Below are 121,896 nucleotides of genomic sequence, written 5' to 3' on the forward strand. Positions count from 1 at the left end.
TCTATATAAAGCGTCTGAGTCCCAGGTGCACTTGCACACTTAAGTGGTTGAAGAACTGCTCATCCTTAATGAAACTGTTACATCTCAATGGCTGCTGAAGCCATGCCCTGCATGGTTACCAGCAAAACAAGAGGCAGATGCATACAGGAAACGTGACTTTGCAGCAGGACTGGCTTTCATTATCAACATCTATAAGCACACGCTGACTCTCATTATGAATGCACGCAGCCTCTCTCCAGTCTCCTGCAAAATCAACAGAGCAACCAGAAATGCAGCTTAAACAAACAGGAAAAAGAACAGGTTTATCATTCGGCTCTTGCTGGGTTACCCACAGCCATCTTGAGCTGGATCTTCATGTCTGTGGTAGGCTGTGCCTCTGAGCCAGAGATCTGCGCAGTGGTATGAAATCCTATGTAAAGGATACTCCTTAGAATCACTTGCGCTACCTACATCACACATCACAGCAACTGTATCTCCCTGCTACTAGGAAAAACCTGAGGAGCAAACCCAGCAGACCCAATTTCTGAGCCTCCAGTCAGTGCACGGTCCTCAGCAGGTGCCCGCTCAACCCCCCCAACTCCCTCTGCACCCCCTTACACCTCTACACCCTGTTCTTTCTGCAGAAAGCATTTAACACAAAGGAAGTTGTGTGGACATGGAGTAGAAGACCTTCAGTGTGTGCAGCCTGTCCGTGGGCAGAGGCCACCACCAGCTTTCAGTGGGGCAGATATAGAACCAGCATTAGGGATGAGCACGATCCTGTTAGAGGTGACATGGGGTAGAGGAGGGCATGGGCAACATGCAGCCTTCACATGCAGCCTGTTCTGCTACACTGATGTCTCACCCTTGATCTTAGCCTTCATCACCTGTGGGTTCTCAACGTCCAATCCCATGCTCCTAGACAATAAATACAAGCTATTGCAGGTCTGGCTCAGATCAATCATACTTATTCATGTCTGAGATGCTGGAAACCACAGACACAGGTCAGTGCTCAGCTTACATGGTGTCATACAAACAAACAGAAACAACCTTCCTTTCTATTCCCGTGTATAGTCAAAGCAACAGGTAGGGAAGAACAGGCACAGAAGGACATAAATATTCAAGTAACATACAAGTTTATCACAAGAATTGCTGTTTATTATTTATTAAAGACTGCAAAAGGCTTCTGAATGAAATGACAGTTAAACACAGGGATGCCTGTGCAGAGCAGCATTTCCATAGCCATCTCCTGCAGCAGCTGACAGCATCCACCTAATGACAGAGGGAGGATGGGGCAGGCTGCCTCCCAAAATGCTTCCGCAGGATGCGCATTTGCACCTCAAAGAGGCCCTGAATCTGAATCAGAAGTGTTTGTGTTGAACATCCCTGCACGGATTCTTCTTTTATGATTGTACCTAATTGCTTTCTGAACTTCTCACATTTCCAACATCGTGTAGCGATGAGTTCCAAGATTTAAGTGCATTTTGTGAAGAGGTATCTTCTTTTGAACCTGTCTCCTCATAATCTCATCTGGTGATCCTTCTTTCCTCCCTCCTCCCATGTGAAACGTTCCAATAAATACTTCCCCCTAAATCCAGTGGAAACTTTATATATATATAAATAATATAAATAATATCTATCTATGTGATAGAACAAAACTCTCTCATATCTAGAGAATGCAGCTGGGTTAAAGCATGTGTGTATCTATAAGCATGTAAGGTGCATCACTGACCTTCCCAAATAGCAAATACGTGCTCTCTATTAACTCACCAAAAGCCCCTAATGATGCTAGCAGAGATAACCTAGCTGGTTCAACAGTAGCAATGCAATGCATGTAATTACCAAGGTGCAACAAAAACCCCATAGCTTAGCTCAAGAGCAGCTGTGCTAGGGCTATTTCCACAGGAGCAGCGAGTTGCAGCAAGGAGGAACACATCTCCTAAGTGGGCCACAGCACTTGCAGTCTGAGTACAGCCATGAAGTCAGCATATTGCTCACATTTTCCTGACCGCGTACTAAAGCAGAAGTCCTCAAACAGATCATTGATATTGCCAGCCACATTTCAAGCATTTGTTTTAATACGTTTTTCCTCCCACCTCGGTGAAACAGCCGAGTCTTTCAGAGAGAAATGCTATAGAAACATCACCTTATGCTTCTCCATACACTGTATTTTCATGTATGCCTCGATAGGGCTGGGAGGCTCAAGCAGCAAGCCCCAATCACTGCTGTGCCCTACAGGCCAAGCCTGCACCTTTCTAAGAGGACCCAACCCAGGTAAGGCCTGGGCTCATAGCATCTCTGAGAGCATTTGCTGCTGCAGCGCAGCTCAGATGAACAGAGAGATGGAGTGGATGGATGTACTGTAGGGTACAGTAATGCTTATCACTCTGCTTCCTCCACTGATAGCAGCCAGCCTTAAACAGATGCTGCTTTAAGAACCAGCCACGCATGGCAGCTCTCCCCGACAGCACAGCACAGGCTACCTCTGAAGTCTGAATGACGGGAGCACACTTAGAGGAAGTGAACTAAACGTAGCAGGAAGGACCACCGCATCCATGAGAGGAAGTGAGGCTCCTCATGGCAAACACACAGGTACGCCTCCAGCAGCCCCTGAGGCGGTGATCCCGCCGCAACCAGACGCCGTGACTGAAGCAGCATTACGCCACAGCAGCCCAAGGCAGCGCGCAGCGCGGGGCCGCACTTTATAGTGCGCTATTTTAATCGCGCTCGCTCATTGGCTGCCTCCCGCGTGACGACAGCGGCTCTCCCGGGACAAAGTCCCCCCTGCGCCTCCCCTCACGGCCCCGCTGGGTGCTGCGGGTGGCGAGCGAGGTGTGGTGCCAGCCCTACTGCTTGTGCGCATGCGCAATGGGCGCGCGGGAAGGAGAGCCGTCACCAGGGCGGGGGTGCGGTGCGCCCTGTGACAGCCCGGCAGGGCAGGGTTGGGAGCCGCTCCTGGGCGCTATGGGCTGTGCTGTCCTGGCCGTGCTGGGCAGGGCAGGAAAGCTGTGGCTTCTTTTCTAGCTAAGGATGAAGGAGACAGGATTTGCCCCTGACTCACGGCTTTCTGTACCTTTAGACTCAAAACGGGGGCGGGGTTGAGGGCAGGTTGTCGCCGAGCTGGGCTGAGGGCTGCTGCCGCCGCGGCGGGTAGGTTGGGGAGGGCAGCGCCACCCGAGGGCGGGGCGGTGTAAGGAGCCTGCAGGCGGGGCGCCACTCGGAGCTTTTTAGGGGCGTGAGGCTTGGTGTCTTGTGCTGGGAAGGATGGCACCATGAATGGTGCTGCTGTCACCTGTCTGTCGGTGTCCCCGTAGCAGAAAGGGGCTGGAAGGCGAGCAGGGGAGGCAGCTATGGGTATGAACCTGAGCAGAGAGGGAATGGAAGGGTCCCGCTGATGTGTTAAATCTAGTTGTGAAAGCGGTAGGGTACTCACAGGGAGTGAGTGCACAGGTAGCTGTGCCGCCTTCAGCTATGCCAAGCTTCGCAGAAACGTTCTGCCCTCAGAAGTGTTTCATGTCGACCTATGCAGGCCCCTGGTACAGCAAGCCCTAACTGTATTCAACTTCACTGGGTTTGGCTTCTAGATATGAGCATCCTCGCTTACCCTACTCCACAAAAACAGGATTGTATAATCATAATTTGTGTTGGAAGGGACTCTTAAAAAATTGTCTAGTCCAGCTCCCTGCAACGAACAGAGACATCTGCAGCTAAATCAGGCTGTTCACAGCCTCTCCAGCCCAACCTTCCTTGTCCCTAGAAATGGGGCATCAATCGCCTCTCTCTCAATCTGTTCTTGTAGGAGAGGTGTTTCATCCCTTGGATCATTTTTGTGGTCCTCCTCTGGATGTGCTCCAGAAGACCAGATATGGTCCAGCACATATCTGGACACAGTGCTCCAGGTGAGGTCTCAGCAGCATAGAGTGCAGGGGCAGGAGGTGGCACAGCTTAGGCCACTGGAGATTTATTTTTGGCATGTAGTGCAACCACTTTGTGAACATTTACCACACAGGCTAAATATGTTATCAGGTCTTGGCGCCACTCAAAAATAGCTGCCGGAACACCTGGCAGATAAAAGACGTGTTATTTTCATACTCTGTATTTATAGAAGCTGTTTGTGATTATAGTTGAGATGTATGCTTTCAGTAGCTGCAGTCCCTCTTGCCTCCAGTAGGTCTGCTGGTATGCGCCTGATACTAAGCTCAGAAAGCTCCACTGGGAACACAGAAAGATAAGACTGCTATTTTATGTGGTCAAAGAGCTCAACAGTAAGTGCTGTGTGCCAGTCCATTGTGGAAGGACAGTCAAGTCGTAATTGCCTGGTATTCTTTTGTGGGTGTGGATTTTTCTCCAGTTAATCGAACTCTGTTAAATAAGAAGGCAATCTGAAAAAGGCACAGCTCAAGTATTAGCTTGACAAACCTAGCACAAGACTTGCCAAGCAAAGAGAATTGCCTCCCTTAAATCTTCCAGGAATCACCATCCATAGAGTTCTTGGATGTAGTAACTGGGAGGATGTTGAGCTGTGTGGAGATAGATGTGGGAAATCCCCAAACAAAAGGAAGGTCTGTACACACTGCAATTTCTGGCAGTGAAACAAGTTTGAAATGCAACAACCTATTTGTGTGGCCTGGTGATACTTGTGCAAACCCTTCATCTCCCTAGGAATCTGTGTAGAGATGATCCGTGTTAATCTGGAGCCTGAGCCAAAGGAATCCTGGATGGCTTCTGCCAGGGGATAGACCTACCACATCCTTATCACACAGACAGGAAAGAAAGACTTTTTAGAGTCTTGTCTGCTAGCATCTACAGTAAAACTTTACTTGGACTTCAACTGGTTCAGTTCATGCTGTATTCAGATCATGCTTTTGGCAAGTGGAGTTACAGCGTAATACATAAACTTTGCAGAAACTTTTACTGCTTGTCCACCTTCTGTTAGAAGATTTCAGAACCTGGGGTTTATCGTGTGCCCCGGTGGTGCAGCGGTAGAATTCCCGTCTGCAACACCAGGGGGCCCGGGTTCGAATCCCCCCTGTGGAGCAGGGGGTAGAAGTGCCGCTCTGCTACACAGAGGGCTCGAATCCCAGGAGTTGGACTCGATGATCTCTAAGGTCCCTTCCAACTCGCACAATACTATGATACTATGACCCCCTGTAACTGAAGCAAACATTGTCCAGCTCCCACCGACTTCACTAGGAATTACATGAGGACTTGCATCAAAAGTAAAATGCAGGTCATTCCCCAAAGTGAGAACCGTGAAACTACTCATTGGTAATGGAGGTCTTGCATGCTTTTTATCACTTGAGTGTCATAATTGCAGGTTGATGGAACCAGCAATTTTACCCCCACCAGCAAACAAGGAATGGCAGCAAAGTTTTGCTCTCACTAGAGGTCTCATCTGCTGCAGGAGAACAAAGGATCTGTGAACAGTGTTTGAAAATCATGTAGGCCCTGTTTTTGTCTTGCCAGTGCCATGGCCAGCTCTGCAGTACACAGCTCAGTTTTCACAGACCCCAGAATGTCAGAGAATGAACTGGAACAGCTTGTGAGGAAAGTTATAATCATGAAAGGTTCTAATTTTAGGTTACAGTTGTTGATGTATTTGTGATCGATTTCAGAGTCCACCTACCTCACTATTAAACAATTTGCAGTGCACAGGGAAAGGTGGGCTGACTAGTCTGTCTTTGCATTCAGAAGGCAGCTCTCCTAGAAGGCCATTGTAAGGGAGTTGTTAAAGTGAATTTGTCACACGCGAAGGTTTTTTCCACCAAGAGCCAACAGTTGGCAACCTAATGAGAGTCTGAAAGCTGGTCCTGTTGCTTGGTGCAAATGTTACTGCATAGAGAAATAATTGCAGCTTTTATCAGAAAAATATGAGCTCCAGAGATGACACAAACAGTGCACAGTTTTGTAGAGGAGAACGTAGAGGTCATTTAGCATGCATGGGTCATTAAAGGAAGAAACTGCACCAGAATGTGGGAGGATAGAAAGCAAATGTCACAGAAGGTCTTGTGCATGCAAGAAAACAGGGCAGCTTGTATGCCACAGAGACTTATGATGTGAAAATCACTTGTACTGACCATTGCAGTTCTTAGAAGTTGCCTGCCTTGTTAACCTGTATGCATTAGTCAAGCAAGAAAAAAAAAAATGTAATGAAATTTGAAATCTGCCCTGTGATACAGAGAGCAAGAACAGAGCAGAATCTGCTTCTCGCACTCAGGCAGACAGGATAGGACAGTGCAGGGGCTGTACAATTATGTCTTTGTAAATACTTTCAATTTTTGAAGGGTGTTTTAAGATGATTCTAAGAAATCACTAATGTTGAGGAATAATCACAGCTCCTGGAATTTCCTTTCTTACCCTTTTGCTATCAGGTGCAAATCCTGGGCCTGCTCCTCAGTGACTGAAACTTATGAGTGTTTTGCAGTCAGGCCAGGGTCTCTCTAATGCTGTATTCAAGCTGCATGAAGCAGACGTTGTATAGAAAGAGGACAAACATTGAGTTTAAAAATGCATGCTGGAATCATTTTCAGTTCCTCATTTTTTTCATTAACAATGTTGCTTTACTTTCACGTGGCTGCAGGCTGGTAACAGAGAGTGCTTAGGCTGGACTAAAAGTGCTTGGTTTCCTCTGAAGTGTTGTGTTTGCTCACCTGTGTGTGCCAGTACTCCCATAGAAATGCAGTACTTCATGCAACAAAGTATTTACATGGCACCGCTGTAAAGCAGGCCGTAAGTTACTTCCTTTACTTGGGGGTACATTCTGCTCAGGACCATATTAATTGAGTATTAATAATTAATGAAAAAAGTCACTTTGAATAGTAAAACTTGTTATGCTGTTAATACAGTGTTTGCTGGCTGCTGTAGCAGTCTCTTTCTTGCACATGCTGCCCCATGCACCTGTGACAGTGGAGGTCCTCAAGTGTCTCACAGCAGTCTGTTCCCAGCACAGAATACCCCCAACCATCACACCCTGTTTATAGCAAGGGTTTTATTAACTGCTTTCACAGAACAAAGCTCTCATTCCCACCATGCCCAGTCATTGTGGCAGGGCCTGGGTGGGTAACTCCAAGCAATTCCTACCTGTGAAACCTCCTTCTTGGTTGCTGATTATTGACAGGTGAAAGAGGTTTTCAGACAAATTCATGGTGAGTCACACCTTCCTACCTTCCTTCCTTCCTAGGAACAAGAGGTGTTGCTCTATGCCTCATTCCAGCACCTTCTCCTGTTCTTCCTCATCTGAGATAAGAACCAGGGCCCTCGGTACATAATCAAGCAGAGCATCCAGGCTTTTGAGGATCCTGGGAAGCAGCATGTAGGGTGAGGTACATAGCTCCAAGCTGGAAATCTTGTGTACATGATAATCCTTAAGGGAGGGGTGAAGGAGAAACTTTAATAATTCAGACAGTAGCTTCACATTTACCTTCCCTCTCTTTGTTTTTGCTTATGTATAGCCAAGTCTGCCTGACCTCCCTTGTGTGAGCACTGCCACCAAACACCATTTTGTATCAGAAATAGCGTAGGCCAGCAGGACTAGAAAGATTATCATCAATCTATGGTACTCAGCACTGATGAGGCTGCACCACAAGTACAGTGTTCAGTTTTGGCCGCCTCACTACAAGAAAGACACTGAGGCCCTGGCACATGTTCAGAGAAGGGCTACAAAGCTGTGAGGGGTCTGGAGCACAGGTCTTATGGGAGGCAGCTGAGGGAACTGGGATTGTTTAGTCTGGCAAAGAGGAGGCTCAGGCGAGACCTCACTGCACTCAACAACTGCCTGAAGGGAGGCTGTGGCAAGTTGTGGGTCAGCCTCTCCTCCTGGATCACTAGCAATAGGACTAGAGCAAATGGCCTCAAGTTGCAGAAGGGAGGTTTGGGTTGGATATTAGTAATAATTTCTTTTCAGAAAGAGTGGCAATTGGAACGAGATTCATACAGTTGCCAAGTCCCTAGTTTGTTCCATTCATATCATCTTAGTTCCTTAAAGAAGAGAGAGCTCACCTCTTCCACTCTTAGTTATGTTTAAGATTGCAGAAGAAATAAGTTAATAGCACCATGACTAAAAGGAGCAGCATCAGACCTGTAAACCCTTACTAAATCCAAAAGAGCATGCACGAACTCTTAACCTGGTGTTTGATAAGGGCCATTAAACAGGTGGATTACTGTGATCCTATGCTCAGACTGACAGAATCAGTCTGACTCTGACCTCACACAAGTGCAAAAGAATTTCTGACTTTGTCCCTGTATGCTGCGTGCAGGTCTTTGGATAATGCTTAAACCACAAACACAGTTCAAGGTTATCATTTCACATTAACAAGGCTTGGCTGAGACAGTAATCTAAAGTAACCAATTAAGAATTGCAATGGGAACCTGTGCTGAAGTCACAGAATTTTCTCTGTAAAACCTCTGGATTACAGGCCTGATCTGGACTGCAGGGCTTTGAAACTGAGGCAGGACTGCAAGTTTGAGAGCTGTGGGAAGGGGTGTACTTGCAACCACCACTTGCTTGCATTGAAATAACTTGGAGCTTTCATTCTCATCTCTGCAAGTAGTTTCACTACAGCTGAGTTTGCCACAAATAGGTTCCACAGAATTAGTTTCTTGGTCTAAAAATGATCCAGTTACCTTTTTTTCCCCAATGTTCTGAGATTGCTTTTAGGCTGTGAGTTGGAATCCATCTGGGTGCTGGATATGCAGCACTGCATTGTTTTTTTCTCAAGGGAGGAAAAGCTGTGTTTATTGGAAGGACAGGAAAATAACCTACACTCACATCTCAACCCTGCAATGTGCTTGTCACTGCAAGTTTTACTGGGCTCTTTAAGGATACTAATTACAGAAATACATTGGTTAAGCACGTGCAGTTGCTGCAGTTGTTTTGCTGAAGCATTAACAACTCAAAGAAAAACATACTCAAAAACCTGAGCCTCAATCTTACAGCCACGGTTAATATCAGTGGTCAGGGATTTCAGGGCTAGGAGAGAGAATTTTGATTATTTGCCTTGTCTACCACGAAACTCAGTTTGTCAGATAGGAATGCCAATAACTTTTGTTTGGGGCTTTGTTTGAGTTAGATTGTTCTGCTGAAATTTAACACCTGCAAAAGCAAACAAAACTTTTTCTTACTTCTTATTTCAGCCATTATTTACTCACCATTGCTGCATAGTGGCATTTGAAACATAATACTTAATTGCTTGTTGAAGCATAGAAAGAAGAAATCGTTTCAAATACTCCCCATTGGCTACTATGGTGAAATGGTCTCCACAACCTTACTTGAAACAACAGTGCTATTTCAAAAGTCCTTAAGCACTGCACTAACTATATTGCATGCTGCATTTTAATATAATTCCTGTACAAAATCTTTTTTTTTTTTTTTACTGTCCATTTTTTTTTTCCAAATAAGGGTGCAGACTGAACTCTGAGACAAGGAGGAACTTTGTGCAAGAGTCTGTGCTGTTATCTAAAGGTTATTGTTTCTTATCTGCACAGATCCGTACAACACGGCTAAACCCACTACAGTGATGAGTGAGCAGTTATTTCAGGCAATAGGGGTAGAGGGTAGGGAGTAATGCAAGGAAAGAACACATTTAGATAGCAGCGGTACAGTAGAAAAGTGTTCTTTGCTGTGATGTTGCTCACTTATGGGACGGTCTCCTAAAAGGAGCAGGAGAGTTGCAATTGATTGGAATTGAAGTGGAGAAAGAAGGCCGTGTTGCAGGAGGTAGTTGTGCTCAGAAAGAAACAGTTTGGATGAAATGCTGCTTGACAGCCAAGAGAGCTTTCTTGAGTCCTGTCCACATTGCTTTCTTCTGACACCTTAGCTGCAGGTCTCCAGGATGCTGGCAGCCCCTCCCTGGCACACCTCCTGTGCAGGGGGTCCCCACGTAGGGATGGATGGGTGGCGTTCTTCACAAGGACATCCAGCTCTTAACTCCACCCCGTGAATCAGCCACACATTCACACCCAGTTTTGTTGTCGTTTCTAAGGCCCTTTTGGCATTCTCCTGTCCCATAGCACAAGGCTGGTGAAGCAAATAGCTAAACTCAGGACTGTTGGTCTTCCTGCTCTTCTCGATGCTGCTGTCCTGTGTTGCAGAGAAGCCATGGAGGGCTTGGCAACAGAACTGCCTCACAAGCCAGGCCTGCTGTGTCTGCATGGAGTTTGCTGAGCCCTCCTTGCAGGCTCTTGCAAACCAGCCTCAAAGACCAGTTTCTCACGGACAGTAGCCAAGAAGCTGCTTGTGGCCCCATGCCCAGAGTGCTTGGACACTCTGAATTGAGGTCACACCTAGGAAGTCTGTTTCAACGCACTGTGTCTAACCAGGCCGCATTACCTGGTATGGCCTGGTAACGAGCCCTTACATTAACCACACCCACATAAGAACCATGTTTGACCTTAAAAATGAACTCTGCAAAAGAAATCCATAATTGACATTATGCTTACACCTTGCTTTCCATCTGTCCTGGTAGACAGACCACAGGTCAGAGAGAGCAATGGAGAACAACCCACTTTGTTAGAGGAAAGGGCCATAGCAGTGTATATATGCTCTTGCACCAACATGGTTCACTCGTGTCTACAAGATGTTTCCAGCTCCTGGTCTCAGATCTGCAAGGTCGAATGGTATTGCTGGGAAAAAGAAGCAAACCAATTGAAGACAGAAACTCTACTTTATGTTTGATTGCTGCAACTACTATGATTTACCACACCAAGATAATTAAACATACCAAACAATTAGCTCATGAACTCTCACCTCTGGGGTCACCAGATCCTCTGGCTCAACAGATACCAGGTGGAAGGACACAACACCCTCCTTTTTGTGTCCAGCAGCAGCTCACCCTTATCCTCCCACACTGTAAGTGCTTGAATGTCAAAACAGAGCCGTGGGCCAGCAAATCTGACTCCAAAAGCATTCCTAGCAATTACTGGGAGGATACGTGGATGAAACCAGGGCACGAAAGGTGATCGTAAGGTTACAAGTTATGTATAACCAAATAGATTTTCCCTCTCATCTTGCTTTTGTCTTTTATTAAAAGAGACCAAAGGAGTCATCATGCAGCCTTTTAAAGAAAATCAGCCTATTAGTAAGCGAGACATAACTGAGCCGCATTATGCCTAGGAGCAAATCACATCTGTGTAAAGTCATGGTAACAGCTGAGGCAGCGCTCCAACTCTATTTCAAAAGTTCAAGTGGTACTCAATTAGTACCTCGCTCCTGAGTTACCTACTGCAGACAGGTGAAATTCACCTGCTATTTTAAAATAGTGTAATTATACTATTTTCCAAGGTGTTTTGAGGAGTTGCTAGTCAACACGTTACAAGACTCGGTGTTTATCTTTTGTGTCATGCGTCAGAGGTAATTACTTCACAAACTAGGTGTGTCACTGGGAAGCACTGAAAACTCCCTTTGTTTCAGGTTACCTGAATGCCTCAGTATGGGAGGTGAGCAATAACCAACCTGATCCCCTTCTCCTCCAGTGAGGCCTCACAGAAGTTACTGGGAATGGTAGCCTCTTTGTTTCAGAGTTACTGGCCTTAAGGTAGCTGGGGCTGATTAGATAAGGTGACTCTATCTGCAGCCTTGATATAAAATGAATTTAGTTTGCCCTCACTGTGTAGCAAGGTCATTGAAAACTAATTAAGGATATATGTATCCATTTGTAAATTGTATATGAGCTGTTTGCTGTGAAACACAAATAGCTTTTTCTCATGAATGAATATTTAATTGAGGTACAGATCCAGGTAAGTCCTTACAAAATATCAGAGTTAGAATTCAGATCTAGTGAAAGTAGGCAGTGTTCTGCTTTGTTTAGCAATGCCATTCTGCTTCTACCTGCTTTGTATTTGGTCTTACATATTTATTGGTGTCCGCCTGTCTTCAACATTATTGTGTTATCTCAAAGCAAACAGAGGATTTCCCAAGAGACAGGAGGATTCTTGTACTTCAGCCTCCAGCTTAGTGTCTTACTCATGTACCAAGTCCAAATTACCCTCCTTTATCCACAAGAGAAGCTTCCATTGAATATGCTTTTCTAATTCTGCATTGGTTGTTCCCTGTGCAGACTGAATTGCCTTTGGACAGCTGCCGTCTGTGGGAAGCAGAAAGAGCTTTTGCACCTAACGTCACTTTGAAATGCTCTTTTCTTTAAGAAGCAAGTGAAGCAGAGTAGGAAGTCTGATGTAATACCAGTAATAAGCAACCCTGATATTACTTATTAACGCTAGCCAATTTTATGCTACAAAGCATTCAAAGGGAGAAAGGTCTTGTTGCACAGAGCATTTAAATATTTGAAACTAGGCAAAACGTGGTGAAAACATCTGGAAGAGATGGTTCTGAGCGAAAAACAGGAAAACATGGGACCATCTGAGATTTACCAAGTAACCTTTGCAACAAGCAATTCCTAATGTTTGAATTGGGGAAAAACAAGGGAAAACCCTCTTCTACTGTGATAGAGTAATGTACGGCTTATATTCTCGACAGGTGAGGCAAGAACCATACTAGATCTCGGCTCAGTATTTAACCGTAGATTGCATTACTGACAGTGCACCTTCTGAAGTGGACTCAGAAAAACAATTACCCGTCAGTGCAAACAACTTCACGCCTTATACTGAAAGAGCACTTCGCTGTGGAGAGAACTGGAAAGGTGGTAGAATCACTGTCACTTAGTCCCTAGTCTGAGATTTTAAGGCCTTTCTAACTTTAGAGCCTTGATTTGAGAATCATTGGGTGAAACTCAACAGCTTACTTTACGAAAGTCAAACAATATTCTGATCTTAAAAGCTGTGAGTCAGTATGATATCACAGGAAAAGAAAATATACTTGATATCCATTAATTGTACATTTTATTTTGTGTGCTTATTTTAGCCCCAGAATTCTGAATTTTGGCACTCTTAGTTGACATAGTTTGTTAGTTTATTTTTTAATTCCTACAGCATCATCCTTACAGCGAGAGCAATATAAATATCAGTGCTGTGTACTTTTTCTCTCTATCGTCCAGTGGAGGCTTTTTTGCCTTCACCTCCCTTTACTACTCATGCCTGCTGTAGGCACACATCTGCATTCTACTTGTGAAGCACATGAACTAAGTTGGTCACCATGATTCGACCCGCTCTTTTTGTCAGCACTGCCTTTATGCACCTCTGGTTTGATGCTTAAAAGCAAGAAGAGTTGGTCCCTGTAGAAATAATTCAGTCTTGCAGGGGGGTATTTGAAATACATGGCACTGAGCTCTGCTTCTAATCAGACTCCAAATAAAATAGCACAAAGGAAGATATCAAGGTAAAACAGAGATTACCTGTGCAGGGGAACTCCCTTCCTCTTTCCTTTCTTATCGTATGCATTAAGATCATTATTTCATTTTGAGACGTAAAAGCTGTGTTGCCCCTAGTTTCCATTTGCTTCCAGTCTTGGACAAACACGGCTGGATTTACATGTGTAGAATAATCTTTACAAATCCAGAACATCGTGAACATCTATTGTCACCTAATACATTTTTAAACAACACTTTGCGATGTGGTGGTTCTCATTCAACAGATTGAGCAAATTCTTATTACTTTTATTTATTTATTTATTTTCATTAATAAGATCAATAATTCACTGTGAATTTCAGTTACAGAGACGATTACCATAGATTTTCCTTGTTTGATCACATGCATGTTTAAACTGCTTTTATCTAGTATGTCCCTGTACAATTCATTGATGGTCAAGCGGAGTGTCATGTAATCTCAAGGAACAATTGTGGGTGCAGCTGGAAAACAAAATGAATGCAAAGATAAGGGTCTTCCAGCATGTAACTGCTGGATCATTTAACAGTGTTTATTTCCAGGCCTGAATTCACCTAACCATTTCTTAGCACAAACTCACACTTACTGGAAAAACACGTTAATTGAACTTGGCAGAAGCTTCTCATTTAAGGAATAACAAAAAAAAAATCAGGAACAAGCTTTGAGCTCTTTCACCATTTATATCCCCTTCGAAAGAAACAAAAGAAACCTGGAGAATGTCAACAGTGCTTTGAAAGAAAACGCTCGTCCTCTGTGACCTGAATTCGTTGGGTTTTCATTAGGCTCAGTGTGGGCAGAGTAAGGAAGGAGCTCTCAGTTCAAGCAGAACTGGAACTCGACAGATTCTTGGCCACTCTTCCTGGATCGTGACAGTGCAGGAATTACAATGCCAATGTTTCAGGAATTCTAACTGGGAATGAGCTGCCTATTCACAGTCATGCACAATGAAACAGAAGCTACTGTCAGTAATACCATATGAAAGAAAACTATCCTCTTGATTTTAAACCTATATGAAGTGGCTCAGAATGTGGTATCCTTTCTTTTATCTGCTATGTTGACTGCCTGGCCTTTAAGTTGTCAAAAGTAAGTCACTCTATGTTTCCAGTTAGAAAAAAATCCCAGGAGTAAAACTGCAAACAAATCACCAGAGATGCTGCAAGACTATTCCAACCATGCTTGGAAAATTTGGATCACACTTCCTATATTCAGAAACAAGAAATTCAAACCTGCCTCTTACTGAAACCATTGATTTTGTGTGGGCAACCAAGAATGGTGTTTTGAGGACTTAAGAGTCCACGCTTCCTAATTTCAGGATAATCACACTTAGGAAGATGTATTTTAACTAAAACATGGCTAGTGCCAAATCTGTTAAGCAAAACCACTTTATACTGATAGGATTTCCTTGAGAAAATCCTATCCAATTCTTTGAATTCATAAATGCTTTACATCAAGTTCAAACAAGCAGAACAGCAAAATTACATTGTTTTTCTCCTTAAAGCAGACGGAAGGTCTTAAAATACAGTTTGGTTAGAGGGCAGTAAGGCATGGGAACTGTTACAGGGAACAAAACAGAAACTGGGTTCTGCTACTGACCTGCTGAGCAATTTAGGTCCTTTCATCACCTCCCCTGCTTTAGTAATTCCTGTAAGTTGTTAGTAATGCTATACTCTTAATAGAGCAGGTTAAGAACAAGTGTTGGATCAGTGCAGCTGTTAATCCTGTAACTTAAAGACTTCATTTTGTTGGGTCTTATGCTTGATTGTGAGGTCTGGCACAAAATGCTGTAGTTAGGGTGCCCATAAAAGCTTTCTCCTGCTTAGCCAATACCTAAATCCAGAACCAACTGTGTTTCATTTTATTACTTTATTTTTTGAATGCAAATTTTCCAAGCTTCTACATTTGAATCTGCTTTTTCATCTTTCTACTTCTGCCCTAGACTGGCCTGATGAGAGCTGATTTCACGCCTGCTCTCATGTTCCTTCACTCCTGACTCAAATGGCAATTCAGCCTGTAAGCATTATCAGATAGTGTAGTGTATTACACGTGATGCCCATGCTCCAAAAACTCAGCATGCTGACTGTCAGGACACCATCAAGAAAGCCACAGAACTGAGAGCTTTCAATCCCTTCTTTGGAGACTAAGCTAGTCTCCAAAGCTAGTCCGATTTTAACTGCATCTGCAAAGGATGAATAGACTTTTGTATAAAAGGGAAGGAAGGGCTAGGATTATATACATTCCCATTCATTTGGGGAGGGAAGTAGAGAGTGAAATGTAAAGGAAGAAAGTCAGGGACCCAGAAGAGAGCTCCCTCACTTCAACAAGGACAACATGCCACCCTTTTGAACTGAGAGTTTAGTAACTCCCAGTGCTCTGTAGCCAAGGTGGTTTGAAAACGCACCTTGCAAAAGGCGAAAGCCCAGGAAGGAGGCTAAGGGTCTCTAGCGAACGCTCTAACATGGCAATTGTTCTTTCCCTTCCACAGACGACAGTTCTGCCTGTCTAGGTTCAACATGTTCTCGTTGGTTAGGTTTGGGTGGAGCAGTGTTGAGTAAGCTCGTAGTTATGGATACCATTGAGGTATCTATCTTTCCCCATATATTGCAGGTGATTGTGGGAGAATGGCACAGGGTTATGTGCTGTGGCAAACAGGAACCTAGAGATTGTATGTTGCCACATTTAATTATTAGTCACCTAGATTCCTTTTGCCTCTGCTTCTTTGTAGTTAGGAAGCAATAGTAGCTGCAATAAAAATTCTTTTTTTTTTTTTTTTTTCAATCAAGCCAAAATATGGTATTAATGGTAAGGAATGAAAATACCTACGTGCTTTTTGCACCTATATGCCCCTCAAAAATAATCCAACACCACCACATAGGGTTCTGAGCGAAGAGTGGCAACAACTAGGTTCTTACAGTATTCCTTACAAGTGCTTCTTGGGCTCAGCAGTCTGCCCAAAACAGTCATATTCTGGCCTGCTTCGCATCCAGTACCACCCTACTGAATAAGGTGCGAGTCCCACCATAAACTTATTGCTTAAAAGAAGTCTCCTCACATACCATATGTTGTTAAATTAATCTGATTAAAGTTCATCCCAGTGGGATTGTTCTACCTGAAAGCAGAGGCTGTAGCTGTTTCCCAAAAGTGTTTTATCTCATCTCCCTCAGAAGCCATTTAGCTTTGATTATTTTTTTCCTCACCTGCTGTTGCAAGCTGTTTCACATATGGCTCAGTTTTGACAGTAAAGCCCTCTCCTGCTTCCTAGCTTCACACAACAAGAAGGGAATATAGCTGTGAATTCTACCAGTCTCTGCACCCCTCCCTTCTCTCAAATGTAAAGCAAAGGCAATTACCTTACTTGAATGTGGCACTACCAGTGACTGCCTAGTACTATCTGATACAGGACCTGGAGGAAAACTCAGGGCCGTGTTTTTGTTACTATCCCTTGGCATTCCCCAGGGTCTCCACAGCCCTGTACCTTTGACACGTGCTGGCTGTTACCTTGTTTTGAAGCTTCCAGTTCCTTTTCTTGAAATGAGGATGTTGCAGACAGCAGCTTGGATCTGCACGTTTCCTTAAGCTCACAGCTCACCTGCATGCCATTGCCGGCACACCGGAAGACCTGTGTCCTATGATCCGTTGCCCGTGACAACGTAAATACGATCTGTTCTCACACCCCAACGGGCGGGAGGCCGCAGCTCCTGCAGGCAAAGCGCCTGGGGGCTCTGCAGGAGCAGGGCAGTGGATGAAGGGTGAGGAGCAGGTGGGTATAGGCACAGACAGCGTGTCATCGCTGCGTGTCTGTGAATCGGTTGGTTGGTTGCACAATCCTGATCTAAGAGCACAGCCAGCTGGAGCAGCCTTCTCGCTTCGTAGTTTCTAAACTTAGGTGGATTTTCAAACTTTTATTTCATGCTAAAAACGTGCTTTAGTACAAAAATCCATTCTGCCTTTTGCTTGAAGCGATTGATTTGGGGTTTCAAAAAGAAAACAAAAACGAACCACAGCAGCCGTTACAGCCCGGCGATCAAGCACACGAACCGCCCGCGCACTAGCAACAAAGGGTCTCCCTTCCCTCTCCCGCTCTCCAGCTCGGCAACCGCCAACCCCGCCGCGCTGCAGCCCCGTCCGAGTGCGCGGCCCGCAGGACGCAGGGGCAGGTGCCGGTGGGGCGCGGCCGGCCGCCATGTTGCGGCAAGGGTCTCCGGCTGAGGGCCGAAGAGAGGCCGGGCACGGGGCGTGGGGGAGGCGCCGCCAGGAGCGCCCTCGCGGCCGCCTCTGCCTGCCGGGTGCCGCCCGCCGCACCTGTTGCATCGCTCCGAGCGCGGTCCCACCCGGGCCGGGGTCCCCGGTCTGCGCCCCGGGGTATCGAAGCGCGGCCGGCGGGGCGTTGGGCCGCTGGGCGAGGCCGCGCCGTGCTCGCGGAGCGCGGGGGGGAGCGGTGGGGAACGGCCGGTGGCGGGTGAGTCACCGCCGCGGCCACACCTGCGTACTTAACTGCCGCCGGGCGGCCGGCGCCGCACTCGCGAGCTGTGCCGTCGCCGTGGCAGGGAGCGGCTCTCATTCCTCCTCCTCTTCACGGGGCGCTCGGCTGAGGCGGGGCAGCTGCTGCATGAGCGTTGCTCACTGGAGCCGGGGAAGCACTGACAGCGCTGAAAATGCCGAAACCGGTAAGTGAGGCGCGGGGGCTGCCCGCCTGCCCGATGGGGTCGTGCCTCCCCTTGGAGGAAGCCGCCCCGGGGCTCTGCCGAGGGCGCCCAGGGAAGCTCCGCGAGGCGCGGACGGAGCCGCGAGGTCCCGCGGAAGCTCCGGAACCACCCGAAAGGCTGCTGAGAACGGGAGGAGCGGGCGGAACGGCTCGGCGGCTCGATTCAAACGCGGAACCGCCCTAGGGAGCCATGCTGAAACTCGGGCCGCTCGCCCGGCGGCGGTTGGAGGGGAGGGCCGCGCCCCGGGGCCGCTGAATGCTCCCCGCCGCCTTGCCCGGGGGGAGCCGGCCTCGCTCTGGGGGCTGCGGGCCTTGGTGCGCTGCCCTCAGAGAGCCCTGACCAGGATCGGGGTGCTCGTCGGGCACCGAAAGGAAGGGCTCATTGTGCTGCCAGGTCCGTGAGGTGGCAAAACAGCACCGGCTCTCGCTTCGTATTTGTGAACGTTTAATGACAGGTCCTCGTTTCCTGCCTTCGTGATTCAAAAATTAAGGCTCAGGGGATCATAGTACCGTTCCCCACGGTGCTACCGCTGGGTCTGTTGCCAGGTAGTCTCTAACAGTCTTCGTTAAAGCGTTTCTGCTCTTTGCTTTTTTTTTTTTTTTTTTTTCAGTTGAACAAACTCGAATACCTTCATACTTTATTGTTCTCTGAGTCCCCTCCCGCGTCGGTTTGCTCATGGTTTTGTTGTTTTTTTTGTGGTTTTTTTTTCAGATTGTTTTGCTTTGAATTCTGCTGCCACCCTGGCAGTTAGAAACGGTAATTCCTTTGAGGAGCTGGCTGGTGCAGAGCTGCCTGTGCTCGTGGAAGCAGACAGCTTTGGAACTCTGAAGAGCATAACCAGAGCAGATTGTGGCTGTCTGTTTCCAACAGAGGCAGTACTTAAAGCACAGCACAGTAAAGAACTTCCAAGATTATTAGCTACACCCTTTGCAAGGAGACTAGACAAGCTTATCCTTGGGGTAATAAGCAGTGGATGTTCTGCCACTGTAACGCTGAATTTAACTTAGTTAAGGAGAGCTTAGATTAATTTACACTGCAGATTCTGTAAACTTAGAGGAAAAAAATCTTCCTTTGAATTCTTTGAAGAGTGCTAAATCTTCATTCTCCCTGGATGTATTTAATCAACAGGAGGTGATATTGGAAGCCATGAGTAGGTGTGGGAAAAATCTCTTTATCTCTGTGGAAGGACAGCCATGCTTTAATGGTTTCTGAGACGTGACCTACTGTCCAGGATATATGGAGAAGACTCTTTGTTCGGTTTGTGTGGTATAAGCTCTTCTTTTTGCAACCTGCATTTGGTCCCCACCTTTCAGTGGGGCTGACTGCCACCTTAGTGGATGCAGACAAGGAGAATTTTGCGGAGGATGTCTTAACAGAACACTTTGGTCTGACTGCTGCAGATTGAGACGGTGTGTTTGGATCCTTCAAATCCAGCTCATTTGTTCTTAGTGCAGCTAAATAGGATTCCTATCACTTTGCAGAGTGAGGTAGGAACGGGTGTGAAGTTGTCACTCCAGAGCAGAACTGTGCTCAGAAGGAGAATGATAAGAGCCTTTGATGTGTGTGGGGACTGATACCGTGAACTCATAGGAAATGAAGAGGCAGTTTTTGTTTGATAGGTCAAATACATGGGTACAAAATAGATTCTACCTACACTCGTTCGCGTGTGTCTTGTCAGCTTGGCATAAGTAAATACAATGTTGTTTGACAGACCTCGTGCTGATAGGGATGTGGTTTTACAAGCTGGTCGTCAGTTGTCATCTTAAACATTTTATTTCTAAGCAGAAAATAACCACCAAGGTTTCAGCAGTTGCTTTCTACCTGTCCCCAAAGCAACAAAGGTAAACTTCCATACAAAGCTTTTGTTGTTAGAAAAAATACATACACAGAAAGCTTACAGACTGGAATTTAGTCTTTCACACTAAATAAGTCTAGTGATGGTAAAACATGAGTGATTTTGTATTTTAGTAATGTACCATAGAGAAGTACTAGAAAGCCAAGTGCACGCCAGGTTCTGAACCAGTGCTTTATCGCTGTTTGTTGGATCAGACGCATGTCTAGAGTGCTCAAAATAAATCTTGGCAGAGTTTCAGGAAATAATTCTGAGATCTTTGATAATAAAGGCAACTTTTTAATTTCTAATTCAACACAGGCTTTCTGCCACTATAACAGTTATAGAGTAACAAGATCTCTGGGGTATGCTGTAAATATGTAACTTCTGGTTCCCAGCTCTTAAGGGTTTTTTAGCTGGAAGTTCACCAGTGGTTCAGAAGCTTCCATCTAGTCTGTATGATAGTTCATAAGGTTTCACAAATGGTAAATTATTACATAAAGAAACAGAAGAGATGTTATCGTGTCCAAATCTTGTTTTGTTTTCTGAGAACAAGCAAAGTGTACAATAAACTGACTTGATCGGGCTTCCATCTTTCCATTACTGAAGTGTCTGAGTGCGTACTGTGTTTTCTCTTGATCTGTACATTGCTGGCTTATTTCTGTTTGAGTCATTGCATGGATGGTGTTCTAGCTGAATTACATCCTTTGGCAAAGCAAGCCAGTCAAATAGAGCCACAGGGCTGCAGACTGCTGAGCGTTACTTACAGAAGTGGAAGGAAATGTGATCTCTGCTCCATAGACCTGTTAATTTGATCTGACCTATCAGCATTCTGTGGTCCTTTTTTGAAAGTAGATTATTCTTTCTCCTCTTAGGAAATCTTGAGAGGGGAAAGGAAGCATCACAAGAAATGATGTCAGCTTTGCAGTAGACCATTTTGTGAGAACCTTTAGTGAGTCTGTGTTTTTATAACGCTCTTAAAGATAGGTCAGCAATACACGCAGTCTATCAACTTCTGGTGCTAAACAAGAATACAGGGAGAATATCAAGGCACCGTTTTCTAATGTGTATAATAATAGCTTATGTTCAGAGAGCTGAGCATACCAACAATACCTGCCAGTGTTGGGGGGCATATTGTTGATGCAGAGAGCCATCACATATAGGAGTATAAAGCACATATGTTATAAAACAAACAAAAACCCAAAAAACAAAAACTCTCTTATTTCAATAATTAAACTCGGAGTTGTGGTGGAAAGAGGTCCCTCAGCGTGTAGGACAGAATGATATGAATTAGTTGTTGATAGGATGGACTGTCTTGTCCATTGATCTGCGATGTGTGGGGTTTCCCTGATGGAAAGCACTAATAGAAGGTGTTAGAAAATTTCTTGAAGATTGGTTGTCATTTCTATTTTTGTCCAGAAAACACAAATCCTAAGCAGAACCTGAAGAAGGATTTGGGGTTGACTGTAGGAGGAAAGCCTCCTCACAAAGGGGGAGATAGTTTAAAATATGAAGGATTTAACTACCAAAGAAAGGGAGGATTTGCTTTAGGCAAGGCTTATAGTTAAGGGGACTTGTAACTATCAGGGCAGTTCAGTTTCTGGTTGCTTTCTCCTCCCCTTGGATTGTTCTAAGACCTAATGCCCTTAAGATAAAGTCTGATGAGGACACGTTGTAGTGCTGCTGCCTGTAGGAGTGTGCAGCTGGAACTGATGATTCAAAAGGCTTTTCCCAGTCTTGTGTTATTAGTGTTCTAGTGTGTGCCTGGCACCAAGTGGTTAGACAAGTCCTCCATACCTGCTTGTTATTAAATAGATATGCATTCTAAAAATGGACATGAGGACAGCATGCAAGTCTTCAGGCCAAACCTTTATCGGTCTGTGTACACTTAATGGCATTACAATTCACTGTTTGTCATAAGCCAACCGGAAGAGCTAGACGTGTAGCAACAGGGATTTACTCTAAAAACTAATAATTGCTGATATTTTCCAGATCTTCCCAATTTCTTCTTAACTGTGTCTTCAAACTGCACATAATAGTTTGGTCTTCAGTTTCTTCACATCAGATTTCTATAAAAGAACTGAAATAAAAAGAAAAACCTTTAGAGATTGTAAGTAGTTAACATACTCTTAGCTTATGGGTAGCTATGGATTTATGCAGTAATAAGATAGTTGTTTTTGTTGTTGTTGTTGTTTTGTTGTGAGCACAAATTGCAGTACGTCAGATGATGCGGTTGATACCAAGGGTGCACACTGGTGCAAAATGGAAGAAACCTATTATTAACCAAGTGCGCAAAGTCTCATCCCAGGCTTCAAAAGGAAGTTGAAGGATTCTATTAATAGTAAGTGTAGGGAGTAGTTCACAAATGGTTAAAGGTAGAAGAGAATGAGCTCCCAACTGTGCCAAAATCCAAATTACCGTATGAGCTGAATAAGCATTCCTGAGGTCAGTCTGTTCTTGCTAGCCGCTTTAGAGAAATCAAGTGTTAACTGTTAATGTTAGACACTACTTAGAATTTCTTGGCCTTCTTGAAGGGCAGGGGGTGGCGATAAGCCTTCCTGTTCTACTTCCACCCATGTGAACATCCTCCTCTGTTCACAAAAAGAAATAAATAAAAAATCAGTGACGTGTCAGGACTTCTTGAGAATAATTCTTCTTGATGGCTACTGAAGGTTCCTGCTTCAGCGTCGTTCTTGTTTGGCACGCTGTGTCCGAAGGGCTTTATGTGCACTGTAAATCCCATAATCACTCAATTGACCTTGAAGGAAGGCAGTGCTGCCTAAGATCGTTGAACCACACTACACACTGTTAAGTAATATATCTTGGCTGTGCCGCGTGGTTGTTTTTGAAACCTGGTTTCAGCATTAGGTAATACTTAGTCTCTGAGCTGAGAAATGCTTCTCCGTGGAAGCAACTGAAGTTTCAGGCTTTTACTGAGCAGTGCATAGCATTATTTCATTCTAGGAAGAGGAAACAGTCCTTTCCATGTGAGTCTATAAAGAAGGCTTAGGTTGGCGTTACAATTAAGTACATTGCCTCTACTCTGTGTATTTGTTCAGATCCAGGTTTTGTTTCTAGCCACTGCTTCATAGTGTCTTGATGAGTTACCTGTCTTCAGCTTTGAGAGAGCATGGGTAGCGTGTGCTGAGATGGGACTGATGAGCATCTGACACTGTTAGCTGTCAATTAAAATAAAAATCCTGAGTCAGAATTGGAATCCAGGACTCTGAACTTCTGAGAGAGGTGGAGAAACTGTTTCTTAGTAGCACTGACTGTTGTGTTTGGCTATCTGTTGTGTAGGTTCCACGGAAGAGGTGCTGGGACTCCTTGTACAGCTTCTGTAACCTTTGCTTAGTTTTGAGATTTCAGTGTGGAATTGCCACATTAGAACATTGTCTTATGTGGCAATTGTTTCTCTCTTCAACTTCCATGAGCAAGTGCTCTAGTTATTGTGTAAAGCTGAGAGACATCACTACCACGGTCTCTTTCTTGATTTTTCCACATGGAAACATTCAGATTTGCTGTTGCAGTTCAGCCTTGATGTGGGATGTGTGTGAGAGGCTTCTCTGGGGATGCCAGTGTGTGCACACCCAGCTGATTAATCTTGAACTAAAAGGTGATTCTCTGTTCTGCCAAGAGACCAGCATTCTGCAGGTGCATAGAGCAGATCTACAGGCTACCTACTAAGTAAAGAAATGGGATCTGAAGAATCTCATTCTTGTGCTAGAGTACCTGAATTTTGCCTGACCAGCCCAGTAGAGGACTTCAAAGACTTTGTTATAGGATCTTGGTTGCAGAGTTCTTTGTCAGAGCTAAAGTTATTCTTTAACAGATAGAATACGTTTTAATTCTGAAAACTTAGCTGGCTTAACTTTTTTTTATCTTTGTAGGAATAGGTGATTATACAGTGTTCCTGATGGTTGAAACATGCAAATTGACATGTGGGTTCTATAACTGATCTGTAGTGAACTCAGAGTGGGAGAAAACAGCTTCCCCCCTTAAAAACTGATGCAACCTTGCAGGCTGAGTTTCCAGAGTTACGTTTTTTGCCCCCTTTCTGAATTACTGTACTTGTTGCTTCAGTACTGAAGGACCTGTGTAGTTTTGTTTCAGAAGTCCTCAAGCTGCTTTAGTGGTCAGAAAGGAATATTTTGCTAATCTTTCCACTAATTTTTCCTATGCTATCCATAATGTCACAAGAGCAATCTGTTTGTGATTAGCTGACGTTCCAGGATTTGCAATGACCTACCTTTATCTGGGAGCAAATAGTACCTGTTGCACGCTGTTTGAAGTACCTTGTTGGGAAGTGTAAGCACTGCAGTGTAATGGACGTAGATCGGGCTGTCAAGCTATCACAGGTGATCACATCATATAATCCCTCTCATAAATTTTGCAAATGCCACGTGATGTGTTCCAACGAAGTCCATGAGATAAAATTAAAGGACCTGATTACAGAACAGGTAAAACAGAAGGGTGGGGCATCAAACCAATAAATCCCTCTTTGACAAATGGATTCATAACTGGAATGCAGAATGAACATACATCATTACCTAGACTTGTGTGGCATGTTAAACTGCTATTTCTCCTTAAGTAAATGCAGTTTGTGTTCTTCCTGTACATTGATCTCTTCAAGAATGTGACTGGCCTTGCCAGGTCAAGGAGAAAGGCCCTCTAGCCAAATACTGTGCTTCTGCTGTTGGCCAAAAGCTGATGCCTAAGGAAGACCATTTGAAAGATATACACAATTGCTTTCCTATGAACTGCTGAGATACTGGAGGCTGGAAGTTCCTATACAACGAGTTAATACGTTCTGTGAACTTGTCTAGCCCTCCCTTGAAAACATGTGAACTCCTGCATTCAGTGTATGCCGTAATGAGGCTGTCCTAGATAACCTTCACAGTATTTGAAAAGTTATCTACAGAATTCTTTGCTACAGCACTGTTTGAAGAATTACTTTTTCTTGCTTAGAACTGACCAGTTTTGATGCCCTGTTTATTCTGTTGATAGAGGCAGTGAGCGCTCTTGGGCTTTGTCTGCTCTGTTTGTATCACCCATGACATTATATGCTCCTATGTCCTAACCTTGGTTAACTTTCTTCCAAACTGAAATCCTTACCAGTTTGGTTCATCCTTGCATGGAATAATTCCCATGCAAACTTCATCTAGTTCATGTCTGATGCAAAATACTGCCATGTCTCCTGTGACTTCTACCTCTGGGAAGAGTGCTGTTGCTGAAAATGTTTCTTCAACCATTGGTTCTCGATTGCAAACTCTCAGCATAATTCCGAGAGTAAGTCACAGCCTCTCCTTGTGTTCACATAGTCTGTTCCACTCCAATCTGATGTGCACTTCTTCCACTTCAGAAGTACAGTCATTGTATCTTGTGCTCATATTGGGTCTGTTGAAAAACTGCTGAGAGCTGACAGGATGTGTGAGCATTGAATTTTTGACTCTTCAGAATTATGTTTTGTGTATGTGTACAAACTGTTTCCTAGAACCTGTGTCTTTGCATAAGCACTGGAGTAAAAGGCACCATTATTGGTGCTTAGGTTAATGGAAGGCTTTGAGGCTAGTGCAGCTTTTTGTCAGATGATTCATGCCTTCAGAGCCTGCTTCTTTTCGTTGTGAATTTATACTGTGAAGCTCAGCTGCTATATAAGTTATTGCCCTCCTATTGTTTCCAAATGAAATGCCAAACTTAGGTAATGGTGTATGTGTTTTGGATCCACGCTGTGAGATGCTCAGGTATTCTGTGTGGATTGCAGAAGGGTCGTGGTACATTATGTAGTTGACTGATGCAAGTATTAGAGAGATTAAGTTACTTTTAAAGTCTATAAAATTAGAATAAAACTTGAAAGCTTCAACCTCAGTATTATCTGCATTTGGCCCAATGTTGACATTTGTGATGGAAAACCAACTGAATGATCTGCTTCATTCTGAACTGTCTGACTTTGTGAGATGAAGCTTATTTGAGGATTGGTTGCGAGGTCTTCTATAAACTTGGTGTATAAGGCCTTAATCTTGCACCTTCATTATGTTTAATTGGATGCAATGGTTGTAATGACAAAACAGACTATGTATGAAGGAGTTGGATCCAGTGGCCTCCAGCTTCCCTCCGTGTTTATCCTTTAGGAACAAAGGACCAATTGTTACTGCAGTCTGTGTTCTTAAATCTGTCCTAATGTTCAGTGAGGGCAGCTGGCTCATCCAAGCAGTAGGCCCCAGTCTACTGTTGCTTTGTGCTTGTACACAGATATTCCCATTGTGCAGCGTCAGAGAGCATCTAAAGTTTATTTTTCCTTTACAAAAGAGCAGCCCACCTATTACTTCCCAACTTGGTCTGTGTTGAGAGTAAACCATCTGGAGCCAGCAGAGAAAGTAAGATTGAGCATTTTAGATGAAAAACCTCTGAGCTCTATAGCAGAAAGATGACTTAGGGTATCAAACTTAGACTAAGTTGCTTTATGTTTTGTTAGAACCTAGGGATGCCCCCTAGGGAATTTTAGGGTTGTAAAAAACAAAAAGAATTTTAAGGCTACTTCGTATCAATTTTCTTCCTAACTGGAGACAGTGATGAAGCTTGTTCGCTAGGGAAGAGTTGAGGGAAACCTTTGGGCTGTGGAGAAAGTTGATGGGTTTTTTTTGTGGGTTATTTTTTCTTTTTTTTCCCTAATTATTATTTTTATTTCTCTCTTGGCTTTTCTCTTTCACCGAGCAGCTTATGTTACCTGAACAGAGCTGACCAAAGGTCAGAGGAGACTGCTGGATGTCTGCAGCTGAGATCTTCTCACTTGGGAGCAAGGACAGTTAAAGATGCAGGGTTATGCACGTTTCCCATGCCTGTGTGAAATGCTCATGGTCTTCTGGCATGCAGGGAGTTACTGCTTGACCTTAGATAAAGAAGTGAAATGCAGCAACGACTGCTGCTCAGCTTTTCACACACATGCCTGCTATGCAGTTTTATTATATACTGATAGAAGATATCAGGCTCTGGTTAAAGAAACTGAAATGGTCATATAATTTAGTATACATCTTCTGCATATCTAGGCTAAATCAGTTTGAATTTGCATTCTGGAATTATGTTCTTGCTTAATAGTATGTAAGATTTCATGCTGTCTCTCAAAGAAGAGCCAAGTGACCTCACTGCAAAACCAAACTTAATAGATTGGCATTCTTCTGATCTCTTTGTGTACGCTTAGGGGGAAAATGAAGTTTGTTCTGAAACTTCAGCCTGCTTTGTTAAAACTGGAATTTCTGGATGAGTCCCCAGACCTGAGTAGGTTTTCCCACCTACATGCACAACCCCCGACCTTCGTCACAGAATCATAAACTTTTCAGGGTTGGAAAGAACCTCTAGAAATCAAATCCAGCTATTATGGAACTTCCTGTGTTCCAGTTTGTGCCCTTTGCCCCTTGTTGTATTGTTGCTTACCAGTGAAGAGTCTGTTCCCATCAACTTGGCTCTTGCGCTTTCGATATTTATAAGCAGCCTTCTCTATACAGGATAGTCCTACATCTCTCAGCCTTTCCTCATGCAGGAGATCCAGAAGAGTCTTTGGCTTTGAGATGTCATGTCAACATTATTCTTGGCTTCTCTTCAAATTACTTTCTCTCTTAAAGAAGAACTGCCACACGGGTTGTTATAAGTCTGTGGTTTCGAAGTTTTTGTTTTTCACCTTACAAGAAAGCTGCAAGTACCTGGACTCACATTGCCTTGAGTAAAAGTAAGAAACTTCATTTAATTATAGATGGCATAGTTATTGGTCCATAAATATTGAGGATTACTACTAAAAAACAAACAAACCCAAAAGCTTCAGTTTTACACTCATTGAAGCTGACTAATAGATAAGGCTGACAACCGTACTGGACAATCTGAAACGAACTGCTGGCTTTTTAGGCTATTATAGACCAGTGTGTTTACTTTCTGTGGTATTTCCTCCCGTCATGGGAAGGTGAGCAAGTTTTTAAGGAACAAAGAGCAGCCTATTCAACTCTAATCTTACCTGTTGCAAATGCAGTGGTATCTAACTATGCTTCATAAACTCAGAGGAATTCCTGTGGAACGTGACTTAATGTGACTTAACGTTCCCATTTGTTTGCCATGAGGAAGCAATGTTTAACAGTGAGACCTGAAGGGAACACGTCCTTTTGTTTGCAGTCAGATCTTCTCAATTTAACATGGTATGCCGAGAAACTGGTCTGCTAAATCAGTGCAATGAGCTCGTCATGTTGGTCAAGTGGATGTCAGTGGAGCAGTGTCCTGCTCGCTTTCTGTGAGCTGATGAGGCTGTTATCTCTCCTGTTAGCAAACTGTGCTCAGCAGTGCAGAAGAAAATGCTCAGGACTATTTTGCTGTGCTTCTGCTTCCCTCTCTGAAATACTGGGTGTTGGGCATGTAGCATGGAAAGCATTCTGGCACAAAAGGAGGGGATGAGCATGTGGGTCATACTGAAGGCCTAGTTTTGTGTTGTGCAGTATAATTCCTCTCTGCTCTCATAGGAATCAGGTTCTCTCTTCTTCTCCCAGAAGAGAAATTGCAGGTTTGTAGCTTGCCTTCTGGTTTCAGCTTTCTGAACATCCTGTTGTGGAAATCCTCCAAATCTGTAATTGGGGGGTGTATTCAATTTATGTTGTCTGAAGGCTGCATGGAAGTGGATGTGTAGTATCCCAGTATCTTACCACTCACTGGTTTTCTTATTACCTGTCTGCAAAATAAGAGGGTTTGGGGTTGAATTTTTTTATTTATTTTTTTCTTTTCCTAGTTGTGGGCTTTATGTGGGGGGAAGGGAGGGCAGGGAGGGGGGCTTAAATGTTGCTGTCCTCCTTACAAACACTTCATGCCTCAGATTTGGAAAAAAAGAAGTTCAAATTCAAAAAGAGATGTGTGGCGCGCTAGCAAATCAAATCTGTTTTTTCACAGTTCAGGAGAAAAACTGATCTGCAGTTTAATGCTGACTTTCCTTGACTAACTTGTTCCCTTTCAAAAGAAGTGTTCGAATATGGATGACAAAATTCCAGCTGGCAAGTCATCATCCAAGCAGAAAAGAGTAGTCACCTTCTGTAATGCTTCCAGTGACCAACACACTCAAGAATGCAATTTTTTCCTACTATGTAATAGCACCACACCAGGAAATGTGTTGATCTTTTTTTCTGGGGATTATAACAGACCGTATCCTTGTCTCCAGTCCTGCTGGTTTTGGGCAAACAGCCCGTTGTTTGCTAACCTGTAATTTGTTCATCACCCTCGTCTCTCTTTTCTGTCCTCACTTTTCCACGTGTAACACATGTAACCATGTCACAGAGTTAGAAAGCTCTTTGAATTCTAGCCCCGTACTCAGTTCAGTTTCAGTTTTCCACTGGATGCTGTGGACCTGTGTGCTCCATCTTCCAGAAGCTGTAAGAATACTTTGCTACTTTTTGTTACTCCCTGCACTCCACTGCATACATCCCCCTTTCAGCTCCTTGGACAACCCTGAAAGGATCAGAATGCGTGTCCCTAGAGTAGGTGTGGCAAGAGGAAGGTACTGGGAACAGCTGAGCTTGGAGACTCAACTGTTTCTTCCCTGGACAACATTGAATGTTTTTTCCCCAAATAGTTTCCAACATCAGGGCCTACAGTTCCACCATCGGTTAGCAGCACAAAGCTGTCATCAAACAGAGCTGACAGTGTTCTCTCTTTGTTGTTGAGCCTGTTTCCAACAAACACTAATACACTGAAGGCAGAGGAATAGAGAGCAGTTTCAGTGCCCTTCCTAAAGCTGCTGTGTGAAATGGCTTTTTCTGTTATCGGCTGCCCAATCACTGTACGCATCTATAAACAGGTCTGGTTGCTAAGGTTGAAATGTAATTATTTCATCCATGCTAGGCAGGGGGTTGGAACTACATGATCCTTGAGGTCCCTTCCAACCCGGGTCATTCTATGATTCTATGATTGCAATTCAGGGGAAAAAGCTTGTCATTTATTGCAAGTACAGTACTAGTTGTTTGTGTGGTGAAGGAGCAGATATAGCACATGGACCTGTAGAAGCAAGAGTTGCAAGCTGGGCTGACTTGTGATTCTTAATATTCTTTCTTTCAGTTCCTTGCTGAGAATGCTATACTCCTTTGGAACAGGCAGATCTGTGTGCTATACAGACAGCTTGAGTACGTACAGGAAACTTGTACAGAGCTGTATATGTATTTTTCACAGTAAGTGCTGTGCAGTTGCAGCACTTCAACAAACAAACCCTTGTCCCCTCTGGTGCATGGTTGGTCTGCTTACCTGCACCAGCTACTTAGTTGAGATTTCCAGACTTTATGCCTGAAGAAAGAAGGCATTTCTGTTTACGTCTTTCCATTATGATAGTGCTTGTTGCCACCACTTGGAAAGATGCTTCACTAGCATTTGCACCTGCAAACCTGCTATTTAGGAGACTCTTGTCTTTATCCCTCTTTGAAAAGAGGAAGAAAACATTCCTGGCCATTATCAGAGGCATGTAGAGCTGCATAATGATAATATGGACCACATAAAGTGCTGGTTTCTCTTATGCATGTGTGTAAAGGTTGGTATTTACTGCCCTTTATCTTATGGAAATAAATGGTATGGCATTTTAAATGACTTGCAGAACTTCATGGTTGGTTGCGTAATAAAATTGTTCGACTGAATGTAAGGGCAATTAGGTTTCCTTCATGCATACGTATGTGAAATATCCACACAGCTTGCTGTGTATGGGGTATGTGGTTGTTGTTGTTTTCTTCTTCTCCATTCCATCTCTTTTCACCTTTGATGTAGGATCTTTTATAGTAGAGCAGTTATCTGTCAGGAGATGGATGGTCATCTCCAAAGACAACCATATTGGCTGCAACCAGAGACAGATTCTGGACCAACAAGCCCACGAGTCAGACAGAAAGCTGCCTGTGCATACAGTGCCTAACGTATATGGGAACTGTCCATCTAAGAGAGAGGCTTGAAGAGGCAGTGTCACCTTGGGTTTTTATCTAGGTCATAGATCTTACGCAGAGAAGGTGCTGCCTCTGTCTACGTGCTTGGCAACATTGTTCCTCCTTAAGAGACAGCATTTTCTGAATCAGTTTTTCAGGTGCAGTCTCTGAAGGGCTGCAGTCTGCCATGCACTGATTTCCTGGTTTAGCATTATAAGGGTTACTGTCTTGAGGAAGATAAAGAATAAGTGCAAAACCTGAGGGCACTACTGATATAAGAAAGAACCCATCCTAACTGGTGTAACTTCTAGTGTAGGAACTTTCCACGGCATTAAGGTTATTTAAAGTTTGCTCTGAGCTTCTTTCCAGTTCAGTCTTATTTTATTTCTACTTTCCTGTCTCTGCTGGAAACGTAGATAATGTTATTTGTTCTACCCTGAACAATCTGAATTCATGGAATTAGTGTTCAGTAGGATGAGTTCTTCAGTTTCTGTTGTCTTTATGATTCACTGAGCTTTTTTTCTTCCCCTTTCAATGCAAATGGCATTGTGTTGGCAACCGCATGTTTTTTCCCTTGTGGATCAAATTTGTTAGCAATCTTGTGCATCCTAAGACGGAGAAAGATGAAAGCCTCGTGTTCTGCAGTGCTTCAGTACACAGTAGTAAGGTTTGCTTTAAGCGTGCTAGCCTTGGGCATAAAGGTATAATCAAATTTTTACAGCATGAGCCTGTGGACTAGGAAACTGAATCTTTTTCTGTCTAGGATTTGAAGCATATTCTGTGTGTTTAAAAACTTCATGTGTAAGTCGTGGGCTTGATTTCGTGCCCCCCCCCCTATTAAACTATTTGCTTATGGCTTCAGTTTTAGACCTGGAATACTGCCAGGATTTGACAGGGATCTCACAAATGTCCTGTTTTGTCAGTGTGGGATAAGCAGGATTTTGTGTCTGAAGGTTTCCTTAACTTCTTAACTTTTCTTAACTTCTGTCTTGCTCTTTTGGTTGCTTATAGGAATTAGAGGTGTTTTCTGTTTCCCTCTGCAACAGTATCTTGTTGTATTGTTTTTCATCTTGGGCTTTGATTTAGTCATCTTGTTGCCATAGGGAGTTTTTTATGATCTGAACCGTATGTCACATTTATGTCTTCTCAGCCTGGCAGACAATGGAGTTTTTCCAGACTGCCTAAACCAGGATTTCAGGTGGATTAAGCTCTGACCGTCTGCTTTGTTACCTGCCTCTCTGTGGCTAAAGGCTTGTGTTGGTGGTTGTAGAGCATGCAATTAAAAATACGCCTAAAACCTTTATATTCTTGAAATCAAGGTTCAAGAGAAGCTGGAGGATGTAATACGGCAGAATGGACACTCAAAGGATTTTGCCAAGCAGTCGTCTGCTCCTGTGCTAGCAGTTCTCTCCTTAGTCTGCCTGTTGTGTGTTGTGGGGCTGTTGAATAACACACCAGGGAATTCCTCTCTATCCTGCTGGTCATTGAGCCCTTCTGAGACACAGAAATTAACCTTTATCACCACCCTAGATGTCTTTGGGAGCTCTTATCTAAGCAAGCAGTCACGTTCCTATGTGCTTGTGGCTAACAATTGAAGTGGGAAGCAGGGGACTTCAATTTTTAGCCTTAGTGGTAAAGCATTAAGTTTCATGGGTTTTGCTTGTTTTTAATTAGCAGATAACCACTAAGGAGATAAAGACGGGTATCCTGATACTGACGGGAATTCAGTGCTCGGCCAACATCCTGCAGTTTTACTGGATTGAGAAGCACATCCTTGAAATTTATTTAGCTTGTGAAGTGATACTTGTTTTATACCCGCTGTGGTGTTTCAGCCAGAAGTGCAAATAACTTGCACAGTGCAAAACAGTGGATTATCAGCATATGTTTTCTTGAGGGGGGGTAAAAAGGGATTAGGGATTTATTGCTGAGAGGGATTAAGCAGTAGGAGCTTTTTAAGGTCGTGGCTTCAAGTTGCAGTCTTGCTGTTCTCCAGAATTTGCTATCTCACCTTGTTACGCCGTTTGGTTCTTAAGCTGCAGGAAGGAAGCCTTAAGCGTACTCCTGTGATCCCAAGTGCTACAATAAATTGTAACGCATTCTTTTACTTGACATTTACTGTAGAGTTTAAATGTACAAAACTAAATGGCTAGAAACTGCTGCGGTGCCCTGGTTTTGTAGTGAGTGATTCGATTCCTATTGTGCTGCGTTCTGTTGTTCCATGTGCCTCTGCATTAGGTGTCAGTGCTGCAGCTGTAGCAGGCTCTCGGGGTCTGTTAGCTCTTGCTGTCCGTGGCATGATGTTTATAAAATGCTCTGTGTACTTTGCATTTTGTCTGGGGCCTACAGGAAAGCTGGGGAGGAACTGTTTAGAAGGGCAGGTAGAGACAGGACAAGGGGAGATGGCTTTTAACTGAAAGAAGGCATATTTAGACTAGATATTGGGATGACATTCTTTACTGTGAGGGTGCTGAGACAATGGAACAGGTTGCCTAGTGAGGTTGTGGATGCCCCCTCCCTGGGCAGTGCAAGGCCAGGCTGGATGGAGCTCTGACCAACCTGGTCTGGAGGGAGGTGTCGCTGCCTATAGCAAACAGTTGGAACTGGATGATCTTAAAGGTCCCTTCCAACCCAATCATTCTGTAATTCTCTTCTTTTTAAAATCCACGCTACAAATCTTACTTGATTGTCTGAGTTTGAGGTTTTTATCAGTTCGTTTTGTTTTGCTGTTGTTTTTGCTTCCTTCTTCCTGAAATGTGGTATGATATTGCAGGTGGTGTAGTCTCCTGTAGTGGAAGAGTTGGAGATAATCCTTTCTTGATTTGCCGTTATCTTGCTTCTCCTTATGCTGTTCCCTGCAAGCTTGGTTGTTGCTTTGTATCCTGATTAAATGCTAATAGACTTTTTCTGGTCATTAGTTAAGCGCTTGCCTTCTGCATACAATGCTAACCCTTCTTTGCACTCCTGACATTGGAACAAATCTGGTTAAAGTGTTTCTTCACTAAAGTTAGCTGTTAATGAACTCTTGCCCTATAGTATCAGTCAGTATCTGCTCTTATTGTGCTGAGTAGATTTTTAAGAGATGAAGAATGAATATTTATCCAGTTATTGCTTTTAGCTTTATAAGAGTAATCTGAAGCCTTTTGCCTTTAAAATCTCAGATTAATTCTAGCTCTAATATAAATTGAAGTTAAATGATAAGTCTTAAATTCAATTTAGTCATCAGGGCCTTTTGTAATCACAGAAATAGCCTGTAGGCAGCTATTTTGCATGCTTTGCAGAAACCCATATTCTAAGGGTTTTAAGCCTGGAGGCTGGGAGCTCTAAAATGCCCCCTCATTCAATCAGTAGCCAATTCTGTTGAAAAGGAAAACCTGCAGAGCAATCTAGATAAGACAGCAAAGTCGGTGCTCCAATTAAGCTTGGTGGAATAACAAAAATATAACTGGGGTTTAAATGAATAGAATATAAGGGTTACGTTAGCGTATCAGAAATTGGAGACTACATTGTGTACATAGTATTGTATTCACACAGAGAAATAGTTTTCAGTGTACCTTAAACCATGTTTTTTGTTTTTTCTCCATAGATCAACGTTCGAGTTGTTACTGTGGATGCAGAGCTGGAGTTTGCCATCCAGCCAAACACTACAGGCAAACAGCTGTTTGATCAGGTCAGTGTGGGGTTGGTATGGGATCTTCTTGCTTAAGCTTAGAGTATGTTTAAGACTACTGATTTCTTAAGTTTGAGTTCCAAACCTTCTTACCTTTCTTTTCTTTGCCTCTTAATAAAAGGGCCCTGGTCCTAAGTTCTCTAAATTCCATCACAGTGAAAGAAATAAGCAAAAAATCCCTGCAGGTGTGTTACACTGTAGTGAAACTTGACTTCCTAACAGTGTTGAATGATGACGTACTACAAGGAAGACAGAATGTCTTGGCAACATAGGTAATGTGTAAAAATACACTTATGCTTTGTAATGCAACCTTTGTTCATTTCTTAAATTCTAAAACTGAAATGTTGCCCCCGTGCATAAAACCTCTCAGAATGAGGTCTTCAGACTGATAATGAATGTAGGTGTAGATGTGTTCATCCAGAAGCTGAGTTGGAGGATACAACTTGCCACAGGTGTTTGAATTTTCCACACTTCTAGAAAACCAGAAGGGTTTGTTCACTGTGCAGAAGCTACCACATATCATGTTGTGTATGAAGCCCCTGTGCAACAGGACAGAGTAGAGACTTGCCTAGCCTGCCTCCAGAGGTTCATAAAGAAGTGAAGAACACAAGTAGGGGACTTCCCTTCTCTTACTGTTACTCTTCCTGCAACTGCATTAACAGTATACAGGTCTGTTTGGTGATGGATCTACAAAGGTCAGGCAATGACAACTAAACAAAGAGCACTTTGTGGAACTTTATTAGTCTTAAGTAGCTTGTCGTTATAAAACTGATTTAAGACATTGGTTTCATCAGAGAAATCAACTTCTGAAATTTAAAATAGAAAACAGTAAAAAGAGCTTGCATCTAGATACTTCTGTTAAAACTCTGAAAACTAAGAACTGATCTGTGTAGACTTCAGTTCCATGTATTTATGAAGTGCTGCAGCAATTCTTTTGCACTTCCCGTGTCCCCAGCTAGTCTTGATAGCAAAGGGTGGTTGAGCTTTAACTCAATTAGGTGAAACTGGCTAAACGATGTTTGTTTGTTCTGAGTTTCTCTTGGTGCAGTTTCTCACTTCAGTGAGTTAACTAGGACTTGCTAGGCTTTATGGCAGTGGTGCAGATTGTAGTGAGAAGCACCCTTCAAACAAATTTCAAACAAGCTCAGGTTGCAAAAAAACAAAGGTAAGAGCTGGGAGAAGGAAGATTTGCCTGCTGTAAGAGATCAGGCTCAAGACCACGTAAAGAAGCTGAAGATGCACAATTCCACAGAACTCGATGAAATCCATCCACATGTTCTGAGGGAATTGGAAGATAAAGTTGCCAAGCTGCTATCCATCTTATGTGAAAGATCATAGCAGTTTGAAGTTCCCACTGACTGGGAAAGGGGAAGCATAACCTCTGTGCCTGGAAAGATCATGGAGTAGGTCCTCATGAAGGCCCTACTAAGGCACATGGAAAATAAAGATGAGATGATTGGTGATAACCAACATGGCTTCAGCAAAGGCAAGTCATGCCTGACAAACATGGTGGTCTTTTATGATGGAGTTACAGCATCAGTGGGTAGAGGAAGAGCAGCTGATGTCATCTATGTGAACTTGTGCAAAGCATTTGGCATTTTCCCTTGTGACATCTTGGTCACCAAACTGGAGTAAAATGGTGGATGGACCATTTGCTGGATAAGGAATTGACTGGATGGTTGCACTCAGAGTTATGGTCAGTGGCTCAGTGTCCAAATGGAGGCTGGTGACAAGTGGCGTTCTTTACAGTTCAGTGCTGGGACCAGTGTTATTTAACAGTATGGACAGAGACTGAGTGTACCCTCAGCAAGTTTGCAGATGACATCAAGCAGTTGACACACTGGAGGGAAGGGGTGCCATTCAGATAGTCTTGGGCAGGCTTGAGATTTGGGTCCATGCCAACCTCATGAAGTTCAGCAAGGCCAAGTACAAGGTCCCATACCTGGGTATGGGTAGGTGGGGGCAATCCCAAGCACAGGCATGGCATGGGTGGAGAATGGCTTGAGAACAGCCCTGAAGAGGTGAAGAGGTTTGGGGGTGTCAGTTGATGAATGACTCATCAGGAGCTGGCAGTGTGTGCTTGCAGCCCAGAGGGCCAACTGTGTTCTGGGTTGCATCAAGAGTAGCATGACCAGCAGGTTGAGGGAGGTGATTCTGCCCCTCTACTCTGCTCTCGTGAGACCCCACCTGCAATATGCATCCAGTTCTGGAGCCCCCAGCAAAGAAGGAGATGGAGCTGTTGAAGTGAGTCCAGAGAGGGGCCACAAAGTTAATCAGAGGTCTGGAGTGCCTCCCCTATGAGGACAGGCTGAGAGATTTGAGGCTCTTCAAGCTGGAGAAGAGAAGGTTCTGGGGGGGGACTATGTAGTGGCATTCCAGTACCTGAAGGGGGCCTACAGAAATGCAGGAGAGACTTTATAAGGGTATGTACCAACAAGATGAGGGGAAATGTGTTTAAACTGGAAGAGAATAGATTCAGACTAGATATTAGGAAGAATTTTTTTACTGTGAGGATGGTGAGACACTGGAACAAGTTGCCCACAGAGGTGGTGGATGCCCCCTCCCTGGAGGTGTTCAAGGAGAGGCTGGATGGGGCTGTGAGCAACCTGGTCTAATGGGAGGCATCCCTGCCTATAGCAGGGGGGTCGGAACAAGATGATCTTATAGTTCCCTTCCAACTCAAACCATTCGTTGATGATTCTCTGAAACAGGAGTTTATTTCCTCCAGGAAACCAAATTGTAATCACTGAAGAACTTTGCAAATTATGTGTTTAGCACCAGTTAGAAGTTTAATTCCTTTTCATTTTCACTACTGTGGAATAGATTTAAAGAATCAGTCAGCAATTTGGTGAAGTGCATCTGAAACACCTGTATATTTTTGGAGCTAGCATTTAGTGCTTGACCTTCCATTCCCTGCAGATCACCCTTGTGATACCTCCCCCCCTCCCTTCCATGTTAAACCAAAACAGAACATTCAGGTTTCATCTCTGAGGACACAACAATACAAATGACTAAAAGCTATGTTTTTAAAAGCTTAGACCAGAAAGTATAAATATGCCCCGTGTTTCTCATGACAATGATTTGTTCATGTCTGTGAAGAGTCAGGGTCATTTCTGGCACAAGAGAAGCTGCTTTCTTGACCTCTCACAGCAAGAACTCCTGAGAAAGCAGGATACTTGTCTGCTAAGTTGTTCTGAACCTCTGAAGATTGCTCTTGTTGCAGTGTGTATGTTGTATATGCTGTAGGGGTGGAAAATCACCTCCTGAAGATTTGGCCCTTACCTCCTGTACCTTGGGTTTAAAACCTATGATTGGGAAGTTATCAGGAACTTATACCTTATTGGGGTGCACTTCTACGCATCGGGAGGGAACTTCAGTAGAACTGCAGCACAAACTTGGGCAGATGAAGACTATATTTCACTTCAACTTTTCTCACAGCCCTTCTTTCTCTTTACTGGGCCCTTATCTTGGATGGAGTTTGCACTCAGATAAAGCCTATGGAGGCAGCAGGTTTACACAGGAATGGGGAGTGGCCCAACTTGAGCTGCAAAACCACTGCGGGAGGAAAAGACTGCTGAAGAAGCAAGCTATTTTTAAAAACCACAGCATGATTTCTTGGTCTGGCTATCAGCTAGGAAAATTACTCAGGCACGCACTGCCCTTGTGCTTTATTGACTTTTCTACCTCAAATATATGATGCATAAAAGTCAAAACTCCCTTATAAAGGAAGTGGAAAATGATGAAGCCACTGAATGCTGAGCACCGTTCCACTCAAGCCACACCTGCACCTGAGGTGTTCTGAGAACCTGCGTAGTGTCTCTGAAGCTGGCTTGAGGACATCTCCCTGGGTGGTCCAGGCTGTCCTGTGCCTTTCTGCTAACGAAAGAAATTCCCATGGAGGAGAATGTGCCACTGGCAATTTCTGAGCAGGAACTGGCATAGCCAGTGCCTTAGAGGGCCAAGCACAAGTATGCAGTGTCCTGTGACGCATCAGCTAATAGGGTTTCTTTAAGCAACTGCAGTGTTCCTTTTGAGCAGATCAACTAACCAAGAGAGCATCAGAAGACTGAAGAATTGCAAGACTTCATTAAACAAACGTGAGCTTTCCTAGCTCTGTTGAGCAAATACGCCTTACGCTTCAGTCCTGCTTTTGAGGGATTCTTTGTCCATTTTGGTAGAATGGCTGGGATTAACATTTTCTGCTTTATGAATTTTTATGCATTCCCTCACCCCCATTATCTTGGATATAAGAAATATTTTGGTTGCTATTTTTTTTTCTGGTTTTGCTATGAAGGGACTTTACAAAGCTGTTTCTCAGAATACAGACTAAGAGATTCATGTATTTGTTCTTGTTACCCCAAATTCTGGAGCTCAGCTTAACATTTCCTCCCTTGCCTTTAGGTTTTGGGAAGAAGCTGCAGGGTTGTAACTTCTGTAAGCTCTCCAGCTGTCTTGATTTATGGAGAATGCATGCTTCTTCTTCATAAGAGGCGCCCAGAGATAATAACCTGATAACTGCTTGTTTTCTGCAACTCTTCATTCTGACAATGTTGCGCCACTTTTTTTGTGCAACAGGAAACACCACTCTCAACATACGCCTGCATTTCTGCTAGGTTGAGTAAAGCCTGATTCGGACCCTTAAAGAACTCATCTGGCCTTCAGAAAATTTGGTACCTTTGTGGTGAAACAAGTGTTTGGGGGAGGAGGGAAGTGGAATTCTAGTCAAGAAAAGCATCAAGTATTTTCAGAGTCCAGCTCTTTTATAAAATAAAGTTCTGGGGTTTCAGGAAATGGGTGGTTATACTAATGCATATGTGGTTTTCTTGGCCTGCTTTTATCACTAAGCATTATCACTAAGCATTGTGTTGTCTGTTGATCAAGATGGCATATAAAGTGTACTTCACAGAGTGCTAGCCAGGATGATGTATTTTTTACCCACATCCCTTACTGACTCTTGGAAACTGTTGAGTACAAACTGCTGGCCTCTGGCTCACTGGTAAGCAAATTTAAGGGCAAGTACAGCAAAAAAAAATTAATAAGATATCCCCTTACTGTTTGCTTTGGAACAAAATACTTGTGCTGCTCAGAGTGTGCGTTTGGCATGAAGTTTGTTCCAGTAAGTTCTCTCTGGCCACAGTGTCTTCAGCAATGCTTTAAATATGGAGGGTGAAATATCCTTATTTGAGCTCATAGCCCAGGTAACTGTAGGTTGCTGTGAGAGAGCTACAAAGGGCTCAATAGCTGAGGGCAAATTATCAGCTACAAAGTAGTATTTTTCAACATAGTCACCACTATTAGCTGTGCATTTGTGCCAGTGATGAACAACAACAAAAAAATCTATACCAGTGGAGGTGACCCGCTGTTTCACGTCTGCTGTGATGGCATAGTTGCTCAAAGATGGTTGCTCACACAGTGTATCTTTCATCAGCCCAAAAAGATGGAAGCCAGAAGGCATCAAATCCAGTGGGTGCTGTAGGAAATCCAGCCAAGATTGGCAGTGTTCTCAATGGCCTTCAAACTGGCATTACCATGTTGAAAGAGAAAGGTTGTCTTCTTCTCTGGCCTGACTCTGGAACTTTGAACCATCAGCTTAGTCAGCATCACGATGCAGAACTTGGAGTTGATGGTTTCTCTTGGTTCAGGGAAACCCAGAAGGATTACCCCTTTCCTTGCCCAAAAGATAGTACACATTGCTCTGAAAGGTTGTATCTTGAACTTTTTCTTCAGTGGGGAATTGACATGTTGCCACTCCATAGACTTCTGCTTTGACTCTGGCTCATAGGGATGTTACTGGATCTTGTCATTGGTAATGATGTAATCCAGGAAACTTTGTATTTGTTCAGTAGGTCTTGACAAACTTGCATATGCAGTGTTCTTTCTATCCTTGTATGAGTATTCTTGGGACTCACCTGGTGTAAACTTTGCGATGTTCCAACATTGCTGCCATTGCACGCTTTGAAGCTGATATTCAACTCTGTACACAATTCCCTGGTCTGACAGTTCGTGTGGGTGAGCTGATCAAGATGCTCTTCATTTCATGGCATGACAGCTGTGCGTGGCCATCCAGACTGGGGCTTGTCTTTCACATTGTTGTCACCACTGCTGAAACACACCACCCACAACCTCACTGTGCTCACATCCACTGTTTGCTTTCCACAAGCATTCTGCAAGCATTGATGAATGTCAGCAGTTCTTTCTGCATGGAGGAACTAAAATCCACTCCTCCGTGTCAGATGCTGTTCTGTCAGACTGCCCCTCTGCTGCCATCTATTGCACAGCAACAAAACGTAACGGAATATTGGTGGGAAGGTTCAGTCTCTACTGCCATATCACCACCACCTGCCTCTGACACTGTGGGCAACATAATGAAATAGGAGGCATTACTTTCAGAGCAGCCCTCATTCAAAGTCTGTCATGCTTTCCTAAGTTGCAGAGTAGTTCTGAAAACCTCTTGCTTTCCACTCAGTTCAGCTCTGTGGTAATGCACACATCACTGTACCAGAGGCTACTTTGCAAATTAGCATCAGGGGTGCATTTGGATCTATGTGCAGTGGATCTTCACAAATCTCAGAGCATGGCTTTGCAGGCAGATGAGCTAACTACAAATTACTGAGCAATAATAATAAGCAAGAAACAATAGGAGCTCAGGAACTTCTTAAGCTATCTTTTCTAATGAGGAACTTGTTGAGAAGAGATTTTTTTTCTCTAGTAGGTGTATGATCCAGGCAACAAGGGTGTTTCCAGATCTTTGTTCTGGTTGGTATTTGCAGTGTGTGAATGTAGCCAACATCAGCATCTTTTACAACTGCGTACCTTTGTCAACTGGATGAAGTTAAGAGATGCAAGAGAAGTAGACTGCCTGCAGTTTCAGTGGCTGTGGGATTCGTGAGGATACATGAAGGAGAAGTACTGGTCAACAGTTGCCTATTGTAAGTTTTTATGACCTTTCTGTTACAGGTGGTTAAAACCATTGGTTTGCGAGAAGTGTGGTACTTTGGTCTTCAGTATGTAGACAACAAGGGATTCCAGACTTGGCTGAAGCTGGATAAAAAGGTAATTGCTGATTGAAAGTTAAAGCTTACGGATTCCTGATGTTTTATTGTCTGCAACTATATAAACCCTGTACCTGCTGATTGTTCTTCAATATTCGTAATTTAAGAATTATTTTGGGGGTGAGCTTTGTGACCTCTGTGGGAGCTGTTTGTGTGAAGCATGACATGATGGAGACTCAGTCTTTCTGTATGAATGGTGGAAATCCTCACTGTAGATCAGCAGCTTGATGCTGTATCTTGCTGTGACTGGAGGAGCATCTTGACTAATAGCAGCATTAGTCTCTGCTTGCGTAGGATCAGTTGCTGTGTTGATTTATAAGAAGAAAAAGAATGGTTCCTTCAAGCCTGGGTAGTTGTAATGTAGAGGCTCAGGTGCATCTGATTTGCTTTTGTTTGTGAACTTGCAAACTTGCAGTTCTTAGGAGGGAATGAACTGTCTTTCCTGATGGGGCAGTCAGTGACATACCTGCTTAGCATAAGGGGACTGATGCGTCACAAGCATAGAGCACTAGATGGGCTGCAGCATGGTAAAGCCCACATTTTTCAGAGGCTGAGATTTGCTGTATGAGCAGAATTTTACCATCTGAGTTTGAAATAACAATGCATCTCCTCTGTGTTCTCATATGAGTGAGCTCTGGAATTAAAAAACAAGAATAATTGGCTGTCAGTCACTTGCTTGATGCAAAACTGCAGGAAGACTGTGGGCTGTAGCCTTGGAATTTATTTCCCAGAGTGCGAGGGCCATTGCACCTTCCATATCTCATGCCACCAGCTAGCATGGCTAGCAGGAGATGCACTGAGCTGAGTGTGGCTACTTCACTCGAAAGTGACACCTATTTGTTTTCATTAAAGGAAAGAGATGGGAGGGAGAATGTCCATTTATTTATTTATTTATATTTCAAGAGACTGACTTCTCAAACGATTAATGTAGTGCTTTAGCCTAAACTCTGCAGGGAGCTTTGTTTGTTTAGCTGGAGGTGAAAGACCTCTGTGTGCAGAAGAGTTTTTGCTGTGGGGTGTGGGCCCAAAGTACTACAGAAATGTACTTCTGAAAACAAATACCTTTTAAGGCGAATGTCTTAAATCCCTTTTTATGTGCAAAAGCAATTTTTTCTTGTTTGCAGCCTTGTTAAGCTGTGGTGTCATCTCTGTCCTTAGGTTTCTGCTCAGGAAATCAGAAAGGAGAATCCCCTCCAGTTCAGGTTCCGTGCCAAGTTCTTCCCAGAAGATGTGGCTGAAGAGTTGATACAGGACATCACGCAGAAGCTTTTCTTCCTTCAGGTGAAGGAAGGGATCCTCAGTGATGAGATCTACTGTCCTCCTGAAACAGCAGTGCTTCTTGGCTCCTATGCCGTACAGGCCAAATTTGGAGATTACAACAAAGATGTGCACAAGCCTGGATACCTCAATTCGGAGCGTCTGATCCCCCAGAGGTAAAGGAATCAATTGATTCAGCCCCCCTTTCTTTTTTTTCCTCCTCTAGTGATACAAAGTTTCATTGAAAGGATATTATTTTTCAATTGGACTGCATACATATGATTTCAGTCCGCCTTTGATTTCTGTCCATCGTGTTAGAGTATGATTTTATGGTGTCTCTTTGGGGTGGTTAGGGAGAGGTAATTGGGTGAATTCAGCAGAGGAAATCTCTTCAGATTTCAGCTGTTCTTTCCTAAGCAATGCTGCCATGCTGGTAGTGTAAGTAAATGTCTCATCTTTATGAAGTGGAGGTGTTAATCATGATTGTGTCCTCCCTGGAGAAATGCAGGTTAATCCCAGTGTACGGTCCTAAAAATCTCATATCTGCAAAACACATTGTGAGACCTGATAGTCTGTCCCCACACTCAAGATAAATATGTTACCAGACGAGTGCTTTGTGTTTTCACCTCATGATGATGCTCTGCACAGTATCTAATTCCAAGAAAAACACCAACTTTTTGTTCATTCTGAATAGCTCTGCTCCACAGAGCACATCTTTGGGCTGATCAGGATCTTCATGGTTTCAGTGAGACTTCGTGAGTGGGACTATCGCAGATATCAGCATCAATGGACACAGCAGAACACAAAGTCTAATCTTGCAAATATCTCTCTACTTGTGTTTAGGGTTATGGATCAACATAAACTCTCCAGAGACCAGTGGGAGGAAAGGATCCAGGTCTGGCATGCTGAACACAGTGGTATGCTCAAGTAAGTGTTTCATGTTGCTCCCTAGGCCTAGTTGCCTTGAGCTTGCTGTTCTAACAGCGTGCTTTGAAATAGACTCCAAGAGTCTCTTGTGTGAGGAGCTCCTGGTGTCTGTTTTCTAATCCAACATGGAAACAAATGGTAGAATTCAGTTGGTTTTTCATGCTGGTGCTGAGAACCAGTGGCTTTCTGAAAGCCCTGCACCCCAGTACAGTGCAACAGACTTTATGTGGATAAAAATAAAGGTGTTTCTCTAACCTTTAAGTTCATTGAAGCATTTTCATTGGTGGATTGGGAAAGCGTAGGGTACTGTACTTTTCACACTGATTGTACTTTAAGGCAGTGATGAACACTGGAAGAGATGAAAGTTGCTAATTGTCTCTAGGCTTGGCAAAGGGCATAGAGTGTGTGTGTGTGTGTGTGTGGGCGTGCAGAGGTAACTGGAGGAATAACTTTTGAAGTGAATCCTTAATGCAGGATGTTCACTTGTAACTGCTGTGTTTTGATATGTTTAGGACAAGGTTGGTTGTTGGTTTTTGTTGTTGTTGTCATCTTTTTCTGAGCACTCCTTGTTTTCTGGGAAAAATGAGAAGCTAACTTCTGCTCTCCGCCCTGTCTCACCCAGAGAGAATGCCATGCTGGAATACCTGAAGATTGCTCAAGACCTTGAGATGTATGGAATCAACTACTTCGAAATCAAGAATAAGAAAGGAACTGACCTGTGGCTGGGAGTTGATGCCTTAGGGCTCAACATCTATGAAAAAGATGATAAGTAAGGCTTTGTTTTCACTTCTGATCTACTGGAGTGAGGGCTGGTGTGGGAGCCAAAGGGCATTTCTTATTAACAGAGTGAGGGCAAAGTTTAGAACTTGCTTGTTGTCCTGTAAGATGTGAAGCTGCGCTGGGAGACAGGCGCAGTTCAGATCATTTGTGCTTTCATGACTTTCCTGATCTTTGTAGCCTGACCTGCTAACGTAAGAGCAGATGTCTGCTGTAAAATGTCATCTGGTAAAGCAAGTAATGGCTGTAGAGCTGAGTCCCAAAATAAGGTATTTACCAAGCTTTTTCTTTAGGCAGGTAGCCAGGTATGCCAGCGGTAAATACAATGAAGGAACCTTGATAGGTCAATATGTCTGCAGAGTGCTAGGACGTCTGAGGCCATCCCTGTGCTGAAATTAATGATAGATGCGTGTATAACTACCAGTGTGTGAAAAAGGCAGGTTATGGGGTAGGCATGTACCCACGACGGGTAACACCCAGAATTTAGGGAGGAGTGAACTTCTGTAGATACTGTTAACCAAAGAATGAATTGAGGTCTTGCTGAGGTATGCAAAATTTTAATCAGCGCTTCTGGTAAGGACAGAGGTATTATTTATTGGCTAGTAGGTGGGAAATAATAGACTACGTCTATAAATAAGCATATAAAGAAGGTGAGAACAGCTGTGTCTAAGCCTACCAGTCACTTCTAATACTCCACAGATTGAAGAGGACTGAAAATGAACTTTTTCTAAATGAAAGAATGATGGTTAGACTGTGTGGGTTTTTTTTTTCTGAATGTTCCAAGCCTTGGTTTCATGTCACGTATCTGTAACAGCCTCTCCATGAAATGCAGTGGGGATTTCACCCATTCAGTTTGTTTTCATCCATAAGACTTTGAATGTAGCTAAAATACTGATTGGAGCTTCTGTTAAGATGCAAAGAGAAATGCAGACTTTTCTGCAATGCTAATATGTGCTGTCACCTGGAAAACAAGGAGTGTCACTTGAAAGAAAAGTAGTTTCGCTCATGTAATACCTGAGTCTTGAATGACAAGTCTTGCTGTGTAACCATGGTGGCACAAACAGGTTTTTCGGGCTGCAGCAGCAGACAGAACATAGCCCTTGACTGGAGAGAGCCATCGAGAGCGTTTGCAAAACAAATGTCGTGCTGAAATAAATGGCTTGTTTCTGCCATAGTTCTCGTTAGCTCTAATTAAGTCTTTCGAGCAGATACGAGGACTAGAAAAATGATAATATGCACCCTACCCTTGCCTTGTGCATGCAGACTTTTGGGACTGGGGCAAAGGTGAAAAAGCAAAGAATTAATTGCTGAAGCTCAGCCTGAGCAAATGATCCAGTGCTACAGATGGGAGTTTGTTCTCAGTGAAAGTCAGTGCCCTACCTCTAGGCATTTTCAAGCCAAAGCTTTTCTCTGCAGTAAGGATGAGAGTCTACAACAGAATTTGGACAACTGAAATACTTCAGTGAATGTCATATCATATTATCTACAGCTGAAACTCTTACGGTGCTATGAAGGAGGCTAGGGTAATTACTTAATCTGAGTTTAATCAAATCATTCGTTGTACAGCTCTTACTTAGCGTTACATGGCACCCTGTTGCATAATCTCGCACTTGAGGTAAATGTTAGGGGATGGTAAATTCTGAACAGAACATATTTTATTATTGACTTCTGAATAAAACTGAGCAGGTTACTTTAGAATCATAGAATCACAAGGTTGGAAAAGACCTACAAGATCATCTAGTCCAACCGTCCTTCCATTAACATAGCTACAGCAAACCACTAAACCATATCTTGTAGCTCCTGTTGAACACTGCCAGGGACAGTGACTCCACCACCTCCCTGGGCAGCCATTCCAGTCCCTGACCACTCTCTGAGAGAAGCAGTTCCTTCTTACGTCTAATCTAAACCTCTTCTGGTACAACTTGCAGCCATTTCCTCAGGTCCTTTAGGCTCAGGCCAATGAAATTCTGTAGGGACTTTTGATTTTTATGAAGTTGAAGCAAATTCTTCCAAAATTACTACTATTTTTTCCATAGCCGATGAGCTCCGTAGAAGAGATTCACACAGACTTGGAGTGATTCACTATGCTGATATACACTTCTCTAAGTGCTGAACCCTGCATACTCGCGCCTTCAACCCATTTGCTCTAAGTAATTGTCAGCACTTCAGTGTGCCAAAGAGGGACACATTGGAGGGGTTAGATAATAACAGGAAGATTGCTTATTGGTATTAACATTTATATAAGACCCAATTCTTAACGATTAACTGCTATCTCTAGAGAACGTGTCCTCTGTAACAGAACATTATAAGAGGCATAATGTGATACTAAACACACAAAGGTGGTATTTAGTTGGGGCGAGGGGAGCTGAAGGAATTCATTGCAGTCAGATGCACAAGCCCTTGAACTTGTTGTAGAACTGGGAGGGTATGTAAAGCTGGAGTACTAGGATGGCTCAGAAACATGTGATGTTATGGATCATTTGATGGTTTTTGTATGCAAGACTCTGGAGACACTGAAAAGAAAATGAGAATAAGGTAAAAATCTGGACTGAGTAGCATGAGAAGAGACTATAAGGGAGGTGATCGGGCATCTCCACTATGGGATTTTATTTCAGCTGGGAGAGTTGTGCCAAGCATTGCATCCCACCGAGTCTGTGTTTTAGAAGTTACATGGGGGAAAGAATAGAGCTGAGAACAGCATCTCTTAAAATATTTTTCCTTTTTCCAGACTGACTCCAAAGATTGGGTTCCCCTGGAGTGAAATCAGAAACATCTCCTTCAATGACAAGAAGTTTGTAATAAAGCCCATTGACAAGAAGGCACCCGTAAGTAAACTGAGAACGGATACTGCCTAGGAATAGGTGATAGCAATTCATTTCAGAATGAAGTCGTCTTCGAAGAGAGGGAAGCTGTAGATATCTTAGATGCAAAATTAGTGTCAATACTGAGGATGTATTTAGAGCAGTCTGCTTTTCTGTGCTGTTTAGGTAAAGGGCTTTTGGATGTATCAGACATGGAGAAAGGCAAGGCTGCAGCCCAGTTTTTTTTTCCTCCAACAAACTAGTAGTTGTATGCTTAAATCTGAGATTCTCTGCTTGTTCTGTGAGTCTTTCCTGTAGCTGGATTCTACTTGAAGACCACTCTGCTCTCCGGTGTATGGGAGCTGGCAAGCAATTTTTTTGTGGTTGCATGATTTTTTCATAAGTTAGCAGATGCTGCTGCCAAGCTGCGTGTTTACATGTGGCCATCCATCCCAGGGCTCACCGCCACCCTACAGAAATACTGAAAGACACGTAAGGGCCACGATGTCCAGAGCCCTACTTGAATGCTAGGGTAAATGGCAAGGATGTAATCTCTGTGGAGAGCTTAAATGCAGCCGCCCTTGAGTAGTAATGTGTTATGTTTACACACTTCAGTTATCTCAGTGAAAAACTTGCAATTTATTTTGAGCTGTGGAGAACTTGAATAACTGGTATAGGTGGATGTCATCCTGAAAGTCTTGTGAAACTGCTGGAATAGTTGAGAAAGACCTCCTCTCTTCCCCCACCCCAGTTATTGACCTTGGTGGATCAGTACAGCCCTCAGAAACAATTTGTAGTTTGGCTTTGGTTAAGGGTGACATCTTATGAATCTCTTCAGCGGAAAAAGGCCCTTCCAGTAAGTTGATTGATACCCACAGTATCGGGATGTCCTTTCCTCTCAGCTGACAGCCCCTGGGTTCTGGGGGAGAGGGGCTTCTTTTTGTGATGTTACCTGTGAAAACCAGGAAAAACTCCCAGAGATAGAAAGGTGCCTCTGTCAGGAATATGTTCCTCAATCGAAGAGCCTCTTTATGATTTGGACTTGAACACAGTACAAACATTAATGTCCTGGATCACAGCTTTTCCATCCACTCCCTAACAGTAAATCTGACTGAGTTTGAAATGGGAGGCATGCAAAAGGTTATACATCAAGGTGTTTACACCAATCATGTTTCCTTATTGTCTTGGTTGTCTTTTTCCCTGTGGGTGGTGTTATGTTTCAAATTAGGTATGAAAGATGAATTGATCTGGATAGTAATGCTGAGCAGTCAGGAAGTTGTCTGCGTCTTTTCATACGCTTGCATCTCTTTTGAAAATGGGAAGCATTTGTAAATAGAGCAAAAACACTCAGTCAGCCTAGATGTGGGAGGGAAGCTCCCCTTTGTTCTCCACATCATTGTTTAAATGGACACCAATTTAATGGATGGCATTCTTTGTCACCTTACCTAGGATAAGCCTTTTAATTTTGAGGTCTGTCTGCCCACATACTCCAAGATCTTCAGCACATTTTCAGAATAGCAAGCAGCAGAGCTCCCTGCTGTGCTAGTCCGGGGGAGGATGAGGAAGGGAGGGGAATTCTTTATGTTCGTATGCGAGTGTTTTGTCCCTGGATTATATGGCATTAAATGATGAACACGGCCACCATCTGTGCCCTTAGAATTTACTTTGACTGGAGGTGAACCTTGCTTCAGGATAAGACCTGTTCATCACAACGTACACAAACAATCAGCTAGAAATAGGAGGTCAGATGAAGAGCTTGCAGCCACAATTAACAGTACTAGATTTGTGTAGCTCAGAATGCCTCCAGCAGGACTTGGGGCCTGCGGGGCACAGCACACCTTGCTGATTATATGTGCAAAATGCACTGAAGAACATCAGTGAATTCAGGAATATCTACAGTGTTACTTTAATAGTCTGCAGCACATTTTTAGTTTCATGCTTTATCTTTTCAGTCACAAATGGAAACTTAAAAACTAATTGCTTCATATTGCCCAGATGGTTACCAGCCAGCCCAGAGTCTTCTGCAACTCTACCATACTTGGCAAAGCATCCTCTTAAGTGGAGACCTTTGAGCCCATTAATTCTCTCTAAAAGATACTTTTTCTAGAAGAGTAACTTGTCTACTCCATATGGACTTGAAGTGGATTATATAACCAACAAATACTGGGCTTCAGATAACTGTGGGGATCCTGCTGTGAGGTTCCATTAGCCAGCGGATGTCTGTGTTGCAGGTGGATTAGTGGCAGGATGATGTCTGCAGTCAGCTGTACCTAAAAAACCATGTACTGTCTTTCTCAGGACTTTGTGTTTTATGCCCCTCGTCTGAGAATTAACAAGAGGATCCTGCAGCTCTGTATGGGCAACCATGAACTGTATATGCGACGCAGGAAGCCTGACACCATTGAGGTGCAGCAGATGAAGGCCCAGGCCCGGGAGGAAAAGCACCAGAAGCAGCTGGAAAGGTGAGCCTGTGTACAGATGGTGGGATGGGGAAGCAGAGGTAAACTGCCAGAGTTCCTCAGGTGGCTTCAAATGAGGCTGTGAGACTCATTTGAGTTACCTTTGAGTAAGGTGCGTGCTTATAGTCCTAGAGCTCTGGCTCACAGTGGCAGGACTCAGGGTATCCTGCAGTGGGAGCATGAGAATTCTTCTGGCTCAGATTTGTGTAGTCTGCTCTCCTGTCTGCCTTAAGAGCCAGTAAGTCTTAAGAGCTGGTTCTTCAATGAGCCATGCACGTCAAGTCACTGTGGGCTCCTGTGTGGAGCTGTATACCTAGAGAGAGATTCTTCTGACTCTGGTCTATGTGTTGGACCATGGAGCGGTTGTGGGCTAAGGGAGCAGAAATCACAGGGAACGTGTGTACACAGTGAGCAGACAAGAGGACTGGAACACCTCTCAGAGGCAAGGGAAAATCATTAACAGTTCTGCTGGACTCTCTACTATGGCTGCAGGTTGTGTGTGATTCAAGAAAACATCCCGATTTCTCCTGTATTGCTGACTTTTTCATCTGCATTCCTCAGTGCTCATTTCTGCACTTCCTTGATTTTCCTTATGACAGAAGTAATAAAAATGCATCTCCTCTGCCATGTAGAACAGAGCCATGATTTTCTCTCTGCATCTAATGTTTATTTGGTTCTCTGAAGTTCTGGGGCAGGCAACTGAAAATAGAAGCACTTTTATGAAACATGAGTATCCAAAACTGCAAAAACTGAAGCGATTAAGGATGCATCTCTGTCTTCTGGCTCCTGTTTGTGGCAGTCACACGGCCTTGACCTATTTAACTGTTTGGAGAGATGTGCAGCCAGTTTTCTTGCCTTGCTGTGGTTTATGTCTGAAAGTGAGCTTCAAGCATGAAATCTGTTCCTAAACAGGCAACAACTAGAAAACGAAAAGAAGAAGAGGGAGACCATTGAGAGGGAGAAGGAGCAAATGCTGAGGGAAAAGGAAGAACTGCTGGTGAGGCTACAAGAGTATGAAGTGAAGACAAAGAAAGCAGAGAAAGGTAAAGTGCTTGCATTGTTTAACCAGATCATGTGTATTGTGCTCCACACTTAGCATAAGTCTAGTGACACTGGGATCTCTTGGCAAGGCATGCTGATATCTACTTATATGGATAAATATACATGCATACGCTGCTAACATCACCCAAGGCATCAGTCACAACATCTTCTGCTATCTATCAATGGGACTTGAAGGTCACGCTGACTCTGTTTTTCCCTGTTGCTGAGGGGGTTTTAGCATGAGTCTCCTGTAGCAGTGAGAACCAGAGCTCAGCTTGTGCATGCTTTTTACTTAACTCCTAACAGAAGAAATGCTTTGGTAACAAGCCCTTCCAGTGAAATGGAAGCTTCTGTTTCAATGCACGGATGAGCAGCTTGGAGACAGCATCATCTGGTCCTTACAGTGAGCTGTCAACTAAGGGCAGCAGAATCATGTCAGTGCAAATACCTTGTAGATGATCTAATTTTAATGTGCAACTGACAGCTTTTGAATTCGGTTACTTGCTGTATTTTGTGCGATACCTACTTGTAAGTGCAGTGAAGAAATATTGTGAGATGGAGTCATGTGCATGTCATGACTTCTGCAGTTAACCTAAGAGCTTGTCTTTGCTTTGCTTGACTTTTGGTGGACTAACAGCATTGATCTATCTTTTCCCAGAGCTCTCAGAGCAGATCCAAAGAGCTCTTCAGCTGGAGGAAGAAAGAAGACGAGCTCAGGAGGAAGCAGAACGTTTGGAAGCTGATCGTCTGGCTGCTCTGCAAGCCAAGGAAGAGCTGGAGAGACAAAATATTGACCAGATAAAGAGCCAGGAACAGCTGGTAAGACCCATTCACTTTTGGTTAAGATACACTCCGACACTTAAATAAGGTAAAGCCCTTGGAGTCAAAAGGGGGAAAAAAATATTGGAGTATTAGACTGTGTGATAACACCATGGTGGCACTGGTTTTAGTTGCAAGCAACCTACACTTTGTTCTTAATTTCCTATTCGGTCTTTACTAGAGGGGAGTGTAACACTTGGGTCATTTCTCAGTTAAAAGCGTTTATTTGTTGAGGGGGTTTTGTTGGGTGTTGAGTCCTTAATTCGTGTTACCATTTAACAGGCCGCAGAGCTCGCAGAGTATACAGCCAAGATCGCGCTTCTTGAAGAGGCACGGAAGCGTAAGGAGAGTGAGGTTGAAGAATGGCAGATCAGAGTGAGTATTCTGTCAAAGTTGTTCTGAAGTTCTGTGCTTGAGCAGTGTGTATCGTGGTGCTTTAGTCCAAATTCAATATAGGAAGTGCTGAACACAGTCCCGCCTGACATCCGTGTCTCTTAGTGGAGGAGAGATATGAGTTTGACAGGTGGACCACGTGGTGGCTAAGGAATTGTGTGGATGGCCGCACTCAAAGAGTTGCAGTCAACAGCTTGGTTTCCAAGTGGAGACCAGTGGCAAGTGGCATTTCTCATGGCATTAGGGCTAATGCCACTTATTAGCCTTGGTGACGTGGACAGCGGGATTGAGTGCCCACTCAGCAAGATTGCTGGTGTCAGCCACACCACACTCCTTGGTGACACACTGGAAGGAAGGGATGCCATCCTGAGCGACCTTGATAGGTTCAAGAGGTAGGCCTGCACAAACCTCATGAAGATTTCACTTTTGTTTCTGTTCCCCAAAGGCTAGAGAAGCCCAGGAGGATCTGGTAAAGACCAAAGAGGAGCTGCACTTGGTAATGACTGCTCCACCTCCACCCCCACCCATCTACGAGCCAGTGAACTACCATGTGCACGATCACCTGCATGATGAGGGCTCTGAGTACTCTGCCTACAGCGCAGAGTTCTCCAGCGAGGGGATCAGGAATGACCGCAATGAGGAGAAACGCATTACTGAAGCAGAGAAGAATGAGCGTGTACAGAGGCAGCTGAAGGTAAGAAAGAGTGTTTGGAGGAGGGGAATTAACGAAAGCTTTTGTTCATGGAGAGCAGATAATTTAACCGCTTGGTTAAACACACAAAGCATGACTGTTTCTTTGCTTACAGATCCTATAGAGCAGTTTGAATTAAAGGCAGCGTACAAAAAGATTGGTCTCGTTGTTCAGGCTTTGAGTCATCAGAAAGTTGCATCATCCATCCCGTCTATGGGACCCATATGTGAATCCATATCACTGATTTGTCTGGTCACCTAAACTGTCAGAAGTCTCACTGAAACCACCGCTGTTGGCAGAAAGCTTCTTGTGTATAATAATTTGTATGTAATGAATGATGTTCTCTCCATTGCAGGCACTGACAGATGAGCTGGCGCAGGCTAGAGATGAAGACAAGAGGACCCAAAATGATATCATCCACTCAGAGAACGTGCGACAGGGCCGTGACAAGTACAAGACGCTGCGGCAGATCCGACAAGGCAACACCAAGCAGAGAATTGATGAGTTTGAGGCAATGTAATGAACGCTTGCTTACAACAAGAAGGCAAGACTGTGGGAAAGGCAGATCTTAACGCTGTGGCTTTGGTTTTGTTTTTACCCTGAGGAGGGGTCACTGTATGGTATTTAACAAACGTTCTCTAAACCCAGAGGTGTTTGCATCTCCCTTTTCTTCCATACCATGTATTAAATCTGGTATAGTTAGTTAAAAATCGATCTTACCTCTGATCCTGGTAACTTGCTCATGCCTTTGCTTAGTGCCAAAAGGCCTTAAGTCACATCTCTCTTTAACCAACCAACAAACACAAATCCACATCTAGTTGTAGAGGCATGTCCTGTGCAGGTGCTGGATTCGCCTTGGTCTAAAAATTAGCAACTGGGGGTGAATTTTGTGCCATATGTCTTCGTGTTACAGTGTAATGTCCAACAGGTGAGAGGTCACAAGTCAGGAACTGCAAACAGCCGTGTGCTGTTTTCTTCTTTGTCTTGATGCCCACCTGACGCACAAACAAAAGAGAACTGACAACACCTCAGATCTGCATTGCATCAAAATAAGGCTTTTCCTGACTGCTGTGCTCAATTGGAGAAATGCTGCAGCTAACAGCTCCCAAGTGTGGCACAGAACAGGGCACCCTCCTCACCTAACAACTAGGCAAATATGCTGTTGGAATAATACACTACTGTGTGTGCATTCCAGTTTCATAACTGATCAGTTCTAATGTAGTATTTATATATATATATAAAATATGCAGTACGCGGATTGAAGTAAGTACTTGTTTAAAAGGGAAATAGTTTTGCTCTGTATATTTTGTTACTTTTCAGATTTAATGACTCGCATCTGTAAAGACGCCTGACCATGGTAGTCTGCAGTACACCTGATTATTTACTATAAAGCATTATTTGTAAAGATCATTTTTTTTACTCAATGGAAATTGCTATGTACACGGGATCCAATAGAGACAATTTTACTGCACCTATTTTTCTAACAAATTTTCTAATTTTTTAAATGTTTGATTTAAAAGTTTCAGACTCCAAACATGAAGGGACTGCTTGTTTATCTCACAGGTGTATCTCTCTATTAGAGAGCATTTCTGTGACCATTCCTTCTTCCCCACTAATCTCCCCCCCACCCCTTTCCTTGAAAATCTGTTAGAAAGCGAAATACAGCCTGGTGTCACCTTTTCTCTTCTCTTCCACGTACAACATCTGTGCTGCTTTATACTCGAGTTGAATCTTCTTGTGTGGTGTTGTGGTTTTGTTTTTTATTTGCAGCAGCGAACATCTAAATAAAAGATCTGCAAAGTAGCAAAGGATTTGGAGTCCAGTGTTTCATGAGCAAGAGCGTATTGTAGTTTAAAAGAGTGCTGACTTGTAGCTTCCAAGGCTAGCGTATGCTTCCCTTCATTGTTATGTCCTAAACACCGCTGAGCTGCTGTGATGACAAACAGTGACCGTCTTCACCCCAGTCCCAAGGGAGAGAGGTATGTAACAGCAGCACCAATGACAGCTGTGTAGATGAGGTTTCTGAGTGTAATGCTGCTTTGCTGGAGGCAAAGGGAAGATACAGGGTGGCTGAGCCTTGAGCGTGCATTTCCACCAGTTCACATGAATAAGTGATAAGCTGAGCTGTGCCATACACCATATGGATCCGTCTGACTTGCTAACACCAGTCCACAGCAGCTGCTGGTAAGAAAAAACAAGGGACTTCCTCTAACCGCATTTATTCCATTAGCTGATGTGCCACACTCCTCCTACCAAAGGAGAATTTATAACTAGCTGGTTAGTAGAGCACACAGGAGGAATCTGCGAGGCATGCAGGCCAAATTGTCTTTGGATCAGTAGTATGGGCACTGGAGATGGCTCTGAAGGATTGCTAAGTTACAGAAAGCTGTAAGAGATGAGGGCGTTTTCACTTCCCTCTGGTCGCGAAAGCATGAAAATAGGAGTGAAAAGAAGTTGTGAAATGATAACTTCTTCTTTTAATAAGAAAATGATTATTTACCTCTATGCAATATTCCTTATCTGTGTTTGAACAACTGTAGCTCTATATCCAGAAGGAGCAAGCTGCATACCATCTGTCTACTAGTGCCTTCTCGGCACAATGCCTCTCAGTTTGTTACTCCTGAGAAACAATATTAACCATTACCTCTAGGCAGAGTATAAGATAACAAAGCTTTAGATTTCTGAGAAATAAAACCTTCAGTATCACAAGTGTTCAAACTTAGAACTCAATCCCCCAGACCCAGGAGTAGGTTCTGTTGGGTACCCTTTCTCCATGCTGAGAACATGCATATATACACTACTCCAAGTCCAACTATCACCCACTGAGAAGGGAACGCAGGCCATTATCTTCATGATTTAAAGTTCTCCATATTTGAATGCAGTATAAGCGTAAAGTCCACCCACGTGTTTGGCCTGCGGAACACTTCCTCCCACTGAAGCACCGGTGGAGAAATGGGGTCTGTAAAACCAAGTGATTGCTCTGCAAGAAAGCAAAAGGAAAGGTCACAGGGCTGCTTTTCACTTTGTCTTACCCAAAGATTTTATTAGGTTCGGTGCTGCACCAATTGTAGCCCAAATGGCTGCACAAACAAACTGTTTCTTCCAGTTCTTAGGCAATTTCAGTTGTTCTGGAGTTCTTAATTGCAATAAGCTATAGTTACATTTTCAAAGCAGCATTTATATCCTGTTAAACTTGGATCACTCAGAGAAGAACTCAGTCTCCAGCAAAGAATGTTTTTGGTTCTATAATCAAAAGTAAAGGAGTGAATGCACATATTTAACGTGGTAGAATAGGTTGGTGCTACTTCATCTTCAGTGACTGTATTGCACTATTAGGCTTAGGGCATGGATAGCTGATGTCACTTAGCTGTAAGAGAAAGGCAAATGCTACAGAACATCCAAACAAAGCTCACGAGGAAGCCTGCAGACCATATTAGTGATAATATTTTTCTGAAGCAGCACTACAGTGAGGCTACAGAGAGAGCAGTGAGGTGCTGGCACAGGCCGCCCAGAGAGGTTGTGGTACCCTGCCCCTGGAGGTGTTCAAGGCCAGGTTGGATGGGGCCCTGGGCAGCCTGGTCTGTTATCAAATGTGGAGGTTGGTGGTCCTGCCTGTGGCAGGGAAGTTGGAGCTTCACGGTCCTTGAGGTCCCTTCCAACCTGGGCCATTCTATGATTCTGTGAAGTTATATGAATCTCCATCTTAAGCCTTTCATCTCAAATACTGAAACCAAAACATTTACTATCGGGAAAAGCAGGCATGAGAGACCCCATTGGGCAATCACACGTCAATACTTCTCTGTCCAACAATTAGTTTGTTACTTCTTGAGCTCGGTTTTGATGTAGTTACAGCATTTTTAAAACAGCCGGTTTGTACAAAACCTCTCGGTAACAAGTCTTGAATCAACACAGCTAGAGCTCTGTAGGCATCTTTCATTCCCTACTCTGCTTGTTTTCCGCAGGGCTGAGCACTGACCCAGAACATTCCTATGCTAACAAATAGCTTTGCCTGTCAGTTCCCATTGATGACCAGGAGCTTCTGCACAGACTGAACTAAAACACATACATTGCTTCCAGCAGGATCAAAGCCAGAGATTTTAAGTCACTTAGGACAGGGACTGGGAGCGGTACATCAGGCACATGGTAACAGTACAGTGCAGATGGTAAAATACACCTTTTCTTCCACCCAAATTAGAATCAGTTTTTAGCTATAAAGAACTTACTTGCACCAAGCTTGGCTCCCCCTAGGAACTGATCACGTGAGCCAAAGGTTGACTGATCCCAGACAGTCAGGTGTAGACATGACTGCTGTAGCTGAGCTGGGGTAACATCAAAGACAAACAAGTGTTTCCACTGGGGACAGTCTTCTTTCTTTGCCACAGGTGACTTTTGCTTTAACTCTGTTTGGTCTGAAAAGATAAGACAGCTTTTCCCCCCACCCCCCGAAAAAATAATTAATAAAATGCACTGAATGTTTAGCAAGTTTACTGATCCAAGCAGTATTTCTCTATCAGAAAACAGAACGTTTGCACTAATCTAAGCAGGGCCCTTTGATTTGCCTTACATAGCTTAAGTACAAGGTAGACCATGATGCTATTCAGTTTCTTTTGGGATTGGCTCTTTCTTCCTGCCCTCAGTGTGGGTTTCCAAATCTGCTTTTCCTCTGTTGTCAGCAACTGTGTAAGGAATCCTTAGTGAACTCTAAATCTGAGTGACGACAGTGAACTCTGATGTTGCATTCAGGACACCTCACTGCCCTGCTGAGGGCTGCTGTTCTGTAGACACTCAAGTGTGAACTAACACCACTAAGAGCAAGTCAGACCAAGTGTGAACAGCGCCATCTCCACACAACAGTTCCTTGCGGAAAGCAAGTTAATTCTTACCTCTGCACAGGATGTTGGTGAGTTTCCATTTAATTGCTAAGTCTCATACGTACCCTTTAACGAACGAGTTCAGCGCTCCAGCAGATCTCGGCGTAGGCAAATTCCTGGCCCCAAATATCATAACCTGAAGCTGGCAGTTGGAAAATTCTTGGTCTCTTTTTCCTGAAATGGGAGCAGTTATCACATTAAATAACCACTTATGTTATCAGCTGGACTAAGATGCCTCTAATTAAAAAGAATAACTGCAATTTTGATAAGGACTCACTGCTGCTTAAGATCATCACTGCTCTGTTACTGCTGTATTTACAGGGCAGGGATACAGAGAAGCGCAGAGGGAAGAAAAGTAGAGGGAAGCCAGCTGGTGGCTTAGGGGTTACTCAGGGAAAAAAAAGGCAGTAGAACAAACCTAACAGCTCATTAAGGTCTTTCTATTGGTCTCTGCCCGTTCTGTGGTCCTGAACACAGCTTTTGAACACAGTTTTACTAGAGCCCTAGAGTCCTACATACCTCACTGTGAACCAGGGAGGTAAGAAATGAGGTTGACCTATCCACTCCTCTCAAAACGTTTGTATTTCTACATCAGCAGATACACTGCCTTCAATGCTTAGTGTACCGTGCAAGTCATCCATCACCAAGAACTGCATCTAGACTGCACGTTTTGAACCTAGGACTTTTAAGTGAAACCATCTCCCTGAAATGAGACCACGGGAGGAAGCCAAGGAAGCTGGTTCAGTACCTTGGGAGCTCTTCCCTTTCACCCTCTTCCTAAATTGGAAGTCTCTACCTCGGACAGTGAAACTACTGCATCTCCTTCAGAGTAAGGTCTACCAGCAACACAACAAGCACAAGCCTGCCAGACATCTCAGTGCATCACACTGCAACCATTACAATGATTCCTTTCTTCTGCCATTAAAGATAACAAAAAGATGAAGCTGGCAAACATTTGGATTGTAAAAAATTTAAAATCTAATACACTATAAACTGCATATAAACACCATATCACAGCTGACAGTTCTTCATTAGACTCAGTTCTTTCCTAGCCGAGGGATTCATGCATACGGGAATGGTTTATACCTTCTGCCATCCACCTTTCAAACTGGAAATCTTTATACTGGGCTGGTACCGACAATCTTGCAGACACCAGGAGTTCTCCGCTGTATTGAATAACATTATCTTCAGGCTTTTCATGCTGAAGAATGAGACATTCAGAAATCAGCATTACATTCTCTTCTATCCCACATCACCCTCATGACTCACTTCTACGTGTGGCAGGCCTTACTCAAGGGCTGGATCGACAGCATTCTTCCCCCCAGTGACCTCAGAAGGACGCTCTCTTTCATAGCTCCCTATCATTACATCCACTTCTCAAGACACAACTAAACACAAATTCACAGTCACCTTGGATTGGAGCTGGTACCAGCTGAATGCCTCCATCGAGCTATCTTCAAAACTCCACGCTGCCAGTGGGATCACCACCTCCCCCAGAAACACCCTGTACTTGAGTGCTCCTGCATGCCACACAGAGATCTGAAGCTGCCGACTTCCCAGCTGGGAGAGCTCAATCTTGTACTGGAAAGATAAACAGCATTTACAAGCAGTGCACAGATGGATGCTCACAGGATGCTCACAAATAGCCCGACTAAAGCATGTCTGGATGCAGACAGAACTATGCTGTCTGAATGTGCTTCACAATTTACCTGTCACCTCCCTCCTTAAATGCTAGAGCAATGCCTCATGCAAACGAGAAACTTCATTCCAAAAACACCTCGGCCTGCACTGCTAATTATTAATCCACACCTTTAAATCCTTCTTGATTATTTTGTAGGGTTGTGGGCTATTTTTGTTAAGTCATTTATTTTCCTGTTTTACACTCCCAGTACAATTTAAGTGCTACAGTTGGAGGTCAGATCAAGATTAAGACACCTAACAAAGGTCTAAAACTTCCTTTCTGGACAGTGGAGATGTACTCAGCGCAGTCAGTATGAGCAACCAAGTAGCTCAGGAGATCTGTCATTAAAGCCTTGATCTACTCCATAAGCACAGTTAGAGCCCTTCAAGGTGTTGTTAGGTATTTAAGACACCCACAATGGATTGGTAAGCACAATACCACCTACAGGTGACCTGGAAACCAGAGGCAATGGCATGGCTGCAGGCACTGCTACCAACATCGAGGTGCTGAATCATAAGCTGGCTGTAGGCTATGGGACAAACAGCCCTGAATCACTCCAGTGGCTCCTGAGAGCATCCACCTCAGTGCAGGTGTCTGGATGTGCAGCCAGGGATACCAGTCAGTTGGATCTCAGCATTCTGGTGTAGTTTATCTGTATTGGCACTATGTTCAATCGACCATCTCTGCATGTTTACATAAAATTAAACCATTCCTAATGTAACCAACCTGAACACTCACACAGCCAGCTCTGGCACGGTTCTCACTGCCTGTCAGCTCTGTATTACTCAGGTACTGACTATGAAGTAAGAAGCAAATATTTCAGTGATAGGTGCTTTCTTCTCCCAGCTGATATTCAGCCATACTGAAACTTTCTAATATTTCTCCTTGAACTACATGAAACTTGTCCCTCCAGTGATTTTCTTTCCTGTCTGTTACAAGGTGTTACTGAAGAACTCATCGTCTCATTTGCAGCTCACTGATGCACACAAAGAGACAGGCTTATAGTGAGCTGTGCACAAAGCTGGAGCCGGCAGCACTTGGCTTCAGCTTCACATCTCGTTAAGTGTCTGTGAAATGAGAATAATGGCTTCTGTGTTCTACACAATGTTGTTACACGGATGCTAAAGTAATAGCATAAGGCACTAATGAATTCAAATGGTAATCACTGTTCTCTGGTGGGATTACTAATATTTGAAGTGGGACAGCCCAAAGAGACAGTCTGGTAACAGCCGCACAAGGAAGAGGGAGCAGACAATATTTTAGCAAAGCGGAATTCAGTCAGCATTCAGCTCACTGCAGAGAGACGCTCCCAAGGACACTGAATTAAAGACTATCAATTGGAAGGTATATCAGCATGAAATTAACTCTGCTCTGCGATGCACTCAGTTCCTGAACACAGCAAATAAGCGTGTAGAAGACACTACAGAAGGCACTTTGCTTTTGCCACAAGGTATCTCGGAGCAACACAAACTCACTCAGAGTTTTCACGCACAAAAGCAGATTTAATTGAGAGTTCACCATTTACTAACATAGCTCCAGAAGGATTTGCAGACAGACACCTGTCATCTTTTAGTGGCTGCTGTTGCTGACTTCTAGAATTGCCCCACCAGGACATTTCTGAACTCACAGGACTGTATGTCATAGGAGGACACATGAAGCATGTTCAGAAGCACACAATTGCAAACAGTACCTTCAGAGTCTCATCAAATTCAGGATCCACTGTGTTCTTTTTGACAGCCGTCTTCCGCTTACTACGAGAAGATTTATCAGGAAGCAAATAAACCTTGACATACCTTGAGAACAGAGAGGGCGTACAGAAAGTGACCAGAGGGCGACAGTAGAAGAGCGACTAAATGTTTGTCATTACCCTAACGCCAATTCAAGAAAAAGCAGTTAAAGTCTATGGGCTGCTGAGCCCATATCAAACATCAACGGCATTTACCCACTTGTAAGTCCTGTGTAAGTTACGACTTAAGTGTTATTCTCCATATTGGGGAGTCCAATTGGCCATATTTATGCTATAGCTTCAAAACTGAATAGAGAGTGATGGCTCACAGTTCGGCAGGGAACTTTTTAAACTGGTGCTTTTGGTACACGTTTCAGATAATATGAGTTAGGCCAATTTTTAAACAACCTCTTATCAATCAAGAGTTGAGATGAAAGCCTCATATAACAATACAATCCCTATTCTTTCCAAACCTATGCACAGTTAAAACATTTTTTTTTTTTAAATCCACAGGTATAAGAACTTTTAGCTTCTAAATCAGCCCAGATCAATTTCATTAAGTAGATGACAGTCAGACTTCAAACTAGTCAACCAGCTAAACAACTCAGCAGGTTTTAAACACAACTGATGAGTTTGTTGGTTGTTTTTGTCTTTTTCTGTCGAGTGCACTGACTGTACTTTTTGTGTTGGCTTGGAAACCGAAGTAAAGATATGAATACATGAATATATACCATTAGAGAACATTACGTTCAGTGCACAGCTCTTCCTACATCACTTTTCAAGCTTCCTGCAACCATTTGCCTTGCTAAATCACCAGGGGACTTTGAGAACTTTGACCCACTCCTGAAGCAGCCCCACAGTCCTGCACCATGAGCTGCTTTTTCAGCACAGTTCTTTTCCTCACCAAGCTCATCTTTATGAGCTTCCTCTGCAAGATATGCAAAGCCACATTCCTTCTGAGTGAAGGTGACTGCAATCATGTGACAGCAGGGATAAGAACACGTAGTTAGGTATTTTGCTTGATGATTTTCTGCAAATGATTACTGCGTGGTCAGAGATCACTGAGTAACAAACAAACAAATCACCAAGGCTTAACCGTCCAACCAATCATTATTTTATCCACAGAAGCAAGCACGCTACTTCTTGTGGCAGTACATAATCATTAAGCACCTTTAAGTTTTAAGATGTGTTGCAGTATCTGAAATTTCCATTCTTCTTGATGAGGAAGGCGGAAGCACAGAAGTAGTGTGTGTGTGCAGTCGATGTGTGTGGCAGTAACCCACACTGAGTCAGTAGATAAAATAGCAACATGACTCACCTTTCAATTTTCCATCTCGTATTTTAGCCACGTGTATAATAATTTTGCAGGCACAACTTAATGGTTAGACTCTAAACTGTCACTCTCAAGATCCAAAGGTGCTCATCAGCAACACAGATAACCAACCGCCTGCTCACAGGCAGGGAGAGAGACAATTAATAGCAGAAATTTGTGAGATCGAGAAGTGCTAATGTGAAACGTGTGCTTTCCGGTGTAGAGAAGTGTAAAATACTTACGGATTACATTTTTTCTTCTTGTCCTCTCCGTAAGCCAGATTCTTGCATCCCCTGATGCAAACTTCTAAGATGCCAGCTTTGAAGATGTATCTTATGGCAAACTCTATTTCTCCTGTGACGTTTGCTTTGCCAAAGTTGCCGGATTCAGTACAAGTGCTGTTAAGACTATACAAACTCCCCTAAGACAAGACAAATGTTTCAGAAGAATAGTTTTGGATCTAGGAGAGCGAGACATTTATTACCCTCAAACATCATCACTACCTTGACTACATAGCTATTGGAAATTGTGAAGATTTCAGGTAACGTGTATAAAAATCAGTCTGTCGCTTCCATAGGAACCCTGAAAATTATAACTAATCACAATTCTAGTGCTAATAAACTCATTACTCTACTACTCACTATCCTAACTTCATTAAATTACAGCTAAGAAAGTACTTCCAATAAAACTGCTATGCGGTCTCCCTTCTTAAAATGGGCTAAGTACCTGAAAGGAAGACAGTTCTGCCCACAAATGATAGTCAGAAAAATCTCCAAAATCTACAAAGACACCAATTACAGAATTAGATTGCTATCGCTGCTTACAGCCCCATTGCCGAGATGCTAGGCTCTACTAGATCTTAAAGGAAACAAAAGCAACAATGCACAACCAGTCAACACTCTAGGAGATCACCGAGTTCCATATAAAAATGGCAGACTGCAGCAGATTGCTCAGGAAATATTAATATACAAAGACATCCAGCTGTCATGGGTTAGCAGATTGAGGAGGTGTTTTCTGGCTCACCTCTGCCACTTTGTTCTCCTTTCATCTACTTGCGCCTAAAGGGCAAAGGTTTGGATGCTCTCCACCCAGATATATATAAACAGTATTTGTTTCTAGCATTTACAGAGACCATGACACTGACATAAATAGGAAGACTACAGCCTTTTCTGCAGCCCAGCACAGACACATAACTCGCTAGTACTATTCAGACTGCACTGTAACAAACTGTCAACTGGGTCATAATAATTCCTCTATAATGGCACTCCTCAAAATACAATCCAGCATCTTTTTACATATTATGTGCCATGAGGACAAGCTTGTTGTTGAGATTAATCTCACGGTAACATTATCCTAGATTGCTAAAATATCTGCATTAGACCACTCCCCCCTCTGAAAAACACCACCAACCCACACAGGGTCAGTTAACCAAGAAGTTCTGCATTGCACAACCCAGCAGCTAAGACTGTAGAGCAGTGTTTGTAAGACCAGATCTTTCTTCTGTGCAGACGCTCCTGCCAAAATGTTCTCGCCAGTGCTACAGATGTGCCACTTGCCAAACAGTCATTTTAAGATTCATGGCAACAGCTTACTTAAAGAAGCTATCAACTCAATCTTGTAAGCTCAAACCTGATGAAACAAGGCTCAGAGTGCTCATTAAGGAAGTCACAAGTGTTAGGGCTGTTGTGACCTGATGCTAGTTGTACGTAAACTCGCTCTCACCACAAGATGTGTATCAGTGCAATCTCTTTTGCAGCTTTGTTCAGTTCTGCTCTTTTATATCCTGACATAGAATAGCTTTGTTCTTCTGACCAAAACATGTTTATTTTCCACAAAAATCTTTCACTAAAAAAGAAAAAGAAGAATCTACGTGCATTCCTATCTCATGTAGCTTTGTAGTTCTATATGAGTGACCCCAAATTTATTCCACAGGCCCTCTTATTCTTAAAACCTGGATAATGTTTTAATGTGATTAATGTTATTTGGGTTGAATGCCATCAACATTCATCTCCCACCTGATCAGAAATCACACATATTCAATCAGTATAGATATTACTCATACTTTTGCTTTGTAAACAAGGACTTGCAATGGGTTATGTACCGCACTCCTGCTGGCGTGACTGGAAAGAATATCATTATTATGTTTTGGAAGACATATTTTCACAGAGCAGTCATCAACAACAAACATTTACCCATAAGAGAAATTTTACTATTAAAGCTGGGTTGTGGTTGTTTATAGCCCAGTTCAAATGGCTGTCAGCAGAATCGCAAATATCCTCCAAAAACATTATCCATTTGCCAGTGCAGCACCTCAGCCTCCACAGCTCAGTAAACAGGAAGAAAGAGTCAAAATCCTTGTGTTTTATCCTCTGTGAAGTGAGCAGGCTGGTTTAATTCTGATTCCTTAAAAGACATTTTAGTTCTCTTCCTTAAAAGATCAGTCACAGATTCTTTGGACATTTCACCCTGGTTAACCCCATCACTAATACATAGAAATTAGCTCCCAAGCTTAATCATAGAGACTTTAAAGGATGTACTGAACTCATTTACAACTAGCTTCCTTCTCTGTAATTTTCAGTATTCAAAATGCCACCCATCAGAGGAAGTTTCAGTAACATCCTCTAAGCCTATCAACTGTTCCCCTGACTTCCTTAACTGCCAGCTTTCTCTTCATTCACCAACATTCTGACATTTGAATTTCCACTGACATTTGCATTGCCACAGCTCTTGCAGATTAACAAAACCCTTCTGTTAAATGAAGTTATATGAAAAAAAAAGCTAACTACTAGTCTACAAAGAATCACGTTCAAGATCTCAATACTAACACCTAATGGGAATAATGTTAGCTGTATTTGCAAAACTCAGAGGAAGCTGATGTATTGGTTATTCACTATTAATGGTTATATCCATCCGCCAAGTATCTGTTGTTAATTTTATTGTGCTTGTGCTGTGAGTAGTTCAGTGTTCCTACAACAACCTTGCCAAAAGCACTTTTATCAGAAAGAAACTCAAGTAGAATTCTTACATTTTGTAATATAACTCAATATCTTAGCTTTCATGATCCCCATTTGGTACCTGTTCTGTTGTGCTTCACATTTAAACTTACATGCTTCCTGCCATCACAGAAAACGACATCACTTGTGGGACTGGTTGCTATGTCTTCCTCTTGCTTGCAATTCCTTTTGCTAAGATTTTCATTATCATTTTGAGCCCCGTAGAAGAGATCCTGAAGGCTGGGTGTACTTTTCTTCTGTAAGAGATTCAATGATTCATTTTGGGTTTTTCCATGTTAGTTTGTTTTTTTTTTAAAGAAAAAAGCCCCAGTTCCTCCAGCCTGGTACCACACAAAAATTAAGTGTCTACAGCTCACACTGATCAGTGTCACACAGATGGCACACTTCCAAGATTAATGTAGCAACTTCATTTAAATGTTGACTCTCAACACGCCCACTTCAGCTGGCAGCACATTCATTATATCCATAATTCTTTTAAAATCAACACGCCACCAGCTAAGCTATGGTTCACTACCACAGCAATTGCTAATCACAGTCTGCAAATAACATACCACAAGTAGTAATATATCAATAAAAGGCCTCACTAGTCTTTAACAAAACAGTAATTTTGCAAAAAAACAAACCAAACAACTTGGCTCCAGGAAAACAAAAATAGTGTTTTGTAAAACGCATGACACAAGTCCACGTCTATTTACGCAAGAATGAATGTAGGTTGAAAGAAACCTGAAAATAGAAGCAGACTGACGAGTTCTTATTTAGATATCATTACAGGAAAAAGAAACAACAACCTGAGTTTGTCTCGACTTTAAGACCACTCATTTTCTCACTCTTCCCACAAAAAGGCTGATGATCGGTAGAAAATAAAGAACTGTAGTAGCAGACCACCTTGAGATTTACTTTCAGCCACCCGTTACAATGAGTAAGAGAGTTAACAGAATGAAGGACAGCAAGACGGGCATGTATGTCTATTCTGACACATTATCCCTGAACAATAAAACCTATGAAAAGGGAATTCATGGATCAAAAGAGAGCAAGCTGAGAAATTTTAGTTAGAATCTAATGTCCCCATCAGTATTCAAGAGGCATCTGGATAGGGAGCTAGGAGATACGGCTTAGTGGCTTTCCGTAGGTATGGTACAGGGAGGATGGTTGGACTAGATGATTTTGTAGGTCGTTTCCAACCTGGTGATTCTATGGTTCTATGAAAATAACTGTATGACAAGGATTACCCAAAAGACCAGCAAGATGACAGTGTGACTGAATCAACAAAAGGATAAGGACTTATTTGCATGAAAAAAAGACTACATACATTTAACAGACCTAGGAAACTCCTGCAGAGAGCAGAAAGTATTAAAGAATGAGAACAGCAGAGGAGAGCAAGACTCACATCCAGCCCTGACTCTACAGCAGCACACATCTACTGTCACAGGAGCAGTAACCCACAGGTACAAACACACCACAAACAGCTTCTAAAGCCTGCACATTTCCACTTGTTCTCCTGGTGAGTTAGGAATAATAGAACCTAATTCCTTAAATTCATCTAATGAACTTAAAGAGCCGATAGTGGGAGGCCATAGAAAATGCTATTCAGTTAGCTTCCTAAATTCAGTCTTGATGCTGGCAGTGGTTGAGATTGCATTTTTTGTTTGTTTGTTCCATTATTGAATTTAACTGTAATCTCTTTCAACACTGATCTAAAGGAATCAAGCTCAGAGCACACTGCAAGTATGGAAACCTTATATGAGAAACAGGTCTTGCTCCTGACGCTAAAGTGGTGCCCCAGTCTTAAACCCTACATAATCAAATAGGCAGCTACATCTATTATTTCCTAGTCATTCCTAGGAGAAATGTGCACATGCTCCAGGGGAAAAAAAATAAAATAAAATCTTTCAATTTAGCCTGAAAAATGAAAGTACTTACAGGCATATTAATAAGGGGAGAGGCCAGATTCTGCACCTGGGATCAGACAACCCTGGACAAGAAACAGAACTTCTGCACAGTCTAACAGTCCCATAGAGCAGATGTCAATTAGTCCCAACACAAGCTGTAAGCACTTGAGAGAAAGCAACCCATCTTCTCCCCAAGTGAAGGTCTTTGTAAAATATCAGTTAACATTCCAGATCTGGGCTGAGACCAAGTGTGGATACCCAGTAATAAATCACGTGAGGAATCAGAGTTCTGGCCACAGTAAGTGAACACCAGCTACAGCCCTGCTCATAAATAAAAGTAAAACCCCAGTGTGCAAGTCACAATACTTAAATTCCACTTGTAAAACAGCTCTTGCAGCTACAGTTTGTGTATAACAGTTCGAATACCCTGCTTGTAATGTTGATGGCAGTGTCAGACTGGCTCCTCCTTTGCTTCCTTCTTTCCACATTATGCCCATAATCTGTCGTCAGCAGACTTCTGTCAGCCATATCATTCTGGGACTTAGAGATCTCTGAAATAAATAAAAACAAACACTGCTAGAAATCTTTGAAAATTACGTTCTTTGCCTTTAAAACTTTTATCCTACAGTTTTGCTACAGAACTCCTAATGAGAAACAAATGGAATGGCATGTACTCAACCCATTTTGTCTAATTATAATTTACTTGCCTGAATCTTTCCTTCTACTTTGACCAGAAATTACAGTCTTCACTTCCGTTCATTGCAGCTGCCGCAAGAAATTGTTTCATGCTATCAAATACAGTTTTCTAACAGAAATAGCTAATACAGTTCCCATATGCCATTTGATTTGCGAAGTATTTCAGTTCAGGATAAAAGTGAGATCATTATAACAACATATAGTGACATAACAATGGAAATTAGAAAGCAGTCATTGAAAAATATTTAGAAATTAATTCAAAACATGAGCAAGAGAGATTATATCTGATCCCAAGTCACATATAACTTCAAGAAGAGAAGCAGCCCTTGATGTGTTCAATAACACTACTTACAAGGATAAGCTTACATCCACACATAAGTGCTAATTCAACTACATCTTCAAGTTGTCAAATAAATCAATGTGACAACTGGACGTTTAGTGCACCACATTTTGTTTCTTATTCCTCAGGGTATAATCAGAACTTCATTTAAAGGGAAGGGCAGCAATTTCTGGAGACGAAAATCAGTAGGCATAGCAGCAGACATTTTGTCATAAATCCTAGATAGTTTCTCATGAAGAATTAATAACTTTGAAGTGGTACACGCAACAGCTATCACGTCTACTTCATCCTCAAGAAATAAACGTTCCTCCCACAACACAAATCTCTGTGGAGGAACCTCAGACAGCAAACAGCACGTCAATATGGTACACAAAAATAATGGCACTCTTACGTGTGATTTCTAAAGCCACCCTGGATTAGTTTTGTTCTTAGCAGCAATTAGTTGTCAGATATTTATTGTACTCTGTGCACCATTAAGGGATCACGTGCCATATTTATAAGTCATCTCCAACTGTAAGTGTAATCAGGTTTTTAGATATGCACTGGGAACAGAGACCATAAAAGAGACTGGAGTGAGAGATCCAAGAGTAAATACAATCTAAGTAGTTGAACAAAAGCTTTCCTCACACTCTCTTAAAACAAACATGATAAGAAACAGGTTATCAGAGGGAAAAAACACATCCTTATTTTTCAGGCCTGGCTCTCCTTTGGCATTTCTACCCAAACGGTTAGCACGATGGGAACATTGTTCCAAGAGCACTTTGGCACTGCAAGTAAAACTGCAACCAGCAACTCATTTTACATCCGCCAAATAGCAACCATTAGATTGTAATCTCCTGTTGCTGCCAAGCCACGACAGAATAGGAGGTAACATCATCATGAGCAGACTGTACAACAGAGGCACTGAGCTGCACACGCTAATCCTTTGTTCATACTATTCTCAGACATACACAGACATTGGCTCCAGTGATAGAATCAGAGGTAGGTTCAGAACTAGGTTCTCCAGGTTTATTTACTGCAATACATATAGAGCTAGGTGTACAAAAACCTCTGCAAATCAAGACATTCCTATCTAAGTAAGATACAGAGCACAGATTTACACTAGTAACTGAAAGCACTTATGAGCACATTACCAGGTCTTACCAAGAGGCCATGCTGTCTGCAAAAGCTAGTTTCTTCAGTCAGGGAGCCTAAGTCCTCCCCATACATTTTAATTATTGACTTCAGTGATTGTAACAACCTGTTATTTTCTCACAAATTATAAGAAACTTATCGTAACTGAAGATGACATCAATTGAGTGTGGTTTCAGATACAGCTGATCTGACCGAACAACCTGCTGCCATACTCCACACTTTGCAATTGCTGTTTTCCCTCCCCTGCCTCCTGGCCAAATGAGTCCAGCACCCTCTGTTGCACGGGCTCCAACTTATAAACCCTTACTTCAGCCAATTTAACTCAATAAACCAGCAGAGAAGTACCCATTTGCTTTGTCTAGGTTAGTGGCCTGCTCTTTTAACTGGCTTCCAGAAGTCCAGAAACACTGGTTAATTCAGGTTAAGCAATGGCAGCACAAGGTCAGATACACAACAGAAGAAAGACGTGGGGAAGTAGGGCCTTCCTTTTAGTAGAAGTAAGCCATTAAAATAACTTGGTGTGGCCCTGATGGGGTTTTTGAACTGCATTATGGTAACTGCAGGATACAAACAGACTGTACACTAACAGAAAGCAGGTTACATAAATTCCCATTCAACTTAGTGCTGTGTTAGCCATACATTTCCAGTGACAAAGCATCCTGTGGTATTCCGCACCACGCTTCTGTTCAGGTGAAACAGATTCTGTATCTCTGCATAGCTGTAGTATGTGTTCACACAGAGACATTAAATCTGTGTAGTTACGGGAAAACATAACAGGCCTGTTATGGATGGATGGAAGAGGAAACGGCACACTGTGGCTAAGATAAGAATTTGGAGGAAAAGCAGAAATATTCTAAAGCAAAATTTATTGAGATTTAACCTTATACTTGAGTTGTCAAAAATGAAGTTAGTGGAAAATACTGAGGTTGATTCAAACACATGTAAATCTGCAAACTCCCGTCATCTCCACAAAACTCAGAGGTATTTTTCCTCTGGCCTTTGATGCCTTTATTGTCTTCATCACAAAGACAAGCTGCCCCCATTGCACAGAGCTACATAATTAATCTGCACCCTAAAGAACAGCAAGCAGCATCAATGAATGGAAGGAAATAAAAGCACCAGAGCCAAAGTTGTTGAAACTGTCTGGTTCTTAGAAGCATCTACTGGAAACAAACACAAAAACATCTAGACAGACTGAGAAAAAGAAAGTTCTACTACAGTAGAAAGTATCTATTACTCTGCACTAACTTGAGTTACAGGTACTCCATCTGAACATCCAGTAAACTTAAAAATAACTTTACGCAGTCTTTTTACGTCTTTATAAGAAAAGCATTCTTGGTTGGTAACATAGCTTACTGCTTTATTTTTCTGATTGGCTCACTATTGGCAAAAGGCAATTAGTCAGTGTCCTAATTTTTAGTCAACTATCTTCTGGTCAACAATTTGGACCAAATATTGAAATGCTCAACAATGTTATCCTAGAGTACAAAAGCAGTGAAAGCTACTTACTCTTTATGTGTGTTGTGAGAGATAAAAACAAGTTCTCCACAGATTTATTAAAACATTTAGACTGTCCAAGTTCCTGCAAATGGAAAAGTTCAACAGTAAGAAAGCACAAAGTATTTGCTGTTGTACAGATTCCTCCTCTTGCCATGTACTGCTGAGAAGAGCCCAGCTTTGTTATTTTGCTAACCCCCAGCCAACAGGTGATAATGAGGTCACTACAGGATCCACTAAAGCCATCTCCGCTCCAAGCTGAACAAGCTGTGGTTCAGCAGCTTTTCCCTACAGGACAAGTGCTTGAGCCTTCGCTTTTCTTGGTGCCTCTCTGCTAAACATGCTCCCAGTTTATCAACAGCTTTTCTTCAGCGAAGAGCCCAAAACTCAGATACAGTACTCCACATGCAAGCACGAAGAAAAGGAGGGTAATCATTTCCCTCAAAAACAGGATTTGAAAACATCTCTCAAAACAGACTCTAACCTTTCTTCTACTACCAATGAAGCATGGGGGAGGGGAGCAGCGTGGGAAGAAAATAAGGCAACATTTACATGGCAGTATGAGGTTACAGCAGTTATCACTGCTTACTGCATTTCTTCATCTGGCCTTAACATATGAATGGAACCATGAGAGATGCATGAATATCTTATGTATATCTTGCACATATGTATATTTACCTTCACATTACTTCCTGCTGTGGATTCAGTGTAAGGGGGGGGAGTTGGAGGTACAACAGAAATTTTACTAGAAAGTTAAGAAACAATAAAAAGTGCAAAAATTAATATCTCATGCTAATACATTGAAAAATAAGCTAAATACATGCTCAGTATCATTATTACCTGCATTTCCTGTGAAACCTGAAGATCTAGGTTCTGCTGCATGACGGGCTTTTTGCCTGTGTTTATACGAATTCTTACAAAGAAAGACTGAATTAAGTCTACTTTATCCTCAATCTTGGCTTGCTCTAGGCAGAACTGTCAACTTATTACCATAAGAAATATATAATTCAGGATAGATTTTCTAGACTTCTTTTTGGCTGGCAGCACTGTAATCTGCATCCTGAGCGATGAAATGCAATTCCTCTACTACATGCCCCATAATTCTTTCAGATATGTTTTCTGAAAACAGTTCTCTTTATTTATTTACAATACTATAGGGATCCATCCTTGCCTGTGTCCAGGGCCATTTGAGACCTTATGCAGCATTCCAGCCATTTCATCTGTTGTAAATAGCCCTGGTCTGTAAATAAAGACTTAAATCTGACTCCAGTCTGTTCTTACATCACAATCACAGACCCGAAAGGCAGCCAGCGAACTTCTTTTTGATTTCCTTTCACATATGCTGTACCTAGGTAAAGGCAATTCCTTATGCAGCCCTCATTAGGATCATATCCAGCTATCTAGAAGCTTCTGTCTCATTCATTTATGCTTTACAAGATAACTTTTATAAAATTGATGCAACTTTTTTCTGCCTGGCTTAATTAGAAAAGGAACAGGGTTTATTTTCTATGATACCATTTTAAATAGATTGTTAATCCATTATATATCACTGGTGATAATTTGAGCATGCTTAGGTCTCAAACCATCAATTTGTTATTTAGTATAGAGTAGAAGGGATGCACCCTCCTGAATATAGAGCTTCTTGTCCCATATTCATTCTAAAGCTATCAAAGCAGCAAAATCTGCCACTAAGGAAATATAAACATAAACATTATTGCTTTTATACCTAGAAGATGAGAGACAAAAATTATTAGAAGTGGGTAAATCTGAAAAATTCCTTCATTTCCAATCAATGAGAAACTATTACTCTAAAAACCGTACTCTCTTCTGAACTTCAGACCCTTCCTATGAGTTGCCAAGAGATAAAAGTATGCACTTTTTCCTATATCTTTTTTTATCATTTGTACTCCAAAGATACCCAAATTTGTTCTTTATAATAAAAAAAACACAACAAAGTGATATCATGTGCTATAAATCAGCTCTATTTCCTATGCAAAGTCTTAGAGTCCTCCGCATATTTGTCCTTTTATGAGCATTACCTCAGTTTCTGATAAGATTTCAAAAGCTTCGCACCAGCTGTTTCATGTCTGCCTGTAAAGGAGGAAAAAAAAAGTCACTTAGCAACAACAGCAGTTATTAATGCCTACATGCACTCTCTATAAATCAGCGTATTTTCAGGAAATAGCCTGCATTTACAGGCATTTGTGTACATGCAAATGTACATTAAATGAATCCCCATCTTATAAATCAACACGTGCACAAGGCAACACACACATCTCTCCTATAACAGAAATGTTATTGCAATTTCACCTTCTCCTTTTTCAGGTGATGCATTCAGAGACGCTCTTCACAAACCCTGAGGACAATCACTTAGGGATCCCAATGAGCCCACTACATGAAGCTGCCAAGTGCCCTCAGCCTCCTCAGGAAGCTGGTGGTGGTGCATGAAAACACAACTAAACCACTGCATTCAAACATTAGGTAAAACTTTGAGATGTATTGCAAGAAGTAGGCACATGGTAATTTCTTGCATCTTAGGCCAATTTCTTTCACCTTTCCCTACTAGAGAACTGGATGATGCATGACTAGCTCACAAACACACACAAAAACCCTTTCCCCCCCACCACGGGGAAATAACAACCATGTCACATTCCTCAGGTAGGCAGCCACATGATGTTAAGAATGGCAAGGAGCAAGCGCTCCACCAGGCACAAACAATGCAGACTCATAGAAATGCAGTTTGCTCCTGAGTGATCGTAAACAGAAAGAATGGCTAAATGCATTTAACAAACACCCCTGGAGTGGTTTTAATCACTAATCATTCCTAACAGTAGCAATGCAGAACAGTATCGCGTGATCCATGCTTTGCTGAAAACACAATTAATTGCATTCCTTACAGATAACTAACACATTCTGGTGGTTATAATACATACAATAACCAACTTATTAATACTACAAATTTCAACCATAACTCCAGATTTAATGCTCTACTCCTCAAAATTTGCCTGATTATATTCTTCCATTTGTCACTTTCTTTCAATTCAGGTCTTGCAACAGACATTCAAGGTCCAGCACTTTCCCTTTTATGAGCTATTCTTCAATCTAGATAAGATACAACACTGGAAATGAAACTGTGATATGAAGGAATAATCAGGCACAAAGGGAAACAGACACCTATCTGAAGAGGAGCTTCTAGGAAAGATGAAATAAATCCTTTCCATCTTACTAGTTATTGTGGGTAAAAAATGAAGACCAACGACCCCTTTGTTTGTGAATCACATCTGCCATAGGGAAATCCATCCACACCCTCTATAACTTCTTTTAATGCTTCATATTTTTAATCATACTGAGAAGACTGAACAGAAGGCAGTCACACAGCTGGCTGAAAGTAAAGAAGCAGTTGGTGTTTTTAACTCCTCTGTTGATTTATAGCTGTCTGCTTTTCTTCATTTCAAACTTTCATGGAATGATGGAACAGAACTTAGTGAAAATAATCAAAGTTTTAAATTAGGCAAACAACAGATGCAAGACCATTTCTGTCCTGCACACAGATCTTTAACAGTTCCATATTTATTTCATGTGTCATTGTATTTCTTAGTAGCCTGACGTGCTCATCAATTCAAATCAGTATGGCCAATAATTTTCTTACTTTCATTACTCACACAAAATAAATCATACTTTCAAGCATTTCCCAGTAGCTTGTGTTTATGCTTCAATGAGCGTATAGACAAACAAGACAAGATGATGCTTGGGAGATCTTTCACAAAACATTTGAAGCACTAAATACAGTAGTAGACTACACTCTGTGTTTCACTTAGATGAGGACTACAAATGGCACAGCATGGCTTATTCCAGTGATTACCTTCCTCTGGATATTTCTTTGCTCGTTCCTCAAAGAACCATTCACCAGCCTTTACCTTCACATCTCTGAAAAACAAGAAGAAGACATTTGAATCAACGTTTTCCAAAGAGTGCCTTTCTCTAACCACTTAAACTATTCAACAGCCCTTCTTAATCCTACCAGAAAACTAAGATCTCATGACTGCTCACATTGACTGTCTTTGCTGTGGATTTGCAAACAACTTCTCTCTTCTTTCTTATTTTCCTCATTTTTGCTATGCAGAACAGCTCACCAAAAGCAATCCATTCTGCTCTAGGCATTGATCTGAAGCCAGAAGTCCCTGGTCCATTCCAGCTCATAGAAGCAAATTGCAATACAGCTCCAGGCACTTGTGCAGCCTGGTAAGATGGGCGAAAAGAATCAATGACAGGATGTGCTCCTGAGCACAATTTGGGATAGTTACTAAGAAGTACACACTGAATTCAACAACCCTGAAGCGGGAAAGAAAACAGTTTTTCATCACTTCCATAGTGGGATGATGGATTCATGGCCTTCATTTGAAGAGACTAATATCAGCGATGGCAGTGTGATTTAAAGGTACGTACATCACAGTATTAGAAAGAAAAAGATTAACATATATAAAATTCTGCCAGATTATATAGCTGCCAAGAGCAGAATTTCAGTAATTTGATTCTTGCTTTTCGTAGTTTCCAACTGAATTAGACAAAGCCCACAACATGAACTTATCTGTTTAAAAAAGGTAAAACAATATTTAATTGAGGATCCTCTGGAGCCTTAAGGTACAAATTCTCACCTAAATGTCTTCCAAGATGTTAGGGCACACCATACATCTCAGCTCCACGTGGATTTTGGGATGCTTAATATAGGATGAAGTTCCACTGAAAAAAGTCTCCTTAGTGCAAGCATTGGTAAGCTTTACTTTTTACCCAGTAGTTAATTTTTTTTCCCCATGAAATTAAGATTTATGTTACCACCCCCCTCTGCCAAACTTCCTTGAAACTGGCAACCAGTGTACAGACAGTAGGTTGATGTAGGGGCTCACCTCCATAGAACAGCAAAAATGTCCGAACACAAGAGCTATACTGACATCCATGAAAGCCAGGAAACAAAATCCTTTGACCAACCATTCCATACTCTACTCTCTAGGAATGTGCAGGAGGAGGCGGCACAGCACAGACTCAGCCCTTTTGACCCCAATGCAAGCACCACCTGACTTGGCATTTCCAGTCAGTTCTATGAGGTACACCAATTCTGAAGCTGCAAAACTCTCTTTCTGCCACTCAGCATCAAATGGACAAGAAATAAAGTCAGATGGCCAAAATAATCTGGGGTCTAGGACTACAGCATTAGTCTCCAGGAATGGCTCTTGGTGGTGTTGATGATGATGTTTGGTTCAGGAAAAATTACTCTTGTGGTAACCAAGATTTTAAATTATGGCCACTCAGGATATGAAAATCGGCACTTCTGTTTCTTAGTCATTGTTTTTCCCTCACTAGAATAAGCAGAAGGTGCTGACTAGTGCTTACCACACAGCTGCATTCTCTAAGATTTGCAGCCTTGATGCAAAGCTCACTGGAGGTAACTGAAGGAAACCGACTATTTGAATGAACTTTGCACCAGGATTAAATAAGATCAAATGTAAATTCTGTCCTTTTTTTTTTTTTTTTGCTATAATGCAAAATTCACAGAAGAATCCCTCTGTATCAGTAAGACGGTGGCGCACGTTGTTAGAACCGCCACTTGCAACACTGGAGGGCCCGGGTTTGAATCCCCCCTGTGGCGCAAGTGGTAGAACTGCCGCTCTGCTACACTAGAGGGCTCGAATCCTGGGAGTTGAACTCGATGATCTCTAAGGTCCCTTCCAACTCGCACGATACTATGATACTATGAAAGCTTCCTCATAAAAGGTCAGAATACATTTCAATCCATTTAGAAAATGCTTTTCCATTTTAACCGTTAAATGTCTGGACAACCTTATGAAATAATTAAGGATGCACAGTACTATAACAGGGCACTTCAGTAACCAGCTGCTATCTAGAGGGGTTTTCCACTGTAGCCACTAAATAACTGAAAACTAAATAAAAAGAAAGTGAGGAAGGCAGCAAGTCTGGACTGAGATACATAAAGTTAACTTTTTAACCTCTGTTTTTAGTGTTCATAACATTAAGCACAGACAGCAAAACACACATCAAAATTTAGCAATTGCTTTGCACTAAATACAGGAGGAGCTGATTTATCTGTCTTATGTGTAAATTGCAAAATAAGCTGAGGGTTCAGAGAGCACCTTTTCAGAGATAGCTTAGAGTCTCCTGCAGAACTTAGAAAATTACTTCAAACGACAATTAGGAATAGATTCAGTTCATGATTAATGCCTTCTCTAACATTCCTCAGTCATTACTTAAACCTCATTTTGATATCTTGAGAGGGAGTGAGATGGTGCATTAGTCTCATGTTGGCATATAGTAAAAGTTCACATAAATGCTCACCCTTCAGACACAGATTTGTATCAAGCAGCAGAGTTGTTGACTCTTGAAAGAGTTCCTCTTTATTTATAGATTATTATTATTATTATTTAAATCTAGGGTGAAAATACATCTAAACCATTTGATTTAGGAAGATTCTGATTAGTTGAAGGCACTGTGATGGAGTGTTTTGATATAAAAATTGTACCAACACAGTAAAAGATTATTTCCTTCTTCCAGGAAAACAAAACCAAGGTAACAGAGCAAAATAAATAAATAACAATTTCATTGTAACATGTTTAAGCAGTTCCTGATAAAAAGCATAAGTTGTTTATGATGTTAAATACTTACAAAACATAATTTCACAGTACTCATTCATCCAGGTTCCTCATCTCAGTAGAATAAGTAAAAAACAAAACAAACAACAACAAAAAACCCAAGAAAAATAATAATGATCAAGAATGCCAGGAAATATGCTATACTACATGGAATCCATTATGATGCACCACTTCAGAACTGACTCAGGGACATCTATTGACTAGAGTGCCATCTAGAGTTCAGATACTAAGACTATCCTGTTTTTGCAATTAACATCTATGCGAGAGAGACGACAGCACCTCTGGCCTACTCTGAAGTTGTGTTTTGCTAAACATGGAAAAGGACTGCTGCCTCCACGAAGTACAAGCCAAAATTCCAGTTAATTCCTCTGGTCTTCACCCAACTCATTCACTCTTTCTGATGAAGGCTTTGGTCTATTATCTGCTTAAAGCAATCAATACACACAAAAACAGTGAGCATCCAGTATTTAAAGCCAATGTAAACCAAACCACTGTAATCAATAACTTCCCAAAACCATTTGGGAACATTTCATACCCATGAGCATAACAAACGGTGCACTTCCAAATGGAGGGATTCAGGCAGACACGGCATTCAGAGCACACTCGATGACTACACCCATTGCACACTGCTCCTCTGTTCAGCAGCAATCCAAGGGATTTCTGGCAGCGAGCACAAGACCTCTCCTGGTATTCATGGTTTACATTTCTTGCCCCTTTCCATCGAAGCTGGTGCAGCTGCATTTTCAGTTTCCTAATCGTCCAGATCAAAAAGGAAAGAAGGGAAGAAAAAAAAAAAAAAGAAAAGCAACAATGCAAGTTACCAGCTGATGATCTGGTTGCACGATGTCACTACTGGTCAGAGATATTTCCACATACAATCACAAAGGTGCATATGGAATAAAAGCCTAATATAAATGGGGTTCTGTTCAACTTTACCCACTCAGGACAGGGCACTGAAATGATGTGTACAGGTGATCTCATTCTCATGCACAGAAAATTTAGAGTAAACTGTGCTCCCTTCCAATGACATTTACTGATGGTATCATGACGACGGTTGTTATTATATAAAGATTACTTGACTAGGAGAATCAAATCTTCTATCAAATAACAGCAACAAATGCATCTACTGAAGGTTAAACAAAAACCACATCTGACTTAAACATCTAAACTCTCCCTTCCGTAACACGTAACAAGAGACAAGATCTGTTTTCAATTGTTAGCTACATCACCAATAGTTGCCAATGACATTCTGATCAATTCAGATGTTTAATAAAAACTTCACTTTTCATAATCATTTAACAAATCCAATTATACTTACATAAACATTTGCTGAAAACAAAGTTAAAGTGTCTATAATTTATTAAGAGACTAAAACCTTCTAACTATCCAATACAAATACCATGTTTTACATGAGGAAGCAACATGGCAAAGCAAGCTACAAGGAAATCCTTACACAATCCCTAATACAAAACAAATGAATTGCTGAAGGATTATCTTTTATTACTGGGATACTTGTATAGTGTGAAATAATTACATAGAATCCTTTTTCTAACCAATGACACCTATTGACGTCCACTGAGAAAGTACAGTGCTCTTGTTATCTATTATAAAGGAGAAGGAGCAGTGATGGATTCAGCCCAGCAAGGAGGTATCTGACAATCCTTAATTTCAGTCTTGGCTCAACAGAGGTTAAATTAGCCAGCCATAGATCTGAATGCGTTCTGCATTATCAGGGCTACACAGGCATATGTTGGAACATGATAATAAGAATGTCATAAAGCCTTCACTGAGGAAGAAATAGAGGCACCAGCTGAACTGTCTGTGAATGTTAAGTAAAGTTCACCAAGTAGATTATTCCCTGAATGGTATTTGCTCATCTTTAATGTAGTCAATAATGTGATAAATCCAAGAGGCTCCAGTTAACTCCTATTTTTCCCACAGAATTAAAACTTACTAGCTAACAAGAAACAAAAGGAATACATTGGGAATGACAGCAAAGAGGAAAAAAAAAGCATTCCTGAGAAAGAAAAAGAACAAAAATACACAAAAAGAGGAAAGGTAAATACCTTACTCTTTCTTCCTCTGTTTTTCTCACCATCTGGTCACGGTACAGGACTTCCAGAACAGCCTCTCGCTCCAATTCCTTAAGGAAGTTTAGATTAAATTCACAGGCCATCTTCCCCAAACTTCACAACCCCTGACTTAATGCTCTACCACATCCAAAACAATGGATACTACATTAGAGAATATACTGGGGCTCTTAAGAGATCTGAGTGTTTATCAAGTGTTGTCTGTCTTCTCACTGCATTGGTGATAGGTTTTGCTGCATCATGCTCTTGTGCTCTTACAGAAAAAAAATAACTGCATCTGTCTTCACACAAGGCATCATTTAAGTGTCTCTGCTACCCAGGGAATATGAACAGCAGGGTCACAGCAGCCTTGACTTTTTCACATCTAAGAACTTGCTCTTTGCAGAGTGGTTCCAGAGAGCTTGCGGTGAGGTCCCAGGTATGGCTTTAACTGCCACCAAGTGGAGGGAGAATTCACTGACAGCCACCATAAAGGATCTGGAAGAATGGTTTGCTTCACTTGGTCTTGTAGATTTGGAATTGCAGGACCTAGAGAGAAAAAATAATGTTTTATTATCCCTTCTTCCCACTTCTTCAAGTGATTTCCATAGTATTTGAGTGATAACTTCCGGAGAACACATTTTGCTATACTCAAAACCTGAACAAATTCAGATACCTGAGAGATTTTAGGACAGCCTCACTCTTCAGAAAGCCCCAACATAACACATTCTGCTATGAATCTCCACATTTTTCCACGCAGTCAGTGCAAAACAACCAATAAAGAAGCCCAAGTTAGTTTTCAGCTCAGGCCCCATGACAGGGCAAGTCATATTGGTTGAGACAAATCCTCCTTTCTAATCTCATTTTACTAAACAGACAAAATAACACAAGCCTATGAGGAAGATGGGAAAGACCCTTTAAGAGTAATTTCTATCAATAACCTGACTTCTGTTAAGCCTAGATAAGGCATTTTTCACACAATAACGAAATTATCTTTGTTAATACACACAAACACTGGAATGTTAAGATACATATTTTTTTGTAGCTCAGTGCACCAACCATTTTGGCACCAAACATGGTATTAATGCACAAATATATGAGAAGTCTAAAAATAAAAACAGATTCACAAATGTATTTTGGACACATTCTCTGACCTTCATTTCTGCAAAACTCCCACCTAACTATTATACAATTCCAATGTAGCAAAGTAGAGAAAGTCATTCTTCAATCCAGTTTAGCTAACAAACGATATTACCGTTTAGTGCATGTTATAGCAAATATAAGTGCATTCCTGTTACAAAACACCAAATACTAAAGATGCATATATGTGAAAACACGTCACGTGTTTCAAACGCCCCGTGAACTAAATACACAGATTTTCCATTGGGGCAGAAGGGGAAAACTTCACTGAAGCAGTTCGAGGTATTTCAGTGACACATTTCAGCTGAGAATCCAATCAAATGGAACATTATTTTAAAACGTTATGAGAGTTTTAAGGTCAAAAGAAAAGTCTTCAGCTGTCTGAGTGATAAAGAATTTTTGAAGTCCTGGGGAATTAGTTTACATACAGCTTGCCACAACTCAACTACGTAACTTCACACAAGCAAGAAACACAGGTGATAACTTCTACTGATAGAAACAGCACGCATCCCATTATTTTATATGTTTTTCCTGACATTCTTCAACAGACACCAAAAGGACAAAGCGTTTGGCAGGAGTGTTAATAAAGAAAAAAAGCTGGGCTTCCTGTGGAAACAAACGAGACAGAGATAGGCATAATCACATTTTATTTCCTTACCAACTGCAACTGCACAGGATATTACTCAGTTGAAACCTAAAAAGCAATTTTTTAACACGCTGTTTTCAAAGGTCCCTGTTGCCTTTGTCTGCTTTAATCTTTCACCTCAAGGATACAACCAAGGATTGACAGACACTTTGAGCCTTTGATGCTGTTTAAGTCAATACAATCTGGAAGAGCAGTCAGTACAAACTCAAGGAGCTCTGCATTATATAGGACAGTGAAACAGCCACTATAGCATCCAAAAGCTGGAATTCCTGGGAGTCCATAGAAAACCCCAAGGCTGACATATTTACAACATCATGAGAATATCCTGTGAAAACATCAGAATAAGCGTGAGAATTGATGACAGCCATTGGTAGGGGGAACATCAAATAAAACTACTCCAGTGATCTTAATGAAAATACACAAGTGCCTTACTGAGCTACTAAGAACACCCCCATGTGCAGCAGCTACTAGGAACAACCTCTGTTTTTATGAAAGCATAGAAATAGTCACTGCTTGGTATCCCTTCCAAACTCCTTAACAAAGGACCGACTCCTTCTCCATAGAAGAGCAGAAAGCTTTTATTTCAAGTCTACATTGAGAAATGGATTTCAAATGACACCCTTACAAAAGTAAAAATAACTAAGGGCACACAGAACCTTACATAGAGTCTCACAGAATATTTTTTAAGAACCATATTTTCAGCTGTTCAAGCCTACACAAATCCAAACAGCAGAAGGGAAAGAATAGTTTGGAGCCTTCCTTCTTTCCACACTGCCATTCCCACAGCTGTGCTCTCCAGGAGGAACAGCAAGATTCCTCACAAAGACTTACAACCTCAGTCCATTGGTCCATTCCACAAGCATCATCACTCACACCAGTTGGTCTATTGCTGTACTTCAAATTCCATTCAGTGATAGATCTTTTAAGCACTGAATCGCCTGCCAGCAGCAGAGATCATCTTGTGACACCAAAAAAGCAGAACAGATCGAATGCAGAGAGAAGTGCCAGGGGGCCCTGCAATTATTTTTTTTAATCTTTATGAAGATTTAACCTTAAGTAACCATTATGTTCCATCAGGTTCTTTGCGCTTTCAAAGATAATTCAAAACCTCACATGTTCATGGGGCCCTTTCTGAACAGAATTATCCTTGTGCCTCACAAGTGTCCTTAAACATTTCCAGGAAGCATTCAGGTTGGACGGAAAAACTCACCATCACTGTAAAAGAAGAGCTTTTCTAACACTGAAGCTGTTTGCACTAAATTTGCTTTTCAATAGCATTTGTTGCTTTTTCTGTGCAAGGAGGGTCATTACAGGAAAAAACAACTTAAAACCACCACAGATGCTCTACTTTCATATCTACCTATCAACTCCATCCATTTTACACAGTCAGCTAAGCTCACAAAACCAAGCACCCTCTGTGTAAAACCAAAAGTAACAGCAACCTGGTGAGTAAATGCCACAATACTTCTCCCCCTGCAGCAGAAAGACCGTGTATTTTCCCCCACACATCATTTTAAACAACGTATTTAAGAAAATTCAGCATCAGGCAGATTGTAGAACAACTTTTTGTTAATGCTGTGTCAGTCCAGCCATAAAGGAGATCAGAGAACCAGCATGATCACATCTTCAGAGAGGAAGGTGTGCACGCATAAAGTGCAACCTCAGAAGACGTTGCTTTTTTTCCTGTACAATCAAGATAAAACACTATGCAGCTGAAGCTTAATCAAAAGGCGTATGCAAGACAAGCTACAGTTTGCAAGGAGTATTTTATACAATTCTAAGCTCTCAAATGCTTGACCTGGCAAGCTACTTTCTCTCAGAGCAATTCTGCATTCATGTACTATTGATCTCCTTTCAGATTCCTCAGCATTAGCTAAATAAAGAGAACTAAGTAAGTGCAGTTAAAGTGATCTTCTTAAGCTAGATCCTTCACTGACCTAAGACAGTTGGATAATTTCATTAATTAACCCCAAAGGTAGATGTCTTACATCAGCAGCAGGGACACAGATCAAAGAGGCTCAGAATAAAGATAACCATCACAAAAGCTACTGGAACATTTGGCTATTTTACGTTTTGTAGATATCATACATTTATTCTTAATCAAGAACGCTACAAGTGTTATTTCACATAGCCTTGCAACAGTTCAATTTTCACATCCTTATATCAATGTATTAACTCATAGGTGTGCATACAACACATATTATTTCTTAGCAGACCTGTGTCTTGTGATTTTAATAATCCTACCTCAACAGTTAACGTAAAAAGACAATGTTTTAAGTTGCAATCGTGGCCCTTCCACAAAACCTTTACAGTCACAACAACATCATCTCAGTAAGTAAAAACACATTCCCTTGCGTAGTGTCATATAAAACAGTATAAAAAATGCTGTCCTTACCTTTCCAAGGGCCATCATAGGAAGATAGGCAGAAACAAACCGCTTTAAGAGATGAGTAGCACTCCTGCTATTTATTTACTTGTCTTCCCTGAAAGAAAACCAGTAGTTGCTCTCTGCCAAAATTAGACTAAAGTACATACAGAAGAGCATCCTCAAAACAGAAGCGATCAAAGAGCTCCAGCATTGTAACAGTCTCTGGTTTTGTCACCAGCAACAATCAATCAAAGAGAAGTTAGTCATCTTTCTAACATCAAAAAGAGACTTAGCACAACAGAACACAAAAGCTGACTGATAACAGCGAAACAGGCTTGGTCTCTAAGCCACACACAGGAAAAGAAGAAGTGTTGAGTTCTTCGTAATTTCTTTTTCTGATACCATAGATATGACAATACTACTAACTCCAGTGTCCCCAGAACTTGCACAGAAAACGCTGCTTGTCTCACCAGCAGTTTTCACTTCAAAAGGAAAAACTGAGCTCTGAATGGCAAAGCAATTCATAGAAACAAACAGCGAAAAGCAGACTTCAAAATAACTTAATAGAAACAGTGAAAAGCAAACTTCAAAATAATTTGTTTTTACAGATATAGGAAAAGCAGAAAATCAGCCTCCCTACAAGAAGTAAACCCAATTTAAGATAAAAAGCTAGAGTACTGTTTGGATTGGATAACTCAGTTTGCTCTATTACAGAAACAAGCAAGGAGCTTCCAAGTTGTATCTAATTTACTTACTTAGAAGTCTGGAAATTTGCCTGGAAAGCCCCTTCTTATAGACTAACTCTATCAGATAAATCATACACAGACTTTAGAAGCCCTTCGTGTCTTGGTGTTAGCAGAAATACTGGTTTTAGACAAAATTAAATCAAGCACTGCAGTTCTACTCAGGTGGCAAAATGAATCCACCTGCAATCTTGTAAACATTTGGTAAGTTCAAGTATTTCCACTTGTGCACATCGAGCCTAACCATGTTCATCTGTATTGCTCAAGAGACGGCAACAGCTAGCAAGGCACAGAGCTGATTCAAACAAAGAAGGCATTATCACCCGAGCCTTCATTTGGGGCAAAATTTTAACTATATGAAATAAACCATGGAGTGTAACTACAGTCAGTAGGAAGCTCATTAAGCCAGGCTGGAGGAATAAAGCCATGAAGCCACACCAGAGGCCTACATCAATACACCTACCAAAGCAAGGCAAAAATAATGATCGAAACTGCTCTTGGAGACTTCCACTGAGGAGGACTTTGTAACCCACCCTAGGAAACTCTTTCATGCTTTGTTATCCCCACTGCTGGATCGCTGCTGGCCGAGAGGAGGAGGTTGGGCTCATCCTGCGATGCTGGTCAGAAGCAGCAGGAGATGGGGTCTGACCGAGGGTTTGGGATACAGAGCAGAGGACACGGCTGGGGCAATGTGGATGCCCCATCCCTGGAGGCATTCAAGGCCAGGCTGCACTGGGCAGCCTGGTCTGGTGGTTGGCAACCCTGCACATAGCAGGGGGTTGAAACCAGATGATCATTGTGGTCCTCTTCAACCCAGGCCATTCTATGACTCCGTGAGTCATACTATTCTACATGATCTCTCGGACCAGTCTCGAACGCCACCCACCCGCTCCGAGCACGAACACCGGAAAAGTTTCCACCTCCCCCCCCCAAAAATCCCTCGCGCGGTCGCTATGGAAACCGCGCCCCCTAGAGGTGCCAGCAGCAGCCCAGCCGTTCCGTGCTGCTGACGCAGCGCTCCCCGTTGCTACGCGCCTGACACAGCGCGCCGCACAACCCGGAGTAGTGCGCATGCGCACTGCCGGCAGGTCGCCTGACTGCGCGACTTTCAAGCACGAACCGGCGCCGGGTGCGCAGGCGCAGAGCGGACCGGCGCAGTGAGGGCGAGTGGGAAGCGGCCGCGCATGCGCAGTGCGAGGCGCGTGGTGGAGACCGGGGCGGTGCCGACGGGGTTGTTACGGTGCGAGGGGCTGCGGCGGGACGATGGACGACTTCCAGGCGGGGGAGGAGGTAACGCCCGTGGGCAGGGTGGCCTTGGGGTTGCCCTGGCGTTTTCTTCCAGGAGGCTGCCGGCCCGCGGAGGGTCTCGCGTTCACCCTTCAGAGCGCCCTGGGCCGCTGGGAGCCCCCGGCCCTGGGCTGGGAATGGGCGATGCCGGCGGCGTCTGCGTGCCGGGCGGCGGCTGTTGGAGGGCAGGAGCAGGGCTCGTTGCTGTGAGCAGGGCCTGCGGTACTGCTGCGGAGGGACCGTGTTCGGAGCTTGACCGCTGGCCGCCTTGTCCGCTGTGACTCGGGCAGACAATAGCAAAGCAGCCGGAGAGACGGAGGTGTGTCGGATTGCCGCTGCTTTTTCCCGGTTGCTGCGCTGCGCAGGTCGGGGTGCCCCATCCCTGGAGGTTTATCTCCACCTCCTGGAGCTTGCGAGGAGGCTGAAGGCAGCAGGGAATGCACACACTAGATTGCCCTTCCGCTTTCCAGGAGGCGGTTTTCTTTATATCACCGGCTGAAATTGTCATGACAGCTTCTCCTTGAGCTGCGAATCGATGCTGGGTCTGCATCAGCGCTCTGAAGATGTCGGTCTCATTCAGCTGTGAGCCGTGTCTGCACACTGAGGCTGTCTGCTGCCCATTCTGTGAGCTGCAGACATTAATGCCTACTGCCAAATGAGTTTCCATGCGGGCAGAAATGCTGTATGCGTTATTTTATAAAGCTTTCAAATTGCAATCTGGGAGCTTTAGCTCAGTGTCAATGTTAGTTCATCTGTCGCTTTTGATTACTTTGCTAGCAGTGTTCCCTTGCCTGGGTTCAGGGAGTAACTATGAGCTATGCCAGACTCTGCATCTGGCTCGCAAGGAACCTGACAAGCATAAATTAAGCTCCTAGCGTGCAGTTTCTTAAGGACATTTGAACTGTGTGTGTAGAAGTGTGTGTGCACTGATGATGTACAATTCTGTTTTCTTTTTAGACATCTTTTGTCGTCGACGAAGTCAGTAACATCATTAAAGAGGTAAGCTAACGTTCTCACTTTGGTGTGGAGATAGACTACGCTGTGTGCTAAAAAGCGCTCAAGGAAATCTGTTACCTGGAATTCTGTTACACGAGTTAGGCTGTTATGGAGGCACAGGTAATCATGGATTAATTTAGCCGTTGGAAATGACACCTCGGCTTAGTTGTGATCCATATGACAACTTCAAAAGACAAGGCATATAATTTTATATAATTCTTTCTGGTTGCATCGTATCACTAATTAGAATCTCTGGGAGGATGTGATATGTTAAAGCCCGTCAGACAGATATTATGTTTCATTAACATACAACACTTCATATAGATTGTGTGCATGTTACTTTTGAGATGCTTTTCCTCCAGATTCAGTAGTTTGTTTGAAATGATTGAACTAATTCTTGTTGCTAAGGAACTAATTCTTGTTGCTAAGAAGAGGTTTGTTTTCGGTGTCCAGTTCCTCTTGCAGAGTAGGCGGGCCTGTAAAGTGGGTGGGCATGCTCTGCTAGGCACTCCTGTCTCCTTTGAATCTGAAGTACTTTTGTAGTTACTTCTTGAACAGCTTCTGCCAGAAAAACGTAGTGATGAAAAACATGCAGCTTTAAGACACTGCTAAAACTCCATTAAAGGAGAAGCTTTCCTCATCAGTAAACCAGATTGTTGGACTAACAGCGTCTGCTCTGTTAGCAACCAAAAATTACACGAGCCTTTTGTTTTGATTTTGGTCCCTGTTCCCAAAAATGACTGCTGAAAACTCCATACGTTATTTCTACAGAATAGTATCTGTGAATGAGCTGCTCTTCTGTGCATTTTCTCAGTCTCTTCAGGACTGCTTAAATGCGAGACCCTTCTCATAACTCAGGCTGGAGCAGGAATTGCTGGGATAGGAATTACTAATGAAGAATAAAGATAGCACAAAATGAAAAGGAGGAAGGAATATACAATTATAACTTCCGTGTCTGCCTCAAACTCTGAATTGCAAGTTCTGCAGCGTTTTAAAACACTTCCAACAATCCTGAATAGTATTTAGGTTTACTTCTGTCCTCAGTGTTCCACGTTCAGATGAGTTAATGGGATCTTTGTAGACTGACAGCAATGTAACTTACGCGTTTGTTGCCCACAGGCCATAGAAAGTGCAATAGGTGGCAATGCCTACCAGCACAGCAAGGTGAACCAGTGGACAACAAGTGTGGTGGAACAATCTCTAAGCCAACTCACCAAGCTGGGGAAACCTTTCAAGTATATTGGTGAGCTTAACTTTCTGTTTTCCAATAACGGTGGCACCTTGACACACACTGATGAAATTTAACAAGACACAGTTGAGCAGGATCTGTCTGTTTAGTACTTGTAAGCATGCACGCCTGTTTGTATGTGTGTGTGTATGTGTGCTGTAACAAGCATAAATGTTGCTAAATATCAATGATAGCAATACATTAATAAAAGCTTCTCTGCTGACAAACAGTGACCTGTGTGATTATGCAAAAGAATGGCGCTGGGCTACACACAGCAAGCTCTTGCTTCTGGGACAACTCCAGTGATGGTAAGGAGCTACACTGCTGGATGCTTCAGTTTGCAACTTTAATACTAATCCTCCTGAAACTAAGCAGCATAGATTTTTATTTTATTTTATTTTAGTAATGGGTGCTGCTGTAGTTTTGGAGTAATAGCATAGTTTTGTATTTTTCCACATCGCTGTGATAATGACTGATAAATGGTAACGTGGGATGCTTAGCTGTTGCAAAAGCTTCATTCGTAAGGTTCTTAATAAGCAAATAAACATGCATATAGAAGCATGCATTTTAATATTCAAGTCACTGTAACTTTCTTCTGTCTCTGAAAGCTCTGTTTTGTATTTGTAGGAACCTGCACTGTGAGATGGGAGAATAAGACTATGTACTGTATTGTCAGTGCCTTTGGACTCGCAATATGATTGCCTTGGGATCAGTTGTACTTCAGTTCTTTTCTACTCCGGCGACACTCGATTCCATCTCTGCTCAAACTGTGAATGCACTGAACAACTTCCAATTTTAAATGTACTTTTTCTGTAACGTTTCTCAAATGTGAAAACATGCTGTTACATGGTTTGTGTTTGTATTTTCAGTATTGTACTGGTGTTGCCACGCTGTCTTAAATCTTCAAGAACTTCTCTTTAAGGTGCTAATACTGAAATTTGCTGCAGCGTAAGCGTTTTCTCTAGGTTTCTTTTTTTAAAACCAAATTAAATAAGACACAGACTTTCACACTTTGTACTCTTGGTTAGCATTAAATTATTGAAATTCATAACCAGTGGTGTGACTCATTTAAACTTCAGCCTGTTGGAATTTCTTAAGAGTTCCAAATCTGTTACCTTTCTAAACTCTATTAATACAGTTTAGATACATACCCAGACTACACCTCACTTCAACGTATTCCAAGAAAATGAGGCACCTCTTATAGGAAAGTTTGGGACCTGTTTCATCTGCTTATCCAGCACTTAAGGCAGAGAAAAGCAACAGATCAATGTCTCTATTTTAAAAAAAGGCAAGTTGTTAGTATTCTAGAAGCGCTTAGCAAGCTATATGTAAGAAATCACTTGCCGATGCATTCAGTTACTGTGTTAAGTCTAGAAGGTTTAGCAGGAAGCTAGAGCAAGACTTATTTTTCTGATCAAAAAGACAATGAGTTCTGATACACTACCAGTTTCAGACTGCCTCTCTGAACTACAACGCTGCTGGCAAACGTGCTGCCTTGTCACCACTTTGTAGATTAGGAAGATAGTTTGCTAATTAAGAAAACGTGAGTGATAGGCACTTCCTTACGGTTAGGAAGCTGTATGAAATGTTTCAAAGTCTGTCAACTCGGACTGTCTGCAAACAAACCACCACCAAAATTCCCTGGTTAATGTGAGCAAACACAGCCTCCAATCCACATAACCTAGTTTGAATACTCATAAAACACACACAAAGTGAAAACGGTAGGTGCAGAAGGAAAATAAAAACCAAGAGAAGATAAAGATACAAAACTTTATTATGAACATATTTAACAATGATTATGCACGTGAAGCCTTCCAAGAAACTCCATTACTCAGCTTCTGCTTGAAGTAGTATTTTTTGGTTCATATTCAAGACTAGGATGATGCTTTCCAACTTAACAGATAATTTGCTGTCCTTAATACAACCTCTAGACACAGAATATTTAATGTGGGTCCATGCACGCTTTGTCAAAGCAGCATTTAATTTACAGCTTCTCATTAAACAGAGCATTTATCTTACACGTATTATACCATTTTGGTACACAAATACTCCATATTTCAGCTTCATTTTACATATTTACAAACCTCTAAAAAAAAAATTTACAGTAATGCGAAGTTTCTTACTGGCATACACAAAAGGAAGTGGGTGAAAACTAGTTGACTGGATACAAAGCTGTTTTTTGGCTCAGAGGTAGGAGATAGATTAAAGTCTTTCCTAGCTGGAAACATCCTTCATTTTCTTTTTTCAAACCATGTTAGTTCCATAGGTTTGCTGGACTTCCTTACACGTGTTGAACCTTATGCTACTTATTCTTTGCCAGTACCAGGAAAGTTTCCAACCACTCCTAACACCGACTCTATTTAAAGCGATTACTAAGGAAAACAGCTGCCGAGAATGGGTTCATACTCAACTATAACTGATTCCTTGGAAGTTCCGTCTCGGTCACAATGGACACAGAAGTCTTGCAGTTACCTACTAGCAAGCATCTCCTGGAGAGCAGCAGCACTACATCTGTGGTAACTCTTTGTTTCCCAAGCTCCGATAGGGAACTATTTTTTTTAACAAAAATAGTGCCTAACCTGGCTTCTTATCCAGATCTCTCCTGTTTTATCCTTAGGTTACAATCCATTACTTGGTGGTGAATTTACGCCACCTACTCCCAAGCTGTTTGCAATCCAGATTGTAATACTCCTCAAGTACCATAAGGGGAGTGAAGTTGAGATATCTTGCTAGCAGATCTGCTTCACTTTTTCCATTATGAATAGTATTTGCTATGACAGTTCTTCAGTCAAGCTTGCTATTACACTCTAGCACTTCTGAAATACTGAACTGTTTTGTATGGCAAATGCTGCTTAGGCAATCTCTAAAGGAAATGAACAAATTATTTTTGTAGTGGGCTACTTAACTTGAAGCACCTATATCTCCATCTGAGCTTCCCAACTTTCATTTCAAATGTAGTCATGTGGAAAAGTTAAGGTAGACAAAGGGGCAAGTGAAACAGGCTGAGAACAACTTAGAAATAATCACAGAATGACCAAGGCTGGAAGGGACCTCAAGGATCACGAATCTCCTACACTCCTGCCACAGGCAAGGCCCACCAGCCTCCTAGTTCAATACTAGACCAGGCTTCCCAGGGCCCCATCCAACCTGGCCTCGAACAGTTATATTTAAAATAGCTTTAGGCAATGACACTGTACTTCAGGTTTGACTGTAACAACCAGCTCAGACTGTGATAAGAAACAGTACACTTTGCACATCTGTCAAATCAAGTATCTTACCACTCAGAATTAAACAATACGGCAGTCAAAAAGATTTGAATAGGTAAGGACCTGGATTTTTGAAAACCTAATTCCTGTACTCACTCCAGTGCAAGTGAAAGGGGCCTGGGGTATGCAACAAACGTCTGGTTGGCTTTGGAGCCTAGCTGTGCAAATTCAAACAACTGTAAGCCCCATGAAAAATCACATAAGGAATAATATGAGATTAGGATCATCTCTTTGAGGTTAAAAATGTCACCCCCTATACTTGTTAAAAACATCTAAAAGAAAATGCTGAAAGTATGGCTTCTAGAGTTTGTTAACAAAAAACCGACCAACTTGATACATCTCTATAATGTTTCCCTGCATGTTCTTCTAAATGGACACCAATTAACAACAAAACCAAAAACTCTCTCTCTCCTCCCACCCTTTCTTCCCAGCCCCCCTTCACCTTGTTTCCTTGCTTTAGCCATACAATGTGCTTTGGCTTCTAACAAACAATAACTTGGTACACAAAGCTGTATATTCCAAATATCCTCAAAAATTACATATTATATAGACACATAAAATCTTACCACGTGTCTCTAACAGTGTGCAGATTTAAATCTGAACTATTTTCTATGACAACAGATTTGCAACCACGTGAAGCAGTTCCTTTGATCATCTGTAAGTAAACTGCTACCCTGCAAAGTCTCCCCTTAATGCTCTTGAACAGCTACAGGGAGGTTATTGTGCTGCAACAGCCTAAACCAGCTGCACAAATGCAGAATAAATCTACACCTCCCTCCCCCCCCCTCCCAGTGTGATTCAGTAAGCTTAGTACAACTTCATTGCACTGCTCTGCTTAGACTAGTTCTGTCATAAGCATGATTTACTAGTATAAGCCAGCACCATTTTCTGCCTAATATATCTTTTCTACAGTAAGAGGGCAGAGAAAGGTTACAGAAGTACATTACGGTTATAAATCTATTTTTTAAAGAGACTGGTCAAGTCCCTGAAAATACAGAAGTAGTTGGAAACAAACAGCATCCACATAAATATAGAGCTGAACGTTAGTGTGGGAGAAGAACTGCTTTTAAACAGAGAAGCAGCAGCACTGTATGAGGAATGCTGCATTCCCAAATAACTGTTCCAGAACAAACTGGAATACAGAATCATAAAACGTATGGGTGAAAATTCCAAGCAGTACCGCTGGCAACTACGGCATGACAGAGAAGTTGAGCTATGCACAGGACGTGCTCAAAAGCTGTTAAGCAACTTGGAGGCATGAGCACCCGTAATTGTTCCCACAATGCACATTAACTGCCAACAAATACAACTTCCTGAAAAAGTCTGATGTAGAAAAAGCATCTAAAATGAAATGTTTGGAAATATGAAGTCATACTTCTCCATGGAACCTTATACCATATTCTTGTAAGTGTAACAATCTCCTCCAGAACACGCACACGCAAACGTTCTGACTTCCTTCTGAGGTTTATTGCTGCCTAAATATTTTCTGTTGAAAGGGCTGCTGGAAAAAAACCCAACAACAAAACAAACTGTTTTGCTGGGGTGATAAAGCACGCTATGAAACCTGTATCATGCAAACAACTTTGAACCACAGCCCATTTTTGCTCACTAGAACTTGACTATTTGCACATAGCCCACACTTAGAATGTATCTGCTAAATCCATTTAAACGAGTTAAAAGAATGAAGTCTATACCGCCTCTTAGGAGGAATGGGAAGCTTTTGTTTTTCTGCATTTCTAAAAATATAATAAATTAAAAAAAAAGGAGGCAGAGGAGAGAACCTTAAAGCATGTCATTCCCTGCCTCCAGTCCAAATGACTAGGGTAGAAAATGGAAAGGAAAAAATAAAGAGGCACTTCATACAGCAGAGAACAACAGAAAAGGAGCACACAAAAAACACAAGAGGTTTAAGATGCTACATTCTACATAATCCTAACAGGAGGGGGAACAATGACAAACCACCAAGCAGCAAAGAAGCAATTTTAAAATCAGTACATGATCTGTGACACCTTGAAATGGACACAGACTTAAACGTTAGTCCAGAGACATCCTGCCATCAGGCATTTTATAAGATGCATATCAATTTTGGTTTCCTTGAGTTCCCACCACAACCTTTTCAAGCATTCTTTTCTTTTCAGCTTTACCTCTGTAAACAGAAGCAGAACGTCCTTCCTGGAATTCCATGTTCAGATGACAGCAGACTGTAAGTAATCCAAGGAAGTGATCCATCTAGGAAAACTTCAAGATAGCTTTAATTCCAGCTGAACAAGTCTGTCTGCATCAAAATCACTCCATCAGTCACTGTCCGATTCCTCTTTAAACTTGGCTCTAATAGCTTGGCCATTCTGAAGTGGCATTTCTTCATAGTCGCTCCTGTGAAATAGGTTTGTTTTTTTTAAACTTCTGAATGTGATGATCAACTTGTAAGTCTAAAATAAGAAAGTTCTAAAATACAACGAGGCATCGAATTGTTACTTGAGTAACAAGTTTGTATTTTTGTATTTCTTCTGCTTCCTTCTGGGCTTATGAAAAATATGCCTGACTTCTCTCCAGAGACTGATATACAATAAAATTTACTGCAGTAGCTACTAACCACTACTGACAAGGATTAGTATGCAAGCAAGCTGGCACTACTGCTACTCCACTATTCAGGTACCTAAATGAAGGCAAGCCACTTCAGACAGTGCACACAGCTACTCTAGCACAGGCTTGTTCAGGTTACTGCAGTATTAAACCACTAGCACAGGAAAGTCTGGCCTGGTACATTTTCATCTGCTACTACAGTTTTTACATTACATGAACTCCCACAAGCCCTGGAAGTTTTGCTACATTTGTTTATTGCTATTTAGATAAGTGATGGAGACTTAAGATGGACCATTATCCTTCTCTGTAGCATTTCCATATGAGTTGCCCCCTAGCAAACTCCCTGATTCCTCCAATCATTCCCAACTTGGAAGGAATTCCTTTCCATTCACATACCTTGCTACCTTCATTCTGTGACCCATCCTATCCTAAGTACTAACTTACCCATTTGTATCAGCGCCTTCGCAATTCCTTTGAGAAACCAAAATGGAAAGAAAACCAAAATAATCAAAACAACACACATTCTCATTGTATTTCTCTTTCAGAATAAGCTGCTGCTGTTACACAGGCCTACTTCCACTAATAATCTATGAAGTCTTCAGTTATTTAATTAAGAGGTAAAAGAGTATTACAGAAATAACACACCACAAGCAGCATACGTATTTTACAATCTTACCCATAAATCACATCATCGTCTGAATCATTCAGCATAGAAAAAGCAGGATTGTCTTTCAACTGTGATTCTGGGAAAATACAAATAAGGGTTAATTTAGCACATCGAATTTAGAACCACGGCTGCACTTTTACTCCAATGCTGAATCAACAGACTCAAAACCTTACAAGGCAATCATGACAACAGCTTCACAAGGCTATATCTAAGAATTCTTTCCTTTAAATTCTCCACCCTTCAGCCCACAACATCATGGAGTTCTTAACATCTTACAAAATGACATAATGTTCTCCTTATATTTTCAGATGTATACTCTCCATGTTGTATAAGCAGATTTCCTCCCTTGATCAGACTCATGCCATATTGCTTTAATTTGCAAACAGGTAAGTCATACTTGACCATTCTGATTATTCCAGTGTTCATATCTTTTTTTTTAAAAAGCACAGACTTCTTGACCCTGTTTGTTCTAAGTTATAAATGCAGTAGACCAAAGCTGCAAATCAACAACTTGCTGGCCCTTTTCCATCTTTGTAATTGATGAAGGAAGGACTTGTAACTTTACTGTGAGACGAAAGGAAGGTACATACTATCCGTTGGCTATTTATGACAAATCTCTCTGCCCTGTTTTAAAACCATCAATTTCTGTACTATCTGTTGCTGATAGCTGCTGTTTTAAATTACATGCAATAAAGTCCAACCCATCAATTTGCTAAAAGCATCTTTTTTTTTTTTTTTTTAGCAGGTTTTTACTTTGTAACTTCTGCAGATTAATACTTCTTGCAACCTTTTATCCTCACCTCCCCACTTGTCTTCCATAACAAAAGCCAGCATCTTCCTGCAACAGTACAATCAATCTCAACACAGAAAAGTCTAGAGAAAGAGCCAGCTTCACAGTCTAGCACATTCCTAAATCATAACTCCCAGGGTATTTTAAACTCAATGTTTAAAGCAGAGAATGCACCCTGTATAAATATGTGCTTTATAGCATCTTTATCTGTTAGATAGGAATAATGTTTTATAACCACTATGTGAGACAGATTATATCCCATACATAGGAAGGCAAAAAAGCACCATAGATTTAATCCTTTGCCTCTCTTTTAAACGGGCTCTGTGCATCCCTCTCCCACAGCAAGCCCCCACAGATTCCCCAAGATCCCAAAAGTTAGGGAGTAGCTTAACTCCTACATGTCCATCAGCCTATTTTTCATATTTCAGTCATGTTTGCCAGCATGTAAATGTATTAAATCTTACTGTTATAACAAAGTATGAATGAAGTACTCTTACTCTTTAAGGATTGCCTGCGAGTCAGCTCAAAAGTTAGAGCAGTATTTGCATACATATTTACTATAAGCTCCATCAAAAAAGTGTAAGAATTCAAGTCAAGCCAATTAGTTGTAAACATTTTAGTATTCCTTCACATTTCCAATACTAAATTACTCAGTAACAGCACTGTCAGTGCCAAGCAAATTGAAATTGAGACAAGAAAATATATAAAGATATTACATAATATGTTCTAACATGCCAACCCTAGTCATCTAAGTTTGCCAGACAACTGAGATTCAATAAGGCCAAATGCAGGGTGCTGGACCCGAGTCAGGCCAATCCCAGTATTTATACAAACATGGGGAAGATCTCCTTGAGCGCAGCCCTGAAGAGAAGGACTTGGGGGTCCTGCTGGTCAAGAAGCTGGACATGAACCAGCAGTATGTGTTTGCAGCCTGGAAGGCCAACTGTATTCTGGGCTGCATTAAAAGAGGAGTGGCCAGCAGGGAGAGGGAGGTGATAGCCCCCCTCTACCCAGCTCTTGTGAGGCTCCCATCTGGAGTACTGCATCCAGGCCTGGGGTCCCCAGTACAAGAAGGACACGTTGCTCTTGGAGCAGAACCAGAGGAGGACCACTAAGATGATTAGAGGGCTGGAGCACCTCTCCTGTGAGGAAAGGTTGAGGAAACTCAGCTTGTTTAGCTTGGAGAAGAGAGAGCTCCAGGGAGACCTCATTGCAGCCTAGCAGAATTTGAAGGGAACGTATAAACAGGAAGGAGAGAATGGCTGTTTATGAGGATGGATAGTGACAGGACAAGAGGAGATGGTTTTAAACTGAGAAAGGGGAGATTTAGGCTAGAGATTAGGAGGAAGTTTTTCCGCACAGAGGCTGGTGACGCACTGGAACAGGTTGCCCAAGGAGGTTGTGGATGCCCCATCCCTGGAGGCATTCAAGACCAGGCTGGATGTGGCTCTGGGCAGCCTGGTCTGGTGGTTGATAACCCTGCACACAGCAGGGAGGTTGAAACAACATGATCATTGTGGTCCTTTTCAACCCAGGCCATTCTACAATTCTATGAATTGCTTTTCACTTACCGTATAGTGCATTCTTTGAGGGGGAATACACGAAGGCTAATGTGTAGAGATAGAAGTTCAATAAACCATAAAATGATAAGAACTCTGCTGGTAGAAAGCGTCAAGGATTTTACTCAATATAGCTCCATTCACATAAACTTTGGAAACAAGATCCAAAATGTATGTAAGCTGCTCCAACAGAAAGGATGTTTACCACAATAAAGTTTGAGAGCATGAATGGATGAACAAAATGTCTTTTTTTTAATATTAAATGACAACTAGTATATTCAAGCTGTTTCTAAGTAAAGTTCTGAAGACGAATCTTCAATCTTAACACGTGTAACATTTGCTGAGATAAGTTCTTCTCTTCAGTATCAAAACATGGTAAAAATCAATAGTTCTGTCTTCACTGCTAAAAGAAAGCCTGGGCCTTCGTTCCTTTTGAAGAGTACCAAATGCAGCTGTGGTCTGTTTGATACAAACAAACTAGACTGAGACTGTCTCAGCTCATAATCTTTACAAATAGCTATTAGAAATCAATGACATGATACTCTATATCAATTTTGATCAGGGTTTCAAAAGCCCACCTAGAAGTCAAAAGACTCAGTCCTTAGGTAAATCCTTTTTAAGTACTTCCCAAAGAAAACCAGATCAATATTCTCAGTTGAACAGCATCACAACACAAGGATATAATTCTGATAATGAGTTGACAGCTCAGCAACAAAGTTATCCTGAAGAACTTGTGCTCCAAAGCGCAGATAGAGTATAACAATGCTGTGGGGGGTAGGAGGGGAAAAAAAGAAAAGTAATGGCATGTAGGTATACTGAACCTTTAAAATGCAAAATTTAAGTGTAAGCTCGATAGTAGATTAAAAAATAATTATGTTAAAATGCTGTTTATTTGAAAACACATTTTAACTTCATATTTCTAAATTAATAATGATTATTTTGTGATTTAAATTCAGCAGCCAATTTCATAAAGAAAAAACAAACAACATTGGTCTATTTTTGTCATATTTCACCCACTAAAGACAATCCAAAAGTCAACAACAGTTTGAAATAGCTGTTCGGAGTTGGCGACACAGATATAAACAACAGTGTAAAGCTAATGGTGAACTTCTGCATTACAGAACAAGGCTTACAAACTCCAAAAGAGATCCAGCAGTGCACTGCAATCCCCTCAGCAATACAAAATATATCTTCCACTAAGTCTTCCAGTGTGTTTCGACAGTAGTGGAAATACACAAACTGTCAACAAAAGCCTTAAGAAAGGGCTCCAAAAATTATGAATTGATTACCAAAGCGATCACATAGAAAAAACACATCTTAGTTTCACTGAGTATGTTATCAAAAAAGTGTGTATTTAAAGCCTTGAAAGAAAAGGTTATAAAACTGAGTACTGAGAAATGTTCTCTGAAAAGCCTTACCTAATGACGAGCACTACGAAGGTTAATGCAGTCAAGAATTTTAACCTGAGATCTGATAAAATTGAGAAAAATTATTATTAGAAAATTTACTCCTACATCTAGGAGAAGACAGCCTGCTTAGAGAAGAATCAAAACAAATACTTACCAACATAAGGCATGTTACGGAGTTCTGAACATGCTCTCACTATCAGGAACAGAAGGTAGAGAATATATGTGGTTGCCACCACAAGGAAGAAGATTTTCATTCCCTATAAAAAGAATATTACTTATTATTTAACAAAGTTTGATCTATTTCTGCTTTCTTAGCTGTATCCTGCAACAGAAATCATTATTTTCCAAAGCACAGTACAGAATGGTGCATTTAATCAGGGCAAGTATGCTCATGAAAGGAAGTACAAAATGAGGATGGAATATGTCAAAGTAGACTTTTTTTAAGCAAACATATTTCTTGAGAATTATACAGGAAACCATATAAATCTTCCTCTTCAGTAAGGAAGTCTTAAGTTTTCTAGTACAGAGGATCTTCACAAGAGTCAAGATAAACAAAACTGACTTAAGCTTAAAGAAAATCATCTGTTGGTTCCCACACCCACAAGTCCCTGACAAAACACATGTCAAGTCTTCAGATACCCAAGATTATTGCAAGACAGTCTACTGTTCTCATTGTGTTGGAGTTCAATATAGCCTACGTGTGATGTGAAGTAAAATGGAAAATACCCGAGTCCCAGTAAGATCACCAGGCCAGAAATTTACTAAAATGTTAGATTTCAATGGAAATCTGAAAGCAAATGCTCTTCATTGTATTGTATAATGACATCTGACAATTGAACATCAAAGAAATGTTTCTTACTTACCTGGAAATTACCTGTGTCAACTCTGTATTGATATGTAGGATCATGTACTTCATTAACACTGGAAAAGATTCAAAGTGAAAAATTGGTACTTACAACACTACAAAATACAAGGTCAAAAAAAAAAATAAAATACACAGACCAGGAAATCGACTAACAGAAAAAGAGTTAAAAGTTGCTTCATAAAGATTATAACTAAAGATCTTGGCTGTAGAAATTGGTGCAATGCCAGTGATTTCAATGACCATTTGCAAGACATCCTTTTCCTTCCTAAATCCCATTTTTCAAGGAATATGGATGCTTTTGGTAGTCAGCCTGTCCAGTCTCCCTACTTGCGTGCAGAGAACTACTGAGCAGGTGAAGGGACCAGAAAACAAGACTTAGGAGGAGTGGCTGAGCGAATTTGGGTTGTTTAGTCTAAAGGAGGCTGAGGGGGATCTCATCACTCTCTACAACAGCCTGAAAGAAGGTTGCAGCAAGGAGGGTGCTGGGATCTTTTCTCAAACAGCAAGCGATAGGGGGTGAGGCAATGGCTTCCAGTTGCATCAGGAGAGGTTTAATCAGCCATCAGGAAGAATTTACTCAAGGAAAGGGTAGTAAAACTCTTTAATAGGCTACCCAGAAAATGGTGGAGCCCTATTTCCAGAGGTAATTATGAGATGTATTGAAGTAGCACTTAAGAGTTTGGTAGTGAGACATGGTAGTTCAGGTTGACAGTTGGACTTCATGATCTTATGAGTCCTTTCTTCAGGATTTACCGTTTCAATCTTATCTTTGGTGATAAGAATGATACTCAAGAAATAACAGCTGTTTAAGCTTTTACTTCATACAAATTCTGATGATAAAACATTAGTATCAACATTCCCTGCAACTGCACCACTTTCAAAAATGTGCAACGGCAAGAAATACATACTGGAGAAATAAAGTGATAGACAAGCAATTGAGAATAAAATGGTGAAGAGGTTTACAAACATATCAAAACTGACGAAGTTTTCTGTGTGGAATATTGACGCCTTTTTGTAAGTGACTGAAACAGTGACAAAGAGGAAAAACACTGAACTCATCAACTCAGTCTTGAGAAGGAGTTGCATAGCTTGGCTAAGCCCCGTTAATATCAATTGTGCAGGCTGAACAGTTTTGTTAAACTGTGGTAACAAGGAAACTGACGCTTCCAATACTGAAAAAGCTCATAGGAAGAGTGCGTTGGAGGAAGCCCTACCATACTGACATATTGACTGCCAGTTCTTAGTCTAATTTATAAAATTAAGTACTACTAAACTGTCCATGCAGAATTCTGTTTTCAAAATCAGTCACATTTTGCAAAACAAAATATAATTTGAACTCCATTTCTTTACCACAATCAAAGTATGAGGAAAAAGACAGAATTATAAACAGTCTTCACACTCCTGAACAACTTCAGTTCATTACTTTTCCATTGAGTTTCAAATTACTTACGTCTGCCATACTCCTAGTGTAACAGAAGCAAGCCACAGCAGTCCCACAATAAAAAATTTGGGCAGATAGAAGGTTAAGCACTTCCTTTCTCCCTGTTGATAAAACAATAGCATGGTCAAGGAGAGAACCCACATTTGAATCCATCCTGGCAGAATAAAAGAACCTTTCCTTTGTTTCATTTGATGAATTAAATTAAGACGATCACCTTCGATATTTTGAACTTGTACTTCTGATTACAGAATACATAAAATTGTATCGTTTGTGTTAAAGTTAAGATACAGAAGAGATTTGGGGCATCCTGATTTTAAGGTCCCACATATTTCACTGACACTGAAATGACAGGAATTCACATTTCTTTTTCTGTGCAGTATTTTAAAGTGGTTTTAAAAATGAACAACCACCATAAACAACAACAAAACCCTTCAAGCAAGAACAACAGTACTATAATTCCAAAGACTGGCTTGCAAAAGCTTGTCTATATTTATCTCATTCAGCTGTCGCAGTCTCAATGCATAAAATAATATATATGTGTACATATATACATATATATATATATTTAAATTAGGTTTTTAATTTGTCACCTTTTGAGACAACTGAATAAACAAGTACCGTCTTTTCAGTAAGTCTGCTAGATATGGTTGCACCCCTACCTGTACTCTTATACCATGGTAGACACAAAGCCAGAACAATAACAGCGCACAAAGAAACAGTGATTGGAATAGGTCATCCAGCATTCCAGGAAACCAACTGTTCACCAGGAAAGAAAGGGGGAAAAATGGGTCTGTAACAAAAGAAAAGAAGTGAGGGGGGGGAGGGAAGGAGAAGAGGGAGAACAGTCTTTTAGTAATAAAAAGTAAAGTTGAATCCATCTTCAGAAAAAAATAAAGATTTTCTTCAATACATCACTAAATGAAATTAGAGTTTGTTCTATCTTAAAATAATCTGCAAAGAAAATGGTACCTCCAATTGTCTGTAAAACTGTTCTAATGCGTAGTTGCATTAGAAAGACTATGCATCTGAAAGACTATGTTTTATCAGACCTGTTAAACCACTTTTCTAGGTGATGAACCACAGAATACCTGAAAGACAAAAATTCTTTCGGTACTGTTAGAAAGTGGTAGAAATTGATGTGGTTTGCAAGACCAAAGGCAGCTTCTGTTTTTAAATACAGCACGAGTATTTAAAAAATACAGAAGTAAAGCTCATCAGGCAAATGCAGAAACTACATTTATATGTGAAAGGGTCAGCAAGCTTGCAGCCTCCTACTGCAATCAATTTTAAAGGGAGTTTAGGGAAAAGAACAAAGCCGACCTACTGATTATAACCTTAAATTTAATACATTTTAAAAGGGTCGTTCTTTTATAAATTAGTTTTCTGAAGCCTTATAGTCAGCTACTCGCAAGTTCAAGGCCAACCTTGAGCATTCTCTTTCTTCTTGTTTCTTTAATGATGTTGTTGTGTTTTTGTTTTTTTTTTTAAAGATGCTTTATAAAAAAAATCCAGTACCGTTGTAAAGCAGCAGGAGAGGAAGGAGGATAGACATCCATTTCTGTTCAATACCCCAGTCTCTCATGGAGAATTTTCGTAGAGAATGTGCAAACAGACACTAAAAACAAACAAAAAATTAAAGGAAAAAATACACCCTACAGAGCGATGTACAGCACACTGCAAACACTACTTTGCAAGGTCTTTCACACTAATAACACAGTGAAACGGGAATCACATCTTGTTCCTCCTTTAGCAATAACTTTGCTGGCTTAACTACACAAATCACTCTCAAACTGAAAAGGAAACCAGCCAGTGCTACATTACCAAACGCATGAAAAAAAAGCGCTGCCTAGTAAATGGTCACACACTACAACAACTTCCACTTAAAAAGTCACATATTAAAAAAATACATATCCAGATTCTATACCACATCCACAGTTAATCAATGAGTGGCATCACATATGTGAAAGAAATGCTATGCAAGTGGCTTAGTATTTTCATATTTTACTTTGATAACTTTGTTTTTTATTCTTCTACTGTTCCTACTGTTGTTTTACCCAAATATTTCTGATCCAGGGGCATAACCGTGAAAGGATGGGTAATCTAAATCACAGTGTAACTTGGGTTGTAAGGGACACCCTCCTTCTCAAGACAGTGACAACACTAAAGATAGATTAAGGTCACAATCAATAGAGTTTTACTCATTTTCAAAGACTGTCTGTGTATCCCATGTCTGAGCCCACTGACAAAGCCATTTTCTTTTTCTAGGATCTAATCAGAATCTTTTATTTGAAGAAAACTTCTCTTCTGAATTCATAATCACTGTAGAAAATTCAAGCTTTTCCCATTTATTCTTTATGTTCCACAGTGCCACTTGTAACTACATAGAAGGAGCAAGTAAATGAGTATTTTAGAAATTTTATTAACACTCGTTCAATAATTCCTCAACTTGACAGCCTGGAACTAAGTTACTAAATAAAACATTACCCAAAAAAACTGAAGCAAAAATCTTACCGTGACCATAAAGGTGAGAACTACGAAGACAAATCGGAACCAGATTTCTACTTGTGAAAACGTTGGATTGTACATCTTCCACTACAAGAAAACAGAAGAAAAATAGCTCAACAATGTTTTCAGAGGGTTCACACAACATCAATAATTAACACCTTTTGCAGATAAACTTAACAGTTTTCTGGCTTTTCAAGATTTGAAGGTATAACCAAATTCCCCCACGTCACTATGGAAAGACAAAGATAAATTCACACATATTTTTCTTCCAAGTTAAAGCCTGCTTTTGAAGAAAACAAACAAACAAGAAGACTATCTCAAAAAGACTAAGATAACCAAAGCAGACTAGTATCATTGTTTCTCCTTTACTCCGCCACTTGGTAACATACTCATTGCGTTGTCACACCTCAAAGCACGTCCTAGAAATCAAGGAGCATCCGTTTTGATCTCTCTCATGTTCAAAATTTTAACTTCAATAATTGAATAAATTCTGTGCACTTCTTTATTACCAAGGTCAAATACATAAAACTGGTTATGAAAATGTTGACAAGGTACAGTCGTGCTTTCTGAAACCAGTTTGTTTTCTTAAAGTTTTTTCTTGTTTTAGAAGTGAGACTCAAGAAGAATAAATGAGCTAAGCAGACACAAGGAAGTTTTTTGAAGGTTAAGGAACAAAAGCAGCCTTAGTCCTCTAATTATTAGATGGGCAGAAATATTCATCATAAAATGTCATTTTGCTTGAACTCTGCTGAGAAATTATATCTGGCCTGCTTCTCTTCAGAAGCTACTTGTAAAATGCATGTACCACATAAGCTCTGCTCATGTGACAAGAAGCTTTGCCTTTCAATGGATTTAGTCTGCCTGTAAACCTCTATCTTGTCTTCTTTTTAAGTGCAAATATATAATGAAAATTTTAAGTGGAGGATTCTCATCTACAAAAATATCTTATTTCCACTGGAAACACCACAAGCCACTGTACTAACAAAATGAATTGGTATGTTCACTTGCTATTGGAAAGCAGAGCCTCTGGATTGGGTTTTTGGTTATCTACATAAAGGAAAGCATGCAAAGCAAGGTGATAAACCGCAGAATTATTAATGCCCCGATACCTCACACTGCTTGAAATCTGGAACTAAGTACTTTGCATTTTAATTTCTCTCCCTCTACAGCTTATTTTTAATAATGTGCTTTATACATTAGAATAGATCAAATATTAAGATTCAGAAAGCTCATTTAGTACATAGAAGCCACTCTTGCTTTACAGTAAATTTCCTTTTTCTGCCTGCTCCAACAGACGTAACAATATATAGTCAGAATACAACACAGTAACTAGTATTACAAGTTCAGTTTAGTTCCATCTTTCTCCTAATGCAAACGTTTCTAAACCTCTATCTGGAGTGATTCAACATGCACTTTTTTTTTCCAAACTGTTTTATAAACTTATAAACTTTATAAACCTTAGCTCTATAACTTGCCCAGTTCATTTTGCTAGGGACTGCCTGCTTATTACAGATAAAGAAAACCATTTTCTCTATTCCTCATAAGCAGAGTCAGACCATTATTTCATTTGTCTTTGTGTCTCAAATCTTTTTGGCCAGTGCTTTTGTAGAGTCTAGAAAAATCCTGCTAATTCAGACACACCTCCTAGAAAGGCTAAAAAAGATAACATGCCTTAGAAAGGTAAGATCTCTATGTGATAACACAGAAAACTGGATGTTCCAGTCTAGCTTGTCTACCATTAAATACCTCCTAGGAATAACACTAAAATTATCTGTCCCCGAAAACAGCAATAGAAGTTCTGAAAGAAAATGCTTTCCCTATGAAGATAAATATCACTCTAGAAGATTATAACACAAATGCTTTAATAGCTCTGAAACCAGCAGTTACAGAAAGCTTTATAATGATGCATCTTCATATTTCATGTTCAAAAATAAGGAAACTTTTTTATTACAGCTAAAGCAAACTTCTCCAGAGTTCCCTTTTGCTACTAGAAAGTTTTATACTTACTGTGAAAGTAATATTCTGTATGGCATATGTTAACTTATTTAGATCTTCAAAACTAACAAATATGTTGTACTGAGTGTAGTTCAGGTAGCCAAGGTGAGCAACAATGATTTCGCTGCATTTCTGTGAACACATACAGGAAAGAGTAATATTTAAAAACCTTCAATTTAATCTACAAAATTAACTGGTAACATAGGTTAGATAACTTGTTTCTGAGTAGGTAGATACAGGTGATGTTTATTACGCATCTTACCAACAAACAAACTTGATTTATGCTATACACTTTCCATATAAGAACTTCAGCTATTCTCTTCCTCAAGGACTTCACTCTGCATAATCTGTTTCAGACATCCTTAAACTCAAAACTTTAACTAAAAGTTTTACTAGAAACTCAGAAACTTCTTGGGTGGGAAGAATTTCTTTTTCCTGAAGCACAGAAGCTACCTGCTTTCAAGCAAATGCTCTGCTAGTTGCTGGATAAGAATTTTTCCTCTCTAGAGCCCAATACCTGTTTTTCTATTCAAACGTTCCTTCTCACAGTACTGTAAATCTGTTTAACTGGCACACAGTACTTTGCTGACAGAAAGCTGCAACAAGAAAAAGGGGTCTTCTTGAGGTAAGAGACACAAGCCACAGAAAGAGACAAACTTGCAGTGTAATGGAGCATGCACACAAATATGTTTAAAGTAAGCACTGCAACAGAGTTTTCCTCAAGCACGCACATACCTGCGCACAACTGAGCAGCCTTGTCCGGTTGTGAACTTGATTATTAACATAGGGCGTGCTTCCATCCTTCACCACTCCAAGCACTTTGACTGTCATAGTAACATTCTTTTTGAGCGATACTGTAATTAAGAGAGAAAACATTGAGCTATTCTGCATGCAGAAGTCTCAAGAAGAGATCCAGATAAAGTTTAAAATGAATATGATACCCAATAGTACTTGGTTATATGCTACTGGAGTACAGTTCTGTTATAGTAATTTCTAAACAAAAAAGCAAAAGGCCTTAATATATTTTGGCATTAAGACATACAGCCCTTGTACTGAATCCTAGCACATAAAGAATTCTTGGTTACAGTATTACTCATATACTTATAGGGAAACTCCACTGCACTGTTAGTAATATTACAATTTATACATATAATTTCTCCCAAAACAGACACAGACTCTCTACATACTGCTGTCTTCTTGAAATAACACCCACCCTACCCCATACACCTGTTGCAAACAGTTCTCAAGATTAGTTCAATCCATCCCTTTACTGAGGGCAAGAGGTAGAGATGGAGAGACTGTGTTAGAGGAAAAGCACAGCCACAAAGAAACAGAATCGTGTACGCAACAAAAAGATAGAATATACAAAATTAAATTGCTACAGCAGTTTCCTTAACTCTAGGTAACAATCTCACCGTCATGCTGATCCAACTCAACTACACAGGTCAGCCACAGCTGCTGGTTATAAGTAGACAGTGGTGGTGAACTTAAATTAAAAGGCTTCAGCTGTTAAAAAAAAACAAACAAAAACAACACAACAAAAACCCGACCAAGGTTAGCATCAGTCATAATATTACATGATACCTTTGCAGTCCTAACAATAAAAGGTACATAAGTAACAATATTTTCAGGAACAGATTTAATATGTGATATTGCACAGACAGTATTGATAGGTACCCCACATATATGTGTTCCAATGAAGCAGCTAAAGCAGTATGTGTATTTAGCGCAGCACTGAAATGCACTGACTATTCCAAGCACATAAAAGCAGCAGCAATAAAAACAGATCAGATATGAGAGATTTAGCCTAATAGTAATAATAATAATAATAATAATAATAATAATAGTAATCTCTAGCACTTTACATCCAGTAAACCTAAGTATGTAAACCACAACTATTTGTCCACTGGTTTCCTAGGAATCCCGCATTCAAAAGCATAGAAGGTAACACTGACAGAGAAAATCTAATGCAGGAAATCCTTTTCTTAGGATTGTTTTAAAGTCCATTCATAATACAGTACTAATTCAAATGTACGTAACAGACCTATTGACCAAAAACAAACTCTCTAAAAGTTTCAGGGCACGTAAAGAAACTGCACTTAGTGTTTTAAATTATTTCTTCGTTAGCAACTTCACAAAAATTATTTTAGCTGTTAGTTTGACAGCAGAGAAGCAGACAGAAGTAGAGAAACTGAGAATGAGAACATGAAAGCTTAATACAGAATTCTTCAAGACAGTAAAGTGAACGTTCATGGTAAGAGATCAGACTGCACTGTCACGGCTACTCAACAATGGACAATTAAAATCACAGGAGAGTTATCATTAGTTGCCAAGAAGAACATTGTTTTCCTGTTCTCAGTTTCTCATCCTGAACCCTCACAAGAATCTCCAAGCATGAGCTCACCAAAGAATCCTATCAGCAGTAAGTGTTAGTTCATCAAGAATTACTGTGAAGAAACACTGCCCATCACAAAACTCTCTACCTTACTGACTGGCAGGAGACTAGAAACTGGGACTGGGTCGCACAGTGGTAGTAAAAGCTGACTGTTCAGTTTCAAATTGGAAAGCATCAGGTGGCCAGGAAGCTTCCTAGTAGAAATCTAATTACTTAAAATGATGAGACTGGATAAAGGGTATATTTAACATTACAGATACCAAGTAAAACTATTTGAATAATCCAACACCATTTATCGATCCTTACCTTTATGCTGTTATTTAGGTCAGTTCTTGCTACAGAAGTTTCAATTACATTGGGACCTACATAGTAAACAAGAAGGAAGAGAATAATATTGAAGGATCAGTGTAAATACAGGATTTCAAAACATTGTACAAAGTACCTCCTCACTAAGCAGGTTAACTAGCATCCCACTTGGCAGATGTTCTAACTGAAGGGCAAGTCACTTCGCCTTCTTAATATCATTAATAAACTTGGCCAAAAGGTCCCCCCCTCACCAGATTCCTCTAAGACTCTCTGCCATAATATTCCTGAGCATAAATAGGTTGTAAATTATTAATCAAGAACTCCATGTCAGAAGTTCTACATGCATACTCTAAATTACAACAACAAAGACATGGCACATCTTCCCTCAAGCTACATGATGTACATTGTATGTTTCCCTCCCTGTGTGTTGCAGTCATGAAAGTAGTTGGCTGCAGAAAAAGCCAACTAAGCAGCAGGGACACTGCTGTTGCAGCACCTTGAAGCCCAATCTATGGCTGCAAAAGCATCTGAAAAAACAGCTTTTTGGACTCCACTTATCTCTCCAGTTTTTATGGCCCAACTGCTACCATTACCCAATTTACTTGGAAGATAATGTCTGTATCACTTGTACTCACAACTAGACAAACACATTACACTGTATCTGACTGAGCAATGATAATGCCTTTCTATGTACATACAATGTATTTGACTGCATAATTAGTGACAGCAGTTTGTAGCTTGTGCTGGATTTCGACTGCACTGAGCTGTTTAAGCAAGGCAACCTACAAGTCTGTTTAGAAACAGTGCTCAGACCAGCCAGACTGGGACCCTTCTTTTTTTCTATAAAAAATGGCAAGCTGTAATATATTATATATACCATCACAATAAATGTAATTGCGCCGAAGTTCTACAAACAAGTTCTCCAAGTTCTCCTAAAAATCACAATCCATTCAATCAACAGCTTCAAGTCAAGCTGTAGTGGGAGATGTCCAGCTTTCAGGGTTTATAAATGAGTGAGCTCATTTGTGAGCTCATTCTGGGCAAGAATTTTATGTTAGCTGACACAACAGTTAAGATAAACATGCAGCATTTTTGTCTCAGAAAGCATAATTGATTCTCTGTAAGTGCTCAGAGTTGATGAGTCATCATATTTCAGTAGTTAAGTATTCATCAAAAAACACCAGAACAAAACTTTCTGAAGAGCTCTTTTTTAAAAATAAACCAACAGATATGAGAAAATAAATAAATACTGGAGATCATAATCCCAGTTTTCAAAACGGAACAGCAACCAAAACAATAAGTCAGTTCTACTGCTGTAACTGTTGCTCCTCTAGCAAGCAATATACTAACGCTTTTTAAAGCAACTGACAAAAGCATCTTGTGGTCTTACTATTGACTGAAACAACACCTGTACTTAAATTATGTTGTTGTTGCTTTCCTTTATTCTTGCTAAGTTAACAGAATCATACTGGGAAGCAGACAACCAGTCTGAAGTGAGGAACATGAAAACTGCATAGGTACAGAAAATGAGTTCTGCACCTTATCCTGTCCTTGTTAATCTTTGTGGTGAGATGAGTGCAAAGACACACTGGGAAAAGAGAAAGTGAGCAAGTGTAACCTGGAAAAAAACAAACCCGCACCTGTCTTAGGTTACAAGAACTGAAGAGAAACCGCCTCCTCCGAGTAAGCCATCTTCTTTACTCAGGTAGGTAGTTAAGACTGCTAACCTTCCCAAAACACAGAGCAGTTGAGTACGGGGAATGGTGTATATAGGTCGCATGTAAAGCTGGATGCATCTCCCACCTTTTCATTTACCTAGTGGGTTTGGTGAGTTTAGCTCAGACTGCACCCTTTGAAGAGTGAATGCTCTATTGTTCGTGCCCCTCCCTCTGTTCACAGGAAGCATGAAGTTGTCAGCCAAAGCCATTAAAAATCACCACAGTGTAAGTGGTTCTCCTCCCAAGGTAAACAACTTTCTTTTAAAAATAATTAAGTTATAATAATGAACTGCGTCAACAAAGCCATCCAACAAACCAGTCTCACAAGGAAAACAACTCTCCAGCTTTGCCAACTCCTGAAGGGAACCACAGATGAGTCCTGGAAGCCTGGCACAGTGCAGATATTGGAGTGTTGCTTACGGTAGCTCTGGAACAAGGGCACCCACAGCACTAGTGCAGGCAGATATAATGCATAAGACCAAAAGCTCTATTTCAGGACTCACTCTTAATTAAGAGTGAAATTCTCAAAGAGCACAAATGGCTCTTCGCCCATTCTCAGATAAAACAATTTGAAGCAATTCCTGCAGCTGATACTGACCTAATTCCTGTTTTCCATTTTGTCATTCATATAAAACATAAAAGCATTTGTTCAGTATTTCAGTTACAGAATAACGCCCTTCAGCACCCTTAGGCAAGTCAGAGGGAAAACACTGGTTTATCTTCAAGAACCGAAATACAGCCTGTTTGGACATTATGCTTCTACAATAAGACAAGCAGCACAAAAGAGGGAAAACCACAGGTAAATTTTTAATGCTACCATGAACAAAGCAGTTTCTATAAGGTATGGATAAACGCAGAAAGCCCAAGTCAGGCAGGACTGAATGAGCCAAATGCCTCTGCTGGCCTCTTCCTTCTAAAAGGAAGCGAAGGATAGAGATAGAGACAGGTCCAGAGACAAGTGAAGATGGTTGTCAGTGAGCAGCACAGATCATGCCAGTTGATAGAGAAATACGATGTCAAGTGAGGAGCTGTTAAATGGTGTAGCATGGTAGCATCCCTATGAAAAAACATGATAGAAGAAACATTCCTCCCCCATAAGAAGTAATATTACCTCAGAAGTAGCAGGGGCAGAATGTTCATTAACTTACACCCACACCCGCAACTATCATCACACTAAGACAAAGAATACAAAAAGGTAATGTTTTAAAAAGGCAACATCCTTACCTGCTATTCCTATGAAGACTGTCAAGCCAAAACAGACAAAGAATACCACAAAGACCAGGACAAAATGTCGTTTGGACAGCGTATATAATCGCATTGGTGCCAGCCTACAGAAACAAAAGAAAGCACAGAATTAGCTGTCAATCATATTTCTAAATTACACAAAAACAAAAAGCTGCTGTAGCAGTTGGACAGATCAGTACAATGGAAAAAGTGTTACAACAAAGGTGTGAGTTCAGAAGGATCGGTGAAATAGAAAGGTACTATAAATGAAAGGAGGAAGATTGCTTACCCGCATCAGAAGAGTCCAGGTTCACAGAGGAAAGCTTCACCAAAGACAGATCTCCAGAAAGAGATCCCTCCCCAGTGGCAGTTAGCTCTTAAGAGAGGTGCAGCCAACCCTACTGGTCACACAGCTGAATTGCCTTCACCTGTGCTCCCAGGGCTGACTGGGTCCTTTCCCCAGGGGCTCAATCAGTGGTTCAGGCCGTGACTCAACAGTTACCATACAGCCCCCTTCACCATTCATTCCTCCACAAAAAATATTACACCAATCTTTGTGGCAACATGCAATATTAAAAAAAGAATACAAACTAACGCTACTTTCTAGATCAAAGATAACTACTAGAGATTCTCAGACGTATGAATGGGCACATACACCCATATCCCAAAACAGATGAAGTTTGCAAGTTTTTTTATACTAAGATTTTCTATTCTCCAAAGAGAAAGCAAGACAAGCAATTCACTTTGAACTAGTAAAAGCATATAATAACGATCTAAATTTTCTTTAAGAGTTAGGTATTGCAGAATAAATGATATTTTTTATTAGTGGTAGAGTTTGAAATATCAAAATATCCATTTAACAATGATGTGGAAATAAAGAAAGAACACAGCAGTAATGAGGAATGCAAGCAAGGGAATGTAAATGTTAAAAGTTTGCACAAAGTGGCTTTACAAGACTCTGGATAGCATCAGCAAACACAAGGTAACTTTTGTGACTGCCTGCCCTTGCACTGAGCAATAACCCAGACCAGTTTAAAAGGTCACAACAGCTGATCGCCCAAGGAAAACAGGTGTGTTGCACATAAAATTACCACAATCACAAATAAGAACAGATCAGATCTCTGCTGCAGAGACCATCACTCAGGGGCCTCACAGACAAATGTAATTTTAATTGATTTAAAAGTGGTATAATTTTAATTTGACTTTCCAGAATCCCAGGTAATAGAGGCGTTCTAAACCAAGACTTGTCTGCACAGCTTTTGCAGAGATAGAACTACACTACTTTTCCAAAACCAAGGCTTTAACACCTCAGCCTTTGTGCTGAGGAGTTACTGGGAGGAGTGACATATATGAGAAGGGAACTATCATGCACACCTTAGCTTATATATGGGAATATACTTAGCAGCCATGACCTGGTGCATGTTACACTTTTGACTTGCTAAGCACATTCTTGGCTCTGCTGATGAGCATCCGATGTTCCAAGTTTTAGTAGACATTTGGAGGTGTATTACGGGAACATGCAAAGCAGCTTCACCTCCTGAAGGGAAAGTCACCAGGGCTCCCTCAGCCAGCACTCACAGCTGTACAGTTACCAGCAGCCAGCAGCTTCCCTCAGTGCTGCGCCAGAACACAGGTGTGCTCATGAGCTTTCGAGGAAACCTGTTCCAGACATTGACTCATTCTTCATGCCAGTTTCTCTGGATGGTGCAACACCTAACAGTCAAAATGGGTTTGCATACACCTGAAAAGCAGGTGCTGACACTTTACAAGGAGAGAAAACCAGACGGAGAAGAGACACTGTTACTCCTGAGATCTCATTTAATAGAGTGAGTGTAGGTATTTCACAGGTCAACACTGCTGCACTGATCTGCCCAGAGACCAGGCAAAAGATCAGAGTAAAGAGAAAACAAACAAACAAACAAAAAATGGAGATGAAATAGCTTATCTGAGAAAAAGAACATTCATTGAAGTGATCCATGTAAGGATTTGGAAAATGAGACTGAGATACATACTGGAAAGAATCGAGGGATTGCAGAATAGCTTGGGTTGGTAGGGATCTCAAAGATCATCTAGTATGCAGAGGATTTGCTCACATAACCAAGTATGCGGAATCAGATTCCTTCAGACTCAACTCGTATCCATCTCAGGCTGTTTTACCAACAGTTATCAGTATCTGGTACTTGCACTGCCATGTTAGCAGCAAACACAAATTGTAAATCACAGAGTATACTGCCCTTCAGAAAGGGGGAGTACTCCTTAAAGCTCCAGTCTCTAGGATAACAGAAGCATTTCATCTCTTTAAAAGAAACCCATTGATTTCTGACCCTTTAAAAGATCTGAAAATACAAACTTGTGGAAGTGTAAGAGCCAAAAACAAAACAAGTGAAACATGAAAGGTAAACTTCGTTTTCAGTTCCTTGTTTATCACAACCAAATGCAAACTTCAAGCAGGCTGGATGTACCAAACTACATATACAGAAATCAATTACACATAAACATCTTCTGAAGAAGTCATATCTACCACCAAGACAGAGGAAAGCAAGAAAGGACAGAAGGAAATAAAACAATAGTAACTGAGAGCTAAGGCTGGAAAAGCACAACCAAACTGAAAGAAGAAGAGGAACAAGAATAACAAGTCAGACCCACAGAACATTTCTATGAGGTCTCAGGTAACTTAAAACACACTGATAAATATTGACCCACGTTAGAAGTGATGGAAGACATACATCTGTGGATTACAGTCCTACGTGATCAGATAGGATAACTAAACTTCGCTCTCAAAACTGGTCTGTGAGTCCACAATTATGTAGCATATAACTAGCTAACAGAAGCATCCTACATAGTAACAATTTGGAGGTAAAACCGGTTGTGTGACCACATTGTTAGCAGTCCTTCAGAAATGCCTACTGACACAGCACCAAAGTCCATTCTAGTGCATTCTCCAAAGATTTACAAGAATAACTCACTCCCTTCAGAAGCCAACTGCTATGAAGCTAGACCTTAAACTACAGTGATTTTTGGCCAAAACACAGTTAAACATCAAGGCTTTTGCTCACAAAACCAGCAACACTGGAACCCAGCAGCTTACACCCCAACTCTTCCAACAGTGCTGAATTGATACAAGTGCTGTGCCAGAGAACTTTCAGAGACTTTGTGAAAACACCTCACTGTTCCTAAGTCACAATAACCACACAACACTTTTTTTTATGAGCAAACAAGAAAGTTCAGCCAAATATTAACTGCAGGTATCATGACAGCCAACAACAATTTATTGAGCTCCTACAGAGTGTCGTGTTTTTCCCCTCCCTGCACTCACAGAGCTTCCTTGTCACTCTGCAGTGCCCCATTTCAGCCTGTCACCACCTGACATAACAGGCAGATAAAACAACCCTCCTGCACGCTCACTGTTTTACATCTGGCTTTTGGAAAGAGATCATATACAATTTATGAACACTGATAAATGCAAGTTGATGATTTCCTACCAGCATCTGGAAGGCCTAAAAAGAATGAGACATTCAAGCCTGACTCTGGAAGCACTTGTTCAAGGAAGTAAAGAATCGTGCTTCCCTTTGTCAGTGGAAGAAGCCTTCTTACTCCAGCCAACGCAGTCTAATAAGGTTCAAGGAAAAACATCCCATGTTTACAGATCTGTCAGGAAGCTTTCACACTCTGTTTGAATTTTTAAGCTAACTCAGATAGAAAGTGATATATTATAGCTACATTAGATTAAAACTAACCACAAAGGAGCAGAAAGCACAGCGATACAACAGAGATATATTAGACATCTGAAATGGAAGTAAAAACTAAGCTACAGCAATGTAACTTGTGACAGGTGAGCAATGGAAATGCATACTTGTAATAATTGCAATCTTTCAGTAGCTGCTCACATAACAGATGTAAAGGTGAGCTACATATTGCTCTTTGAGCCATGCTTTGGGTCAAGGTGTTACACAATTGTTTGCCTCAGGCTATTTCTCATTTCCTCAACATCACATCACTTCCCTTGCCTGCACTATGCAGCCTCTACAACAACGTCATCACTAAAACCAAACCATTTTACAGTTACAATGCTCTTCACTTAAGAATATCACTTCCAGATGAGAAGGATGGGACGCAAGTGGGATTAAGAAGCAGCTGATATCAAAACCACAAATAGTTTGCTTTTACGCGTGCTTTTTAACCTATAATGCTCTGCCTCCAAATGCTACTTTTAGACTCTCCCAGATGAAAGTGTAGGAACCACTCCGATTTAAAGGACTGCATATAGAATCATCAAGATTGGAAAAGACCACTATGATCATGAAGACCAAACATCAGCCCATCCCCACCATGCCCACAAACTGTGTCCCTCAGAGCCACATCCGCACAGCTCGTGAACACCTCCAGGGATGGTGACTTCATCACCTCCCTCAGCAACCCATTCCAATGCCTCACCACTCTTTCTGAGAAGGAATTTTTCCTAAAATCCAACCTGAACTCTCCCAGGCACAACCTGAAGCATTCCCTCTCATCCAATTGCTGTTAGCTGGGAGAAGAGATCAATATCCACCTCACCAAACTCCTTTCAGGCAGCTGTAGAGAACAATGAGGTCTCCCCTGAGCTTCCTCTTCTCCAGACTGAACAATCCCAGCTCCCTCAGCTACTCCCCATCAGACTTGTGGTCCAGACCCCTCACAGCTTTGTTGCCCTTCTCTGAACACACACCAGGGCCTCAATGTCTTTTTTGTTGTGAGTGATACTCCAAGTGCGGTCCCACCAATGCCAAGTACATAAGGAATGCACTACACCCACCCATAGCACTAAGACTACCTGCACATACCCAATTTCTTCCTTTTAAAGGCCACTGCTGGCCCCACTGTCCCCAGCACACCTTGAATTCCCACCTGCAGATGTACAATGTCACAGTTACAGCTAAGCAAGGATATGAGACGCACAGCTGCATGCAGCAGCACTATGTGGCAGTTACAGGACAGCTGAGCACAGTTACATCAAACAGCTCCTGTTTGGTGGCTGTTTCATGTCCTTTCTGTGTTGCTCACTGACGTCCCAGTGATCAGCCAGGGTCATCGCTCTGCCGATACAGGGGGACACCTGGGGAAAAGGTTTTTCTCCTGCCTTCACTGGTACAACCTGAGACTTGGAGTGTTTTTATTCACCATACGGAAAGAAAACTTCCCGCGCGTGTCTTCTCTGAGTTTTCTGACTCGCACAAATAAAGTCAAATAACCACAGACACCAGTCCAGCCCCACCGATCTATTTCCTTCACGAGAAATGAGCTGCGCGCTCCGCATTACAACTCGGGTTCCCGCCGGCAGAGCGGAGATGGACCCTTCCTCCCCGTCCCGACCAAGCGTCCTTCAGCCCTGCCGCGGGCCGGGCCGCGGCCAGCTGTGCGGTCGGGATCTCCACGGCCGCTGCGCGGTCGCTCGCCGCGCTCACTGCCGGGCTGCGGTGCAGAGCGGTCCGGCGGCGCACCCCACCCGGCCCCGGCACCTCCCGCGATCTCCGGCCCCGCACCCCCCCAGCAGCCCCCAGCAGCCCCCCGCCGCCACTCACGGCTCCATCCCGGCGCCGCATGCGCAGTGCAGGCGCCACTCCCGCCGGCCGGCGCCGCAGCCGTGGCAGGACCGCCGGCTCAACCTCGCGGCGGCTTCCGCCTGCGTCACCCACCCGCCGCGCCGCCACGGGAGCGAAGGGCGACGCCGCTGGGAGGGGGCGGCGGCGCTACGGCGAGCGGCAGCGGACACGGGGCGGCAGGGGCGGCCCCGCGCAAGAAGCGGCTCCGGTGCCGGGCGGGCCTCCCGCCGTGTTCGGGAGCCGGGGATAAAACCTGAGAGTGAGCCGTTACCTCACACCCCTCAGGAGTGTCTTCATTTTGCACAGGTGTTGCGATGAAGCTGGGTTTTATTCTGCCTTCCTGCTGAGGCTCCCGAGGCTGGGCAACTGCTGTCAGTGCCGCTGGTGGAGATTATGAGAATTGGTGAACCGGGGATGTTGCCAATTTGTATTTAGTGCCCGGTTTTGATGGCACTAACATTCGGTTCTGGGCGTCTGCGCTGCAATTAGAATCATCGGATCGTTACGGTTGGAAAGACCTCTAAGATCATCGAGTCCAACCGCCAACTCACTGCCACCGCGCCCATGAGCACGTCCCTCAGTGCCACATCCACACGGCTCTCCAGCACCTCAGGGACGGTGACTGCACCACCTCCCTGGGCAGCCCGTGCCACTGCCTCACTGCTCTTACTGAGAGTAATTCTTCCCTAATATCCAACCTGACCCTCCCCTGGTGCAGCTCGAGGCCATTGCCTCTCATCCTTTTGCTGCTACCTGTGAGAGGTTGGCCCCGGAGGCACACGGTATCCCAGCCCAGGATGAGACTCAGAGCTACCTGCCAGCTGTGACATATGTCATGTATGTAGGGTCCAGCTGCCTCAGTGTGATCCCAGAAATAATCACATGAATCAACCGACGGATGATTAAAAAACATCTCCTCCATGCTTCCATTAAAAGCTCGCTTAGGCAGCCAGCTGGTTTCATTGCAGTCCGTTTTTAAAGGCACTTAACATCAATAATGCACTCTCGATACTTTTACTTGATTAGCCTGCGGGTAATTGACGTTGTTATTGGTGAAGTGCCAGCCCTGTCTGCCCCCGTGTGGCTGCGGTGAACCCAAAAGAAGGCTGCTGGCAGTGGGTCCAGCCAGCGACACCAGTACCTACCACCTCAGTCAGGACTTACAGCATGGGGGATCACACCATAACCATACACAAAGGCCGTGCTGAGACTTTTCAGGCCCAGCTGTGTCCTTCACACTGGAGCCATTCAGGGCAGCCTGTAGTTCAATCTCTTAATCTTGGAGTATTACTGCTAACCTTGACGTCAGCACGGTGCTTCCCTGTATAAGCTAATAGGTCAGCAGGCTACGTTAATTAACCTGACATTGTTTTTTCATTAATACCAAGTTGTTAATCAACTCTGAAGTCAGACATCGAATAAGCCACCCTCCTACTCTCTCCTGTGTATCAGGAAGGCACTTTAATTACTTGCTTTCCTATCAAAATGTTTCCAGTGTGCTGAACTCCGCAACGTTAGCCTGAGGACAGAGTTATAAATACGTGCCAGTTGACTGCCGAGCTGTACCTTCCGGTAAGCTTGACATACCTCACTGATGACACGTTCAAGAGAAAAATGCGCAGGTGTTTTAGTACAATTGGCAGTAAGCCCCCCCCCCCCCCCCCTTTTTTTTAACCGGCATTTTACTTAAAACTGCTTAATGCAGAGAAGAGAGTCATTAGCTGCCAGCTCTCCACCAGCTCCTCCTGCCCTGCCATGGCCCAGCAGGCACAGTGGGGAAGAAAGGGACCCACTGGTGGGAGTGGAGACACCAGGGAACAAAGTGCTCACCGAAGTAGCCTGTTTGCAGTCATTTTTTCAGGGCTAAAAGTTAGAACAGGCTGCGAAACTGCTGTAATAAATCAAGGGCTGATAGGATAATGTATCACTTTTCCCTTCTTCTGACTTCTCTAAGATTATCTATTGCACCAAGCATCTCCCGGCATGCCAATGACTTACGTAGGAGCATTAAGTCCACTCAAGCTTGTTCTGAGGTCACCAATTATGTTGTTTAGTATCACATGCATTAATCTGCAAGCTTCTTTTTTACAAGCATACCACAAATTGCCACGTTGTCTTGAGGGAACTATTAACCTAGACAGATGGCACTGACTGGCATGCTTAGGTATGGATAACCCTGCTCTCCTCATCCTCTCTCAGGTGCTGGGTCATCCAACGCTTGTTCATGAAGCTGTATCCCAAAAGGCACAATTTGGAGACTATTATGGCTTATTAAACAGAACAAACTCACTAACGCGGATTCCCCTTCATCAGTACAGTATGAATGAGTGCTCTGCAGCTTTGAGGAGTGAGGATGACATAGCTTGAGATGGCTGACGAGCCTCTCACTTTTATTTGTCACCTATTCCTAAGGAGCAGGCTGCTCACAGATGGCTGTTGAACCACATGTTAGAAAGAGCACAGTGCCTAAAAAGAAACCATCACCAAAAAGATGTCACTAGACTGGGACAGCCTCAGAGCTGATTCAGAAGTGACTCAGCCACCATGCAGTGACAGCACATCTGCTTGGAATAAGAGCTTCACCAGCTGCCTCTGAGATAGGTCATCCCCCTTGCCAACTCCCCAGCCCCTGAGGACAAGCACATACTGACGTAATGCATAAGTGGAGTCAAAAAGAGCTACTACCCTGCCAGCCACAAAGGGCACAAAGTTTGGTATTCTTCCATTCCTGTATCACCTCTGCTCCAAAGCTTCTCAGTCTTGTGTGTTCTCATTCCTTGTTGGCACTCCCTAAAATGTCCCTATAGAACTCAGAAGTGAGACTGCAGCAGCCAATGTTTTATTTATTTATCTTTCCTGGCAAATATTGATTACCTGCAAACTTAAGCCCCTCTTCTTCCCTAACGCTTAATGGACTAGACCTCTCAATTTCCATAAAGGCAATGGAAACTATCAGTCAATGCCAAATGACTTGCTCAGTCAGGAGGAGGAGAGAGTTATGACTGGCAGTGGTCAACAGTTAAACATATATACAGTGCATGAAGGGAAGAAACATGCTCTTATATAGTTTTACTGTATTTTCACTTTGTTGGTCTGATACGTAACTTGCTTTTAGTAATCTCACTATTTTAGACAGCCTCTTTGTTTTGCAGGCCACATCACAATTCTTTTGTCAAATTTCCAACATGTCTTCTGTCTTCAGAGCAGTAAGGCTCCCCATTGCATCCTTGAGTGTGCTCATTTGTAATGTGACCAAAAGTACTGAATACAATAGAGAAAAAGGATAACATTCTTAATTATCCTTCCTGTAAGTGAGAGTTGGCTGTAAGAAGAATGCACTGTAGTATCTAAGACTAGTGACCATAAATCTTCCATCTTACCAAGAATCTAAAAGCAGATGGCATTGCTGCATCCATTGATCCATGAGTTCATGCAATAGCAGGTATGCAGTAACAGTAGCAAGGAACTTACTTGATTTAATTCAGTGAGGCTAAGATCCTGGGAATGCAGAAAAATACTATATAGCATGGTATCTTTCTCATGAAAAATTGTCTCCTTCCCAAGAGCACAAAATAACTCATTTTCAGCATTTACCATCCTAAAAGTTCTCTAGCTGATGCCTTCCGGGGATATGCTCTCTGAAGGAAGGGAAATCTCATGCTAACTCTACAAGCCCAATTGATTTGGTGGGGTTGTTTCTTCTCTGTTCAACACAAAAAGTCCCTCCATATGTACTTGCAATCATATAACAGTGTTAACAAGAATTTACTTCAAAGAGCTTGGGTTTCTTCTGGAAACAAAACTGAGCACATGCATATCCCAGGCCCTCTCATTGTTAATCCTAAAGTTATTCCTCCCTTCTTTCCTCATTCTAGTGTCAATACTCTAGATCTTCATCGCACCTCATCGCTTTCCATGTGTCAGGTGCAAGAAGCCCTGTTCTGACAGCACAGACCGTGGCAGCATTAAACTCTGAGAAGCTGTCAGGTGCTTTTTTTTTCAACCTTTATGATGCTCTGCAGTCCTTGCTATTGAAAACAAGAGGCCAGATTCACTGTGATGTTCCACAGCCTTCACTGGTGAAAGCAGGCACAGCATACTGAAATCCAATGACCTATGCAGGAGAACTGTACAAAAACACTCAAAAGTAATAATGCTCAAGTTCATAGTAAAGTTGAGCTCAAAGGGACCTCGCAAGGTGCCTAGCCTTTCCTTTTGCCTGAAGGGAGTAATCACCACATCCATGTCTGTTTCTGGTATGCACTTGTCTTGTAAAGCACTGTCATTCCCATACACTTTTTCACAAAAATATTATGTGACTCTTCATTCCCCAACCTGTATTTGTGAATATTATTGTTTGTGTAGTTCCTGTATTTGTTTGTCCTAATTTTTACTCAACTTTTTCAGATCATTTCTCTGAGCCAAAATTTCATTTAATTTATGGCTCCATCCTCCAACGCATTTGGAGTCACAGAATCACAGAATCATTATGGTTGGAAAAGACCACTAAGATCATCTAGTCCAACCATCATCCCATCCCCACCATTCCCACTAACCATGTCTCTTAGTGCCACATCTACAGTTTCTTAAACACCCCTAGGGATGGTGACTATACCACCTCCCTGGGCAGCCTGTTCTAATGCACTGCCACTATTTCTGCGAATATTTTCTTTTTCCTAATATCTGAATACCTGGACATCCCTTGGCACAACTTGAGGCCATTACCTTTCATTACTTTCCTAGCTTTGTCAGTCCCTGAACATGAATACCCTCCAGCTATTATGGACACAGCAGACAGGCACAGAAGCAGCGTACAGTCTATTCAAGACATCCACCACTCCTAACCCACCATCACCAAGAACTATCATAACCTAACCAATTTTGTAGCTCTCCCAGCGCTGTTTCATGGCTTTTGCATACCCAGCTATACGGAAGGGGACAGGCCTAGCGCAGGGCTGTGTAGAGGGACATCTGCACCAGGCACCTGTGCGATACGGATGCTGGAGACAGAAGGGGGGTGTTGGGTTGGCTGCGCAGCGTCTGGGGAGCTACCAGACATCAGCCGGGCCTTGCGCCTTAAACCGACCCTAGATCCCTTCCCCTCTCGGCAGACCCCTAGAACCGCCCGTCGGGACACCCCGCGTTCCCCGCTGCCAGCCTCGCGGAGCCACCGCTGCGACAGTCCCGAGCCGGGAGCTCCGCGCCGAGCCTACCGATAATAGCGGTCATCCTTATAGGGGGTGAGGTCCTCCCTGATCTCCCGGTAGGTCTCCCGCACCCGCTTGCAGAAGCGCTTGAGCTCGCCGCACAGCGGGCTGCCGAAAGCGGCGAAATCCGCCTCCATGCCGCCTCAGGCGCCGAGCTCCGCCATGCCGCCGCCGCACGGCCCGCCCCGCGCCGCGCTGCGCTTCGGGGTGGGGCCTCCGCTCGGTGCTGAGCTTCAGCACCACGGACAGCGGCAGTCGCGGCCCAGGGTCGCGGGGACATCTCTGCCTCAGCTGAGCACATCCGCGGAATAAATGGAAGTTTAATGCCTTATATACATATCTATGCAAACCATTCCAGTCTTAAAAAACATTCATGAATGCCGTGATCATTCATAATCTCTTTTACCTTCCTGCCCCTCTGGCAGCCTGATATGCATAAAATAAATTCTATGCTAAATTCTCTTTTCATGGTCATAAGGCTGTGGAGGGCCCAGTAT

At 42.0% G+C, this 121,896-nt stretch overlaps 4 protein-coding genes across 7 annotated transcripts; 2 read left to right on the forward strand and 2 right to left on the reverse strand.

Moving 5' to 3' along the window:
• Positions 1-17,766: 17,766 nt before the first annotated feature.
• EZR (ezrin) lies at positions 17,767-54,401 on the forward strand. Its single transcript, XM_072333098.1, has 13 exons — positions 17,767-17,918; positions 34,291-34,374; positions 41,332-41,427; positions 42,585-42,859; positions 43,527-43,610; positions 44,233-44,379; positions 47,116-47,212; positions 49,487-49,650; positions 50,560-50,690; positions 51,347-51,507; positions 51,790-51,882; positions 52,346-52,594; positions 52,947-54,401. Exons 1-13 carry the CDS (start codon positions 17,907-17,909, stop codon positions 53,109-53,111), a joined length of 1,758 nt encoding a protein of 585 aa, XP_072189199.1. The 5' UTR covers positions 17,767-17,906; the 3' UTR covers positions 53,112-54,401.
• Positions 54,402-55,096: 695 nt separating this feature from the next.
• On the reverse strand, positions 55,097-85,291 carry SYTL3 (synaptotagmin like 3). Its single transcript, XM_072332667.1, has 17 exons — positions 84,913-85,291; positions 83,664-83,751; positions 79,480-80,031; positions 77,949-78,164; positions 74,614-74,678; positions 72,791-72,842; positions 71,430-71,496; positions 70,764-70,836; positions 67,511-67,635; positions 65,288-65,431; positions 62,424-62,602; positions 60,834-60,936; positions 58,873-59,043; positions 58,549-58,663; positions 57,528-57,636; positions 56,815-57,017; positions 55,097-55,571 (listed from the first exon to the last, which is right to left on the reverse strand). Exons 3-17 carry the CDS (start codon positions 79,587-79,589, stop codon positions 55,441-55,443), a joined length of 1,863 nt encoding a protein of 620 aa, XP_072188768.1. The 5' UTR covers positions 79,590-80,031; positions 83,664-83,751; positions 84,913-85,291; the 3' UTR covers positions 55,097-55,440.
• A 243-nt stretch (positions 85,292-85,534) lies between these two features.
• Positions 85,535-88,939, forward strand: DYNLT1 (dynein light chain Tctex-type 1). The gene is made up of 5 exons (XM_072332443.1): positions 85,535-85,669; positions 86,624-86,665; positions 87,782-87,905; positions 88,121-88,198; positions 88,518-88,939. The coding sequence occupies exons 1-5, from the start codon at positions 85,643-85,645 to the stop codon at positions 88,586-88,588; spliced, it is 342 nt and encodes a 113-aa protein (XP_072188544.1). The 5' UTR covers positions 85,535-85,642; the 3' UTR covers positions 88,589-88,939.
• Positions 88,940-89,646: 707 nt separating this feature from the next.
• On the reverse strand, positions 89,647-121,581 carry TMEM181 (transmembrane protein 181). Of its 4 annotated transcripts, none has more exons than XR_011903110.1 (17): positions 121,406-121,581; positions 110,614-110,717; positions 107,672-107,727; positions 106,386-106,476; positions 105,706-105,824; positions 104,983-105,102; positions 102,982-103,062; positions 101,986-102,085; positions 101,130-101,260; positions 100,480-100,571; positions 99,028-99,085; positions 98,319-98,421; positions 98,174-98,225; positions 97,430-97,520; positions 96,768-96,854; positions 94,416-94,482; positions 89,647-93,529 (listed from the first exon to the last, which is right to left on the reverse strand). XR_011903110.1 is itself a non-coding variant. In XM_072332549.1 (17 exons), the coding sequence occupies exons 1-17, from the start codon at positions 121,534-121,536 to the stop codon at positions 93,451-93,453; spliced, it is 1,557 nt and encodes a 518-aa protein (XP_072188650.1). In that variant the 5' UTR covers positions 121,537-121,581; the 3' UTR covers positions 89,647-93,450. The 4 variants fall into 4 exon arrangements, 3 of the variants coding, with proteins under 3 accessions (XP_072188650.1, XP_072188652.1, XP_072188651.1); XM_072332549.1 differs by having other exon boundaries at positions 96,768-96,857; positions 97,438-97,520; XM_072332551.1 differs by lacking the exon at positions 121,406-121,581 and adding an exon at positions 116,172-116,329 and having other exon boundaries at positions 96,768-96,857; positions 97,438-97,520.
• Positions 121,582-121,896: the final 315 nt, after the last annotated feature.

Source organism: Excalfactoria chinensis, chromosome 3, assembly GCF_039878825.1.
Source record: "Excalfactoria chinensis isolate bCotChi1 chromosome 3, bCotChi1.hap2, whole genome shotgun sequence".
Lineage (NCBI taxonomy): Eukaryota > Metazoa > Chordata > Aves > Galliformes > Phasianidae > Excalfactoria > Excalfactoria chinensis.

Coding starts and splice junctions, on each gene's coding strand:
- EZR (XM_072333098.1), top strand. Junction 50,691..51,346: donor GACAAAGAAAGCAGAGAAAG/GTAAAGTGCTTG, acceptor ATCTTTTCCCAG/AGCTCTCAGAGCAGATCCAA. Junction 51,883..52,345: donor TTGAAGAATGGCAGATCAGA/GTGAGTATTCTG, acceptor TGTTCCCCAAAG/GCTAGAGAAGCCCAGGAGGA.
- DYNLT1 (XM_072332443.1), top strand. CDS start 85,643: ATGGACGACTTCCAGGCGGGGGAGGAG. Junction 87,906..88,120: donor GAAACCTTTCAAGTATATTG/GTGAGCTTAACT, acceptor GCTGACAAACAG/TGACCTGTGTGATTATGCAA. Junction 88,199..88,517: donor CTGGGACAACTCCAGTGATG/GTAAGGAGCTAC, acceptor TTGTATTTGTAG/GAACCTGCACTGTGAGATGG.
- TMEM181 (XM_072332549.1), bottom strand. CDS start 121,536: ATGGAGGCGGATTTCGCCGCTTTCGGCAGCCCGCTGTGCGGCGAGCTC. Junction 102,086..102,981: donor TTCTCACCTTTATGGTCACG/GTAAGATTTTTG, acceptor GTTTGTTTTTAG/TGTCTGTTTGCACATTCTCT. Junction 101,261..101,985: donor TCTCCTGCTGCTTTACAACG/GTACTGGATTTT, acceptor CTTTTGTTACAG/ACCCATTTTTCCCCCTTTCT.
- SYTL3 (XM_072332667.1), bottom strand. CDS start 79,589: ATGGCCTGTGAATTTAATCTAAACTTCCTTAAGGAATTGGAGCGAGAG. Junction 72,843..74,613: donor AAAGAAATATCCAGAGGAAG/GTAATCACTGGA, acceptor CCTCCTTTACAG/GCAGACATGAAACAGCTGGT. Junction 70,837..71,429: donor CAGCAGGAAGTAATGTGAAG/GTAAATATACAT, acceptor TTCCATTTGCAG/GAACTTGGACAGTCTAAATG.